General features: G+C 39.8%; 5 protein-coding genes across 17 annotated transcripts in view; 1 reads left to right on the plus strand and 4 right to left on the minus strand.

The window, feature by feature from the left end:
* Nucleotides 1-8,462: 8,462 nt before the first annotated feature.
* Nucleotides 8,463-26,484, minus strand: wu:fa11c10 (protein FAM110B). Of its 3 annotated transcripts, XM_017488078.3 has the most exons (3): nt 17,772-17,917; nt 17,355-17,555; nt 8,463-11,926 (listed from the first exon to the last, which is right to left on the minus strand). In XM_017488078.3, the coding sequence occupies exon 3, from the start codon at nt 11,470-11,472 to the stop codon at nt 10,147-10,149; it is 1,326 nt and encodes a 441-aa protein (XP_017343567.1). In that variant the 5' UTR covers nt 11,473-11,926; nt 17,355-17,555; nt 17,772-17,917; the 3' UTR covers nt 8,463-10,146. The 3 variants fall into 3 exon arrangements, with proteins under 3 accessions (XP_017343567.1, XP_017343566.1, XP_017343565.1); XM_017488077.3 differs by lacking the exons at nt 17,355-17,555; nt 17,772-17,917 and adding an exon at nt 26,357-26,484; XM_017488076.3 differs by lacking the exon at nt 17,355-17,555.
* Nucleotides 26,485-43,976: 17,492 nt separating this feature from the next.
* Nucleotides 43,977-50,157, plus strand: LOC108275904 (cytochrome c oxidase subunit 4 isoform 2, mitochondrial). 6 transcript variants are annotated; one of them, XM_017487000.2, is made up of 5 exons: nt 43,977-44,057; nt 46,519-46,612; nt 46,824-46,985; nt 47,303-47,434; nt 48,018-50,157. In XM_017487000.2, the coding sequence occupies exons 1-5, from the start codon at nt 43,992-43,994 to the stop codon at nt 48,149-48,151; spliced, it is 588 nt and encodes a 195-aa protein (XP_017342489.1). In that variant the 5' UTR covers nt 43,977-43,991; the 3' UTR covers nt 48,152-50,157. The 6 variants fall into 6 exon arrangements, with proteins under 6 accessions (XP_017342489.1, XP_017342494.1, XP_017342490.1 ...); XM_017487005.3 differs by lacking the exon at nt 43,977-44,057 and adding an exon at nt 44,204-44,352; XM_017487001.2 differs by lacking the exon at nt 43,977-44,057 and adding an exon at nt 44,460-44,507.
* Nucleotides 50,158-50,904: 747 nt separating this feature from the next.
* Nucleotides 50,905-82,902, minus strand: bcl2l1 (BCL2 like 1). Of its 3 annotated transcripts, none has more exons than XM_053686520.1 (3): nt 82,836-82,902; nt 77,762-78,568; nt 50,905-52,196 (listed from the first exon to the last, which is right to left on the minus strand). In XM_053686520.1, the coding sequence occupies exons 2-3, from the start codon at nt 78,344-78,346 to the stop codon at nt 52,053-52,055; spliced, it is 729 nt and encodes a 242-aa protein (XP_053542495.1). In that variant the 5' UTR covers nt 78,347-78,568; nt 82,836-82,902; the 3' UTR covers nt 50,905-52,052. The 3 variants fall into 3 exon arrangements, with proteins under 3 accessions (XP_053542495.1, XP_017342487.1, XP_017342488.1); XM_017486998.3 differs by lacking the exon at nt 82,836-82,902 and adding an exon at nt 81,033-81,206; XM_017486999.2 differs by lacking the exon at nt 82,836-82,902 and adding an exon at nt 80,032-80,191.
* Nucleotides 82,903-84,768: 1,866 nt separating this feature from the next.
* On the minus strand, nt 84,769-120,066 carry arfgef2 (ADP-ribosylation factor guanine nucleotide-exchange factor 2 (brefeldin A-inhibited)). Of its 4 annotated transcripts, none has more exons than XM_017486997.3 (39): nt 119,735-120,066; nt 114,431-114,461; nt 112,689-112,812; nt 112,387-112,533; nt 110,223-110,402; nt 108,841-109,105; nt 108,574-108,729; nt 104,458-104,573; nt 103,569-103,702; nt 102,100-102,334; nt 101,893-101,992; nt 101,624-101,763; nt 100,241-100,349; nt 99,894-100,083; nt 99,690-99,801; nt 99,234-99,439; nt 98,887-98,971; nt 98,529-98,700; nt 98,182-98,333; nt 97,412-97,540; nt 97,160-97,318; nt 96,920-97,067; nt 96,049-96,145; nt 95,934-95,974; nt 95,479-95,648; nt 95,213-95,364; nt 94,945-95,117; nt 94,665-94,825; nt 94,444-94,574; nt 94,218-94,347; nt 93,229-93,364; nt 92,417-92,555; nt 91,854-91,911; nt 91,528-91,642; nt 89,376-89,515; nt 89,039-89,216; nt 88,348-88,486; nt 87,185-87,302; nt 84,769-86,465 (listed from the first exon to the last, which is right to left on the minus strand). In XM_017486997.3, exons 1-39 carry the CDS (start codon nt 119,898-119,900, stop codon nt 86,301-86,303), a joined length of 5,499 nt encoding a protein of 1,832 aa, XP_017342486.1. In that variant the 5' UTR covers nt 119,901-120,066; the 3' UTR covers nt 84,769-86,300. The 4 variants fall into 4 exon arrangements, with proteins under 4 accessions (XP_017342486.1, XP_017342484.1, XP_017342485.1 ...); XM_017486995.3 differs by having other exon boundaries at nt 102,100-102,340; XM_017486996.3 differs by having other exon boundaries at nt 104,458-104,576.
* A 6,116-nt stretch (nt 120,067-126,182) lies between these two features.
* Nucleotides 126,183-144,179, minus strand: part of pard6b (par-6 partitioning defective 6 homolog beta (C. elegans)) — a 27,693-nt gene continuing 9,696 nt past the window's right edge. The window contains exon 3 of the mRNA XM_017487867.3: nt 126,183-129,730. Coding sequence (XP_017343356.1) covers nt 128,847-129,730 — 884 coding nt within the window. The 3' untranslated portion in view covers nt 126,183-128,846. The remainder of the gene's footprint in view (nt 129,731-144,179) is intronic.

The following is a 144,179-nucleotide window of genomic DNA, read 5'->3' on the forward strand; positions in this document are numbered from 1 at the left end:
TTCCAGCCCAAGTACATCTTAAAAAAAGATTTTTAAAAATAGCCCAAAGGGGAGAGAAATATTTCTCCTATTTGTCAGTCGCTGGGAAGGAAAGATGTTTACCAGCGTGCACATATTATTTTTAATTTAATTTGTAATATCTGCATTATGCTTTTTTTTGTCATTGCCTCATACAGACATTATCCACCCCATAGAACCCTTTCCCTCTCCCATCTTTACTGTATACCTTATAATAGAAATGGTTATGTACACCATAGATGCAATATCTGCACTCATGCATTCCCTATACATTACCATAGCATATGTTTGCTGAAATATTTTTAAACTAGCCGAGAAAACACCACATGCAGTCTTCCTTTTCCCACCAACTAGCTTGCTTCAAAACTAGCTCAATTTGGCACAAAACTCTGACCCTTGACCTGACTTCACTTTGAGAGTCACTGGGCTCTCATATAAAATGGCTCATATATTTGCTTCCAGGGGTGAACAATACTGTACTTCATTAATATACTTTAATATTGTTTTGGTGTATTTATAATTTACGTCAGTATTATTCAATTTGAATACTTGTACTATTACTCAAGAAATGCAACTTTTTGCTCCTTACATTTTTACACTCACCATCCACTTTATTAGGAACTCCTGTACACCTGTACATTTAAGCAGTTATCTAATCAGCCAATAATGTCTCAGCAGTGTAATGCAAAAAAAAGAAAAATCATGCAGATAGCTTCAGCTAATGTTCACATCAGACATCAGAATGAGGAAAAATTGAGAACTCAGTGACTTTAACCATGGCAAGGGTGTTTGAGTATTTCACAAACTGCTGATCTCCAGGGATTTTCACACAGAACAGTCTCTAAAGTTTACACAGAATGGTGTAAAAAACAAAAAAAAAAACATCCTGTGAGCAGAGGGTCTGCAGACTGAAACACCTTGTTGATGAGAGAGATCAGAGGAGAATAACCAGACTTGTCTGAGCTGGCAGGAAGTCTACAGTAACTCAAATCAGCACGCTTTACGACCGCAGTGAGTGGAAAAGCATCTCAGAAAGCACAGCACATAGCCTCAGATAGCCTCAGATTCATGTTCTTGGCTGACAAGAGTGGAATCCGATGTGGTCTTCTGCTGTTGTAGCCCATCCACCTCAAGGTTCGATGTTTTGTGCATGTTGAAATGCTTTTCTGCTCACCATGGTTGTAAAGAGTGATTATATATACAGAGTTACTATATCCTTCCCGGCAGCTTGAATGAATCTGGACATTTTTTCTCTGACCTCCCTTATCAACAAAGCATTTCCACCAACAGAACAGTTTTTTGGGTTTGCTTGTTTCTTTTTTTTTGCACCATTCTGTGTAAATTCTAGAGACAGTTGTGTGTTAAAATTCCCAGGAGATCTGCAGTTTCTGAAATTGAGCTGCTGCCACATGACTGGCTGATTAGATAACTGCATAAATGTATAGTCGTACAGTGAGTGTATTTAGACCAATCATTTCAGTTCAGCAGCCATTCAGCTCAACAGTCATGCCAATTTGTCATCTGCTGTGACCTTCACATGATACACAATGTAGCTAAAGCTATCCATGTGTGCCTGAAGATAGATAAGCCACCAGACAACAGTAGCAAACCTGAAGCCCTAGCACCATAAAATGTTCCAATATGCTGTAAGTACACAAAGACAGGTGATCAGAAAGTCATATTCTGAATGATGTTTTCAGGCAAAGCAGGATAGTTGCTTTAAAACAAAAATAATCTTCCAACAGTTTTAGATAAGTAACATTAAAATTTTTAATACTTGAGTGCATTTCTTGGCTGGATACTTCCTCTTTGAATGGATTAAGATTGGACAGATTATCCATACTTTCACTTAATTATAATGTCTCAGTACTTTGTCCACATCTGTGTGCCTCAAACTATGTGTTTATCTTTTGTTTATGTTAATAGATTTGATTGGCATTGTACCATTTCTATATACTGTATATGTGAGATGGGGACTGCAGATTTACAACTTTACAGATTTATGAATATGTTCAGTATGTTCTCCTAATACACATTACGTGGTGTTTTACATTGTATTTCTAATGTTCTAAGTTTTGAGGCTAAAGATCAGAAAAACAGAACCGTCATCCGTCAACCGTCTTGACATTAAGGCTTAACCAGGCAAACAAAAATATTCTCTACATTTCCTGTGGAAGTTCCTAAACCAGGAACTGCGAGATATTCTCAGCATGATTGGATTCTCAGCAATAAATAAATAAATAAATAAAAGAGTGAGTGGTTTTTCTGTGAAGACCTCCTCCACTCACAGACCTTCTGCTCTTGGGTCATACATGTATATGTGAGTGTGTGTGTGTGTGTGTGTGTGTGTGTGTGTGTGTGTGTGTGTGTGTGTGTGTGTGTGTGTGTGTGTGTTATGTGTGAGGGAGTTGACGAAAGTTTGGTGCTTATACCATGACTCACACACTTACAGTATCTAGTGTTACAACACAGTCCATCAGAGGCCTGTAAAACATAACTTTTTTTTCCCATCCAAACTCCTGACTCTGTTATGGAACATTCCAAACGTGGAGGTATGAGGTAGATGACTAATGGTGAAATCTAATAAATGTTAGATTGTACCAGGTTTAGAACAGTGTGGAGGCTGGGATCATGGGGGCATACAGGTGATCCTTTATTTTCGTAAGATATGACACACATAAGATATTTTTGCACAACCACCAATATCAAGTTCTTTGCAAGTATATTATTTATAGCACAAACCAATTACAGTGTGATATGTGTTAGTGTTTAATGTATTTTAGTGCACACTCATACAGTGGTGCTTAAAAGTTTGCAAACCCTTTAGAATTTTCTATATTTCTGCATAAATACAGTGCCCTCCACTAATAGTTGGTAAATATGGGCAAGGAAGGCTGTGAAAATTTGCCTTTATAGTTTAACCTTTTGATCTTTTGTTTAAAAAAAAAAAAAAAAAACTTCTGCTCTCATGGATATCAAACAATTGCAAACACAACACAGGTTTATCAAAAAATATATATTTGTTAAATATAGGTGTGCAACAATTATTGGCATTCCTATGAATTCATATGAGGAAAATATATTTGAAGTACATTCCCACTGATATTTAACTTTTTTTTTTAGTACACCTCGGTGACTAGGAACAGGAAATTGTTCAACCATGACTTCCTGTTTCACAGGGGTATAAATATGAGGTAACACATAGGTCAAATTCCCTTAGTCATTCATAACAATGGGTATCACAAGGAATATAGCTGTGAAGTGCGGCAAAAGGTTGTTGAGCTTCACAAAATGGAAAGTGGCTATAAGAAAATAGCACAAGCATTGAAAATGCCCATTTCCACCATCAGCGCAATAATTGAGGGGTTCCAGTCAACTGGAAATGTTATGAATCAAGCTGGAATTGAACGTGTGTCTATATCGTCTCACCTCACTGTGAAGAGGATGGTTTGAGTGGCCAAAAAAATCTCCAAGGATCACAGCTGGAGAATTGCAGAAGTTAGTTGCATCTTGGGGTCAGAAAGTCTCCAAAACTACAATCCAGAGTCACCTACATCACCACAAGCTCTTTGGAAGGGTTTCAAGAGAATAGCCCCTACTCTCATCCAAAAACAAACTCAAGCCTCTTCAGTTTGCCAGACACTACTGGCACTTCAAATGGGATCGGGTTCTATGGTCAGATGAAACCAAAACTGAACTTTTTGCTAATAAACACCAGAGGTGGTTTTGGCACACACCGAGAGGTAGCCATATTGAAAAGTACCTCATGCCCATGGTTAAATATGGTGGTGGCTCTTTAATGTTTTGGGCTGTTTTTCTGCCAGAAGACCTGGACATTTTGTTAGGATACATGGCATCATGGACTCTATCAAATATCAACAGATAGTAAATGAAAACCTGACTGCCTCTGCCAGAAAGCTTAAAATGGGCAATGTTTGGATTTTCCAGCAGGTCAACGATCCAAAACATACATCAAAATCAACACAAAAATGGTTTATTGACCACAAGGTCCATGTGTTTAGCTTTTTGTTACCACATCAAGATCCTTCCATGGCCATCCCAGTCCCTTGACTTGAAACCCATAGAAAACCTGTGGGGTGAACTGAAGAGGAGAGTCCACCAGCATGGACCTCGAAATTTGAAGGATCTGGAGAGATTCTGTATGGAGGAATGGTCTCAGATCCCTTGCCATGTATTCTCCAACCTCATCAGGCATTATAGGAGAAGACTCAGAGCTGTTATCTTGGCAAATATTTGTTTCTGGGATAACAGACATCCCAACCTGCAAAAACTCATTTCAGGGCGGTGGTTTCACTGGCTACTGCGCCCCAGCCACCCACCCACACACACATGCGCACAGCCACCAAACATGTATGAACAAGGACATGACATTTAATTATGACGGAACACAACTATTTATTTAACAAAGTATTGCAACTATTTACACACACTATTTACACACTTTTCTGGTATATGCAGAAAATGTGACATTAAAATATGTATTTAGATTGTTTCGTATTATATTATGCTATATTATTTTACTGTATTATTCCACTCATGGAGTCATTTTTATACTCAATAGCTACTTTATACATGTCTACAGGGAGTTTGGTCTCCTCACCTAGACATCAATACAGTAGCTCCTTACAGCAGCTAGTTAAAATAGCGTTAGCTGTGCTGATGTACGACTGACACCTATTAAACTCTCAACATGTCTTCTACAGTCATTTCACACACCATGGGCAACTGAGAAATCACTGCTGCAAACAGTACAGCTACCATGTCGCTGTGTTTTATGCGTGAGTACACTTTAGTGTAGTCTAGGGTGAAGTGCGTTTTGTACTTGTGTGTTTTATTTGGACACACTGCCATGGTGCTGCAGACACTAAACTGAACCGAACTGATGGATGAACTGGAGAGAGAGAGAGAGAGAGAGAGAGAGAGAGAGAGAGAGAGAGAGAGAGAGGTCGACTGTAAAGCCCGCCTACCGAGAAAACTGATCAATCAGAAGACCAATCAGGACGCGCGCTATGTCACTCTCTCACCACGTCTGTCACTCGCTCTCTCGGTTTCTCCAGAGCCCCTCTAACATTAGAAGTGACCATTGAACTTTCTCTCTAGCTCGCTATAAATAAATAAATAAATACATACATACATACATACATACATACATAAATGTCGGTTTCCTGGATATTGTATATAATTTTCGGGCGTCAGGTAGCCGCTATTAAAGTGACAGTAAAATGAGAGTTGGGATGTCTGGGATAAACCTGTGTTGTGTTTGCCATTGTTTGATATCCATGAGAGCGGAGTATTTTTGTGAGTTGTTTTTTTTTTTTTTTTTTTTTTTTTTTTTAACAAAAAGATCAAAAGGTTAAACAATAAAGAAACATTTTCACAGTCTTCTTTGCTTATATTTACCAAGGGTGCCAATATTAGTGGAGGGCACTGTATTTATGCAGAAATATAGAGAATTCTAACAAACTTTCATGCACCACTGTACACAACCACAATTCTGTTACAAAACATTCAACCAGATGTATCCCACATATAAACACACACACACACACACACACACACACACACACACACACACACAAGCCTTCTTCTCCCATGCATTTAATCAGATTATTACTATACACCCCGTGACAGTCTGTGTGAGTGTGTCAGGCTGTGACATACATTGAATACAGCTGGTTCCTGTTCTGCCTGGTTTACAAATAAAACACACCACTTCCTCAGTGCTAAATAATTCCTTAACATTATTTAAGCAAATAATAGTACAATTGTGTGCTAGCATCTCAGCTTTATGTTTTCTGTTATCTCATAATAATTCAGTGATGTACTGTAGATAAGGGTCATAGATACACAGAGTGACATTAAATGTTTCCCCAGCTGCCACAGAAACATGGTAATGAGCCATACCTTTGCTTTACTGTTGAAATAGACTCAAGCTTGACTTTCTCAACATATTCATTCATTGTGAAGAGAAAACCAAGTAACATAACTATTTTTGTTTGTGACTCAGCTAACTGGCATAGTTTTATCATGTTAAAGATATTGTGTTAAGTGTTAAATGATTTAATAGTCCTCTTTAATCCACTTATGTAAATATGTTTATAGAAGTTTGGTATCCTGCTTCAATTGAACACAAAGGTTTGTTATTACAAATGATATTACCATCAATAACTTGAGTGAAAAGTAGAATCTTAGAAATATTTACATTAATTCCAGAATTTCTTATATTTGGTATGTCTCCTTTATTGCTTTAAAGACAACGTGTGCTTGAGCACAGATTCCACAAGTTTGTGTAAAACCCGATAATCCATCAGCGTGTCGTCTGAACACGTGCTTCAGTGGAAGACATAAGACTCAGAAAATGTGACCTTTTGTACAAAAGAGTTAACATGGTCAATATCATGGTCAATTAAATAGTAACCTTGAATAGTGAATTAGTCAGATATAGTCAAGATGTTGCACATTTCATTTCTTTGTTTTTTGTTGTTGTTTTTTTTGGTTTTAGAATATTCAAATTCTAAAATTTTGTTTATTTGCAAAAAAGAAAAGCCCAGATTTGTTGATGTAGTCTCAGACTTTCGGACAAGCAATATTGAACACTCTTTAAAAGGTATAGTCAGGGAATTTTGTCAGAAGTTACTGAAGCTAGCTAGTATTGAATCCCAAAGTTCCAATGAATACATCTCCCTTCCAACACAATGAAGTAAAGCCCCTGGCTGGCTGGAAGAAGGCTCTGCCTGGGAGAAAATTAAGCTGACATTAGCCAACACATACACACACACACACACACACACACACACACACACACACACACACACACACACACACACCCAAAACTGATAAAGTTATCACTGATAAAGTTAAATGTAATGACAGCATACATTTTAATGAAGTGCAACAACTGAATTTCACTAACACACTTTTACATAACAAAATTAGATACCTCACCAACACGTTATTAGACGGAGTTCACTAACAACTCACTAAAAGTCAGTAAATCCTAATGAATATTAACTGAAACAGCAAATTGGTTTTATCTCATTTGTCTCATCTTCAAACCTTCAGAAAACAGAAACAGATTCCCTTTTCCTTCTCCGTTTGAGGTTTCTTGTCCAAGCTGGAGGAGTATTAGGCCACATGAATGATAAGCAGGTATAGATATCTTTTTTTTGTGATTGGGTCATTTGTTTTCTCATGTGTACAGAGCATAGGGCAGCTACAGACACTGTTTATGTTCCTTTAAACAGAGATCTTATTGACAGCTGCAAGAATGTGAATTTTGCTGAATAATACAAAAAAAAAAGTGTTCTGACAACACTGTTGATATAAAGGAAAGCATTTGTGCTACGGTGTGGAAAATTGTCCTGAACACACCTCAGCTTGAACCCTCAGTTTGAGCACCTCAGCTCACTAATGTTCTCTTTCACCTCTTCCTACCTCTCTGTGCTTTTCGGCCAAACCCACATATTCCAGGATGACTAATCTCATTATGATGCAGAGACTGACTCCTACTCCTTAATCTCACTCCTACAATCACTCCTCTCTGACACTTCACTCACTGTCCTCATCCTCATCTATTCTTCCATGCTGGAGGAAGAACGTAACTCACAAGCAGCCTTGAGGTCTCTCACTGTCAAACATAACAGCTTCACTGAATCATTGAAGAACACAGTATCCATTTACTTACCTTACAGCAGCAGGCTTAAAGACCAGAGGTGGTACGGATTATGCAAAAGGTAACGTTGTACTACAAATTCATTCATTTTGCTGTGTAAACCATTAGCTTATAAGAGTGTCAAAGCTTTAACATGAAACCCAAGGAAGTCAGGGAAACGTTCCTTCTTTGAGTGCAAGATTTTGAATTGATGTCCAAGTTGAGATCACAGTGTGATAATTAGCATTACTGAGAGCACGCATTTATTACACACGCATCCAATCAGCTTTTGCATGGGCAGTGTGTGAAAATGGTTTCAGATGCCATTCATATTTAATAATGTATTACGGAGACACTAAAACACAAATCTAAGAGATAATTTAATTCAAAACGTCAATAATTCAAGTCCAACTATTCGGTGTCAATTAAAACAACCATGCTGGGAAATACCCTGCAAACTGAGAGCTCTCGCAAAAGTAGGAGGATTGCTGTGCCAGGGAGAAACTCTCAACAAAATCTTAAAAGGTCTCTTATTGCTAAAAATAAATAAAAAATCTCTGTATGAGGTTATAGGTCAAGTTAGACTCTAGCTTATATGTTCCATATGAGTTCCATCAACTTAAACCTAGGCAATATTTATATGTCTTGCATAAACATTCTTCCAAGAAAGATTAGCAAGGATTAGTTTCTGCTACTAAAGCAGAACTCTTATAACCATAAGAGTTCATGAAATGTAAACTGAATTTAAAGATGGAGTAAATGCACATACATATTCTTCCAAAACATTTTCTGTTTATTAGCATCATTAGAAGACATCAGAAATTCAGTCTTTAATGAGTCAGTGCTGAAAGCACTAGTAGGCTGACCACACAACCCTGGTCACAATTCATTGCCCAGAGAACATAAGCATATTTATTGACGTGATTTCTACACAGGTATTATTAGCATGTGTGTAAGTCTTTCACTTTTGAAAATATGCATGTACAAATGTTAAACTGCACACTAAAAAAGCAAGCAAACCCTGAATGCTTGCTGTGTTGTAACATCAGACTGTTGGTGAAAAACTGAAATGAAAAAACTGGAAAAAGTGAAAAACAGCTCTGTCCACAGATCAAGTCATTTTGCATTACTACAAGTAACATTTCTGTTTCAACCATTCATCTCTGCAGAAAAGAGATGCGAGCATGTTGTTATATCTGAGAGTTCTGACAAACTGACTCCTGCTCTCTCAGGCTATTTCCCATCAACCTCCTGCATCCATCTGACACATGACAACGTTCTTTCCCAAATGATATAAACCTGGACAGGAAGAAATAATGCTGCGTGAACACGGAAAATAAAACAGAATAAAATCAAACCACAAAACTCAGTTTTTGAACATTAATGCTGGAATGTTTTTCGCTTGCATCTGTGCTTTGTATATCACCTGTACATAAAAGCATGCATGCTAACGGAAGCTCTTACATGCTGACGAAAATCACAGCCATGTTTTAAAAGACGTTGAAAGCTGCTCGGAGTTCCTTCACAGTATCAGAGACTTGCGCTTCACTAGTGCCATATCTCCACACACTTGTTTTGTTTCTTCGACACATTCACACTTGACGCTGACAGAACAACTCTTGCACAGTGACCTTGTAATGTTCCTTTGAGTGCATGCATCTATGTGTATCAGTGTGTGTGTGTGTGTGTGTGTGTGTGTGTGTGTGTGTGTACATCTTAATGTAATGTAGGCGGACTAGACCTTGCCTCCTAGTCCAAGATGTGGTGTACTTCAACCTTTCTATCTGTGACTGGGGGACTGCAGCCTCTCAGAAAGCTGCACTCACTTCCTCGAACTGTACCTGGTTTATCATAACTAAGCCCTTACTATTCTTCTCTTGGCATATTGGAAGCCACAGTTCCCATATCAATGCATATTTGATTTTTTTTTAAAAACATACTAAATATGATATAAGGACTAAGTACCTGATTATCAACATTATAGCTGGCCTATTGCTGTGTTCATCACAAATGTCATCATCCATTCAGTCACACTCATGGCTCTTAGTATCCAGTACTTTAATTATTGCTTTAAATGACTTTCACTTTCTAAGTCAATGTGCAGAGAAGCTAAAGCTTGCTCCAGTCTTCTGTCCCTTTGAGGTAAATCATTACAGCCCAAATTACATTGCCAAAAGAAACAACAACAAAAAAAGGCTGCGATGACAAAATATCTATAATGATGTAACACAAACGAAATGTATAGTAACCAATATCCTTGAGCTTACTGTAAGGCAAATAAAGAATACGCCATACTGATCACAAATATACAACACAAAACATCTTCTTCAAGAGTCTCAAAAAACATAATAAATATATTGCATGTAAAAAGACATCATTAAACTGGGGCATGTTTGATCTGGATCTGTCCCCATTATTTTCCTTCTCACCAGTGTTTTGGTGTTTCAGTGAGGCACCTATACATTGGAAACAATTTGAGAGTCCCGAGCCTGTCTGATCCCGTAGAGCCACTTGATGACACGTGCGTTCCTCTCGATGACCGAGATGCCGTAGGGAGCACGTTCACTGGGCCTTGGAGGGCCATCGTCGTCTTCATCATCATCCTCCTCCCTGTAAGCATGGCCTTCATCTCCACACTCGGAGCTGGGTGTGCTGACGCTGCGGAGCTTTGAAATAGAGACGATATCAGAATTGGCACGTCCAAAATGCTCCATGCCCATACCCTCCAATTCGCTTGGTTCTAAGCCACAGTAATTGAAGAAGCGCTCTAGGTCAGCGTTGGCACGCGCATACCGGTCGCTCAGGTCTGATTTGGAGCGGTGAAGTGAGGGGCGTCTCCGTGTTGAGCCCCGTGAGCTTGCAGAGGATAAGCGGGTGCAGGCTGGTGAGGCTGGGGGTAACATGCCTGCTCGAAGCAACAGGGGGCTGGAGGGTAGGCAGGGGGGCGATGGAGAGTGTGAGGGAAGAGATGGGGATTTAAAGGATGGTGTGTGTGGGGGTGGGGCCTGGGGCTGTGGTGTCTGTCTGGGTTTAGGCGGCAGCTGTAGAGGTTTGGACTGAGGCTGTAGAGGCATCCTCTGGGGCTTCCTGATCTCCGCTTGTGGCCGCACATCGACCCGCCGCACTGTCACAGGGTTTGGGCTGCTGTACTTGCCCTGTGCCGGGAGTCTAGAAACTCGGGCTGGCACAGGTGGAGGTCTGTGGCTCGGCTCAGGAGTAGGAGAAGCAAGAGAAGGCGGCTGGAGGTGACTGTTGAGAGAAGAGGAAGTGCAGGAAGAAACAGGCTTCAACAGAACATGCCCATTAAAGCCACAACTCTGCTGAGGTTCTGCTGACTGCCCAGACATGGCTGAGGGAGAGGGAGAGTTAGGAGCAGGGGATGAGGGTTGGGGCCCATCAGAGATGTTTATAAGATTGTTAAGGACATCCAGGTTGAGCGGTGTTGCCCTGCATGGCCCCTGTCCCCCGTTTTCGGTGTCTGAGGGTCTGCGGGGGACTTTCCTGGCCGGCGGTGTGTGCAGCATCATAGCCGGAGACATCAGTGGCTTGCGAATGACTGGGGGCTTGATGGGCTCCTGCCTGGTGAGAGCCACCTGCTGGCTCTTCACGTACTTGGCCTTATCGGCCTCAAGACGCTCGACAGCGCTCAGCTTGCGTACACCAGGCTCAAGAACCCTGCGGAAATAGTCTGGGCCCTTGTTTAGGATACGGAGCGGCATGGCTGAGGTAAAAGGCTTTCCAGCCAGACGACCATCTGAGGGATGAAGGGTCTCCACAGGCATGATGGGTTTAGATCAGTGAATGTGATAAAGGGAGCAATTCAAAAAAGGGTGAAACAGAGGCTAATGGTCCGTACCCCTTGGTGTTTCCAAACTTCCAGCTCCACAGAAAAGTCTTTTGTGTTAACGATTTTCTTGCACGTTCCTTTTGTCCTGACTCGTGTGATCTGCTCCTGCTGTTGTTGCTCACTCTTTTTTTGTGTCACCTCCTGTCTTTTATCCTTGCTCTTCCCAGTGCTGCTCACTGAAAGAAGACTTGTTGAAGGGGGTCACCAGAAGTCACATTCCACATCAGTCTGAAGAGTGACCCACCAGAGTGAGTGCAGTTGGTAAAGTCAATGCTCAAGCCGGCAAAACAGGGACTCAATCTTCTCTCATACACGCACACATGCAAGCTGTCCCATACAATCCCCCAGAGCTTGTAATCCTGAGGTTCCCCTTTTCAAGCTGAGACCTCCTGAAGAGAAAAGAAAAGGAAAAACATGTTCAGAAATGAGAAGAAATAAAATGATTAGAAGAACTCTTCTCCCTACCTCAGCTCCACACATGTAAAGCACGGTGGAGCACTGAAGAGTAAATAGGACAGATACTTGGTTTTTAATGCACTGCCTGGCTCCTCCTACTCCACTCTCACAGCCTTCAGATGCTGTTTCACCAAACAGCCAATAAGAAGAAAGAAAGGAGGAGGGGGAGACAGAATTGCTCTCCAGTTGGCTAATATCCCAGGCTCTGACCATTGTACACACCCACCCCCCACTCACAACAAACACGCCTACTGAATTTTCATTCAAATGAAATACTTTGAAAGACAACACAAAAGGGGGAAAGGGATGAGAGAACAGCTGCAATCTTTTAGATTCAGTTGCATTCAAATGTTTGAGAGAAAACAATAAAATCTTCACTCATGTCGCATTCTCGAGAAAATAATAGGGTTTGTATATTATCTACACAAAGCACATTCAGATGAAAGTCAGATTATCAGCTTATAGACACAGAGATGAAAATGCTGAAAATGCTCATGAGCATGAACTCAACTCCAGTATATTTCCTGAACTCTGAGTAGCCTCATTCAAAAGTCATGATGGAGTAATATTTCCATGGTTCCTTCAAAGTCAAGAAGTAATTTACTTTCCATTCTACCCTATTACTGAGGATTTAGAATATATTCATATCCAACACTCAAAGGCCTTTTCTCTTCCCTTCTTCATATGTATATGTTTAAACACATTTTAAAATGAATAGAAAGAGAGAGAGAGAGAGACTACGCAAAAGTGTAAGGTGCAAAATTCCAAGAATAGACTCAGGATTTAATTACAGAATAAAGCAACACAAACATGTCAGATATTAAGTGATTTTCTTTTATAGAAACTGAACTTATATGTGCATTATAAATATAAACAATACTGCTTTTGACCAACTCCAACAACGGTGGAAGTAAAGAATATATAAACGCCGAGTGCACAATAACTGACTGATTCGCATATACACTCAAATATGTTCAGCTGTCCCTCTGTGGCAGGGCTTTTAATAGAAGGAGCATTTGCTGGGGATCCAGGCAGGCTAGAACTGCTGAGAGGGATCAGACCCAAACATGCAATTACTCACTCATATCGACAGGAACTGCAAGTCCACCATCATGGAGAACTTACAACCCACAGTGAAAGATCGAACACAAGTACCACAACTCAATGCCAAACCAGACTCTTATGCCGTTAGAATTTAGTTACACTTTTTCACTGTTGTTTTCGATCCCTTTCCTCTATCTCCCTGTTTTTATTTCAAAAACACTGACTCACAGCCACCCCCACCACCATTCACACCTTATTGTGCAATATGTACCTTAATCACTGCTCTAGGGGCCGAAAAACATTAGAGACACAGGTAAAGGCTTGGGCATATAATAAGCCAAGCAAGACCAGACATGAACATACAGGAATGAACTGGACCATGCGGAAGTGTCCATGATGTCACAGACAAAGTTTGGGCGTTTATAGAAGTGTGAATGAACCGAGATATAAAAAGGGCTATAGCACCAACACATCTAGGATTACAGAGGCATACAGGAACATACTCTCTTCCCAAATCTCAATTAGCCATTTCAAATGCAAATTGTCTATTGTCAGATATTTACCCAAGAATAGTGATCCACTTCAACAAATTCCTGAAGTTGTTGTAATAGACATTCAGCTCCCCAAATTCAAGTAAACATCTATGTAAATGTAGCTACACATCATGTGCAGTCTGCATTAGAAATCTGACACACATCGCTTTCATATTTGCACCCCAAACAAAGAGGAGAAACAACTGCCTCTTAATTAAAGGCTGCTATATCCCTATAATATGGAAAGGTTTAAGGGTACTGTAGAAGTCTGTTTCCAGGGAATAGCTTAATGCTTAGAAAATGCAAAAACACAGCTGTAATATATTTAGCATAAGACCCTGTGTTTACTAGTTTCCCCCCCTACAATGAGCACTGTGTATATAATTTGGACTGCTGAGTCACATTAATGAAACAGTTTTATGGTTAAAATCTGAACTGGGAAAACGTGACACTACATGGCTGAAAAGCAGCATTAAAAACAGTGGGATACCATCGGGCAACCTCAGCAGTCTACAGCCGGAGAGTGGAAAAAATTACCACACGAATTCCAGCCGAGAGAAACTACATGCTGTAATTACAAGGGGATTGGGTGAGTGGAGGCAATTTTGTGCTTTTACAATTTCTATCAACTACAGCCTGGAGAGGAGAGCATGCCCGACAAGTGTGAGACAGTGGAACAACAACAAAATACAACAAGGGAAGTGAAAGCAGAAGCAGCAGGAAACAAGGGTGGCTGGGCACTGACCAGTAATTTTTGTTGCTTTAAAAAAAAATCTTTTAATACAAAGGAATTCCTGGAGATAGAGACATCTAAATGACGAGGAGTAAAATAATTAGATAAATAGTTTCTGGACAAGAAAAGCCAGTGGGCCACTATTGAGGTCAGAGAGAATGAAATAGGTTGATTTGAAGTGAGTGTGTGTGTGTGTGTTGGGGGTTATTATTGACAAGTAAAACATTATCTGAACCAGGCAGTGGTGCTCACTAGAGACCGGAGATTGGCTCACTTCTCCCTGCTGAGCATTGGGTAAAACAAACACGACTCCCTCATGCTGGGAGACATAGAGCACATCCAACAAACTGCTGATGCCTACGTTCTTCAGGCCTCATTCACTTTCTCTTCGGAGGAATGCTATTTCAAATTTCCCAAATTTTTTTGGCTAGCTAATGAAAACTGAAGCAAGAATAAGGAGAATGTGCAAATTAAAGCCAGGTGGAGTCCACTGAGATAATGTCACGTCACATGCAAACAAACTTTAGGAGGTCATTTTCTCTCTATCAGTAACTAGCACTATCAAGGACAGTGATAACTGGGATCACCCATTTACACACAGTCCTCACGGGCAAATATACGGCTACACTGTGGGGCCTCATTCTATGCCTTCAGGTCTTGTTGCTGGAATTGGAGCATTTTATGGCAGTGGGTCTCAATTCAGTTACCATGTTGAACAGTTCTGTTTCCTGCTCAAACATACTCAATTTACCTTTCAAACATAATTATGAGTAGATCTCCAGGTGGAGACACCAAAATCATTATTAAATTCAATTCAATGCAATAAAGCCCCAACACTGTGGTTAAGAACTAATGATCTCTGACTAAATTCTAGGTTATACACATTATGGATGAATCTGGTACAACTGTGCAATTGTCATTCAAGAGCTTTAAAAGCATTAAAAGGCTTAAAGCTGCTAAATTACCTATTTTAAACTCTCCTTACATTACCATTACCATTACCTGAGAATTTAGAGTGATCTGTGGAAAAACCATAACCTTAACATTAAGCATTACCTAATGTCTCAGGCTCAGTTAGGTTTCCCTTAGGTGGCTTTCCAGATTTTACTGTGATGATTGAAGGACTGTTTAATGTCTCAGATGCAACATTTACACACATTCACACACCACTCCCACAGTAACCCATGCCTGCTGCCTCAAGCAGGCAACCAGATAACGCTACCCATCTCTACTGAAGTCACCATATCAGTAAACGACCCTTTCTCATGTGCAGCGCCAGCACAATAGGACAACTCCTTCCACGAACAGCAGGACAAAATAAACTTTGAACACAGTGCCATTAAAGTGTCAAAGAGTTGTAATAGTGCGCTCCCCCTCCTCCCAGCAGCCACAGCCATCTGAGTCTAATCCCTCGGGACTTCTCAATATTCATAATTCCGCAGGCATGGAGGAGAGAATTATCTAGCCATCATTGCCATTTATCTTTGTGTGCCAAGCATGACCACCATTTGTGTGCATGTTCAATCTTTCATACAAACGGTAACACTTGCAAATGCAAATACTGTGCCCGTCACTGGACAAGTGAACATTAGTGCAAACAGGGCAGGATCTGATCCTCTATATACAGCCTCTCCTTATTATCAGTCTGTTATAAGATCAACAAATAAGAGCAGGTGGTCCAACACCCCCATACCCTAAGCAATACCCCTCTTGTGGATAAATTAGCTCTGACAGGCATTTATCCATATTAGGGGGAAAATCCATCACATTGATAGTCAGCCAAAAAAAAAAAAGGAAACAGAACAAAAGATCCTAGAATTCAGAGTCTAATAAGTAGGACAAGTTGAGCCTCTACTCCTCTTTTGACTGTGCAGAGACAAGCCAGACTGAAGCCCTTCCCACGGCTGCACATTCCTCTCATGTTCCCCATTCTCTTCTATCACACGCTGCCAGGATCTCAGAGATAAAGTCATCTGATTCAGGGCCTGTGGGGCCAAATCCATGAGGGTATCATTCTTCATCAGTACCGTAAAGGTACCTGAAGGCTCACGGGAAAAGACAAACCGCTACGGCAGATGGGTGATCCATCAGAGGACAGATAGTAAGTTTGTGTCTCCTCTGAATCAAGATGTTTTCTCAGGACCGTAATTCAGGGCACATCACCAGGGCACCTGGGGTCCATCTGAACTAACCGAAAGCAGCTTCAGCATAGTTGTATAATCACCTCAGCAGCAACCATGCCTGTCTGTCAGCTACAAAACAATGAGACTGTCCCTAGCGATGTACTGATTAAGCAGGACAGCAGACTAATAGTCTAATCATTTGATCAGTTATAACCATGGTGTCATTTCTGAAATGCAGGCCCTTTGGGTTCCATACACAAGCCTTAATTCAGTGAAGGCGTTTCTAAAGAAATGACAAATTGTCTTGCTCAAACTTTACTTCACCATACAAGCCTAGAAATATGCAGCAAAAAGCCACAGGGAATGTACTGCATAGACACAAAATTATATATTTTGTATCATGACATGAGCAGGAAGGGGAAAAAAAAAAACGTGTTCACACATGCTCTTGTACACGCGTAAACATACTGACACGCATCCCATTATAGTCAGAGTGTAATCATAAAGCTGTGGTAGTGTTGCAAGCACCCCAGTGACATCACTGCAGTCTCCAAGTGTTGTTGTTATCCATTTCCACCACAATCATCACAACCGCCGTTTCCTACGGAGTCTCAGAGAGAGACACTTGCACAAAAACACGTGAATGCTAACACAAAACATATGGACGTGGAAAACTATTTAACCTAGTTTAGTCAGTTTTACAAGGAGCTTCTCGGAGTCTAATGCCCTGGTGACAGAGGGCTTCCGTTTGTTTTTCCTGGCCACATGAGCAGGAAGATATACCCACACACACTCATCACATATTCACAGAGTTCCCTCATCCTGACTCATTCCTTAAATGTAGTTGATACTCAAGAATCTTTCCTGCATAGTCAAGAAATTTATTAGAAGTGTGCAAAGCATTTAAATGAGAAAAATCCAATCTGACCAGAAAAAAAGAGAAGATTTTTTTCCAAGGACATCCGAGGACGGAGTGCTTTTGTCGCTTTATGTAGAGTGGAACTTAATGAGCGATAGCTTAAGCTCACTCATTAAGAGGTTACACAGCCTTCAATGATCGTATAGAGAAACCCATTAACATTCTGGAAACAGTGTTGATCACGGAGGCATCTATGTGCTCTGTAGAGTTCTACACCAATGCAGAAAGGTAGGTTAGTTCTTCCACTGATAAGTTTGCTTAGAGAAAATATTTTTAAACAGATATCAATAGCTAAAAAAAAAAAACTTTTTAACTTTTTTTTTTATTCAAATTGATTTAAGAGAAGAATGCATTTCTGATCAACAATATTATTCTACAGTACCAGACATTTCTATTCAGTTACTCGATTTCTGTGCAGCAACTTACCAAAGGAGGTGTGAAAACCTGTCAGCGGAGACCACAAAATCTGGAAAATGAGTAAAGTCCTTACGAGCGCAAATAGTGGTTTAGAAAGTCGCGTTACACTTGAAGCAGTTAAGTGCATGTGAGCGAGTGAGAGAGCTCACACAAATACTCCTCCTTTTGCTCTCCCCGGCTCCACCCATCCTGTCCAATCAGCTCGTCTGTTCAAGTACATGCAGGAAGACTACTTCCAAGTAGGACCTATACAAGCATGTATCCAAATCACTACTTTTGTTGACCCCTTCTCCTCCCAAAGAACCGCACAACTACCTAGACTTCCGTTACAATTTCCACAAGCTCCGTTTTTTCTTCTCTCAACATCATTTCCCAAAACAATGTTCAGCAATCTTTCCATGCTCTTCCAGCACCTCTGTGTTACTGTTAAGGAAGTGATACAGCAGGGTCAGGCGGCTTCATTAAAGAAGTTTGGGAAGGCTTATGGAAACAATACACTTGCAGTGTTGCTACAAGGATATCCTGTCCAGTTAGAGTGGCACTTTCCACTCACCCAGAGGTGGACTTTAAACAGTAGCACATTAACATTTTATTATTAAATAGCAGTTTGATCAAAGCTATCTTTTATCTTTTTAGTTAAGATTAATAATAATTAATTAATAACTATAACAACATTAATACTAGTTGATGGTAATCACCACCACCATCATGTGATTTAAAAATAAAAAATAAAAAAAGAAAGAAAAGAGGGAAAAGGCAATAAAGTCAGGGACCCGTTAGATACAGTATGCGCACATGACTGCATATAAATCAATTCTGAGACTCCTTTAACCAGATGTTAAGCCACAGTTGACAACCACTTGGATTTCAATTCAAATGGTTTCGATGCTAGTGTAGGACATTTTATTAATAAGCTTATAAATTTATTAGGATACCAGACAATCCAGACACAACAAACAACCAGTGTAAAAATGATCATAGAGATGATTATTACAATCCAGGACAATTATCAGTAAAGTCATCGATATGTGCTTGTTTACATACAGTATCTGTCAACCAGATGCAAAGCAGGTAACCAGTTAAAGGCAGCCCTGAATAGGACTGGGTGGTACAACTAAAAAATGTATCAAAATATAATGTTTCATATCATTCGGTATCGATAATTATTGATAACTTTTTAAAAAAAAAAACAGAGACCAGTAGAAAAAAAGGTTTGTATTTAACCCCTGTATTTTTAATTTGTCCACTTTATTAAGGCAAACAACAAATCATTTTAGTTTTAACAGTCAAAAACAAAATAGAATTTAAACAAATATCTTATATGAAGATTAAATAAACAAGTGCTAAAGAAACTCTCAAACTTGATAAATAAAATGTTACAAAATGTGTGCAATGTAAAAGTGTAAACGTAGACTAATCAAGGCAAACTTTAAGGGAGATCAACATCGCATTATAGCGCAGAATGTGAATCCTGGTGCTCAGGTTTGTGCTTGACCTGTTAGCATAGTTATCCTAGCCTCGTATAAAACTTCCACTTTAACACTTACTTCCGGATAACACTGTACTGAGGTCCACGTTGGACGAGTCGAGCTCCTGCTCTGAGGACACTTACTGTCCTTCCCAGAGCTGACATTTTAATAGAAAACACAAAAAATGCCAAATTGTCGCATTTCTTCCTTGCCCGCTGTTCAGAGTCACACGCACTGTACCCGTGTGGAGCGCTGCGCATGTGCACTACAAGTCTCTCGCAGCTTGTTTCTCCGTACTTGGCCATCAGTGTTCTGATGTCAGTCAAACAAAAAGAAACCAAAAAAAAAACACTGCCACACTGGTGAGCCGACATGTGCTTTTTTTATTCACAATCTCCTCGGCAGGCTCTAAAATCATTTCCGCATGTGTTCTGATGTCACGTGGTGATGGCGCAACCGAACCCCACAGATACGCAACTCGTTATTGGCTGTTTGTTTGTCACTTGTAGCATATTCCTTCAAGAAAAATTATAGACTATTTATGATCCAGGGACAGCGCATGCTCGAGGGTTGCTTGTGCGACCAAACTTCATGTCTGTTTACATTTTATCGAGCATTATACCGAACATTTTTTTCTATAAAAGGTGTATCGTCGATAAATACCGATACCCTTTTATCGCCCAGCCCTAGCCTTGAACCTCCTCATTTACGTCAGGTACAGGTGTGGATGTCTTACCGCTCCTCTCTTCATTCTGTAGCCTTTGAAACCCACACCGTCAGTGCCAGGGGCTCATATCCAAGTGACACAATAGGAACAAATCACAGATACCTGTGGCTACAGTAACAGATATTAATAACGAGAACGCTTGTAATTCTGTCTGAGCTGTGGCTGGCACCTGTGTCAATAGCCGCGACAGAAAGAACAGAACATCCCTGACACACAGTGAGCATTAAAGTACAACAATACACAGTAGCAGAGTTTTAATGAAATGTCATAACAGCATGTCAGATACGGAAAATGAATACGGAAAACGTCAGGGCACTTTCAACACTTTTCATCTTCAGTTGCTCACCATGCGATCAAGTTCAGTGCAGGAGGTGAAGCTTCACTGACCTCTGACCTCCAACCTCCTCACAACCTGGCTGTAATTTCATCTCTTCACAACTTGCTGAGAAGTTTATAGTCAGTCCTATTGTGAAAGCTTGTCGGTGCCTGCTGCCTTTAGACCGAGCTATTCGTCTAAACAGTGCAGGAGTGGCAGACTCTTTGAATAGGGGGATTACAGAAAAAATCTGTGTGGAGGATTACTGCTCAATCCCATCCTTCATACAGAAGATCACAGACCATGCTCTAGGCTCCAAGTCTAGGCTGATCAGCAGACTGTATTGCACATGGGCATCTCCACACAAGTGGAAATACTTTCGCACTTCTAAATCAGCTTTCAGGGAATACACGTTAAGCCAGAAACAGAAATGCTTACTCATACAAAAACACTGCACACAGCAGGAAGAGGGTAAATCAGACCCAGCGTAGGAGAAGCAGCTCACATCTGAATAAACATACAGGTCAATTAATCTGACATTTTCTCCACTGGGGTTACAGGCAAATAACGACAGTTGAGTTGGTTCATTTCAAGGTCAAAAGGTACAGCAGTCTAGATCTCCTACCACAAAACACACTCACTGGTTAATGGGGCCAACCTACGCAATCTAACTGATAACACAAATACACACATGGGGAAAAGGTGAGTGTACTCTTAACTCATGCTTCCCTGCAACTGTCTTTCACAACAGAGATGCTCGGATTTGTTCAAACTGAGCAAGCAAGGCAATCTGGGAAGAAGTAGAGAAGTGGGAGTTACTGAAACATGGTTGTTAAAAAGCATCACATATCCTGTCAAGAAACTATTAGTCAGTTTTCCCCTGGACAGTGTGGTATGGTACAGCATGGACACTAAACCCAGTACAGAGCTGGGGTTTCCAATGACACAGTGGTACTGAGGACGTCTGTGCAGGCTGTGGTGTGGTGATATCATTTGCAATCCAACTCTAGTCTTAACAGGAATCACTAACATCGGGAGCAAAAATGGTTTTCCCTTGTATTGGACATGGGCATGATTGGTTTCTGTGCCATACATACATAGAACTTCCTATAGACTTCCTCTGATCATACTGTGATAACAGAGTTATGATTAAGATTGAGTTTCAATCAATGGTCTATAACAGAGGTCTCAAAGTGGGGTCTGGGGGATATGGAATTAAATTCATGCCAAAAAGTATTGAACGTAACTTTTCAAGAAAGGAACAAAAACATACAACGAGAAAGAAGAACAATACTCTGAAACTGAAAACAGTGAACTCCGTGGCTCAGTAAACATTTAGCATGGTTTTCAAACAGTTTTCCAATCTTCCTTTTAGGTACTCATAGTTCATGAATGCGTTGCCAGAGTTTTCATTTATGCTCCGCAAGTTTACATTGCACAAATTTCACGTGTGGGTGGGATTAACAGCGATTTACTCTCACTGGCTAGTGAGATTTGGATCGACATTTCGAGTGTCCAGCAGAGGAGGATGATTATGTTGATGATGGTGATGATGACGACAACATCGCTCTGAAAAAAATAATCATATGAGACTACCCAAACCTCAAATATTAATTAGGAACTAATATACTGACTGAGTAAGTAAGTAATTTCCACTACAACATACAAACACTATAACTGTACAGAGAAATGCATCCAGAACGCTATCCAAAATTCGTGCCACTGAAGTCTCTACTTCCTGGTCAGGGAGCTGTCGAACCAAATCTCAGTAGGCAGTGAGAGTAAATTGCTGTTATGCCCTTTCACACGAGAGGTGCCAGAATACCGAGCGTAAACGAATACTCTGGCAGCACATTCATAAACTATGATTAGTGAAAAGGAAGTTTAGAAAACTGTTAATAAATAATGCTGTTTATTTGTTAAATTTTTCTCTCTCATTGTATGCTTTTGTTCCTTTGTTGAAAAGACATGTTCAATACTTTTGGCACAATTTTAATTTCATAGTGGTCTGTGAAGCATAGCCAGGGGATCCGTGATTTTTTTTTATTTTGTTACAATGCTGGAAATCAGTTTTGTTTAATCAAAACTTCAATAACTCCGTAACAAGTAGGTCTGTAAATAATGTAAACTTGAACTTGTTCGGTCAGTGGAAGGTTCAGAAATAAAATGCCTTTTGTCTCCGATAAATAGAGAAAATTCTATTGCATGCATTTAAATAATGAACCTATTTGAATTTGTATAATTGATTTGAATAGTTGGATTACGTTCATGAAGTACATTTGTCCCGAGGGAACATTTGGTATTTATTTTACAGTTTAAGAGGTTCCTGACTGCAAAACTTTTGAGAACCCCTGGCCTACTCCAGGGTTACTCAACTCAACCTTTTAAGGTCCAATTACATTTAATTTCTTGCTTAAGGTCAATAAAAGCAACGGACACAACTGAATGCTGACAGCTTATGATTACAGCTTATGCTTGTGGTTATATTTTGTTTTGTTGCATCACGTTATTACTTTTGACTAACAGATGAAACACATCTATTCTGAATTTCACACTGCGAGAATAAACACATACACACTACATAAATGGATATGATTAGATAAACCATGAAAGAAAATATGTATTGAGTTGCATAATATGTTCATCTGATACAGTATTTTTCAAGTACTTCGTTCACTACACTGAAATACTTTGCTGGGTTTGCATCTGAACCATGGTTCGTCAGTTGACAACCCCTGGTCTACGGCATTTCTGGCTCCACCTAGAAACCAAGTTCGGCATGGGTACTTAATGCAGTTATCAGATTTGTTATCATAGCATACTTGTCTGCTGGTGAAAAAGTAACTATAGGCTATACTGTATGTGTATGTGCATATATGTCAGATCAGGAAAATAACACATGAAGGAAAATCTTGTGTGGTTCCAGAATACATTCCCAGACTAAACCCATATGGTTGGAAGAAGTAAAGTCAGCAAATGAACAAGGTTATTTAAATGACATCATAACCACATCACATTTACTGTAGTAGATATTTATTATCTAGCCACTCTTTAGAGTCCACGTCACTTCTTCTCACCCTGTCAACAGACAACAGGACAACACAGTTGTATCGAATTAGATGCCAAGCGACAGTGTCTTGTCTGGCCTGACTTCAAAATAATTGAGCTGTAAAGTTTAAAAATCTCTGACCAGTCGAGCCATACAAACACCTGTCCCTCCAGGATTTAGCGATTTTGCGATCGCAGAAATGAACACAAAATTATGTGAACTCCACAAAAGAGGAGCTTGCAATTTTTCTAAATTGCCACAGATTTTCTGCAGAATTGGGCCAAGACACGGCATGTGACGTCATCACAACGTGCTTTCAGCCAAAGCCCTCTTCGATTCACATGCGTCGAACATGAGTACAGCTAAAAAGTCTCATTTACCAACAAACATAACACTTCAATAGAAGGGTGAGAAAGAAATTGGACAGGGTTTTTAATGTTTAAAATTTGTTTTAAAAAAAAATTCATCAGCTCCTTCCAAAAGCTTTAATCTGCTGTGTTATGTCTTGCAAGTTGAAGCTTAAAAACATGGTCTTCATGTGTGTTTCTCAAAGGTACAGCTAAGCCTCCCAGGATGATAGTTATGGAATTAAGCTCTTTTTACAAAACAAAATAATCATTACATCAGGCCTTAAACTTTTCCACACTACTGACGGCTCATTAAGTGCCATACCTTAACCTACTCTGTAATCTTGGAATCTCCGCAGATCAGTCTATTTTGAGTGTAGTCGTTTAAGCCTTGCTGAAATGCCTCAGGGAAAGCAGCGCTATGAGGCAACCTTCACCATGAACTACGGTCAGCACAGACGTGGGAGAGACAGAAGGGAAGCATGATGTCAGAAGGAGTCTCTGGGAATAGAACAAGGGTGTCACAGAATATCCAGCATTTCACAAGGCCCTGAGAGAGGCTTATCTCCAAAATAGAGACATCAGCACCAGCACTGAGCTCCTCAACCCAAAGTCATCAGCACATGTGAACTAACAGCATTGCTACAGCACGAGCAACAGACAGAGATAAGCCAAAGTGTGATCAGTTATCTAATGTCAGAACCCACACAGGATAAAGTCAAGTCACTGGGATATTTTAAGAGATACTGAGATTATGAAATAGCGGAAACACTGTAAATAAATTTAGTGTCGAGACCTAGCTCTGGTTGCTCAGCGTACAGGTATAGGCCACATAATTAGCCTTACCTCCTAAACACAGTCATTTACACACACAATGCTCCTCTCAAGCGTTCAATGTTTAACATTTTTGCTTTTATGTGTAAGCAAGTTGACAATGTGGCTGCACGTGTTACACATTTACTTCCCCCAACAACACCATGGTCTCCCTTCAAGCATATAACGGCTTTGTGCTTTACACACACACACACACACACACAGTGTGCTTGTAAATTACACACCTAAACTACATTAGCATACTGTTTGCATGTCAAATGCAATATTTATTTCCCAATGGCATGACCTCCTCAGTCAATGATTCCTTCTTTATCCTAGAACAACAATTTTTTTTTTCTGTTGAGAATTTAAGAGAAACCCAATAAAGTCTTGGCCTAATCCAATCCGTGCAATCTGGGCTCGTGTTCATTCTTCAAAGTGAGCTTGAGTTAATAAGGTTCATGAATTAGCATGCATCATTTATATTTTACCATTGCCACTCTTGTAGCTGTAACAGAGGTTTCACGTCATCCTACGCCACCCTCCTATTGCTGTTCACACGATGATGTTCACACTATGAGATTTTAATCGGAATTGTCAAGCAACGCCCGAATTAGTTCTCACATATTTAAGGCCACCTGTTTAAGACGGCCAAGCTCACGAACAAAGAAATCCTTGACGTCATTAAGATTTTCGTCTGCAATAGCAAAATCGTAGCGTGTAAAGCCGAATCAAGAAAAGATATTCGATGCGTGAAAGATGTGTTGCGTGTGGTTTGTTTAAAAATGAATAAATAAAATAGAATTATATACTGCTTAATATGAATTAAGTATGTGGTATTAATTTTTTTTTTAAAAAGTCACTGTATTATGATGAAAGGTTAAAGGGGGACGACCGTCTTCAATGTTTTATTCTCAAGAACTCATAGATTTCAGGTCATCTTTCTTTCCTTTAAAAAAAAGGAGAGAGAGAGAGAAAGAAAGAGACAATTTACAATGTAAAATGTAAAAAAATAATAAGAATAAAACTCACAGTATACCAATTGTGGAAGAATGGAAAAGAGCAACCATCCTGCAGCTGAAAGTAACACATGCTGTTTTGTTCCCTACTAGTGTCTTGGAAGCAAATGCAAAAAAAAAAAGTTAAATGTTATTAATGTTCCTGTGTAAGCTTTTTTATTATTATTATTTAACTGAAAGGAGTGCTTTGACTCTTAAATACAGGCGTGTTTGTGAGCCTGAGAGAACGCCTGAACAGAGGAAGTTGTTGTGGCCTAAAGGCCAGTTTCATTATTAGTAGGGAAGAGCAGAGATGAGCTTCTCCTCTACCCTGTCTGCTTCAGTATAGTTCTGCATTGTGTTTCAGATTAAGCCATGTGTGTAGCCATGTGTGTACCTCTGTGTAGCGCTGAATATTTGCGGTGTCGCTGGGCGTTCACTCCACACACACACCGTTTTAAAACAAACTTGCTACTGAAAATACTCCAAAACCAGAAACCGCCCTAAGGCAAACTTTCTGTAATTATCAATAACTAGCTTCATCATCTAGCTACTCGGCGTGTCAAAAACAAGCACTGTAGGCGTAATGTCATGCGTCCTTACTTCTTATAATTGCATGTGTGAATGAAATTATATATATATATATATATATATATATATATATATATATATATATATATATATATATATATATATAAATAAAACAACATCATTAGACTTTAAAACCTCAAAATAAAAAATTCAACGCTAGCTTACTTATTAGCCATTCAACAGTGTAGCAGAATAGCCAAACAGGGCAAATTCATTATTCCACAAGTGATATGGAGGGGGAAATTAACAATCATTTAAAAAATAATAATAATAAATCAGCTCACCCGTCAAGATGCTGCAGAGGTTTTAAATAAATCAACACAGTTTATTTATTTATTTGTTTATTTAACTTATATTATAAACTCATACAAAACACTGCAGAGTTATAGTTATCATCTTTCCTTGAAATCCACCAGCTATGAAAAGTTCGGTTCAGTTCCTGCAGGGAGTGTACCATTACGGGAAACATTATTTAGGTGGAAATGTGGACCGTTACAGTGAAGCGTCTTTACTGCCTATACCAGAATTAGTTTCTTTCATCACAATGAGACATTTCTATATCAATCATTACAATATATTAGTGAGTAAGGAACAAATTGCTCAACTTTAAGAGCCCCGAAATTTTGGACACCCCCATTAAAGACATAGTATGACCCGAATCCCTCCATTGGTCGTTTTGTAGTTCGGAAGACGCAGCCGAGTTTCCAAGGTAACAAGAAACAGCTGCGGTGGGAACCCGATACCGCTCTTTGGATGACGTCATGTCCATGAGGCCTACCTCAACTGACAGCCTGAACACTGCACCCTATTCACTATTGACTATATAGTGCACGAGTTTGTAAGTTTTGTCAGTTTGCAACCATGACTGAAAGTACAGTAGAGCTTTTTTCAAATATCCGTTATAATAGTATTTAGGTAGTTATTCACAAATTTCATGTGATTCACAACATTTGCCATGAGGGGGAAAAACAAGGCAAAATAGAGCTTCCATGAGGAATTTCCTCTTTATCCTATAATAAGTTAGAAGATTAAATCCTGCTTGTAGGTGCATGTGTCTAAAGACAACAGCATGACTCTCTAGAGCTACAAGTCCCATTGTGTATTGGAGACGAGCCAGCATTGTGAGTAGTGTTATGGGGGATGGGAAGATGGTGGGTCAATCCACAGCCTCTGGTTTTTATCTTTACTAAAGTGGCACCTATTATGCAAAATGGTGCTCTCATTTTGGGGCTTCAAAGTGTTAATTACATTAATTAATCACGCTTCTCTGTGGATAGACATGATGGTGTTGATGAACCCATGCCACTCCAGTCCAAAATCCTGTAATCTCAGCTTGGCAAATGTTCTTTTCATATTCATCATTGGATTACACTGAATATTTGGTTAGGAAGTCTAATGTCAGTCTCAGATTGGAATGAAAACGTAAGAGCAGTTAGAGGACAGTGACATGTCTAAACCAAACATAGTAGCTTGCCAGCAGCTCATTCTTTGAATCTTCATTACGACTCCACTGTCTGGGTTTAGGACAATGGGAGCTCCAGTGTCCTGAACCCAAACTTAAACATGAGAGGCGGAAACAGAGAACTCTGGGAAACAAAGCAATTCAGTCCTTGAGGGAAAGAACCTCAACCGTTGATTGAATCAAATTACTAGTACCTGTTGTTTATTTTCAGGTTTGCTATCATTGTGGGGTGTGTTTTTTTCCCCCATGGAACAAAAAAGTATGCAGTTTTCCATGTTGCCAGAGGCAAGAGAGACATGACAGATTTATGAAATTGTGAATAACAAAATAAAAGCATTGACAATGACAACAATTACAAAAGCTGTTATAGCTGGAATATTTCAGTGTGAATGGGTCACAATAACATTCTCATTCGTCTCTATAAAGGACTTTATCTCTGGTGTTTGTTTACTATCTTTTCGTGCATAACGACTCCCACAAATCTACAGCAAAATGGAAAAACTTTACATACCACGTGACCAGTTTAACTGATTCATTTATTTATTTATTCATTCATCTTCAGTAAATCCACTTTAACACAGTGAATCAGCAGCCCAGCACAGGAACACTGGGCAACCCAAATTCCAAAAAAGTTGCAACAGTATGAAAAACGCTAATAAAAACAAAGAGGAGGGATTTGTAAATGTACTTTCACTTGTATTTAAACAAAAAACGTATAAAGATGAGGTGTTTTATGTTTTACTTAATAAACTGCATAGACATTTGAAGGTAAGCATCCATCCATTCATTTTCTATACAGCTTATCCTACAGGGTCTCGGGGAACCTGGAGCCTATCCCAGGGGACCCAGGGCACAAGGTGGGGTACACCCTGGATGGGGTGCCAATCCATCACAGAGCAGATGCACATATACATGCACAAACTACAGACACTTTGGACATTCCAATCAGCCTACCATGCATGTCTTTGGACTGGGGGAGGAAACCGGAGTACCGCAGCACAGGGAGAACATGCAATCTCCGCACACACAGAGCAGCAATGGGAATTGAACCCCCAACCCTGGAGGTGTGAGGGAAACACGCTAACCACCAAGCTACCAGGTAAACATTTATTTTGAAATTGATGCATGCAACACGTTCCAAATTAGTTGGGACAGGGGCAATTTAGGACTAATAGCGATTGTGACAAGTTGAAATAAGAAGGTGATGTGAACCAGGTGAGGCAATCGTCTAATCATATTATATAAGGAGCTTCCAAAAAAGGTCTTCAAGACCAAGGATGGGTCGAGGTTTGCCAATCTGCCAACAGATGCGTCAGCGAATAATTCAACAGTTTGAGAACAACATTCCCGAAAGACAAATCAGTAGGATTTTTGACATTTCACCTTCTACATTGCACAATATAATTAAAAGATTCAAGCAATCCGGTCAAATCTCTGTGCGTAAAGTGCAAGGCCGGAAACCACTTCTGAATACGTGTAATCTCCGATCACTCAGACGTCACTGTCTTAAAAACCATCATGAGTCTGTAATGGATATCCTGACGTGGACTCGGGAATACTTTGGTAAACCTTTGCAGTCAACACCATTCGCCGCTGCATCCACAGATGCAAGTTAAGACTTTACTATGCAAAGCAGAAGCCATACATCAACACTGTCCAGAATCGCTGCAGACTTCATTGGGCTCGGCCTCATCTGAGATGGACAGCAGCATAGTGGAATCGTGTTTTGTGGTCCGAGGAGTCAACATTTCAAATAGTTTCTGGACAAAACAGCCGTCGTGTTCTCCAAGACAAAGAGGAAAAGGATCATCCAAGCTGTTATCAGAATGAGGTCCAAAATCCACTTTACTTTAGTTTGCACTTTACGTAATAAATTGTTTGCACTTGCTTCTGCCTTTGCCTCGAATTCTTGAGAAAAGTCTTGATATAAACATTGGTTTTTGCTACTCAATATGCCAAATGCCATAAACTGCCTTCTTAAAATTAAATCTGAAGCATTAACTTAATCTAACAAACCTCACTTTTTTCCCTCTTAGAATGCAAGAGTCTATTCGACTGTACACCAGCAACATCACCGTGTTATCCTCCCCTTTTCCAAATAAGCTAATTCTCCGTTAAAAGGAAAGCTACTTCCACGGAAAAATCTATTGTGCAATCTATTCTACATCCTCTGACCGAATTCACACTAATGCTGGCCGCCATTAAAGAGAAGGAAGTCGCTAGAGCTCCCCATACATGTAATTATGGCTTCCTCTGGTGTTTTGTGTATATATTGGGGGGTGGGGAAGGGGAGGTTGTTATTATTCATTTACCACTTAGTACTTTCATGAGGTATACATTTTATAATTTTTCATCTACTACATCTACACAGTACACCGAAGTCCATGCTTCTCTATACTTTTCAAAGCAGTTTTTATTGCATTAAAATATTTAATTTCAATATCTTTTCCAAGTGCCTTTTCAATAGTGTTGTTAAGCTGTCTTTAAATTGTGGCATGATGACTCATGTACATGCTTACACATTTTGACATGTCTACAGGCTGCCGTTGCTTGTTTCATGTTTATGATTGGTAAATAGGAACAGATCCACCACCGTACTTTAATCTTACTAATTCTTCTACTCTAAAAAAAAAAAAAAAAAAAAAAAAATCTATTTTTTCCAACGTTTCCTTTCCTTGTATTGAGAAGGCACAAAGGCCAACCCAGGATATTAATACTCAGTCAGAGCTGATAAACCCCTCCCCCTCTGTCTCTCTCTTTCTCTCACTCTCTCTGCACATATGTACACAACCTCTGTGATCTATTCATAGCATCCTGACTCACTGCATGAAGTTTAATATAAGTCACATGTTTATTGTTTTTATTTTGATTTGCTTTTGTTTTCTTGAAATTGTATCATTATGCTCTGATATGTTGAAAACGTCTGTATTACTACGGTGACTCCTAACTGTATGACTCTCAGTTGAGCTTCATACAGCACTGTAGAATATAGTATTAAACAATATAAAAATGAAGACAGACTTTGAAGTCAAATGTGCTAATCTAGACAGAGATATGATTACAAAAATAACAATAAAGCCATTTATGCACTCAGAAATAAAGTTACATGTAACTGTACTTTTCCTTTTTTGCCGGGTTAGTAGCATGAATGAAGGGGATATGTTTTGTTCTATAAACATATCCCCTTCATTGATGCAAAGGAACATAAAAAGGGAACATAAAAAGAAAGAACTACAACACACTATTATGCATTTTGAGGGAAATCTGCCTTAGAGTCAGAAAACTGTTTTTACTTTGTACAGGGTAGAACCTGACCTCAACAGCTCTGTGTTTCGGATGCAAGATAAATAAAGATTGAGATGATGCTGCATCTCATTAGCTACTCACACCTCTCTTTCCACTTCTGTAAACCTGTAACAACAACATCTGACACCATTTTTCTCTGTGCATTTCCACCTCCCCTCCACATCCTCTCTCTCTCTCTCTCGCTCTCTCTCTCTCTTTCTTATTATTTGGCCCGCCATTAGACCCCTTCATTCATCGGCTGGTCCCCTCTCCCTGTGGAGTTTACCCATCAGGCCCACTGGTGCAGGATCAGCAGATGCCAAGCAGCAAAGACACAGTTTGAATAAAAACAGACCACAGACCTCCACCAACTTTCTCTTCTCCCCCTTCCTAGAAACCAGCGATGATCTAAAGAAGGTGTGAGCCACAGCCAAGGCTGTGTGTGTGTGTGTGTGTGTGTGTGTGCGTTTTGTATGTGTGTTATATACTAAAATTATATATATATATATATGTATATATATATATATATATATATATATATATATATATATATATATATATATATATATATATATATATATATATATACTGTGATTGAGTTTTACCAGTAAAGTATTGTTGCACCGGTCTCACAAGGAACATAAGCTTTTTAATACCTTGAGATGCCACTTATCATACTGTTCATTAAAATAAGCAACAAACAAACCCTACAACTCTGGCAGTATGTAGTGAACTTTATCAGTTCTATTATAGAGTTAGTGTTTTAATCCAAGGAAGGCGGGTCCAAAATATGTTGCATGTTTATTATTAGCTTTGCCACAGCTCATAGGTCTCCAGTATGATCTCGACTTTATTGTCTGTGGGAGTGTTGCATGTGCACCTCGTGTCTGTGAGGGTTTCCTCTGGGTTCTCCAGTTTCATTCAACCTCCCAAAACATTCCAGTAGGTGGATCGATTATTGCCTCTACTTATGAATGAGTGTGTGTGTGTGTGTGTGTGTGTGTGTGTGTGTGTGTGTGTGTGTGTGTGTGTGTGTGTGTGTGTGTGTGCGTGTCCGCGTGTCCCTTTCAGAGTGTCCACAATTAGGCTCCGGAAGTTCTCAACCCTGACCTGGATAAATCAGTAACTGACGATGAATGAATGTGTGTTATTTCAGGAAGCAGTTTCTGTGTTTTGATTAGAATGCTTCACAGTCAGTGTCACTCACCAAGTAATATGCCTTACACTGAGAAACAAAACTCTATAAGCATAAAGCTAGAATGGTCATAAATTGTCTTTTGCATTGCACAATGAAAATGCAATTCTTGTTGAACAGGGACATCATTACTTGATTAAATCACAGGGAATTGTCTCGATGCCTTAGTGTCACTGATTATGGATTATATAACTATAATAATATGTGGTGCATGTTATATAAACACATTCAGAAGAAGGTCAGCAGGCATCTTTGCAGGGGGTTTGGACGGTCTATGTCTTGGTGTTGTGAGGTTCAGGCTGTAGCACAGAGGAAAACAGATGGACAGTTAAGGCAAGTTTACTGAGGACATACACTGAGCATAAAGACAATGCATTATACAGATTATGAAGAACATGATAATGCATGATAACTGCTCATAAGGAAATTCCTGAAGCCTGTGAACATTTTATTAGCATTTAGTTTGTATTTGTTTATGAAAAGTAAATCCAGGGCTAGGCATAATAGAAAAGATGCTCAGTTAAAAAAAACCCCTCTACATAGCTATTGTAAATATATCAGAGTTCCGTTTTTCCTGTTCCTGTCCCTACTCTTCAGACTTCCCTACATGCTGCACCCCTACATCAACCTCCACTTCCCTTTTCTCTCTACAGACAAGCAGCTGCTCTGCCTCTCTGACTGAATGGCAAGCCCCAGGAGAGAGTGAAGGGAGGAGAAGGGCGAGAGAACGGATGAGTGTGACTAGACACCAAAGGTCAAGGTTCAAGCCTGCATGTGTCATGGTTCTTTGTATAAAATCATGGGAGGGCAAGCAAACATGCCTACTACTCATCCAGATATAGATAATCTATAAAAGCACACATTTTATTTGCATGCAAACATATAAATACTTTGCTTAAAATAGATAGATAAATGTCATCCTCTATCACAGACACACATCAATCAGAATTGAGAAACAAAACCAAGAAGCGAGAATCCTCTGTAACTGGGGACTCATTGAGGGTAATATTAACATCTATTTATTGCTAGTGCACCCCTCCTTTCCTGTCACTTTTCTTTTTTTTTCTTTTTTTTTACTTTATCTCTCCCTGCACTGATCTAACACTCTTGCCTGGCAATACATGGTGATCCATTCACAGGAGCTCTTAGCTAAACTATGAATTATAAAGAAAGATGAATAATGGATGGAGCACAATGTTTTTGTCCTGATATTCTGCAAGTATTGCCGAAACTCAAAGACAGATGGTTGCTGTGCACTGGCAAGAGATCTGCAGTAAAACAAATGTACATCATTCTAAATTGTAATATCTGGCATTTTCATGATCAACAGTTTCATAAATTGCTTAGAATAGAGGGTGCAATATCAGCACCAACCTGAAAAAAAATAAAAGAAATAAACACAGGAGGTACAACCCCAATGAATGTTATTAAAAGAAAAGGTGATGTAACACACTGGTAAACAGTCGACTTTTTGGGAGTTGGTGTTGCAGTCATCAGATTTGAAAAGAGTGCATATTTTCAAGAATAAATAAAATTCACAAAGTAAAACATCAAATAATGTGTTTTCAATATAGTACAGGGTGAACTGAATTTTCAAATCACTCTTTTTTTTCCTGCATTTTCCGTACTGTCCCAACTTTTTCAGAATTGGGGTTGTATGTTTAAGTAATGCATAATTACTTCACTAGGAAAATGTCACTTAAAAAACTTGAATAAATGCTGACACACTGAGATGCCAGGGGTTTTAAACCTAATTTCTGTCCACTATATCATATGTGTGATTATCACCATGACAGAAAAAAAGCCTGTTCACACAAAACCATTTGTGAAATTCATCAATAATCATTTACTTAACTACATGAAATGAGCAGAGAACCACAAAGGTTGCATTCTAACAATAAACATTAGGATGATACAGACATGCCTCACTAAAGATCTGATTTCAAACCATGAAGAACATGGTTTCTCTACATTTTCTCTGCAGTTTTGTTGTGTCCATGACACATATCTATGCATCAGACCACACAATTATATTATATATTATATATACCCGTACACTTGACATTAAGAAATAGATTTCCCAAATGCTCCTTTAAAGCATTTTATTATATTTATATATTATTAACCCTGACCAATACATGCTGAGCAGCACAGCAGCATACAGGAAGACAGTGACCTGAGCTCAAAAAGGGAAGTGCATACAGTATGTGAGACCTAATGAGAAAATCTTTCAAATCCCCCCACAACATTTCAGTGGGATTCAAATCTGGGCTTTGACTAGGCCATTCCATAACCCACCATTTCTTCTTTTTGATCCATTCCTTGGTGGATTTGCTAGTGTGCTTAAGATCATTATCCTGATGAAGGTCCAGTTTTGGTTCAACTTTCAACTTTGGGACAGATGGTCTCACATTATGATGCAGAATTCATAGTTGAATCAATGAATGCAAGCTGTCCGGTACCTGAAACACCATCAAACTATAACATTTCCAACACCATGCTTAACAGTTGGTATGAGGTGCTTCTCCTGAAAAGCTGACTTTGGTCTGCACCAAACATGTCTGTATTACTGTGGCCAAACAACTCTATCTTTGATTCGTCTGTCCAGAGCCCAATATTACAAAAGGCCTGGTGTTTGCCTATATGCTCATTGGCAAACTGTAGTCTTGCAAAGGCTTCAAAGAGGATAAAATGTTTGCTTGTCCAAATATGTCAAAAAAAACCCCAACAATTTCCATGGACTGTACTTATATTTTCACATGACTGTGTAGATAGATAGATAGATAGATTTTTTTTTGATAATTCATTAGGAGTGTCTACAGTAGTATTTGCAGTCTTTATTATTCTACAGGGTATTATTCTACTCTGCAGTGTAGACTCAAGCATTTGGAACTACTATGTGAAAAAACTTGCATTCCACAGCTACCCAGTCAGCAGTGATGACTGCTTCTCCACTGACCCAAGAGTAGCTGAGAAGGACACTTTAGGTTTGCCCTTGACTCAGCTCTTTGCCCTTGCTCTGGACCTTGCTTTGCCAAATAATTAATCATCTGGTATGCTTAACTCTCATGAGACACTACACTACCAAACTTTAACTTCTTGTTAAGAGGTATGCAATGCATATATTATAGGCTGATGTCTGACAGTTTTTAAAGTGTGAGAATATGCAAGGACATTGGATATACAGTCCCCTCTGAAAGTATTGGAATGGTAATGGCAACACTTGTGTTTTGGGTTTGAGATCAAAAGATGAATAAGACTATATATCAAAATTCCAGCTTTCATTTGCAAATATTTACATCTAGATGTGTTAAACAACGTAAAACATGGCACCTTTGGTGGCAGACCACCCAAAAGTACTGGAACAGATACATTTAAATTAAAGTAAATAACACTAAATTATTAGGTAATTTTTTTTTAAATCCTTTATTTAGCCAGGAAAGTCCCATTGAGATATAGGATCTTTTATTCCAGGGAGTCCTGATCAAGACAGCAGCACAAATAATTTCACACAGAAGAAACAATTTTACACATTAAAAAAATCCTCAACCACCATCCACCTGGATGAGGCAGCCATAGTGTGCCAGAACGTCCACCACACACCAGCTACTGGTGGAGAGGAGAGGACAGTGATGTAGCCAATTCAGGAATGGAGATTATTAGGGTGCCATGATAAACATAGGCCAATGGGAGAGTTTCACCAGGACACTGTGGTTATGCACCTACTCTTTACGAGAAGTGTCCTTCAGTGAGTGAGGACCTCCAGTTTAACGTCTCATCCAAAAGACAGTGCTGTTTTTAAAGTATAGAGTCACTAGACCCAACACAGACCACATGGTGAGCATTCCCTGCTGGCCTCACTAATACCACTTCCAGCAGCAATCTTAGTTTTCCCCAGGAGGTCTCCCATCCAGGTACTGGCCAGGCTCAATGCTGCATAGCCTCAGTGGGAAACCAGGCAAGAGCTGCAGGGTGATATGGCTCTGGCAATGATGAGTGATGATGAGTGATGATGAGTGTTTTGCATCTTGTGTTATGGCCTCTACATTTATACTCTAAAAGTCTTCTTCAAATGATGGATTGTGATAGATTCACTTCCCTGAGGAGGTTGTTGGTGATGTCACTAACTGGTATTTTTGAGATTTTCTTCACAGCTCTCACAATGTTTCCGTCATCAACTGCTGTTGTTTTCCTTAGCCGACCTGTTCAATTTCTGGTTGTTAGTACACCAGTTTTTCTTTCTTTTTCAGGACATTACAAATTGATGTATGACATAATGCTTGCGCAATGCATCTGACAGGTTTCCTTCTTTTCTCAGCTTTAAAATGGGTTGCTTTTATCCCATAGACAGTTGTCTGGTCTTCATGTTGGTTTATCCTTTTTAACAACAAATGCAGACTTCACAGGTGAAACCCAGGGCACAAATCAAGAGTAGACATTCAGAGCTATTAATTGTTTAAACAATCGATCTAACAGGACACACCTGGGTATCAAGAAACACCTGTCAGTCACATGTTCCAATGTTTCTGGTCACTTGAAAAATGGGTGTGTCCAAACAAAAGGTGCCATGTTCTACCTTGTTTAACACATCTAGATGGAAATATGAGGAAATGAAAGCTGAACGTCTGATCTATTGACTCATATTCATCTTTCAATCTCAAACCAAATGTCTTAAGTGTATTGCAAAAACAAAAGAATTGGCCTTGCTGTTCCAATATGGTCAATGAGGACTGTAAATGTGAATGTTTGTGAGTGCAATTGGCAGTTTGTAAAATGCAAACCGCGATTTTTTACAAGAAAAATATGCTTACTATAAATAAACACAATGTTAGTTATTAACAATGTTAGTCATTAACAGCATACTACGAGCATGATAAATCTTATTATTAACTACTGTATTAATGTAATAATCAAGTCAAGATTATTATACAACAGTCACACTGACGAATGCAAAGCAATAAAAACACAGAACAAAACAACAAATACACAGGACAGTAAATACACAGGACATTAGATACACAGAACATGGACCGTAAACTGTAAGCTATTGTGTAATGTATCAGCACAAGTATAACAGCAATACTGGCAACAAAAACAAGTTCCATAGTATAAAGTGACTGATGCAACTATGTAAAGTATTACTGAGTCTTACTGGGTTAGTGCATGTGCATTATTAATGTCATTTAATATAACTGAGAAATCAAAGTGTAACTTGTCTTGTAAACCAAAATATGTAACACAAAAAGTTAAATAGTCTAACTTGATTCAGGGCAGTTTATATATAATTAGAAACTGATTCAGCACATTCAGCATTGTGATATTTTATCTATGACACCTTTATGGAATGTGGACCTCACTAAATTTTTGATTGTGGTTCTGGTCCTGTACTTATGTATATTGAATGTGTAGATTTCACAGTTTACACATGCAGACTTGTACTATAACACTGTGGAGAGTGCTATAGGCTTTCACACACAGGTAAAGTTACATACATGCACAAGGGATGTACACTAATCGTTGGGTTGGCGGTTTGATTCCCGTCCCACAAATGATTCCACATGGTGAAGTGTCCTTGGGTAAGACACTGAACCCCAAGTTGCTCTGGTGGCAAGCTAGCGCCTTGCATGGCAGCTCTGCTACCATTGGTGTGTGAGTGTGTGTGTGAATGGGTGAATGAGAACCAGTGTAAAGCACTTTGGAACCGCTAAGGTTTAAAAAAGTGCTATATAAGCGCAGACCATTTACCAAGGCTTGCCTAAGTTTTTTATGTAAGTGACTGAATGAAATGGAATAAAATTTCCTGGTTCATGTGGAAAACCTTTCTTTGTACCTCAGAATACCAAGTAATACTTTAGGCTACACACCTGGCACGGTGTGTTTAACGTGTTTAATGTACCTGTTTCCACAGAGTTCTTACATAATCAAAAGACTCCTTTGTTATTTAAGGCATGCATAAACATTTATTTTTATTTTTTTTTTTATAATTTTAGATAACTTTGTGTAGTTTCATGTTTCTGAAGAAGTACAGGTTAGGAACCTCCAAAAGTACACATTAGAAGACAAAGCATTCTTCATGTGTATGGACTCTAATCTGGTGTTTCTTTTTCTATTTTTATCATCACAATTACATTTTGATGCTGCTGTGTGATACATTTACAAAGTAAATTGAAGCTGGTATCATGATTTGGCATTCAAACAAGATCCACACACAATACACACAATCCTTTGTAAGTAGCCAAACTTGTTGCTTGGGCTTTGACTGTGTATGCAGAGGAGGCAAAGCATTGCTGTTATGCCCTGAGGCAAAACATGTAATCTAATTTCCTTCATTATATATCCTCTCTGTAGATTAATGTAAAAAAAATAATAAAAAAAAAATGCAAATAAGACTGCTATTCCCAACTGATCATTCTAATTGTGTATGAATATGTTCACTATGCCAAGTGGTGTTGTGTTGCAGAACAAAACGGGAACAAAGATGAAGGAGCTCTGATGAGAGGATAAATGAAGTTATAAAGGCTCTATACACATACACACACACACATTCTGCTCAGGACGTTACTGCCATTGAAGCTGAATTGAGAGAGGAGGTACAGCTCAGGACCCAACAAAATGCTGTGGTGAGGACACAAAATGAGCAGCAGAAAGCAAACAAGGCTCTCAAAACAGTCTACAGAGAGTGACCCATTTACCCAGCATGCCTCAGACTCTTTTGTGATGCCAGCATTCAAATAAGCTGTACCAGAAGAGTGAAGAGAAAGAGGAAAAAGTGAGATGAAGACCAGCCAGAAAACTGGTAACACCGGGAAATACAGGACTGGGTCATGTTATGCTTGATGCCATCTCAGGTTTTGGAAACTAGTATGTGTACCTCCCACACACATGCTGCTCATGTTTGGAAAGAGCAGCAAAAGAAAAATATGAATGATTGTGTGACACCTTCAACTATTCATACAAAAAATATTAACAGGGCATAAGAAGATCCACAGAAGAGAAGCCAAATCATATACAAATATTCATCTTCATCATACATATACTTATCTTCATCTTGCAGTGGATCCGGAGCCTGGGAACAAAATCGGAATACACCCTAGTTGGAATGCCAGCCCATCATAGGGCACCATACATGTAGTATAGGAAGTTTCATTTTGAAATTAGACATGTTTGTATTCAGAAATTCAAAATTGATTAATAAAAGTGTATGGAAACCCTCGTTGTCCTGATTGCAAATTTATATTTACATCCAATTTTCCACTTTTATGCAAAATGATATAAAATTAAGTTTATAGAGCTTTGCTGAAAGCAGTAACATTTCTCACTGTCAGAACTGGAATTCTTAGCCCTCCAAACCACAGCGTAATGACCCAGGGCATCAACTGCTGAGAACCAAATTTATGACAATTTATGAAATTTATATGCCTGATTTCAGAAAAAGTTTACTGTTTAGGGCTACAAGTGGGTTTATCTGTCATAATATTCATTGAAACCCAGTGAATTCAGCTTATCTCATTACAAGTTTTAAACTGTGTTGTCAATGATAGCTCAATGGTTAAGGTTATGTGCTAGAGATCAGCAGAATTTGAGTTCAAATCCCATAACTGACACTTGACCACTTGAAAGTCTCTCTGGAAAAAGACATCCTCCAAATAAGTATGTGTACGATTAGTATGTGGGGGGAAAACGGAATTAAAAAAAGCTAAATGATCCCTTACTAACACACAAGCATATCTCTGCCTATGTGGCCTCTTACATCGTCTCCCACAAGTGTTGGTTAAAACCATATGCTTTCTTAAAATACTGTACCATGTCTTCATGTCAGCCCACTGCTAGAAATAAACCATTACCAATCCCCACTTTTAGCATAGTATGAGGTCAGTGGTACTTTTTAGAACAGAAACACAGCAAATAATATGTGGAACTGACTTATTTTTTATGATTATCTCTAGAATTTGAACAATTTCTCAAGATATTTATCACAATACATAGTGGTAATGGCAAAAATATTAGGCTTTGACTCTATAGTTTTGTCTGATTTACAGCACTGTGCAAAAGCTTTAGGCACATGCAAAGAAATTCTGCAGAGCAAGGATGCCTTCAAAATAATGAAATGAAATGTTTCTACATTTTAAAAAATACAGTAAAGAGCAGTAATAAATGAAACAAAGTCAATATTTGGTGTGACAAAAAAATAAAAATAGTAATCGCCGGTACAATTAGTGCAGTTATATAAGCAAATGGGCTGCAAGTTTTATTGAGCATGTTGCAGAACCAGACACGCTTCTTCTGGAGACTCTGACTGTCGGAATTTGCTTATTATTTAAGTTTGTACTAAAATATAGAGTGCCTAAAACTTTTGCACAGTACTATATAATCAAAATATACTACACATATTGGTAGGAGGGAATGGTTTAATACAGTATTTGCTTATATATTAATGCTGTGTGTAACGATGTGTTTGTTGTAGTATCTGTAGATAATTCACAGAGTCTGTACTGTATGTGTATATATGTATGGTATGGATATAGACTTTACAAAAATTGCTACAATTACATACTTGACGATGTGGGGCATTCACGGCACATTCTGAATTTAGCTCCTCTACCACATTCACATAAATAAACAGACAGTGAATTTCTCCTGGCCAAGTTGTAATCAGCATCCATCTGAAGGACAGTCCCAATGTAAGTAAGAGACTTGCGGAGTAACAGACTCCTGCTGTTGGGAGACGCCTGTCAGTTAGTAGTCTGTCGAATACTCATTATATTCATAAAATGGCTGTCACAGGCTTTTGTTGAAGTGGGCGTCCTGTCGTGTGCAGTACTGTTGTCGCAGTTCGGTCTGGTCAGACTGCATGCATGGACAGTCCCATCACTGAAGGCCAGACTGAGTCCAAGCTATCGGTCAAGGGGCTAAGTTGTCTTTCAATCTTCATCTCATGTTATTGTTGTGTGAAAAAACAGGACAATGTGAGAGGAGAGGGGGACGAAGACAAATGGTGTACATGTTTCCTCCAGAGAGTGAAAAATGCTAAATCTGAGATTATAATAAGGCTGAGTGGGAGGAAGGGAGACCTTGTGGGACTGGGTGATAACAATGGGGGTAAAAACTAGAAGGAGGGGTTCTAGGTTTAATCTATATTTAGGTAGAAGCTGATGGGGACACGTGCCAGGTTCTGCAGAGTGGGGAGATGGGGCGAGTCTGTCGTGTCTAAATCGATTCTGGGTTTTGTTCTGCCAGCTGTCAATGGCACCGTCTGCAAACCATGTGACACCAGGGAACTGATCAGAAAACCCCCAATTTTACACCCTGAGAGATCCATGAAAGACACAAAGACTCAAAGTCTAATGTGTTTTCAGTGAACTGGTTTATTCTTGAATAACTCATTACAAGAACAAGCTAAATAATACGGAAGAAATTCAACAGGCTAGATGTACAATTGTTTATTTATATATTATTTATATATTTATACAATTTATACATATTAAAATAAATATTTATCAAATAGAATTCTCTTTGATATTTTATTGGGTTTTCCCATGTACACATAAAACACAAATATCAGAATATTTCCATTTAATACTTAGTAACTCTACAACTCAAAGATAACCCAAAAACTCCTGTTATCAAGGAGATGACATTAAATAATGCATAACACTTCAGTAAGTTATTAAAGATTTTTAATTAAAAAGATTTTGTTATTTGGACTTGTTTTAGGTCTAATTAAGTGTGTTGCTAAGCTTTTAATAACTATTTAAATTTTTTTTATAATAATGTAGGAATACAGAGTGTCCCAAAAGTCTCCATACATGGGGGATTATGTTTGCCAGCACCACGTCAGTTGTGCCTTCTTCAGTGGATATTCATGGACATCCACTTCTCGGTTGCTCTTCAACACTTGAATCTTTGTTAATATGTTTGGCAACAGTATCGTGTGTGATGTGCTTGCTATGTTCCCTGTTGAAGTCTACTGCAACCTTGAAACAGCGTCCCGATCCATCCACGAGAATGCTTTCAATATGTTCTTATTTTGTTAAAGGCATTCATAAAGACCATCTTATATATATACATTTTTCTAAAAAGTGTTCATTTCCTCCTATGTAGTTACACTGGTACCATTGTTCTTTAAATGTAGAAAACATTGTTAAACAACCCCAAAACAATACAAAGAAACATGGCATAGCACAACTTGATAGGCTTTATAGCTAGGCTATTTCAGATTTACATGATTCAGATCATGGCAGGTCTCAAAGAGAAAACACTTTGGGAATTAAAACTACATTACAACATTAATCATATCCCAGCATTACCTGCATTCAAATATTACACCTACATCCTTACACAAAAAAAGGTTAAACCTAGAACCCTTAAGGGGTTTGGTCATCTCTTTAGAGAACCCTAGTTCAGAGTGTTATAGGAAAGATCCCAAAAGAACCCTTTATGAAAGCTAAGCACAATAAACTATTTTTTAAACCCTTAAATGTGGCCTTTTTTTCTAAGAGTGTACTTTAAAAATGGCTTAGGTCAACATTGGTTATTCCTGAAAGCCACTAGAGATATGACACTGAAGAACACACTGCTGCTCCTAGTGATGGTTCGCATTTCACAGATATGGTGTCTAACTGGTGTCTTTTTACATTAGCTAATTGCTACCACCTAGAGGCTATATTGGGTAATTGCACTTTATTTAAAAAAATCGTTGTCGTCAGACGTGACAATTTTATGTATTTAAAATTGTAGCAAATTATTTTAAAGAAAATAACCGTACTAAGGTTCCTTCTCTCTTAGGACAAATGGTTATTCGAGGGTTCTTTAAGGGTTTATTTGATAGTTTCGTTGAGCAAAAAAACTTTCTATTCAGAATCCTTTCTGATATGGAAACACTCGGGCAACAGAAGAAAACTTCTGCTAAACTGTGTAAAAACTGTAATTTCAATGGGGGAAAAAAAGAGTTTAATTTGGAAACTTAGTGTTTGTTTTGTATTCACGTACAAACCGCTAATCGTATTTCAAGACGGGAGTGTATCTATGCTCCCAGGGTCATATGTTCCCCATGGCACATAATGAACACTTGGTAATTTGACTGAATTCAGCATAAGTGAGAGCTGAGACATGTTCATACTTAACATTTTGTTCCTTTATTGACCGTTTACTGTGTTTTATAGGCTACAGTCTGGTACTTCTTCAGTTCAGAAAACATTTCACTGTTGTTCATGCGTGGAATTGAACTGTATGAATGTAGACTAAAAGCTATTTTAGAGCAGCACAAATGAATGAGGGTTCAGCATCTGCAACCTAGTTCATTTTCCAAGTTCGTAAATTTCAAGTGTGGATGAAGGATCGATTTTAAACTAATGTGGGTTGTTATTCATTTAAATGTGTATTTGGTGTTTAAAGTTAAAAGGTAATAAAGTTAATAGGGTGCTGGGAAAATTAGTCCTGACTACATAAAACCTTTGGAAAATGTTTACGTAATGTGTGTTAGTAGAACATTGAACTTGGGGAACATAGGAATGACCGCGGCTTGACGGCTAGCAACTTAGCTACTTCCGCTCTGTGCTGAAGTCTATTTCTATCACGTTCTTGAAACAGTTCATACTGTCAGAATTGGGATTAATTTCTCTGAAGGCATGACCAAGACCATAGGTCTGGGACAAAGGGAAAATAATGGGAGGTGTTTTTTCCTGTCTCTGTTATGTTTGTGTCTAAACTTAGGACTCCAATTTTCGTTATCCAATAGCTATAATTACACTTGAGCCACAGGTTTTGTTTAACTGAGTCGTCTTTGTCATTTGCTGCTGTAGGACACGTGTGTTGTGTTGTGTGCCCTGGTCCTGGAGAACCCCCTGATCCTTTTCAGTGTTTCCTCCACGTTAACACACCCACTCCTCCTCAGAAACGGCTGTTAATTACCTGGTTAGTTGATTCAGGTGTGTCAGAGAGATTAAAATCAACACTTAGCAGCTATTATTTGATACAAATGGAGATTTATTATTATTATTATTATTATTATTATTATCGCGTGTTCTGGGAAAACATATGTCAGGTAACTTCTTTTGATAATTATACTTGTAGCTACTTAGATTCGATTAAGAGGCGTCCCTAATCAAGATACTTTATATAGCGTCTCATATGCATTAACTGGGTGTGTGGTACAAATTCCAAATGACTTTCTTCTTAATACCGAGAACCTGTCGAGGGTTCTCAGCCTGGCAACTCTTTCTGACGAGGATACACGCTGTTGTAGGTGTAGCGTTCTACATAAAACCTTTAATGATCCCCCAAGAGGAACAACCGAAGAACCTGTTTCAAGTTGGCCTGAATTGTCTACGTTTTACAATGTACGTTTGCCATGTAGTTCGTTGCCTAAAGCATCTAAAATATTTCCCTAGTGTACAAGTTCTGATTAACTGATTAGTTGAAGTGGATGTGATGGGACTGGGAACAGGGGGGAAAACACCTGATGTGTAGGACAAGGGCTTCTCCAGGAACCAGGGTTGAGAACTAGTTATATCTAGCAGATGTATATGTTCCTTGAGTAACTTGTAATTCATAACTAAGGCAGCACTGGTTTAAAACACTGGCAGAAGAAGCGTCTGTTTACAACAGGAACCTTAAATGACCCCGAGCGAGCTTTGTTGCCATAACGAGCTTTTGCACACCTAATTCGGATATTTTAATCACACCTCTCAGCTAAATCCTTAATCTTCACAAGGTTCCGACTCTGCGTCTCCGTTACTACTGAATTTCTCTTGGTGTTTTTCTGCATTTCTTCGTCTGCCAATTTAGATATCGTACACGTCCTCACTTCTCCGAAACTTCACCCCTGAGCTTCTCAGAAGAACAGATTAAATCGGAGCCGTTTTGACTCTTCGGTTCATTTAAACTTTTTATTTAGCCCTATAACCAGCTAAGCTCGTAAAATACCCTATTTAAATGCTTTAGTCTTACCGAAATTAAGATATTAAGAGAGAGAGAGAGAGAGAAAGGAAGTACGCCTATACATTAAATTAGGTTGTTTTGAATAAAAAGATATAAACCTTTTTCATAAGGAGTAGCCTATGTAATTAATCACGTGACCAGAGCAGTTTAGCAATTAAAGCGTATATGGTTGCCTCAGAAAAGGAAAGAAAGTTGCTTTAAAAGTTAGGATCTCAGTGAATATAAGCTATTTTGGTGTGGAGGAAAAACGGCACAGGGTTTGTGTCTCTCGACGGGTAAATTTATGTACACTCTTTTTTTATATTTGGGATTAAATGGATTAATTCGACTCTTAGTCGAATACAAATCTGTCCCCCTCCAGTGTTTCTATCAGGCCTGTATACTATGTAGGCCTGTATAAAACTTGTTGCATTTACAACAAGACCGAGATTGTGTTTTCAATCTGGCAACCCAGTCCGCAATGATTTAGGGGCTAGGCTTTTGCATTCTAGGAGGATTTGGAGGCAACAGTAACTTTTTGTTAAATTCGCCATTTGTGGTTCATTCCCACCTCCGTGGTCTATTTTTCACCTCTATCCGTGAGTACATTCGTTCAGATTTCCTCCAAAAAGGATGTTTGCGAAATGTAAGCACGGGTTTAATGCGAAGTCGTGGCGCATATTTAATTTGGATGAAGGCCGCCTTGGTTTGTTAGGAAAAAGGCATGAAGGAAAATGAAAAGTAGTGCAGCTTGCTTATTAAAATAACGCATCATGATGATGATTATTGTCGGTGCTGGATAAAGGCCATGTTGTAATTGCAGTAGGGACGGTGGAGGATACAAACAAGTATTACAGTCTCTTTTTTTGTTTGTTTTTTTGTGTGGCAATTTCTAGAAAGTAACGCACTAGTTTTAGTGTAGAACATTGAGTTGCATGCTCTTTCCTTAATACCACGAGGAGGGAAAAGTATTTTGGACAATGCATCTGCACTCAGATGCATATCGTCTATTACACTATGAAAGTAACTTTTTTTTATTTATTTGTCCGTATATTTTCGACGTGTTGTCTTGGGTACTGTAGTAAGAGCGAGCTTGTTTACTCTTGTGCACAGCTTGCACTTGAACTAATGCCAGATTCGCCCATTTTAGTGGCGTCTTGTGGCGCGGACGTCTGTGTGACTACACACTTTTACTCCTCTTTTCTTTCTTTACTTATCCTAATCACACAGTTTGCTGTCCTTAAAATAACCCATGCTGTTTAAAAAGTGATTAACACTGAACATCGTCCAACTCGGACATTAAGTAGGCCTAGGTTTTTTTTTGTTTGTTTGTTTTTTGTACTAACATGGTGTCTTGCAATGATGTCATACTGTGACGTCATACAGGACAAGCTGATGTTGATCTTTTCCACTTCTTATAACCTAAAACATATTCTGTGATCTGTAAATGATTAGGTAGCCAGACTAAAGATGATTTCACATTTGGGTGAATCTGACCCAGAACACAAGGATTAAGGAAATCCTTCTGAAGATGGTATGAGATGAATTGTGTTCATGTCCGTGAATTGATCCTTCTTGTGTCTCAGATGCTGTGCCTGACTGCAGGACGACTGGGGACGCTGCTGTCCAGAAGGGCAGTGGCAGCTCTCGGAACCACTACTGCCAGGATGTGTAGCCATGGTAACAGTTATATCATACTGTATGCTTTGTTCCAGCTGTACTGATCAAGCTGTGTATATGTTGCTATAAATTGGCTAGTGCTAGTTATGTATCCAGTAGGGGACACTGTTGTCTTGGGGTGCAGTAAAGGCAACTTTTAAGGCATTAGGCTGTTGCATGATGTTCTCTTGTGCTGTTGCAATGCTCATGGTTTCCTCCATTTTGACTCCAGTGTCACAGCAGGCTGACATGTCTCTACCCATGTACTGGGATCGTCGGGATATCCCACTACCAGACAGACCTTACAATGATAGCCTTACTGCAACTGAGAAGACTCTGAAACAGAAGGAGAAAGGACCGTGGAACATCCTTTCAAACGAGGAGAAACTTGCCTGTTTGTATTTTATCCTTATTATAATGTCTGTTATTCACAGCATATTGGACTAAATAAATAAATAAATAAATAAATAAATAGTGTAATATAAGGTAAGAGGCTTTTCCCCCCCCCCTCTCCATTTTCTGTGTGGTTTGATTCCCATTTGTCTGTCATCAGCCACTTCTTGGTCTGTGTCTCAGTGTACAGGATTACATTTAACCCTGTACTTCTGGGCCTCGTCACAAGCATTTCAATGCCCATTGTACCCAGTGTAACTGTACAAATGACCTGGCTTGACGTCATGCAATCATCAGCCAGTTTTTGTTCTGTCTCAGTGTACAGGATTATGTTTAAAGACACGTATGCAGAGATGAAGAAACCTTCCAGTGAGTGGAAGACTGTGCTAGGGGGACTCTTCTTCTTCATTGGTTTGACTGGCCTGGTGGTGCTCTGGCAGCGCATCTATGGTAAGGAGGACCAATCATGTCTGCATTTCAAGTACATAATATAAATTATTATTAATTATTGTATGTTTTGGGTGTGTTTGCTCCCTTGAATGCTTGTCAATATGCTTTAGTATAGAACAGAATTAATGTTGTATTGCTATAGGTAGTCTGAAAGAAATTTATAAGTAATTTTAAATATGATGTATAGCACATTTGTCTTGCAGCTCTGGATTTGGGGGTTCAAATCCCACTTCCGCCCTGCGTGCATGTAGTTTGCATGTTTTCCCCATGTTTTGGGGGGTTTCCTCTGGGTACTCCGGTTTCCCCCCAGTCCAAAGACATGCCTTGTAGGCTGATCATCATCTTTAAATTGTCCGTAGTGTGTGAATGAAAGGGCACAATCGCATGCATGGTGATGGGATGGCGTCTCTTCTAGGGTGTCCCCCACCTTGTGCCGGGATAGGCTCCCGGCTCCCTGCGACACTTTAGGATAAGCTACAGAAAATGAGTGCTTTCTAGATCACTGTAAAACTGAGTAATGAGCTAATGCTGGTTTTTTTTTGTTTTGTTTTTTCTTTTTTAAATACCCTTCCCCCTTCTCCAGTGTATCCTCATCCTCCTCATACGTTTGATGAAGAGTGGGAGGCTAAGCAGGTGAAGAGGATGTTGGACATGCGAGTGAATCCAGTGCAGGGCTTCTCCGCTAAGTGGGACTATGAGAAGGGCCAGTGGAAATAAATTCAGAGCTGGTAGTTGGAACAGCCTCACCTGTTAAAAGTATGGTGTCTGTCACCAACCATCCATGAAAAGACTAATCACAATGAAGCAATTTAAAAAAAAAAAAAAAAAAAAAAAAAAACCTGATTAATTCTTTAAGTGGAAATGATGGCGCAAGCCTGTTTTCCTGTCAGTAACTGAGGGTGTGCAATAAACCATTTAGTATGGAATAAATTGAGTCTCTTTTGGTCTCCTCCTAATATGCATTCATTTCAGAACAATCCTGTTCCAATCAGCCTTGATACTGTTCAACCAGATTGAATCATCCCATCCCCCCCCCCCCCCTTAGCCAGAAAGACACCCCTGTATGTACATACACACACACACACACGCGCGGAATGACCACAAGCACAGATCTGATCCTTTCTGATTTCTCTTTATTGACTTTTGATGATATCAGACATTTAAAAAAACTCCTAAGACATAAAACATTCAATTTGGGTGGTGGTGTTTTTTTTAAATAAACCAAACGCCTTTTAAAAAAATAGTTTCTTTTTTACTTATTTTCATGTGAACTTGATTAAGTACAAACACAGTGAGTAACAAAACACCTCAAAGAAATAATGGAGTTTAAGGCCATAGGAAAGAACACTATGTGTTATAAATATTTTCAAGACATCCAAAAGGCTTTAAATATTTTAGCTATGCTAATATGCTACTCTAAATGTAATTTAAGTTACCTAGTTTACATAGTGTCCTGCCAAGGTCATTTCACTCTGCCAAGCTGTTCTTATACATGAGTGCCACAGAACACTCAGCCTTTCTCATCTGGTAAACACACACGTACACACAGCATGCAAGCAGCGAATTTTCTTTGTATGGAATGCATTGTTATATCAGTGTCTATAGAGCAGCTGTAATATACATTTTTTTTTTTAGGCAGTTGAAGATCCCAGATCTCTTGATCTTCTCAGCATGTAGCTTGGCATTGTTCAGCTGGGTTTGCAGTAAAATGTACCTCTTAGTTATGTTATTCTTGTCTGAAAGTTTGATAACATGATATACATTAATCCTATTCATTTATTTAGATATGCAAAAAAAACCCAAAAAAAACCAACAAACAAACTAGGTATTTGTATATGACTGGATTTGCAGACTAGTGGATTTCTATTTTAGCTAGTCAACTTTTCCCCAGTGAGCTTGTAGTTCACTAGATCAGGTATGAAAACAGCATTCATTCATTTCACACCCTATACAGCGAACCTATATAGAAAGTAGGAGGCTCTCTGGGATTCGGCCCGAGAGATGTTATCTCGTGCTCCTTGAAAGCTTTCCTGAATTCTTCTCAGATGACAAAATGAACCCGCTCGCCGAACACCATTAACTCTTTCCGACTCTTTGAATAAAATGCATTTTGTTGCGAAGTGTGTTTGCTTTTGGTCAGTGTAAGGTGCAGAGCAGCAGGTGGCCTCACTGAGTGACGAGCAGCCTCAGCCGCCAGGACAGCAAAAGCGACTAACTCACAATTAAACACAGCAGTAAAGACATAGAGATGGTAGATGAGAATGAGATATCGGGGGGAGAGGGTCTGTTGGGCTCAAAGGCCGTTTCATTCAACCAAATGACAAGACAATTTATAATTCTAAAAAATAAAAAAAAGTGTCCCATAGCAATCGTTTTAACAATCCAGAGGTTTGTCTCCGCAGTGGCTACGGCACATAATACACCACATATGCATGACTGTAGTATGTTGACCGACTACTTAATGCGGTCTCGGATGGATGTAGCCGTTGACGTGGAACTGAATGGGAATTTTCATTCCCAGGTGTTGCAGGAGGAATTTTGAGCCCCCTGATTGGTTAATCCAGACACTTTACATTCCCAGTGCATCTCCTTGAAAATGGTCCTTACCTATGGAATGAGAAATGCAATCTGAATTTGTGTGCCTTCGTTTGAATTATTAAGTGACATTTTGTAGTTTGCTTACGTGTGTGCAAGGTTTCAAATTCAATTTTATATTAATCGGGTGCATTCATTCACTCACTCACTTTACATTGGTCAAGATCACGGTGGATCCAGAGCATAGCTTGGAAACACTAAGCGCAATGGTGGTACAAACAATTTCAAATTCAAAAATCTGAATCTGAACAGTTGCACTGGGAATAGATTGTTTCCCCACGTTTTTTTTTTTTTTTTTTTTAACTTTTCTACATCTGGTTATTATTAAAACTGAACCTGAAACCTTGAACACACACACACACACACACACACACACACACACACACTCATGCCATGGAAAACAATTTCAATTTGATGTAAAAACAAAAATTCCAAATAATTCAAACAAAGGCATAATTGCAAATTTCATTGAGATTGATTGCAGTGGCACATTTCTCTTTCCATACATACTTTCGACCCCTTTATGAGCACCCTCGCACACAACAAACGCTCGAGCCGTTAGGTTTTCAAGCACGTCTGGGGAAAATGCTTGAAAAATGGTGTGCAACATTCATTTTTAAATAGCAAAATAAAATGATGCTCACGGTAAATAAACAAGGACGTACACTAACAATAGAAGCACCCACCCACTCACTAACAGTCACAGCAAAACAGCATTTCGAGAATTACTACTAATCACTGGTTGATAAGTTAATTAGAACTAAAGCAATCTAGACTTAACTAAGCATCTCATCTACAACCTGCTCTGATGGGTTTCTCAATTTTTAAAGCCAAATAGAACAAACCACCACCAAAACCACACAAGACACAGTGGACACTTGTCGAGATGTGTTTTAATCTAAGCTTCGTCTATTACATGTTATGCGTTTATGATGCAGCGGTGCAACAATAACAGAGAGGACAGGGCCAGCTCTAGCTCTCATTACAATACTCCCAATGGTGTAAAGAAAGTTACTACAATTTTAACCAATTTAGGTTTAATAATGAAACATTAAAAAAAAAAAAAAAAGAAATGCTTGAAATTTAACTTGGTTGCTCTTTTATCAGAGCACGCTCTCATATATTAACTCAGAGAGTCATTTAGAAAAATGAAAAGATTCACCAGAGCTTTCGGAACCTCAGCGTTAATCCCGTACATAGCAATCACACGTTTCTGGAGCATTTTTCCTGACATAAATTATACTAAACTACAGAATTGCTACAGAATTGACTTGCAAAGATGACTAAAGTTGCTAAGCATTAATCCCCCCCCCCCCACACATTGCCCCTTCCTGGTTAAAGAGGCCACGTTATGCGACAAACTCGCACAGTAGACTCAGAAAGGACTTGAACTGTAGTGCAAGGTTTTGAACGTGTCTGCTAATCCTTTATCGAAGCCTCTGAACGATCCAAAACATGAGCTGAGCCTCCATCCAGAACCTGGGAGCAGGTGCTTCACTTATAAACTCAGTTCTCAAGCGAGATCTGTATCATTGCTTCTCGGAGTACTCTTTGAAGATAAAATAATCGTGTATATTTTAAAAGACTAAAGCAGTAAATGGATTTACAAAGAACAAACAGAAATAAGTGATCCATTTGGAAAGTCTTTGACAATTCTTTAAAAAAGAAAAAAGAGAAGAAAAAAAAAAAAAGAAAAAAAAAAAAAAAAAAAAGAAGAGGTCACTTAAGCTATGTCTCTTATGCTATTGAGCAACATCACTGTTTTGGGCCAAGTAGCAAGTCGCCTTTCACCAGGTTGGGACTGTGTACACCAAGTTTACAGTTGTGCTTGGGTCACTAACACAGTCCACAGTGCACCGCGAGAGGAGGAGGGTGTAAACATGACAATTCTTGGCAAAGAAAACAAAAACAAATACAAAAAACAAAACAACAACAAAAAAAACTTTTAATTGGGTAAAAGTTCCTTCATGTATGACTGAGGTGTATACTGGGTGGAGGCCAGATGCTGCGCCTTCGTTAATCTTTACAGGCGCTTCTGAGCGATGAAGGAGCCCAACACCACCCCTGTGAACAACGTCATCCCTGCCAGCAGCCACTTCTTGAAGCTTTCCTGTGACCTTCTGCTCTCCGCTGCTGCGTCTTTCCCGAAGATCTCTGCAAAACGCTCCTGTTTAAAAAAAGACAGAGAGAAAAATCTCACTCACTCACAGAAAAAGAAAGACTGACACAATCCCGGCAAAATCCATTCATCCGGAACATCATTTTCACCAGCAAGTGCTGATCACACCTGAAGCCACAGTGATGGAAAATTCCAGAAATTTTCACAAATGTTATGTTTCTTCCAGAAAATTCCAGCAGCAGTATAAACCCACAAGAATACACACTGCCACCCAATCGTGCTGTGGCTCCTACAGCCAATCACACGACTCCTTTAAGGACCTGCCCATCACAGACCTCCTTCTGACACGCCCCTTCCTCTAACCAAGCTTGTGTGCGTGCTTAAAAAAAAATTTTAAACAAAAATGTGACCAACAGAGGGCACACGCCTCTTTACACAGGGTTACAGCCCTAACAACTGGCTTTTAGAGCAGAATTCTATAGCAACCAGTTTTATGCAAAATACCAAGAGGGGATTTCAGGTTAATGCCTTAACATGTTTCCAAAGAACACAGCAAACAAAGTGGAGCATGTTCACTGACTGAGCTTCAACTGAGCACGTCTGTATAAAAAAAATAAAATGAATAATAATAATAATAATAATAATAAAAAAAGCACGTTGAATTCATTCCTCAGAGTAAGAGCCCATCTGTGCACATATTGCAGTGACATTTTCTGTTCAGCCCTTTCTCCTAACGAGTCCATCATAACCCAGGTGTTTTGAAGGCTTGGTGCACTTCATGTGCTTTTGTCTCCCTATTGCCTAACAATGAGATCAGGTACATGCCAAATACAGCAAAAATATTTGGAGCATGTAACCCTGATTACACCTCATGCTGTAGTCATGCAGACTGATGTCATCCCCCCAGCCCTGCCTTTCACCTCAGATCCTGTGTGTCTGTGCTGGTGTAATGTCAGAGAGAGAGAGAAAAAATGAAAACACAGGTCTGTATGTCCCTCGATCACAGAAATACAAGAAACCGAAGAAGACTGGATCATGATGTCTGATGATGAAATATGCGGAATACAATTGTCCTTTAGGTTTCTGCTTAAATCAAGGCTTAAACATTTACTGGACTTTGTAAGCATAGTTTTAATGTGGATTCTTTTTTCCCCTTTTTTTCTTACCTCTCACTAGTATTAATTATGTTAACAAAAACAATGAAACATGTTCGTCGATGACATTTTTTTTCACGACTAAGATGTGGCCGACAAAAAAAAGACAAAACTAAAATGTAGTTAAAAAACAACTTCACTGTAATCTCTCTCTACTTTTGTCAACAAAAAACATGAGAAATATTATAGCCTTTTTTTTCTGAATTACAATCCAAACATTCATTGGATGACATGAGCGTCAGTTTCCTTTCCTGTGCGTCGCATATCAGGACTAAGCAAGCACAGTGCAGAGTAGCTTTCAAGCTAACGTTTGTTTTGGCTGAACAGACTAGACTGACTGAAATGTTAAATCAATAATAATCTTATGGCTAATAATGTCTACAGTTTTCAGTGACTAAAACTAAACTAAAATACTTAAGGTTTTCTTTGACCGAGATGAGACTAAAATGCCCAATCAACTAAAACGTGACTTTAAAACAAAAACAAACCAACAAAAAAAAAAACCAACAGGATTAAGATCGACTACATACGACTAAAAACCTATCGAGGATATTTGACACAGGACTAAGACTAATAAAATAAAATAAAAATGTAAAAAGCTGACAAAATGAACACTAAACTCTACTCAAATTTCACTCAAAAAAAGACCACTTCAAGCTGGGATATTGTTGTCTTTTTTGACATGTTTGAACAAGCAAACATTTGATCATGTTTGAAACAGTGCCTATTAAAATGAAGCTGATACACTTGAATTAAACCACAGGAAAATTAGCTGTTTCAATCATTTATTCAACAGAAATATCAATAGATGTGATATTCTTCTGTGGAAAAAGGAAGTACACCCTTGGCCTCAGAAACTAGTATTGCCCCCTTTAGCAGAAATAACTTCTTGTAGATGTTTTTGCATAATTGTCCACCAGGCCTGCTAGAATTTTTGACCACTGTTCCATGCAATATTCTTTCTCTTGCAAGATGTTTGAGGTTATTATTGCATGTACTGCCCATTTCAAATCCCCAGACATCATTTCAATGGGATTTAAATCCAGGCTTTGATTAGACCATTCCATAACTCTCCATTTCTCCTTTTTGAGCTATTCCTTGGTGGATTTGCTAGTGTGCTTAGGATCATTATAATGTTAAAAGGTCCACTTTCAGTTCAACTTTCAGACAGATGGCCTCACATTAACTTCAAGCACTCTTTGATATGATGCAGAATTCATAGTTGAAGCAATGAATGCAGTCTGTCCAGTCCCTGAGGCAGCAAAGCAACCCGAAACCATAACATTTCCACCACCGTGCTTCACAGTTGGTATGAGGTGCTTCTCCTGAAAATCTGTCTTTGGTCTGTGCCAAACATGTCTGCTGTTACTGTGGCCAAACAACACGATCTTTGATTGGTCTGTCCAGAGCACATTATTCCAAAAGGCCTGGTCTTTGCCAATATGCTCATTGAGAAACTGTAGTCTTGCAAAGGCTTTCTCCTGGCACACCTCAAAGCTCTTGCTTTTACTAAAGCTGTTTAACTCACTCTGGTTGTCAGGGACACATTAAGTTTCACATAGAAAATGGAATGTGGCCATACGTGTCCCTGGACGTGGTTTAGCAGCTCAGCGGATACATTTCACCCGATTCACACCCACACTTAATTCTGTAAACCTGTGACGGACTCACCGAAACTGATGTAAATATGAGATCTGACTGGAGTCCTAGACATACAGAAAGAACCTTTACTGGCGACACCGAAATGTTTATTCATAATTATACCGTACTGCAGTCGAATTGTTGAATCTGGTTGGTCAGAAGATGTGCATTATTTTTGTATAACAGCACGGTTGAGACAGTAATTCCAGCTGTAACGTGAACAATTTAATATTAACCTGCCTGTTCTAATATTATTGTTTCTATAGTAACAGCTCATACACTGGGACTTATAGAGTGGATGCTCCACATAATCTAGAACTAATAATAAATGGATTTTAAAAACATGTATAATAAAGTAAAATGTATAATCGCTGAAGCGGTGATGTTTCTGTTAGGAGACATTTATGTAACATTTATGGAAGGAGGCGTGGTTGTGGTTGTAACAGTCATGGTGCTTTGTAAAATGTGGCCTGATGTGAGGTGGAGTTACTTTTACTATCCTGAGATTGATTATTTTCTAATAAAAGCTGGTCCCAAAGTGTTTTTATTCCTCTTATACCACAGAAACTTGCCAACAATTACAATTTTATTTGTATTAATTAAAGAAACGTCATACTGTATATTGTTCTTAGTTATGTTTTGTTTTGCGGCTGTTCTACAATATTAATTAGTTCCTATTTTCAGTTATGTCAGAACAGCTATAAATGGTCATTTCCTCACCAGCCTTTCTTGAAATAAATAAGAAGAAGAAGAAAAAAAAACGCAGATGTCATGTTCTCAAGAAACCACAAAGCCCAGTGTGATCCCACATTAGAAACCTGAAACTTACAGCTTTACCTCTGTGACAAATCCCAGACACTGGAGACTCCTAGCTTTGACAGAAAACTTGAACCATATCAACAATTATAGAGATTGACCGATAGTGGATCTTACAGATGCCTTACAGATAACTAAGGCTGCAACTAATGATTATTTTCATAATCGATTAGTGGGCCGATTATTTTTTCAATTAATTGATCACATTTACATCTATTCATTTAGCAGACGCTTTTATCCAAAGCGACTTACAAATGAGGAAATACAAGCAAAGCGATATATCAAGCGGAGAACAATACAAGTAGTGCTACCATATAAGATTTTTAACTGAGTTCTAGAGAAGCAAAGTGCACAGTGTAGAGGTGTAAGTGCCAGAGTAGGGTTTTTTGTTTTGTTTTAAAGGATAATGTGGGGTTGGCGTTTTAGGGGTTGGTTACGTGTTCACAGAAGAGGTGGGTCTTCAGCTGTTTTTTGAAGATAGTGACAGATTCTGTGGTCCGGATTGAGGATGGAAGTTCATTCCACCACTGAGGTACAGTTAGTGTGAAGGTTCTGGAAAGGGACCTTGAGCCACTCTGAGTAGGCACTACTAAGCGCCGGTTGTTAATCGATCGCAGATTGCGCGAGGGAACGTAAGCCTTCATGAGAGTGTTGAGGTAGGAGGGTGCTTTTCCAGACAAGGTCTTGTATGTGAGCATCAAGGCCTTGAATTTGATATTGGGCGGCTTCAGGAAGCCAGTGGAGGGAGATGAAGAGGGGTGTGACATGGGTCCTTTTGGGCTGGTTGAAGAAATTAACCGAATTTGAGGCAACTTTCAGTACCATTTTTTTTTTTTCATTTATTTAAAATAAAATCCACAAACTGAGTGTTACAAATATAAACTTCAGACTAAAACTTTACATGACTGTTAGTCCAATTATATAAGAGTGAAAAGAACCCAATACACACTGAAACACACCAGAATATATATTATTCATTTAGGACTGTAATTTCATTCAGTACTTTTTGTGCATCCATAAAAAATAATGCATAAATACATATATATAAATATATACTAAGTATATAAAACAGTAAACTGAAGTAAGTCATTGTCGGAGACTCTGGGTATCTGCTAAAGCTAGCGGCGTCGCATTACGTGTATGACGTCATGCGCCATCGACTAGGAAGCGGCTTATATTTCCGGCTAGTAAAAAAACTGCTAGTGTTCCATTTGAGACGATATTACCTTTCTAAAATTCACACACAAGACAGTAGAGTACATAGTGCATAGTGTAAGTGTACAGTACGTCATTTGGGACACAACTTTAGTATTTACTCTCCGATGCGTGGTTTCAGAACAGAATTAACGTAGTGAGTAAAAACACCCCGTGCCACACCCAGACCAACTAATCCATAATGAGATTCGTTGACGACGATCTTCATAATCGATTATCATCAATTAGTTGTTGCAGCTCTACCGATAATGAAATTGGGCGGTACCTGCCGATAACAGATTAATCAACCGATAGTTTTTAAAATTGATCCTGAATGAAAACATAACATTCAAAGTAAAATATTGCTGAATTTTATTACAAAAATAAACAGTACTGACTGTACCATGAAAATGTACTGTAGTTTTTTAAAATGAAAAAAAAAAACAAAAAAAAAACTATATAAATATTAATATATATTAACTATTAAAAAATATTTACGTAACTTGAAGAACCGAAAAGTAAAACTAGATCGGTCAACTTCGAAAATCAATTACACACGTTTCTTAACCTGTTCACGTGGAGTGTCCACCATATGAGCCTCCGTGTAAAGCTGTTCATATCGAAACACCACCGTATTACAACAAGTGCATTAATAAACCTCGGAGCCATAACTACCGTCACAGCTGCTGTTCTAGTCAATCTCCTAATCGATCAGTTTCGAGAATTCAACAGTGCTGTGGTGTGAAAATTATTCTGACAGATGAAACGTATCAAAAACTTTTACCGTAAATGGAAACAAAATAAACAAGAGACTGTTAGGAGCCATGTCATTAGGAGTGACGCAGATGCATCAGGCCCACTCAGCAGCAAGGTACAAGGTGTACACGCATGTGCACGGCCAAGAGCAGAGACAGAGAGAGCATTGTGGAGCACTTCTGGGAGAGGGTGGCTGAAGTGGAGCACTTTAAATCCTCTCGCATTCGCAGCAGCAGTGTTAAAAAAAAAAACAAAAAAAAAAAAAACGACGACTATACACAAAACCAGGAGAGCGTACCACCAAGACAAAGGGAGAAAACAGTGAAGGAGGAAAGGTGACCTGGTGTGATCAAAGCTGCTGAAAGGCTGATCAAAGGGTTGTGCTGGGTAGAGAGCCGGATGACATGTATTTAAGAATAAAGTAGAGAGAATCAGAAAGAGAGAAAATTTCTTAGGAAATTACTGAGAAAGGGAGTGGTGGGTGAGCACACAGGGGTGGCGGCAGCTGATAACACTTGAGCAAGAGTTAATAGTGTGATCTCGTAACTCCAGACACGTAGCTGAAAAGCACGTCAACCTCACCAACATACGGTCAATACAGCCAAACTGTAATAAATAAATAAATAAATAAATAAATAAATATTAAAAAAAAAAAATAAAAAAAAAATTCAACTCGCACACACTGCTGTCATGCACATCAAGTGGCTCAGCTTGCAATACCAAGCATACCTGACATTCATTCAGGTAGACCTGCACTGAAATCGAATACTAAGCTATGATTTACAGAGCCGCCACTCCTCAGTCAAGCCGTGGGGAAAAATAAAATAAAACCCACATAGACCCACACGCTGAACTCTGAGAGGAAGAGGATGTTAAAGATCCTGATGAAGATCGAGCCACATGACTCCTCGGGATCAGCTGCTTCAGAAAGAATGCAAATATTGACTTGAACTGAGGCAAGGCCGTGTAATGTACACTGACTCGCGCACACCCACGGGCTAGCACATTTTACATACACACAAGGTGAACTGGTATGTAGGGAACGTGTGAGAAAAGCAGGCAGAAGTTCAATAACAATGGCATGTGACTTGCCTTGCAACATCAGAACACCACAGCTAAGATGATTCACTAACATTCGTTCACCTACATGGTTCGCTTAAACGTGCGTTCTAATTACGACGACTCATAAAAACAGCTTGACTACGGTGAAACAGCTGATCTTACGCTAGTGTTTAGAAGAATAATTTTTTTCACACCCAGCCCAACCCAGACTAATACTGCATGCACTGAAATAGTGGAAATTTCCAGTTCTGACAGAACGAGCCCAACATCATCCACTGAATAAGAGAACACCACATGGAAATCGTCACTGACTTAAACACCGACTCGCTGAATTTAAGAGAAGGGGCTCTCAATCATGACAGAAAGGACTCGCTGATTTCACACAGATTCAAAATGAACAGATGTTTGAAAAACACTGACATAACGTAAACCTACGTCGAAAGTAACGTCTGAGAATCATCAAACCTGACTGAAAGGAACGACTTCAACAGCAGTGACCGGTCCGGATTCGCTAACCTTAAGGAGTCGTTAGAAAAGGCTGAATCACCAATTCACGAAACGACACGCATCTAACATGGAGGCAGAACGATATAGCGTTATTTATCACCAGACAAGCTAAAATATTCAACCTCAAGCCAATACTCCAGCACTTCTTATACGTAATCTCGATCCACTGCAGTTGCAGCACGTGTGCGATTACAACAAGCAATCAAACAAGCAGACACGTTTCCCTTTTTTGGAGAAATAAAAAAAAAATGTAAAAAAAAGAACAGAAAACTTGATCTCAAAAACACTTAATAAATGCAGATGTTGGGGCAGACAATTAACCTTTATACAAAACGACCGTTTTTGGTACTTCATTAGTTAGATGCATTCATATATCAAGCTCCAAATAAGTAAAACCTTTGTTCAGGGGAAAGTATGAATGTTTATATACGCATCTGATCGCACATGGATACCAAACAAATAAATAAATAAAAGCAACACCAGGGAAAGGGGAAATATTCAAACTAAATTCGACTGCATTACTCATGGTTTGGGAAGTTGAATAAAACCACATGAATAACACTTTTCGGAAGACTTTCTCTCTGCCACATATCAGTTTTAACCTATGGCCTTTATTGTTCGAGTGTAATAGTTGCACTTTTGCATTGTTTTGTACATAACGCAGTATTTGAAACACTTACCGACTGCCCTGACAACTGCCCTCAGGCTTATATTAAGTAAGTTTTGAGTAAACAGGTTTTCCGTTCTTTTCTCAGTACAGGGAAACGTGACGAAATGTACGTCTGACACAACCACACATATGCTCTAGATGTGGCAGGTTATAGATAGAGTTGAACAACACTGGAGTGTTCTCTTAGAACAAGATTACATTAAAAAAAAAACCCAGGTATGCAGCGTATGTGACGGGCATCACGAACAGCAAAAGGAGAGAATGCTTAATTCGCGAAACCATTAAGTGCTCTTTGAAATTCTACATGTGCTGCAAACCTCTGTAAACATAACTCGGTTCTTTCCATTTGTTAATCATATTCAGTATTACTCAGACTGGTCATGTGTTCCAGTCGGTTGATTGAATCAGAGTCCTCCATACAGACAGGTAGTGAACATGCCCAAACATGCCTCCATTAATACCATCAAGCATGCACATCATCAGGAGTACGTTTACTACACTGTCCATCTCGGACAAACACCAGAGGCGGGTCCGGATCAACCCTGATCGCCTACAGGTTAAAAGTACGGTCTACATGAGCGGTGACGGCGGGTGGGCAGCCACACCTGCGCACACACACACACGCACACAAACCTCATCTGCCAGGCGCATGAACTTATCCCAAAGCACCCAAAGGACGAGTGGGTTTAGAAGACGTGTCCACTGGGATTGCTGCTGCTAGGCAGCGGTGTCTGCACACGTCTCTCCAGAGCACAGAAAAAGGGGCTGAGACGGAGCCGGAGTGAAAAAAAAAATCACAAAGGCGCCATTTACACCTTATGCTATACACTAACATTTGTGTTTTTTTAACAGGATGTGATCATGAATTCATAAAATTTGACATTGAAAAAGGAAAAAAAAAAAAAAAAAAAACCCTGGTGGAAACATATCTGGCTGTCAAGCAAGTGTAAACGCAATCTTTACAGTGTGTATTCATCAGCTTGGCATTTGAGACAAAAGGCCACACCCACGAGATATACTGTTGTTAAATCTTTAAGCGAAGAAGAAGAAGAAAAAAACCCAAACAGGAAATGACAGACAGCTCTTATACGGTATTCATGTTGTAGAATTAAAATAATCTAGTAAATCCGATCCCCGACCGCCTTCCCCCGTTCTTCCTAAGCTATCTTATTTGCATAGAAAAATAGGCTCACAAAGTGTACACAACGGAAATGATGAAAACGTGCCCACGTGCCAGGTGGAAATACAAGTCTTTTTCTAAGCCGGTTGATATCCAGCTGTAAACCAGGACCGAAGACCCTAACTTGATCCTAAAACCGGAAATACTCCCTTTAACTCTTTAAGGGTGGGTTTGTGTGACCCAGTGACCCGGGAGGGGGCAAAACTAGACTTTAATATGCTTTGGGAATACGCAGTACAATGGAACGGTACAATCTTCCGGTAACAGAAAAGTCATGGAGAATAGAAAGCTAAAGTTGGTAAGAGGATGGGAGGGGGATATCGCTGGCACGTTGTCAAGGTTACGGCAGAGATATTGAGAAGTGTGTACAAACCATGACGACGTATGTGTATGAGTCATAAACGTCCTGAGTGCTTGGAGAATGAGTGAGCTGGGAGGAGTAATGATGCAATGAGGAGTTCCTCAGCAGTCTCGGAGTCTCAATTCTGTAGGTCTCGATTGTTTTGAGCATTCCTAATCACCCCACCTTTCGCCCTCACTCTCTCTCGGTTCTCCTTCTTCTCTTATTATCCGGTAGACTAGATGCCTTTACTTCTTATAATCACTCGAACCTACGTTACACATGTTTTGATTTTATCTGTGACCTGTTCCAATTGACATTTATAATTCTTTATCATCTATCTATCCATCCATATATATATATATATATATATATATATATATATATATATATATATATATATATATATATATATATACATATATACACACACATATATACACACACACACATATATATACACACACATACATACACACATACATACATACATACATACATACATACATACATACACACACACACACACACACACACACACACACTACGCTTTCTGGATCATTAAACTAAGAAGCTTTCACTGAACGATGGTGTCGGTGTGACTTCTTCCTGGGCCCGTACGAGAGAAAATCAGCCAGAGCAGGGTTCAAATTTTGGTTCTGTCTGGTATCAGACAAAGAACTTCACTTAAGTTTCCTGGTATTAGAAGCGAGGATATCTGGATGGAGGTAACCGTGAGATTTTAATTCTTTATACCTCCGTGTAGATATCTGGATAAAATCTTGAAGTGCTGGTTGAAATATCACATTTTGACTCATTTATAGCATTTGGCACATTTATCTCATTTATACAAATGAGCAATTGAGGGTTAAGGGCCTTGCCCAAGGGCCCAACAGTGGTAGCTTGGCAGTGCTGGGGCGTGAACTCCTGACCTTCTGAGCAGTAACCCAGAGCCTTTTAATCACTGCGCCACCACTGCCCATAAAATTGTAAATGAGCACTTACATAGCACTGTGTCTCATTCACCCATTCACACACACACTAATGGTAGCAGAGCTGCCATGCAAGGCGCTAGCTTGCCATTGGGAGCAACTTGTGATTCAGGGTCTTGCCCAAGGACACTTCGGTATGTGGAGTCACATGGGCCGGGAATCAAATCGCCAACCTTACGATTAGGGGACAACCCGCTCTACCACCTGAGCCACAGCCGCTCACGTCTGTCTTAGAGATGCTGTGCACACGTGATTCGACAAATTCACAAAATAAACTACACAGGTTGAAATATCACGCTGGTTCAGGTCCATGGTGCTTCCGCGGGCGCGGGTTACCACGTGATTTGACAAAGCATGTGATACCTGTTATCTGACTGAACATTATATCCAACACGGTCTGATATCCTAGCGTGATTATTCAATTATAAGCTGTAACTACGGGTAGAAATGGTCAATCTAAAAATCACACCAAATCAGTGGATGGAGAAAGAAAAAGATAACAAAATCTACCACATTTATCGAGCAAACAGCAAATAGCGGATAAGCCGAGCTCTGGCTCAGAGCCAAAAGGAACTGAAGCACGCTTTAGCACTGACCCCAATGCCGCTGCACCATTAATACAAGTAGGAAAAAGCTTTACACCAAAACCTCCTAGTATTATGGAAATAAAAAGCGAGATGTGATGCTTTGCCTTTGAAAGATAAACCTGGTCATTCTGTTGATTCACTTAAAACAGTAATACTAGATACGTCAGTCCAGACTTTCGCAGTATTTTGTTAAAGGTCCTTGGTCATGACATCACAAGGAACTTTTACTCGCAGCCTCAGGAGTCCTCTAGCTCATTTTAATTTGCTTCCAGGGTGAAAACAATTCACGTTTGCCTTTAACCGGAAAACATTCCATTTAATTTACTGTAATGCATCACGACGAAGGTACTTATAGTTTTTTTTTTTTTTTTGGGGGGGGACGGACATTAGAGATTCCGGAGTTGTAGCACATTAGTGCCTGCTAGGAAATGTAGTCAGGAAGTTCTCATAGTACAAACTTACTATGAACACTGAAGTTCAGGTATGCGTCTCGTGTGTATTATTTTCAGTCAATACGTCCACGTTTATAAAAACACACTCCCTACATGTCACAGCTCCAGACAATCCGAGATCATGTTTTACCACGAACTTGTCGTCACTCCGTCTTCTACTTTCAACCTACTAGGTAGAGACTTCATGTTTAAATTGAAGTGTTCGCTTACAATGCATAATGGTAGATTCTCTCTGTCCATTCAATCTAATCTGGGTTTTAGGCACCGCCTCTAAATGCTTCAGGCATTACAACTTTACATGTAGCAAGACTGACACTGATGGAAACTGATGACTGGTATGTATATATGTGTGTGTGTGCACACTTGTTTGTTTGTTCAGTGTGAGCCAGCAGTCACACAATCTAGGTTTCTCCACTGTTGCAATACAGTAACTCTTGACCTCTTGCACCCATTTCTGACTTCTTTCCCCACTGGAACAAATCTCCTCCTCTCTCTCACACACACAGTATCAAGTGTTCTTGTGTGGATCAGGCAGGTCATTATATCAAAACAGAAGCCATTGTCTGGGGTTATCAGTCTGGGAGAAGGTATATACTTGATGTGTGCACAGCAAGGCATTAGTTTGGCTACCTAAGGTTCAACTTGTCCGAAACTCCTTTAAGATTTATGAAATATTGGCGGATGATGTATACATTTGTTAGCTAGCTCACCAGGCAAGTTAAAGCGCTGGTTTTGGTCGTCATGGAAACTGGTGAGAATAAAAGGTGACAGCTAACATAATGGCCGGCTAGTTTGTTATTTAAGTGCGTTAATCCGGACTTATGGAAACAGACAAATTTATGATTATTATCCACTTCTAACAGTTTCTAATGCAACATATTGAGCTTGTATTTTAGTCAAAAATGTCTAGCAAATTGTTAGCGTTTCCACAGGTTCAGAAAAGAGTGACTGATTAACCAGCGCCATCCGTGAGCACTAATTAACGCGCCTCATAATGTGCAGCAGGTGGTGGGCTTCGAAAGCATGTGCTCTAGTTACACAGTTACAGCATCATGGTGCGGCACACACCATGCTACGAGTTGCGTTTAAACAGACCACACACACCAATACCATACTTTCGTAAAATAAAAAAGTTTCCAGTTCAAGATTAGGGATGATTTTCTTTTCTGGCTGTTAAACCTACTTTGAGGGCAGCGGTAGTTCAGTGGTTAAGACTGCTGATCAGAAGGTCGTAAGTTCAAATGCCAGCACTGCCAATCTGCCACTGCTGGGCCCTTGAGCAAGGCCCTTAACACTCAGCTGCTCAGTTGTATAAGTGAAATAAATGCAAGTCACTCTGCCAAATGACACAAATAGAAAATAGAAGTACTTATCCACCAGGCAACTATAAATTTAAAAAAAATCGGCACGACATCTAGTTGTCCCAGGCTACTGATTTGTCCACCCCTGCACCATTAACTCGATTACTGAAATCTGAGAAACACAGAACAGCATCGCTGTCCCTGAGTGTAACTCAGTTCCATTTCAAATTCATCATGTTTTATTGGATAAACTTGGCGGAAACAAGCAGAGCTCTGTTCCACTTGTTCCCCTGAGCCGGCCCCCTGAACAGAACAATCAGTACTGGCAGGAAGGGCAGAACTTCCTGACACTCGCTGGAATGCTGCTTGTCAAAGTTATTTTTTTTGGTGTGGGAGGAGGGAAGGTGTGAGGGGGGGGGGGGGGGGGGGGGGGGGAATCAGCTGATCTGGACCAAAAGAGCTGCTTTGAAAGAAAGAAGGCATGACCTCAGAGCATTCTCGGGAAATTGATTCTCGGATCTGTTTGGGTTTTCTCGTCCAGTATGCATGATGTCACGTTCACAGAATCGCTTGAACACCAACGCGCAGCAGCAGCTTATGTAAGGCAAAGGAGACTTCAGTAAAAGAAGACATGGCTTTGACGGCCACAGAACAGGATGTGTGACAAGACAGGGCTGGCTGACGATTACAAAGCACTTTCAAAACTGAACAGGACGTGCACGGACGTTTATCAAGAGTCTTCCATCGTGGAACGTCAGGTCAATAACGAGGGCCATGTTTACCAGAGTTACATCATCTTCAATTGCACTGGTCATCGTCTTTTATCCCCCACAGGTCAATGACATCAGCGTGACTCAGATCGTGGGTCGATGGGTCACCAGAGTGGTAAACATGGTTAACGCGCATCTCTGCCATTTTGGAGGGAAGTTTCTGAAACCATGTCCTGTTTCGTGACATCAGTTCAAACCTGCTGCATCTCAGCCTTCTTTAAGAAGCGGAGGCGTGTGCCAAAGCACATTATGAGGCAACACCCCAATGGTACAACGTCTTCTTGCGTACCAAGACCACACACACCCACACCTAGACAACAGGGTGCGTCGTTCAGAAATAAATCCAGCTACACTGAGGACTATATGGACTATTAAACAGCCACGAAAAGAAAAGAACTAAATGTTTGCTATTATAATATATTTTCCCAAAGAATTTAAAAGTAGTGAAGGTGATACAGCACTACGATCATGACGGCACAGTGATGCGTCACACCGATATCTTCCGAGTGGTTTTTAGCTGAGTGTTAACTGAAAAGGCCGTTCTAATCTTTATTACTCTTGGGAATTTCGTTCATATTACACCTCTAATGTCCACATTACTCCATTATGTGTTCCGCGTCATCGGTGTAGTCATGGCAATAAAGCAATCTTGAATTGAAGTGGGAGAGAGAGCAAGGCTAACAAGATCTAATGATCTCTCGAACAGTGAAAGCAATATTAAAGCGTTAAGAGGAAAGCGTCGAGAATCTTATCTCCCATCACTGTGCTACACAGCACACATCGCTTCTGCTATTTTAGGTCTTATCTCTAGAGCTTTGTCTAAAGGAGGGTTCCTTTCTGTTACTATGGCGATGGTGTGTGTGTGTGTGTGTGTGTGTGTGTGTGTGTGTGTGTGTATGTTATGTAGAAGTTAAGAGTTGAGACTAATGATGTAGAATACTGGAAGTCAGAAACCAGGGAGGTCACCTTTGCCTTCAGCCATCATACTGTCCACACACACACACACACACACACACACCTACAGAATAATACACACTAATAGAACTAGACTATAATTAACTGTAGGAATATACCTAGACATGTCACAAATAGTAATCACCTAAACACCATTACTTGAGCATCATATGATTAATGCCTTTCTTGTTATTCCATAACCACTTTTTTTTTAATAAATGTATTTCATCAGCCAATGAAATATTCGTGGATGTAATCAAAATATTGTGTCAGAACTTTTTAATACAATAAAAGACTTTATCTAGAAACTCGCTGTAACTAGGTTTTGCCATTAAATTATCATAGAACCATAACAGAGTGTCTAAACTAAAACCTTTTTAGCAAAATGTCATCCGAAATCTTTCATACTTAGTTTATATATATATATATACATAAAAAATAAATAAATAAAAAATTCATTCATTATAGCCATATGATTTTGATAAATTGTGTGTTATTAATAAAGTTATATAATTTGCTTAACGTTTATAAATGGCTGCTCTGCAAAAGGTGCATATGGATTATTATATTAGATTACATTACATTCTAAGGATATCAACTGAAAGTGTAATTAAAATCCATAATCACAATTATTTCTAACACGATCATCAGCCGAAGCTTAAACACACCGCTACTGCGCTGCATGTCTAGTGCAGCTTGTTTACCTCAGTTCTGCTTCTGCTGTTTTGCTGACCTAAGGACCATGTCTTTGTCTGCAGTCTCGGTGTTTTTGGGAAGCAGGGAGCGCAGAATGATCACCGCGACTGCTCACGTGGGGAGCTCGAGATATAACGCGAGTCGATAAGTATGGAATAAAACACGACAATTATGCTTCCTGTTATGGCTTATTTTAGGGCAGTTATAAATCATCGTTCCCTCACCGGCCTCTTTTAAAAAAAAATTCTCGAGCTTAATAAAGATAAATAAATAAATTAATTAATTAATTTTAAAAAAATGCAGTTTGTCAAGTTAGAGAGAAAATGCAAAGCCTTCCGTCAGAAATGTACAGCTTTACCCGATTTGTCAGAAGATGACACCAAAGACTCGACCGTTCCTGGAAAACTCGCATCAATAATTACACGTAAAAAAAAAAAATACTGCACAAAATATTGCGAAACACTGTACAGACTGGTTAGCTACGTTCACAGTTGTTGCAGTTGACTATGTTTAATTAAGCAAGCCAACAATTGTGATCAGGATTAAAATATGATTCACTGTGATGCCCTACAAATGTACAACACCTCCACATACAGCTGAATGAACACTGTAAAGCAGACATACAGCAAACCTACAGGGATGTCTAGCAGGAAACAGACTTCAGGCTGTGAATAAATGGTACGCAAAGCCTGCAATTGTGTGTGTGTGTGTGTGTGCGCGCGCATGTCCTACTCATGGAATGTTAGCACCATCAATCCCTGCCCAACCACGCCTGCACACACAAGCACAAAGAGACATGTTATCGGAGAGGGAGAAAGACAGAGGAATTAGAAAGTCAGAGATTAAAATGTTGTGAGGCAGGCATGAAGGAAAAATAAAGCGCGAAAGACAACTGATTAGAATGCTGCTCATCAGTGCAGCTCACCAGTCACATTGTATTAGTTACTCTAATTAATCCCAAGTCTCAGACTGGCTCAAACTCCAAATGAAATATTTCTCAGTAACGCTACTGGAAGAAATCTTGCTTGGGTTTTTTTTCTTTGGTATAACTTTGCAAAAGGACATTTGGGTATATTAAACCAGTGACGGGCTCAACCTGATTAAGCGGCTCAAACAGAGAAAGATGGGGAGAGAGAGAGAGAGAGAGAGAGAGAGAGAGAAAAACAGACAGCAAGAGAAAGAAAGGGAGCGAGAGAGAGAAAGCGAGAAAGAAAGCAAGAGAAAAAGAGAGAACGAGAGGGAGAGAAAAAGAAAGAGAGAAAAAGAGAAAGCGAGAGAGAAAGAGAGAAAGGTGTGTGTGTCCAACCAGCTCCACGAAAGATTAGCGAGATCTTACTGTTAAAAATAAAACGACGTTAAAGTAAGAGAAAGTTAATAAATAAAAGATTAAAAGAAGAGAAGAGAAGATTAAAGATAATGAAAGATTAACCAGGGGAAGAGGGAGAAACGGATCAGCCGTGGCAATAAAATCACAACGAAACATACAAAGTAAAATACCTCGAAAACTTCTGCCTGAGGCACTGATCAATTAAAAAGTTGTTCAACAATTCACCATTTCCCCCCGGAGGTGCCGGATTCTTTCACTTCAGCCAGATGTACAGGGCAGAGAGTGTGTATAGGCTTTATGTGCATGTGTAACTAGCTTACATAAAATGTCAACTTGTGGGGAAAAATACGATCATGCACAACTCTGAGTTATGGATACCATTAACAGAAATATGGAAACAAACAATTCCCCCCATGCAGTCTCCTGCACTTAATCTGTCACTCTGTCCAAAAGAAAATTTTCTAAACCTACAAGGAATGTGCGAATATTAATATATAAAATGAATATGTCAAATATCAAAATGTAAAATGTGAAATTAAGGCAAACTGACAGACAATGCCTATGTATGTTAAAAACGGTCATGCCCTCAAAGTTTTTGACAAAAATAAAAAATATATGCATTTTTTAAAAGATGAAAGAGGTACCTGCAGGGACGCAACGACGCCCCTGAGGCGCAACGACGGAAAGAATATCGAGGAGGGAGACGGAGGCATTCGCAACATAACGGAGCTGGTGGGAGGAGACGAGGCGACGGAAGAGGACAAAAGGAAAGCACCAGAGTGAGAATGATGAATGGAAGAAGGACGAGAAAGACTGAGCAGGTCAGAGACATGGGGTTGCAGAGAGCAAGAGCAGGAAAGAGAGAGAGAAAAAGGAAGCGAAGAAACGAGACAAACCGAGGAGGAAAAACTGCTGACGGCCTGATTTCCAGATGAAGCCGGTTCGAGCAGGGATTCTGACTCAGCCCTTGTACACTCGCATAACACGTTAGTGCTCACCCTCAATCTCAAGGCTTGTGTACACATTCCACGAGTCTTTGCACACGTCTGACTTTTTGCTCAGATGGAATCTTGACTAAATCACATTCTTAACCGTAAGTAAGCCATCTCTTCCCCCCCCCCCCCCCCCCCCCATTTTATTCATCAATTCCCACTCACCAGCCAGCTCACCTCAATCATGATGGCTACAAGCTCAGGACAGTCAGTACGTATGGACAACGATAATCAGATATTAACTCGATTAATACCAAAGACACAATGCTGACGTTACACTCGTCCACCATGTTTCCAGGTTGAATTCGGCGGATTCACAAAACCGCTCCTCTCTCACGCAAGGAGTTGTGGCCGATATTTGCAAAGCGCGGGGTGGGGGGTGGGGGGTTTCGGGGGATGGAGCATCCACGGATCCGCACACTTAGAAAATCTACCAGAAACAGTAGACCATCCAGGAATCTTTTGGGTTGGCATACTCGTCTCAACACACTGGCGTTTCCCCAGCAGGTCAGCATCAGCACACACTGACCGGCTCGCTCTTCCCTGTTACTGATGGCCAACTCGAGTCCCATGATGCTGGCTAATCTCAGTGTAAGTGCATTAGGAGGGAGACTCAAATCGCTCTTCCATGAGATTGATTAACACACACACACACACACACACACACACACACACATATATAGAATGACAGCGAGTGTGTGTGTGTGTTTTGTGAAAACGAGACAGACTATTAATAGCAAAGAGTCTTGATGAAGCTCAGTGGACTGATCCACTGTGTCAGACCCAGTTGGGCACGTACACTATACAGGAAAAAAACAACACGCTTTTCTGCTGCAACGTGAGGTGCACACACACACACACACACACACACACACACACACACACACACACACACACACACACACACACACACACACACACACACACACACACACACACACGGGGTGACTCTTCTTGCTGGTGACAAACTGCAATCTGTGAAATGCACCCAGAGAGATGCTAACTATACACCCCCCACACCCCTCCCCACCCCACCAACACACCTCTCATTTCATTTCCTTTATTATTGAATCTCGTGAAACAAATTAAAGTCGAGCTCTCAATTACGACGGTGTGTATTACAAGAAAACACAAACCACAAGACAGAAACTAGCGCCTGCTGAGTTTACCCCCCCGCATGCTCGTGCTGAAATCAACCAACCCAGCTTCACCTTCACCCCCCTCAGAGGAGTGGTTTAACCTGCCCAACCTCTTTTTATATCCTCACCACTTTCCCTCAGTCTCTCCATCTCCATTCTCTCTCTCTCACACACACACAGGTAACGATGCAGCAGCACACTGAACCTCACCATCTGTTTACTGCCATTTTCACTCAGTCAGTCCACACACACACACACACACACACACACACACACACACACACACACACACACACACACACACAAAACATATGACACACAGACACAAAATCTCATACATATCCCTAACACTGGCCTTGATTTCCCCAACCGACCTTCAACAGCCAAGGGGTTGTGACCTCGAGAGCGAGTGGATGAAGTTGCGAGAAGATAACAAACAGTTGGGGCGCTCAGAGAAAGGAAACGCAGATCTAAATAAAAGGGGGGCTGGGCTGATGGGATGTTTTGTGTAAAGCTCCTGTCTGTGGGGGCAGCGAGAGATCAGTCAGTCATTTAGATCATCCTCTCGCTGTGTGTTCGGCTCTCTGCACCTCCTGCTACTGCCTGTTTACAGTCTCTCACGTCTCTTCACCTGGACCACTGCAGGGTGTGTGTGTGTGTGTGTGTGTGTGTGTGTGTGTGTGTGCGCGCCCATGCACGCGTGTCCTCTGTGTCTTTGTTTAAGGCAATCACGTGCACAGAGCGAGTTGTCCCCCTGCACAAGCTCTAACATACAGCTACACTATGAAGCAAACACGTAACGAGAGAAAGGAAACACAAACGCACACTCGGGAGGAGCGCGGATATTCGACGATCCAAACTCATCACCACGCGCGATGTGGAGAAACATGAGAAACTGCTCATCAGTGAATAAAATGTTATATACTGCATATTTATGATATTAAGGCAGGATGTTCGTGACTGGCGGGGCGATGCCGAGTCTCTACGGAGAGCGCAGCGCTAACGATTTCTGCTTGATTTTTAGAGCGTGTTAAGACGATACACAAAATGCAAAGAGCGACGTCGTGTGTAAAATTACAAGCGGAAAGACTTTGTGTGGACCAGACATATACTACCATACTTTTTACTTTGTTATTACTTACAGATGAAAATGTATAATAGCACTCGCAATAAAGGAACAGTTAATGGAAATGTATGAGCATTCACTATTGTTTAACAAACAAACAACAACCACCAAATGTACAAGGCCACAAAAACGTCGACTAGTGCAACAAGCTAGTTGTCCTTTATTTTGGTGATTATTGTGGCAATTGTGTAAATTATGGACATGGTATGGTATTTGAGGCCTTTTATATGGGTTATAGGAGAATTGTTTGAATTTTTCTGACAGATTCTTCAAGACTCCACATCAAGGTCAGTTAGTTACACTGCAGTTACAGCTGCAAACAAGAAACAGATGTTAACCCTTCATTGTTCTCATTCTTGTTTATGAAAAAGAAGAAGAAGAAAAAGCACACCTACGAAATGACGAACTAAAAACATGTTCCTAAAAAATGTAAACGTTCGAGCAGCAATGGTGGTTAAAAAGGCTCACACCGATGCGTACTGCTCTCATACGCAGAAAATCAAACTGAACACACGGAGAACGCTGATATACGGCGAGTCGTGGCCACAACGGATCTGTGGAGGAAAATCGGAGCAGAGATGGAGGGATGAAGTACAAAAACGGCAGATCTATGATGATGGCGACGCACACGTGCTGTTGCATGTCTGATCTGCAACACGTTTACCCACGTGAGAGAAACAGACAGGCACAAAGACAAGGGGAGAGAGAGAGAGAGAGAGAGAGAGAGAGTGAGTGAGAGAGAGAGAGTGAGAGAGAGAGACGGGGAGAGAGAGAGGTAGAGACGGGGAGAGAGAAGTGAGAGAGAGAAGCAAAAGAGATGGGGGGTGTAGACAGGGACAGAGAGAGATTAGGAGACAGGGATGGAGAGAGAGAAAAAGGAGCGAAAGAAAGAAAAGGAGGACATGATATTAGAGAGAGACGGAGAGAAAGTGAAAGTGGTGCAGGATTGGGGAATTTCAGTAGCTCAAGGCTTCGAGTGATGATGGAGACACATAGTATGTGTCCTTTCACAAATATCTCCACGCTCTTAACATAACGCCCTGGTCGTCTGATACAGGCGGGGGGTAGAGTAAGAGAACTAGAGCTTAAACAGAAATTAGAGATATATTTCTCATTATTGGGACAGCAATTAAAAGACAATAAAACACAGCCCTTATTTAAGCGTATGCTTGAGTGCGTCTCTGCTCGGCTGTGTAACTGTTTGGTCTGTGCGTGTGTGTGTGTTTAATTAAGGACACAGGCAGTGTGTTTGGAAGTGAGTGGTCTGGCAGGGATGAGTGTGGTGACACTAGGGTGAAGAACCCTGTTTGGACATTGTGCTAATGAGAGCTTTAGAGCAACTGCCACAGGACGACATTCCACACACACACACACACACACACACACACACACACACACTATGAAGCTCTATGAAGGAGAAATAAAGGACAAAACCTCCACAGATAGAGTCATACAGTCTTTCCCCTGTCTTCCTCTCTCTCGCTCGGAGTCCCCTTTAACCGAACCTCCCCCGAGCCTCTATTTATCATTCTCAAACTCACTCGTGGGATGAAGATGATTTATGCAATCTTGGCCTGTCTGACGAAAGACATTTACTCAAGCCACATTTACTTATTATTCATTCAAAAAACCCTCCCCCTAGCAATTCACCCCTCTCTCTCTCTCTCCCCCCTCTCTCTCTCACACACACACAGAGCTAGGACCACAGTTCACAAGGTCCCCAAAACATTAGTGCAGATGCCCGCTAGCATACCTCTCCATCATCATCATCATCATCAGCAGCAGCAGCAGCTCTCTTTTTACTGTCGCTTTACTTCCGTTGACTTTTCCCATAAAACTAACTAGAGTCAAAAACAGGAGCAGAGGGACACAGAGATGGAGAACTGGAGACTGAAACTCAAAGGAGGAACAATGGCACTGCTGCGATTCATTGCTACAACACTGCAGCAGTAGAGCCAGCTTGTGATGGTGGTGTCCGTGTGTGTGTGTGTGTGTGTGTGTGTGTGTGTGTGTGTGTGTGTGTGTGTGTGAGTGTGTGTGTGAGTGTGTGTGAGTGTGTGTGTGAGTGTGTGTGAGTGTGTGTGTGAGTGTGTGTGAGTGTGTGTGTGAGTGTGTGTGAGTGTGTGTGTGAGTGTGTGTGAGTGTGTGTGTGAGTGTGAGTGTGAGTGTGTGTGAGTGTGAGTGAGTGTGTGTGTGAGTGTGAGAGAGAGAGAGAGAGAGAGAGAGAGAGAGAGAGAAAAAAGCACCTAGATGTACAGAGATCCTCAGGTACTGAGACACACCTGCAGCCAACAGCTGTCAACGGCTTCCCCATAGCCGTGTGTGTGTGTGTGTGTGTGTGTGTGTGTGTGTGTGTGTGTGTGTGTGTGTGTGTGTGTGTGTTAGACAGGAATGCTCAAAATGCATTTTTTGCATCAAAATGAAAATGTGAATAGGAGGCAGGGTGATAGATACAATAACGTGTAATTGTAGAGCTATAATACATATCCATAAATATATATTACAATATGCTTTTCTATGGGGTTAAATGCATTATGATATCAGTCTCAGATATGAATTAGTTATCATTTTTCTTAAAAACTAATCTGGCACAAAACAAATGACATTTTTTTCCCCACAGTTTCTTTCATCTTCTTTTTAGATTACTGCCATATCACCACGCCTTAAGCGTGAAGAGAGTCAGACAGAGCGCAGGGGTGGTTTGGGTTGTGTCATTACAGCTGGTGTCATTACAGTAGTCAAGCCCTAAATTCAAGATGACTACATGTCGGAGTGTGCAGTGCTTTTAGGGGGTAATTTCTGGTCGAGCTGCACTACCACAACACTGAATCTTTGTTTATGCTTTCACTACATGAACTCATTCTCCCCTTTCAGTGATGCACGGTCGGGTCCGTGAGGATTTGTTCAACGCTGTCATTTTCGAAACGTTACCTCCGTACATCACCACAATGGATATGAAATTAAGTAATCAAGATGTGATTGAAATATTGGAGATAAAAAGGTCTGGAGTTGAATAAAAGCACTGAATGTGCATCTGGTAGCTGTTCATGGGAACTCTCAATATGCGGTCCAAAAGAAGTGTCGATGCAAGTGGAGGTGGTGACAACTAGGCTGAAAAAACAAAACAAATCTATCAGAGAGAGAGAGAGAGCAAAAAATTTTAGGAGTGGTCAAATTAGCAATCTGGTATATTCTTAAAAAAAAGGAATGCGAGCTCAGCAAGACAAAGTCCTCGAAGATCACTGAAGATAACTAAAGTGGATGATCGCACAATTCTTTCCTTGGTGAAGGAAAACCCCTTCACAACATCTAGCCAAGTCAAGAACACTCTCGAGGAGGTATTCACATCATTGTCAAAGTCTACAATCAAGAGACACCTTCATGAATGTAAATAAAGAGGGTTTATCTCAAGATGCAAACCAGTGGTAATGCTTAAGAAAAGAAATGCCAGATTAGATTTTGCTAGAAAGCATCTAAAAAGAGCCTGACCAGTTCTGATACAATGTCCTTTGGACAGATGAAACCAAGATTAACCTGTACCAGAACGATGGGAAGATTAAAGTACGGAGAAAGAAAGGAAGGGCTCATTAACCAAAGCATATCACTTCATCTGTCAAACATGGTGGAGGAAGTGTTATTGCATGGGCATGTATGGCTGCCAGTGGTTCTGCGTCACTGATGTTTATTGAAGATGTGAGTGCTGATAGAAGTAGCACGATGAATTCTCAAGTGTACAGAGCTACACTTTCTCCTCAGATTCAGTCAAATTCTGCAGAACTGATTGGACAGCGCTTCACAGTACAGATGGATAACCACCCAAAACATACCACAAAGGCAACCCAAGAGCTTCTTAAGGCAAAGAACATTAAATGCCCGAGTCAGTCACCTGACCTCAACCCTCAATAGCAGAGTCCCATAAAGAAAAGGGAAAGACCCACAAACAAACAGCAACTGAAGATGGCTACAGTAAAGGCCTGGCAAAGCATCTCAAAGGAGGAAACTCAGCATTTGGTGATGTCCTTGGGTTCCAGACTTCAGGCAGACATTGATTGCAAAGGATTTGCATCAAAGTATTAAAAACAATCCTTATATTTATGATTATGTTAGTTTGTCCAATTCTTTTTAAACCTGTGACAATGGAGGGACTCCTTAACTGTAATTCCTAAACATTTCTGTTAAACCCCTTGAATTAAATCTGAAAGTCTACACTTCAATTACATCTGAATTGCTTCAATTCACTTTCATTATGGTGGTGTACAGAGGCAAAATGACCAAGACTGTGTCACTGTCCGAATACTTATAGACCCGACTATACAGGTCTCTTTGCTTGGTTGTATGAGGCATTAGAACTGCCACTAACAGCATGTTCAACCATATAGTACAGTACTAGAGTAGCTGATCAATTCCACCCATTAGCCAAATTTAACCAGCAATTAGCTGGAGGCCCCGGTGTTAACAGGGAACCATTATCTCTCTCGTGCACGCGTGTGAGTGTGTGTGTGCGCGTGTGATAATGAACATTGTGAGTGTGTCTCTGAGGGTAGCTGGCCTACATTCAGCATGTTCATGCACCATATTCGTACTCGTCTCCTTCGTGTCAGACGTACAGACCTAGTTTTATTTACCACAAAGGAAGTGACATCAGAACCACATGCCTGCTTCCTTTCGTGTAAGAAGAAGTGAAATAAGTATTTCTTTGTTAAAAACCCACAGGATGACTTCATTCAGCCATTTTTGGCTCATTCAATACGAAAGTAACTCACTAGAATGACACTCAGCATGGCGAATGTCTTGGCAAAACAAATCATGATTCTGTTGTGCCCATTTTATTTATTTATTTTTTTAAAAATGTAAAATATTTTTTTGGTTTTTTTTTTGTAAGACCTGAGAGTAAATTTATTTTTAGGCCTTGACTCCAGTTCAGATTATGCAGTGCATGTTGACATATTGTTCCTGAGAGTGGTTCGGACACTATGTCCTGCGAGGCCTCGAGTTAGGACATTGTGTAAAAGGAGGGAAACACGAGTCGGTGTGGAAGCGTTTCGTGTCATCTGATGCCTCGGAAATGCAGTTAAATTCAATCGAGCCTCAAGCAGCGCCAGGATTACAAGTGGACCAATCGAAAAGACGATAAATGCAACAGCGCCCAATCAAAGAACAGCCTCAAAATGACCTTTCCTATTAGACAAGGGCTTCCATAACATATCCCCAATGGACCACCCGGTCGTCTGGTTCTCACCACAAAGAGAAAGAACTGCTTTTTATATCGCATCTCCACAAAGTACACTGCACATGACCTCAATAACAGGGACATAGGGTTTTCATCTAGTGTCTAGTTGACCAAAGAGAAAAAAAAAGAAAAAGACACAACAGTCGGAACAATGGAATACCAGCAGGGAAAACAATAGAGCATCAGGGGGACCGTCCCCCACCAACCGCCATATGTAGCTTACACGTGATGCTCGCTGCTCTGCTCTCCTCTGCTCTGCCCCGTTTCGATTCAGCTGAAAAGCAGCAGCGATGATCAATGCTCAGCTGACCGCTGTCTGACCATTGCGTTATCTCTGTCCTTTTCACCATTAAATGCCGTTTAAAGTCCCCACCCAGACCCAGGAGAGGACAGACACTACAAACAGCTCTCATCCAGACCCAAGAGGGCAGCAAATCAAGCAAATGCAAAACAGGTTTACACAAGCGCATGATCAATAACATCAAACTTTGCCTTCTTTTAAACCCTTGAACAGGCAATCAGGATGTCTAATCTGGAGTGCTGAGCACAGAAGAATGTGAAGTGCAAAAAAAAACCAAAAAACAAGACAACAACAGCATTAAGCTTATCACAGTTAAGTACAAAATATCATACCGAAAATACCACACACTTAAACTGCATGATAAATGTACAAGGGTGAGGAATATCATCAGAAAGTTTTTTTTTGATGATTGAACATTTCACCTACCCATCCTCCTTGCTCTTGGATCCAGGGCTGGATGTGGTTGTCCAGGTACACGGTCATCCACTCGGCGATACGCGCCACCAGCGGACTCATCTCCTTTTCCACGCACTCGACGCAGAGGGCACCCCCGAAGGCGAACAAGCCCACGATGCGGCCCCAGTTGACACCATCACGGAACACCTCGTCCATCACGCTCTCAAAGCTCTGGTACACCGTGACCGGAGTGATATGCAACTGCGACGACAGGTCGCTAAAGGCGCGAGCATAGCGCAGCTCGAACTCGTTGGCCGAGTCACGCAGCGCCTCCTTTACTGCCTCCAGACTCGCGCCGCCGTTCACCTGCCTCCGAGGGGACAAAGTCGGCGATTGCGGAGGAGTCCCTGCTGAACCCGTTCCGTTTACGGCGCCGTTAACGACAGCTGTCGGCGTTTCCAATTCTGCCGCTCCCTCAGCGCTCGCTTCCTCTGCCTGGCCTCCTTCGGTTCCGTTCACATCTTCTGTGAGCCCGATATGATTGCAGGGGTAGTTTCTCTGCGAGAGCTTGTACTTGATGAAGTACACCACCAGTTCTCTGTTGTAGTAAGACATAATTGAGAGCAATACGGCGTTTATCTGGCGCTGGATACCTCCCTCTTGCTCACCGGTGTCTGAAAAACAGCACGCAGACGCTTGCGTCTCTACTCAGACTTGTGCTGACTCTGGCTCTCTCATCACGGATCTTAAACCAGGTTGACCTCTGATCATTGATTTTCCTCCACTTCTTATCCGGCGTAAACAGATGCAATCAAGGATGGCGCAAGGGCTCGGACACTGTGGTCAGACAGCGGTGAAATGAAAAGAAAAACAAAAGAAATTAATTAAATGATTAGTGAGAGTGCTCTTTCCCAATATTAGTCATAGACACAGGAGGAGGAAGTCAGAATTTGTAGGTTTAGGAGAAGGATTAAGGGCTGGGGAATAGGGGAGGGGGGAGGGGGTTAATACTGTTATATGTGAAGATATTACCATGGTTTTTTATTTTGATTTGAGGCTTTGCTAAAAAGAAAAAAATTGAGCCATGATGAAAAACAAGAAGTTCAGTGTTCAATTTATTAATTTATTTAAATGGTGGAAATGAAAGAACTGGTACAAACATATCATAATCTCCAATTATTTACTTGCTTCAGTGAGTATTGATACACGGATAAAAGGAATACTCATGAAAAGCTTATTGTGACTACAAAGACACCTGACAATATGGTTACTCAGAAATGCTTATTGTCAGATTTATCACACTGATCTTGTTATATCGTTCACCCCTAAGCTTTTGTAAATAAATAAAACACTGCTTTTCTAACCCCACTGGCTAATTTGCTTGTCCAAAGCAGCAGATGGTCCTCCTCATCACCTGGCTCTGATGAAGAACAAAAACAACCCTTTCTCCTTCTCTAATACTCAGAAGGCTGGACTAACCCTGAGCAGAGTGAAATTAACCAGCAGGGGAGGACGGAGGGGGTTAAATATCCACTTAAAATCAGGAGTTCATCCAAGCTGGACACGAGGAAACATGAGCTGGACATAAATAGAAGTACGCGTTCAGTGCGCGTGAAGAGTTTCTAACTAAAAACACAGCGCGTGCATTTCCCTTACAGAGAATTATAACGCACCAAACGCACTATTGGGCAAAAGCGGGGACACAAACAGCCTGTAGTAAAGCGTGATCTGATCTGCGCTTTAAATCCACAAGCAGATGGAAAAGCCCTAACAATGGGCAGAAATGAAAACAGCGCAGTTGTGCGTGAACTCAGACACGCAGCAAACACGTGGTGAAGCAGAGCAGCTAGGCTCACCACTCCACTCTGCTCCATTTAAATAAAATAAAAAAACACGTTTCTGACACAAATCAGCACCAAAACAATCCAGTCATGTCTGATTAATTTGATTAAGCTTCACCGTGGCTGTATTACCGATTAAAGAAGGCGATATGCTGCTACAGAGCTGGAATATACGCGGGGCGGACGGTCTGTTGACGCGCATCAACGCGAGACTCACGCAGGAAGAATGCATGCCCTTAAGGACTGAGCAAAACACCATCCTAAAAAGAACGCAACTGGAACACACTGTAAAAAGTCTAACTCGAGCGGTCGGGACTAAAGCTGGGTTAGAAATTAACCGGAACAATAACACAAGCTCTCTTCCACTTTGGACATTGTACAGCAGCGCGCATTATCTCTGTCGTAAACAACACACATGACAACCTGCTGAACCACAAAGTTAAAGACAACCCTGCTTACCCATACGGAAATGCGGTGCGGTCTTCACACCGAGCCTGAACAGACTAACTTCTAAGTTGTTTGGTTGTACAAGAGCTGTTGTAGCAATCTGTAAACAGCTGCTGTCTAGAATCTACTGTAAAGTGCGAGAAAATAGGCAGAATGAACAGGAATGTCTTTAGGCCCCGCCCCTGGTTCCCACGCATCGCAGCGGCCCCGCCCACATATGGCAGGGGCCATAGTTACGTAACTATAGGAACCTGTTTCAGCGCCCACTTCGTGTGTGTAATGTGATTATATATATATGAATGATAGATAGATAGAGAGAGAGAGAGTGAGAGTTAACTGTTATAGGGAGCTATTTAAGATCAAATCATCAGCGCGATATTTTTGCTTTCGGACCGAACACTTTCTTCAGTTGTCTAATGAAATCAACTGTTTGTATATAAACAGATCCATCATTTGATTTGTACAGTCAGTGGATGACGTCTTTTAGATGTCATTTAAAGTAGCTGCCCTAACTAATGTTAGCTAATTGGGAATCGCTGACCGTAAATAATGATTTAGCTATAGTTATTAACCTAAATAACGAACTTAAATTATATCAGGAGGATTACAAAACAGCTAGCTAGCCTAGCTACAATACTGCAGCAACTTGGAATAACCAAACGAGAGTATTATTATTATTATTATTATTATTATTATTATTATTTGAACACATTCGGGTTCAGCCGCTGTCCTTAGAGCGCTTAAACGCTATACCCTGTAACTACAGAAACACAAGCCTACATAAAGCAGTTAACAACAGAATAAGCGTAAGGTCCAAGTCATTTGCTTTTCAGCTAATAGCCCTTTTCCTGGTCAGCCCAAGCGGAGATAACTACGTCAGTCCTGGGCTACCACAGCCTACTCAGTACCCAGCTAGCAGCACTGACGTTAGCTTACAGAATCGGCCCGGTGTTCACAAGTCACAATAAAGGACGAAAGAACAGCGAGTCAGGACTACAGCGCCTTCTACTTACTCAAATCATTAAGAGCGTTACGTCTCGCTTTCCCACATGATCGAAATACTGAGCAGGACTCCAGTCAGTGCCCGACTGTAAATCCGACATTTCTTGTTCAAGCTATACAAATCAGCACCGCAGCTTAGCAAATGTACGCTAGCTATCTAGCTACCTAACCTGCTTGCTTGAGAGGGAGCGTTTATTCTTTCCACACTCCTATTGTGACAAATCCCAAATCCTGCCCAAAGATTGGCGGATAGTTCATCTTCAAAGGGGTCCGCCCTTAAAGTTGACCAATCGCCTTAGAGCACGAAACGTGCTTGTCGAAATGCGGGCGTGGAAAAAAATAATAATAATAACAAGACCGACAGTGTCTGCGCATGCCCGGGCATTCCGCCCTCTTGTACTTACTACTATACTGCGGCAGGTAATGTCGGTGTTCAGGTTGAAGATCCTTGAAGGACAAAACCTTAGCCAGAACTCCAAGTGTGTATTTGAGTACGAGTTGACTCAAACTTTGTTCTTAATGATTGGTTAAGACTATAAAACCCGCCGAATTAGCGAACTCACCTGGTAACCTTTATTACCCCCAAAATGGTGTTTAAGTTCTGTGGTGCATTTTGTTCATTTTCTACTTAATCCACATTTATTTAACAGACAAACGAAGCTTTAAACACATCAGAGTTCATCAAAACCTTTTTTTCCAGCCAGGGCTCCATTTCATAGTACAGGTATTAGTATAATCTAACAATTAAAATATTAAGCAAATAGGCCCCATCATATCCATCTTCTATACTGTTTATACTTCCTGCTATGAATTATTTGAATTATGCTTGTTGTTATTTATCTTATTAAATCCTTAAATTAGATTTTGATCCCCTGTTAAAGCATATTAGTGAGAGTGGTTACTTGTTACTAGATTAAACATTAGTTTAAAATTCTGCCAATCAGTTAAGTTTAGAACCCGCATATCTAAAAATTATTGCAAAAAAATAGTAGTTGATAGGGATCCTCACATGATCTCGCATTAAAATAATAACATTGCAGATGCATCCCTGGACTACACATCACAAGGGCGTAACCATGGTATGGACATTAAGGGGGTCCAAGCTCCCCCCAAACATCCGAAGTTTGATACTGAAAATTCACATATTTAGAACATAGATTTAGGATTACAGTTACTGTTTGAAGTCACGTGATTTCTGAGTGATAGAATCCCCCACAGCATGGTAAAATTGTAGGGTGCTGTGGAAGTCCTGTGGGTAGATGTAGTCTCTGCTCCTTAACCTACCATGAAACCTACCACACCAAGTAGAGGCAAGCTAAGATGTGTGCAGGCAAACCACACACGCTAACATTTAAACACGCAATCACGACTTTAAAGCAAACTTAGAAAGGATGGCTACCTATGAAACTAAATTCAACACTATACATGTTGTAAATACAATTTCCCCACGGATGCTTCCAAGCAATACTGTGCTGCCTGCATTGTGACCAGGTACCATTCTTTTCCCAGAAGAGCAATGACTGACTTACATGATCAATTTAATTTGATAAACTGAATATTCTGTTTGTGTAACTGGTGTCTCGCATCTATAACAGTCTGTCACAACGTGAGGGTTCACAGCGAACTCGGCGGGAGGATAAGTAAGTGAATGTAACGTTCATGGTCAAAAACTGGACCTGACGTTAGCCTAGCCTACTTCGTGGGTATGCAAATACTAAAAGTCAATTGACGTTCTTAAGAACAAACCAAGCCATGGTACGATGCATTCTATACTAAGCTAAGGTTACATACTCTTTAGGTATCTAGTTACTTACTGTCTGAAAAAAAAGCTTGTATGTTCTACTGCACTTTTCTACGCTCGGCTGTTGTCTCCATTTCTTACAGACTGAGCTGCTAAAATACATCAACGAACTTCCGTTGAGTATGGGCGCAACCAAGTGTACAATTAGAGGGGGGGCACACACCTATTTTCCTTAACAAACGGAAATATATTAAAAAGGAATAGACATAAATGAATAGAACGGATGAAGAAAAGGCAGATCCGTTGGCAGGGTTCATTAAAGGGGGACATATAGAAAATATTTTGTACTGTATATTGGGGGCGACAGATTGGTATTCCCTCAACATTGGGGGGACACGATCCCCCCCAAAGAATGCGTGGTTACGCCCATGTTGGCGTTACGCCCAAGAAGTTGCGCCCATCTTACTCTCAAACCTGTATGGAACGTTCTTCAGTGCAGAGAATTACAACTCTTTAGGCCTTAACTTTTATTATAAAAAGAAATTATTCATTTTTACTTTGTAATAGTTTTTTTCTTGTTCTGTTCTCCTAAGAAGGCCATGTCATGTCACTTAGATCAGCACAGTATGTTTATCTGCTATACAGAGAACACAAACATGTTCTTCTGCACATCTTCTAAGACCCTTAAACAAAGCCTGTTTGAACTGCCTCAAACTACTTCTTATCAGTACACAGAAGTGTGTCATACTCTGCGTTTCATATATATATATATATATATATATATATATATATATATATATATATATATATATATATAGATAGATAGTAGTGGTTCAGCACAAGCACTTCAGTGCGCTCTCATTATTCTATCCTGTATTAACCATCTTTCTGTTATAAACCTTTTTTTACCTTCAGAGGACGAGTCTACAAGTGTTGTCTAATGCGCGAGTCGTTTCAGCTTTTCTGGACCCTAAAGTCTGTGTTGACACGCAGGCAGTTTTCCCTTTCTTGTGCAATGAAACACTGATGCAGCCTTAACAACTGACTGGTAGGAGTCATCAAGAATTTAGAATTAGAATTTTATGATGTCATAGTGTGTTGCTGTCTGTATGGAAAGGAGTCAATGATATAAGAAATGCATGTATTACATTGAGAGAAGTATTACATGGAGTGATTTTTTTTATAAGTTGTTCCAGGAACTTCACCTCTGCGATGGCAGAGATATTAGTGTTTTAGATCACAGCTTCAAAACTAAGATATATACCGACGGGTTTATAACGCTGGTATATAACGATAAAAATATTTGCTAACGGAAAGAGTCCGGTTCGAGCAATAAATAAGTAAAGAGAGTACTTATTAAGAAGCGCAATAGGCACAGTATTTTTGCGGCAGGTTATCATCAAGTGGCATGCCCCACTGACTCATTCCATCATATCAGCTGTACATGATACATTTGGCAAATTTAACATGCAAGTAAATTTTACTGAGATTAAAATAATAATTTTTAAAAATATTAATTAATTTTTTTGCAATTTCCATGACACCCCATTTACAATGGCTCATTTAATGGGTCTTGATTATCAATCTTATATATATAAAATATTCAGTTGTTAATGCACTCAAGATGCATTTGAAACATATTTAAAAAGATCGCTCAACCTGCTGCAGGATGTAGCGAGTATAAATGCATCAGTCTCTCATGACACACCTGCTCTGTGGATGACCATGTTGGTGCTTTTAAAACCTTTGCATATAGTTTACTCATAAAATTTCAAACGGCACACACCGGAACTTGGTGTTTGAGTGTAATGAGCCGATTTGAAGGTTAACATGCATCACAGCTCAGTCTGGCCACGGGAAGATGCAGTTGACTAATGTACGTGGTTAAAATGTTATCAGGATTCAATCCAGAGATACAGTAAGCATGAAATGGCCTGAAGTAAACGGAGAATTACTGCATATTTTCCATCGAGAATTCTCTGTGCTTGGCAGATGACACCACGATATGTGTAGCGCATTTAATCTTTTATTTTACATGAAAACTTTACACTTTGTATTTTTCCATTCTTACTGTATATATTTATATTCCCCATACATCAGGGGAGCAAAGTAGACATATATAGTTGCAAGGGAAGGAATGCTTTCAGAAAATATTTAAATGCACTTCAAAGAATTAAATACATCCGCATAAAAACGAATCCCAAGCTTCATATGCTCTGTTATTACAGAGGCTCCATACTGTTATACTCAAGTATAAACAATTCTGCATTATACAGTATGTGTAACCTTTTATTTATTTATTTATTTTAATTATCCGTGGGTTTGCTTGGTGTTGGTATGGCAACACTGCATGATAATGAAGCAAGCTGACTTGTTCACACTCCTCATCGGGATAAAGCTCAGCTGATCATGGGAGTGGAAAGACTTTGAATCCGTCCACTTAGCAGGGACTTTCCACAAAGTAGGAAAAACACAAAGATAACCTACACCGTTCCTTAACTGCAGGCCAAATGGAACGGGACATGTTCAAAATATTTTCCCAGCCAAACAATTTGTTTGCACTTTACGCAGGGAAGTGTAGTGTGGGTGTGTGTGTGTGTTACTGCATGAATGGAATGTCTTAGACAGAATACTTGATGAAATCAAAAAGAAATGAGAGCAGCTTGACTTTTCCTGGCCAACAATTAGGTCAATTCCATTTACCGTTAAACCCTGTTGTTGTTTCTTGTTGTTATTAACACACTTATCAGATAAAGGGTAAACATCTCACATTCAGGATTCATACTGTTATATGTGACACACACCTAGGCTTCAAAAATAATGTTTCACTTCTGTGGTATATGAATGCAAGATGCTAAGATGCAAATCCCAGCAAGAGAGTGTATTTTGCACTGCTTGCCATTAAAGCTCCAATCAGAAAGGTATAGACAAGTTGAATTATTGGATATTTCGAGCAGTGCCAAACTCTTTTGACTGTTGGTGTAAATCCTGACTGAAGATTTAGTAAATCTCTTTCATCACAGGCATAACCTTGCTTTGAATTACACATGTGAATGGTGAAATATTCAAATGCTCTTTCAGCTCTGTGCGTTTGGACATCGCTGTTTGTTGACTTATTGAAAACACAAAAATAATTCATAACACAACAAAAAGAAAAAGAAAAAAAACCCCAGCACAAACAGGATAGACAACCATATGGTTAATAAATTAATTATTGTTGCCATATTGCCCCCTCTGCTCCGGAATAAATGATATGATTTTGCTGAGCTGCAATGTTGAACAGTCAGTGTAAAGGAAAAGCTCTGCTGGCTCACAGTGCTGTTCTCTCTTGATGGGGAGTTGAGCGGTGAAAAGGTCATGAGATCCAGACATGGAGGGTGGCTCTAGACACACAGAGCCCAGAGCGAGCAGTCTCGGCATCGGCTCCGAGCGGATCCTGCACGGTTCTTCACACCAGAGGATGGGTACGCAACACTTAAGCTTTCCTTCCTCCTCCTTTTTGTAGTCTTTTTTTAATACACGCAAGCCATGCAGAGGCCTATGAGGTTGGGGCTCGCACGTGCACCATCTCAGGGGCGGCGATGTGGAAGACTGAACCGATGCGGAGGAAGAAGCGACGCAAGACGGCACGCAGCTCAGGGATGAGGTCAAACTGCATCATCTCGCATAGGTGGGGGTAATAATAGGAGGCATGTGGCTTGAACTGGAGAGTGATAAAAGGATGTGTTCATTAAGACAGGGATAAAGGGAAGGCTTAACTAGTACAACAAACACCTACTACAACAGTTATTGCATAGACAAAAAACAGATTCAAGTGTAAAAGGAAAAAAAAAATCAAAAATCTTAGAAGGACATTAAAGATCAACACTGACCAACTACATTCTTTATTGCTCTTAAATTGAGAGATTGTCCTATTATGTGGTGTTTCCAGAAAGGGTGGATCACCTCAAACATTATCTCCAGTGCTCTTATAAATGGCAAAGGCCATCTGGATTAAAAAAAAAACAAAAAAAAAAACAGGGAAAGCTCCTGGGGCTGTCAGTATTCTATCAGTGTAAATCTGGGATCTTCCTTTACATACAGAGGTCATCACACCAACAGTTTGACTTATCAGTTAGGAGTTTCCTGCAAGCGAGGTTTACCATACAACCCCTGAAGGATAAGGGGAATATTCAAATCGACATCATTGTGCAGGAAGTAACATCATCAGCAAAACCATTACACTCTCCTACGCAGCAGTGTGAAAGAAAACCATTCAGTCTCTCTGACTAGAAGTCACAGAAAATTTGAATATGCAACATGAGCGACCTGCAGGAACATCTGAAACTGACTAATGACAGGAAAACCTGTGACAGATTGTTTGAGTGGGCGTTTATCTTCAGCTTAGAGAATGTGTGTGTGTCTGTATATAAGGGGAATTACCTTGTCATCAGGCAGTCTGAGTGTTCTGGTGAGTAGGAGCAGCAGTAAGCTGGTCCAGGCCTCTCGGTGGCTCTCTGAGGTTAGGCTGATAAAGTAGGCCAAGGCATCGCTACACACACTGTGGAAGGAGAAAAAGAATGACATTTGCTCAATCTGAACGAAAATACAAACTCAAACTCCTGCTAAACTCCTGCCATTAAGATTAAAAATGGATGCCAGAGATATGGGAGGCTGTCACTAAATCTTTTTTACCATTTACATAGAGGTTTTCACCACACCAGATTTACATTGGTGAAATTAAAGCACACTAATGAAAAGTAAGACACCTCATGTAAGTTTTTCCAATGTGCACTCACTGACCGCGTTATTAGGAACACCTGTACGTCCATGCAGTTATCCAATCATGTGACAGGAAGCACAACGCATAAAATCATGCAGATACAGGACAAGAGCTTCAGTTAATGTTTACAGCTTATATCAGAATGGGTAAAAAAAATGTGATCCCGATGAGTGACTGTGGTACGGCTGATGGGGAGATAACCACTCTTTACAACTGCTGTGAGCAGAAAAGCATCTCAGAACGAACAGCAAAAATGAAGTGGATGGGCTACAACAGCAAAAGACCACAGCAGGCTCCACTCCGGTCAGCCAAGAACAGGAATCTGAGGCTACAGTGGGCACCGACAATAGACTTCAATTGTTATACAGGTGTTTCTAATGAAGTGGTTAGTTAGCGTAAATGAACTCTTTAGAATCTGTGAGGAAATGGTTAACCATCTAGCTTTCAGAGGTTTGATTTTTAAAACCGTCTACCAAAATTTGTCTGAATGGCCAACACTAAGGCACACTAACCAGTCTCGAAATCTCTTCCTTTACCAATTAGTTAAATTACAACATATTTTACTGTGCGACTTTCAAATTACAAGACTACAATTAAACATTACTGTTACAAAACAGCAATTTTTTACCGGTGTGTATGATTACGTGTTTTTAAAAGCCGAAAAACAAAGTGCAGGCTACAGAGGGTTTCCATGTTATTACGTCCAGATGTTTCAATTGCTACTTGTCTCTCAGTGACGGATTAGTGAGCTATTATAATGAAAGCACACGGCTGTACTTCGCTATAGTAAATCATCTGTGGGACCCCCAGAGTCCAAACTCACAGTAGCAGTCGAGTCTGGATGTCGGGCCACGCGCCCTGCAGCCGCCTGTCTGAGTACATTCGGAACAGTATCCTCAAGCTGCAGGCCAAGCTGCTGGTCTCCTGCTTCAGCAGGTTGGGTTTGGACTTGCCCTTGAACCCTGCAGAAACACAAAGGCAGGCAAAACTTCATTACCATCCAAACTGCAAGTAATTTGTTTGAACAGAATTGGCACTTACATAATAGCTGATCACAAAGAATACCAGGAACATACATACTAATAGTTGATGACGACATTCTTCACAGCTTGATGTGAGATCACTTACAATAATAATCAATTTAAGTGGTGTGGCAAAACACCAAGTGTATATACTGGTGTAAAAAAAAAATTTTTTTTAAATCTTATGTCACTGCAAGTTTAATGAGAGCAACTGCATATATTGAATTGTGCTTACTTGAATAATCAGTAGCGAGCTCAAATTACATATAATTTGATAAACTATTGAGGAAATTCTAATTAAGTGAGCAGACACCATTGTAGCTAGATCACATCAATGAGTGTACAAGAAGGTATAAGTATATTGTAGACTCGGATGGTAGGGTTTTTTTAAAAAAAAACTTAACCAGCTCTCTCCAGAATAAATAAATAAATAAATTTCAGTGTTGTATCTTAAAGTCCTATACATATACATAATATATGGAGAAGACCAACCTGCCCTCCAGAGCGCTGTCCTCTGCTCATTGTTGGAGTTGAAGTCTTTAGCAAAGCCGTGCGACTCTAGTAGGCAGTCGAGCAGTTTGAAAAGGTGCTGAGGAGAGAGATGCCTATACATGCCCTGCTCGGACTCGACCTGTGGCTGGCCCTCTTCGCTCTCCTCCAGACCATCTCTCTGAATGGGGAGGACACACGAACAACAGAACAAGACGTTATCATGACATTATAACCTCAGCTCAAAATGCAAACTACATTTTGTAAGCATGCAAATGTTAACCCATAAAAAAAGCAATTATTTTTAGAAATTAAAAATGAGGCACGCAGACAGACATACCAGAGCGGCAGCCATGTTCTCAGCGTCCTCCTTCTTGCTGGTGGCTGGGTAGAAGACAATGTTGTCTATGGTCTGAATGAGCTCCAGTTGTACCACACACTTTATGAGGAGCCCTGCAAACAGCCTCTGGTCCGACACTCCTGTGACACACAGCACACGGGTCTTAGAACAGAACAGTTTCACATCATCTAAAGTAATGCTGTAGAATATTTCACTGATTATAAATATTATTATATTAATCCTTAATAGATTTCTTAGCCTCCTTTATTTCGGAACATTAATTTCTGCAGTGCTTCTATGGCTTTGTGTTCCTGTGTGTTACTGTGTGGGATTTTCTATGGGGTTCAAGTTAGGTGACTGAGATGGGCCTGTAGAATCTTCCAGGACTTTGCAGGACTCTGCAACCAAGCATTGGTGGAACTTGAGGTATGCTTGGGATCAGTGTCCTGTTGGAAGGTCCAATGACTCCCAAGCTTCAGCTTCCTCCCAGACAGCATGACATTTTCTCCTAGGATTTCTGATACTATAATGAATCCATCTTGCCTTCCACACGCTGCAGGTTTCCAGTGCCAGAGGATGCAAAGCAGTCCCAGAGCATCACCGAACCACCACCATGCTTGACTGTGGACAGAGTGTTCTTTCTTCATTCTTCTTCCTCCAGACATACCGCTGATCCATCGTACCAAAAAGGTTTTGTTTCAGCGCTCCACAGAACAGAATTCCAAGACTACTGTGGCTCATTTATATGATTTTTAGCCGACTTTTCTTGTGCTTGTGGGTCAGTAGTGGGGTACGTCTTGGAGTTCTGGCATGGAAACCTTCTGCGTTTAATACGCCTCTTAGTGTGCTCACTGAAACCTCGGTGCCTGTTTCCACCAAGTCTTGCTGCAGGTCTTTTGCAATCACTCAAGCGTTTTTCACACCCTGCCTTCTCAGAAATCTGGTTGCAGCCGTTGATGGCTTCCTTTTTCTGCCCCGTCCAGGTATTTAATGCATTTACTGCCCCTTGCCAGTTCAGGTATTTCATGTGTTCCAGCTCAAGCACACCCAGTGCAACTAATGAAGCCCTTGATTAGTTGCATCAGGTGTGCTTCAGACAACACCTGTTTTGCATATTTGTGCTATTGTGAGGGATTCTATTCAGGGGGTTGAACAATTCTGAAATTGGAATCATTATAGTAATTATAGGTTGCATTTTCAGTTGAATTTGAAGAAGCCACTTGAAGCATTCGTTGTGTTGAACCGTTTCAATTGCTTTTGTTTGATTTGTTTGTTGCAAACAGCTGAAAGTTTGTGAATTCTGACAATAAGCCTGATTTGCAATGGGGGTTAAATAATTTTTATTGCAAATGTACAACTACTTTAATATACTAATACGGTTAAAATGTCATAAGGTGAATTTTTGGCATTATACACCTTTAAAAGAGTTGATATGAAAGAGTCTTGTATTTATTCAGGCAGTTTGTATTGTGACAGCTAACTGTATGCATTGTGCTAGTTTTATCGTCCAAGCGAACGTTTGAGAGGAACAAAACTGTTATTAATTAGCCTTAACTAAAGTTTTCCCACATTCCGTGGTGAAAAGAGCCATAATTTAACAATCGTTAACTAAAATAAATGTCAATTGGGGTAACTCTCTATTATTTTGTGAATCTTTTGTCGTACATTTATTTCCATACTTGAAGTAAATTCAAGTGTTTATACTTTTCTACTTTAACCCGAGTGAAGAGATGTGTGTATATATATATATATATACACACATACACACACACACACATGTGGATGAAAAAAAAAAAAATTCTGCCCTTCCTCTAAGTATTATGTCCTCCAGATTTGTTTGAATTTTACTGTTTGATCACATCAAAGACTCATCTTAGCCGGGGAAAAATTCTGCCAACGAGCGGCACTGATAACGTTTATGGGTCATAGTACTTCTGTTCCAGAGTATAATTAATGTGCGGTGGAGGCCCGAGTATGACAACAATGAGTAAAATAGAATTCATGAACTTGAGATCATAGACTGAGGTCCACAGTGACTCACAGCTAATATGTGGTTAATCAAATTTGGAAAGGGGGGGAAGCAAATTCTTCTATGACATCAGAAAGAACAGGAAGCAGGTGTAGGTGAGATGATGAAGAATGGGCTGCATACTTGCATGGGGTTTCCCCCTCCAGGCCTCGTCACTGGCAGTGGACATCTGACTCTGTCCTCTCTCTGACAGCGTCCTCTCAAAGCTGCTCTGAGACTGAGAGTCCATTTCCACATCCTAAAAAAATAAACAAACAGTTTGCATTGGATTCTTCATCAGAAATATTGTTTGCTCAACATGACCTCTAACCAGGGTGTGTTAGAGGTAGAAGGCATAAGATTTTTACTGGCATATGAACATCAGAGTGACATTTGCTTGGTGATTATCTCCGAGTATCGTTTTCATGGTGTGTGTGTATGTTATATTTGCTTAATGTTCGTCATCTCACCATGTGTTTCCCATCTCCCACCTCTTCTTCCTGCCCAGCTGGTCTCCATGTCAGCAAGCTTTTAAGAGGACAATCATTAAATCAGGTCAGGTGTATTTAATTAAGAGCATTTCATACAGTCAATCACAGTTGCCTTGCAAACAGGCTTCATGATCCCGTTGTTAGCATAAGACAAATCAAGGTGTTTAGAAAAAAAGCAAATATATTTAATTAATGCAGGTGTGGACAAATCACAAATTCATTAGCTAGCACACTGGGCAAGCGCCAATGTACTGTTTTAGTTGCCCAGGCTACACCAAAAAGTGGTAATGTAATAACATATGGCAAGCTTTTGTTTGTTTGTTTGTTTGTATTAGAGTTTATTTCCATACCAGCTTAATTTCATGGCAATACAGGTATTAACTAAACGTTCAATAAAATTCAACTTAAAAATTGAGACATTTCTGTACATGACAACTCGATAAAAGATTCTTTATGTTTACTTGTGATAAATTTAGGTTACAGTGTTTATCACTAAGCTAAGAAGCACTGAAAGCAGACAGTAGTGTGTGGAAGTGTCATACGCATGAGGGCTGGTGGACTGGAAGATCTCCAGCATGCAGGTGCAGGTGATATCCCAGACTTCCCCACTGAACTTCTCTCCGTTCTGGATTACCAAGTTTTCCAAACAGTTGGTGCCCGACCGTGCTAGCTGCTCGTTATCTAAGGACACAGAGTAAAGTTTATGAAAAAGCTGAACAAAATACAGGAACTTTTAGCACCAGAAAACTGGAGCTGTTTTTAACTTCTCGGGCTACAAGTTCAGTAGCGATGGTTTCAGTTTTATGTTTGGCACCTTTGTGTCATCAAAAGCAACACTGTAGTGTTTCTTAACATGAACCAACGCAAAACCAATTTATGGAGGGACAACTTCAGAGAAGTTTTTACTGCACTGATACATGACACACATTTTCACCAGTAATTTGATTGCAGTTTGTGAACGAAAACAGTCAGACAGACAAAACAACCTTAATATAAATACTTTTATACACTGTTTATTTAAATACACTATTTTGGACTGCTGATGTAGTAGCTTTCAGTGCGAGTTTCCGAACTGTCTCGCAAAATGATGGAAAATGAACTAGAACTACAAAGTTGTGTTGTTTCTTGTTAGGGCCAAGAAGTTTATGCTTTTTAAAACACAGTGTAAAAACAACATATGGGTAAGACTCTGACCTTTCCCCTGTATTACATGAGTCAGTACTGGTCAACACTGGTGCAATGACCACCACTAAGCACTAATGAGCAATGTACTGTGGGTCTCATACCATGTGATGCATGACTTTGTGGAGCAAAGTTTGTAGAGTGTGTTTGGTTGAGTAACTGAAAGCTCTACCTTGTCTGACGCACCACTGCAGCTGAGCAAAAACATCGACCAGCAACACTTCACTGAGCGGCTCGTAGAATTGTGTGAAAACGTCACAAATAGCGTACAGTGCATGGTTGCACGTAGTGGTCATCCATTCGGTTTTCTGCAGAAGAGAAAAGCGCAGCAGAAATGGTCTGACACTTGCTGGTTATTTGCTCTCGGAAGTATTTATGAATTTAGCAGGTCACTAATGTCGCAGCAAAAAAAAAAAAAAAAAAGAATACACTCAGGCTTTCTTGCAATGTAATCTCTGCACAGCACATCTGTGCTGTAGGAGAAAAAAAAACCCTGCTGCTAATCTTAAAACAAAGGCTGAAACGGGTTCAGGCGAAGGTTACGCGTCTGTACTGTTGATATTTTCCAATTTAGACTCCAATTTAAAACTGGAGTTAAAACTGGACTAAAATTCTCTGATGTTAACATAGCCGATTCCAAACAAACGTTTCGTTAAAATGGTGGAAAAGTCAACTCATTTTCAACATCCGGTTACTTATACACATCCAGCATGATGTAAATCTCTTGAAGTGTAGTTCACTAAAATGAGACTTAGCGTGTGCTTGCAAACAGTGCAGTAGCAAATTTAAAAATAAATAATAATAATAAAAAATATGTATGTGCATGACCACAAACACCCCATTTCTACATCTGTAATCTCTTCTACATGACTAAAAGGATCAATTACACATAAGTTGAGCAAATAGCTTTGGCTTAACAATAACATTTTTTTTAAAGCACTCTTTAAAAAAAAAACAAAAAACAACAACAACAAAAAATGTATTGTTCAAAACTATTTTTTGGCATAAACATTAATTGAGGCCCCAAATGTTGGATAGACAGCCATAATAAGTGAGTGTTTTGGTAATCAAATAAGCCCCACAGATGCAATAGATAGAAATGTGGTTCTAAAACTCCTTTAAATACCACTAGCCAATGGCAAATATTCTCCCTTGCTTCACCTCAGTCTGCTGCTCTGGAAGTTTCATGTTGTCAAAGATTCGGAAGACGATGCGGAAGAGGTCGTGCCACCAGTGCTTCTCAAAAGTGTGTCCGTAACTCTTCATAATCTCAAACATCACTGTCAGGCCTCTAAAGACACGCATATACAAACGCAAACAATGTAAACAACCTGAAACATCAGTAAGAGTGTGACTGAAGGGATTCTGATACTGGGTCAGCCCCCACCTGGTCCTGATGTCCAGCTTGCAGCGGTTGATGATACAAGAAAGCTCGAAAAGTATGGGGAACCAACCGCGCACCCACACCCGATCACCAGGAGCAACGTTCATGTCATCGCTGGTGTACTCTCTTAGTACCTGTGCAGGATGACAGCGAGAAAGAGCAGAAAGAAGTGATCTGGTCTTTAAGAGATCCCTCGCAAACTATGGTAAAGTGCGAGTGCTCACCTGCGGTCTGTCAGACACGTATTTGGCACAGTGGCGAATGAGTCGGATGGCTTCCATGCTAGTGTCAGGGAAGGCAGCATTGCACACAAACTCAGAAAGACACTTCACCGCATCCTGGAATGAGTCAATAGCTGCTGCAAAGTGCTGCTGAAACGTTTTCACTAAGGAGAAAATGAGTGGAAAGACAATAAGAACGTTTAAACCACTTTGACTAAATACTAGTTCAACGAGTAGCTTGGCGTTGCTCCGCTCTCTCAGATGGGGAGTTGCTGACACTCACTGACGATGTGTCCTGTGGTTTGGAAAGCAAGTTCAACTATGGTCTCATCGTGGTCTGATGCTGCCTGGTGGAACACAGAGAAGATGTTCTTCCAGCCTGAGCGGATGTTAGCTGCCTGCGAGTTCACCATTTGAGCCACACAGCGGATCACCATGTCCCGGATTGTCGGTGACCTTCATGGGGGAAAAAAAAATAGAAAGGGAGAAATGTAAGTAAAACCAGTGCTGGCCAAATTATTACTGCTTCCACAGCGTGCCGTTTCTCGAACCTGTTCTTCTTCATAATGTGCTCAAACGGCCTAAGGAAGTCTTTCTGGAAGCGGAAGTTGGCCAACTCTCCTTTCTCCAAAAACTTCATGGAAAGCTGTCTCAGCGAGTCCACAGCAAAAATGGCCACGTCCTCGTTAGGGTTGCAGCCCACCTGTAAGGACAGCACAAGCATGTTGACGCATCAGAAATGAGCGACGGCAGATTCTGCACATCAGAAATCAAAGAGGACAATGAGAAATCCACTCGAAGCAAAGCCATAGCTGACCTTGTTGAAGTGGTCTCCTATGACCTGCCAAATGCGGGACCACTGCAGTCGGATGCGGTTCATGTTGTAGTAGGAGATCTCCACAATCTTCTGCAGGCTGAACATGCGCGGCTGGTGAGCAGAGGCCAGTTCATCCATTGACACTGCACACAGCCAGCGCACAAAGTCCACTGGCAGAGAAAAAGTTTAATATTAATATCAACTGTGATTTTAACATGGACATGCATTTTAGGGTGTTTTTTCTTTTAACGATATTATAGTTAAGTCGATTAAAGTACATAACTAACTATAGAGTGTTAAGGGTTAGAGGTTAAGATCTCATATAAAAGCTACACATGCTTGAATGAACTCAAACCCAATATCTATGCACCAAGAATAAAAATACAGGAACTACAGATGCAGGAAGCGTGCCAAAAATGGTGACAATTCAGACAACCGCATACATATGCCCATACCGATTGCATTTCCATCAAGCCTGGTGGATCCAGTGAATATTCTGGAGGACAAAATGGGAAAATGAGTTAAACACAAAAAGCAACAACTAAATATACAGCTTTTTAGCAGTCTCACCTGTCCACAGCTACCACTACACTCTGAGAGCTGGTTTCCCCCACTGACTCCTGAATGTGAGCCATTTGACGTCTATCTGGACCCCCAACTAGTGTGCCTGTGATCAAGTCAAGAATACAGTCACAAACAATATGTTGAATAAACTCTAAATGATTAAAATTCACTCTATCAAGCCTTTCTATGAAAAGTTCACAACATCGTGCCATTCAGAAGTTTGGCCTGTCCCCAACAGTGCGTTTATTTAAACAGCATTTAGTCTGTTTGAATCGAACCCTGGTGTGTTTTCCTCTTTGGTGTGGTTATTTAGGCAGGGGAGAACACAGCAATCACATTTTGGTACACACCAAAACTACCAGTCTGAGACTGTCTGAGCGAAGTGGTTTAGGTCTGGTTTGATTGCAGTAAGAAAGTGATTCAACTCCCATTCTGATTTAAATCGCACATGTGGTGTATTTTGGGTGGCAGGTCGCATTTTTCTGTAGATGCAAACCACAAGAAGCAAAAAGAGAAAATAAATGGGTGCATATACAAAAATGTTTTAAACTAGTTATCTACATAATTAGCTAGCAATTTATTTTAAGAGCCATCTCTTTTCTCCACAGCCAGATGATTTTTGTGATTTTTCTACATACATCTTTTTCCGACACCAAAATGCTGACAATCGAATGAGTATTTCATAAGTACAATTTCAGCGCTACAACACCCCTCGACCACATGTCTTTTGAATTTTTGGTTCGTTTAGTTATGAGGTGTGACACTAAACCAAACCAAATAGCAAACAAGGCCACAGTGTACATTTGGACTCGGCAAAGGGACTAATAAGTGTGAAAACACCCTGAGTAATGGTAAACATGTTTACAGAGTAGCTTACCTAAGCCTAGAGGCATGAACTCCTCTCCGCCAGTGGGAAAGCCCTTAATGCCACCTCCCTGGTCTCGAACTACACCGGAGATATAACGTGTCTTTACTCCTGTGCCAATCAGCTGAGCTAATTCCAACTGACTGATACACCGCAGAATCTACATAAGTGAGCAGAAAATATTAGATCAGGTGTGAAATGAGGGCTTAATGCCTAATCAGTTGGACTGCTGAGCTGTAGTGCAATGACAACCTCATGCCAGGAGTTGCCCAAGTAGTTGCCGTCAGTGTGTGCCACAGTGATGAGGGTCTTAATGGTGTCAATGTTCTTCTGCTTCATCTCCGTAATGCTGGAACTAGCTGTGAGCAGTGTAAACCTGGCCAAGGCCTGAATATATGCATCACGCTCCAGCTACACACAAACACAAAATACATAAGAGTGAAAAATCTAGGAGAAACAATGAGATCTAAATAATCACTGCACTGATTAGTGTGTTGAACTCACCTGCATGCTGAAAATACAGGCAATCCTGATCGCACAGCGGATTCCTTCCAGACACAGAGACGCCACCTCCTGGTCATCACAGTCCTGCAGGCCCACGCTGAATGCTGCTAACAGGGGCGTCCATGCCAACTGTAACATCCAAACATGATTTGTGTTTCACTATCCCTAGACTGAAAGACATGTTTTCTCCCCCCCGCAAACCCTTCACTGTTAAAGGACTGCAGTTCATTAATGCTATAAACTGAATTGTCTAATATTACATACATACATACATACATACATACATAATTGTATAATAATAAATATATATAAATATATATTTATTTTACCAATTCTAAACCACTAATAACGGCTGGAAGAATTCTATGCTGTCAAAAATTACATATTTTATATATATATATATATATATATATATATATATATATATATATATATATATATATATATCTTATTATGTGTGTGTGTGTGTGTGTGTATATATAAATATATATGTACATTTTTGACCGGATAGAATTCTTCTATCTGATATTATTGGTTTAGAATTAGTTTGATACTTTAAAAAAATCTGTGACAATTTTTATAACCATCTGGCCCCTGTTGTAATAATCATATCTAGCAGTACTACACAACAGAAATCAAAAATTCGCCTAGAACCCACAATTCACTTTGTGATAATACACTGAGCTAGACGCATGTCTCACAGGCTAGCCACCCCAGACACTGTATGGTACTGAAAAAAGGGGGGGAGGAAAGAGGGAAAGGTCTGGTACCTTAAACATTGGGCGGACATGCTCCAGGTGGGTGGCGCTGAAGAAAGGAGCCTGAGCGTGGCTCACAGCTTCCATCAGGGCTTTAGCTGTCTTAGCCATCTGCTCCATTTCCACATTATACAGCAGCCGTCTCTGTTTCTCGCTAGCTACACCTGCCAGCAAAGCAGAGCCTTATATGATTAGTGTCCTGCTTAGAAAATGCCCTTTATTGAAGGTCATCATCAAATGAAATGAATAGAAATAATAGTTCAACAATGTATGCTTACTAAGTATATATAAAAAGATGAAATAAATTCACTGGGTGAAAGAAAATTTAAATTCGTCACACTGAAAAAGAAAGCACTTACTCTGCTTGTTGGACTTTGGCGTGATGGAGTACTCTTTACTCTCCTTCATGGCGATCTTCTTTCCTGCTATTTCATCATAAATGGAGGAGAGATACTCCTCAGGCAGATCCTTACTGTCGTTAATGCCACGGTTCATCTTAATGTACTGTTCTTTTGTCATTTTGCTCTTCACCTGACGTGAACCAAAAGCCACTCGTTAAGCAAACAATAGGAATATTTAGAAACTATGCACACAAATATAACACCATTCAATGAAATAAAAAAAATTAAAAAACAGGTTTATGAGACAAAGATAAGATGAAACGGATCTGGAACTAAATCCCAGGGTCTGGCATCTTTAAGAGGGCTCTAAACTCACCTGCGGGCTGTGCAGATCAGTCGTTAACATGATGATGGAGTATGCCAGGACATAGGCCGTGTCAGCACTAGCGAACAGAGTCTGCCTGGAAACAAACAGCTGAAGGTCAGTGCAAAGAGAACAACCTTCACTAACAAGTGGACCAAATCAGGAAAAATCCGGATAGATATGGAGGCAGAAAACTTTGTCAATAAAGCAATCTATTAAAAATCTATTTTAAAACCCCCAAACAAACAATAAATAATACCATGTTATTACATTACAACAGCCCTGTTGTTATTATTTGTTTCTTTCCTAGTTAAACTTAGAATTAGACTGTATTCATGGTGGACTCTGTTAACCCTCACCCCTGATTGCACTCCAGATAGCGTGCGGCGAACTTCTCCATGAGCCGATCGATTTTCTGTGCCTCCCCGGGCAACCTGAAGCCTTCGAGGAATGTGCGCAATGCAGACACAAAGTCCTTGCCACAGAAGTCCAGTTGGTCGACATAGCAGTACATCACCTCCTTATTGAACTTGGCGTTCTCACCAAGGAACTCTCCAACCTGAGTCTTAACAAAGGAGGCAAAAGACGAGCTGAGAACATTATAGACTTACATTTACGGCATTTGGCAGACGCCCTAATATTGACTTACTCGTGACTTACAATTATATCATTTACACAACGGAGCAGCTGAGGGTTAAGGGCCTTGCTCAAGGGCCTTGGGATTTGATTGCATGACCTCTTGATCACAAATCCAACGTCTTAACCACTGAGCTACCACTTCCCAACTTAAGCAAACGGAAAATAAATACACCTACTGTATCGAGTCTCTCTTCCTGGTGCAGGAACTGAGCGATGTCCTCCGCAGAGGATCCCAACATTCCTTGCTCCTGCAGGTACTGCACACCCCTCTTTGGCTTTTTATTAAATCTAACCCGAACATGTGGTGGAAATAAAAGACATTACAGTTTGGCTTATAAAAATAAAAAAAATTTTAAAAAACGAAAGAAAAACAGACTTACAGCTCAATGCCATGCTCGATAATCTCTTTCTGCTGTTTGATAACCTCATACTGTTCAGGATGGTCAGGCTGGGAGGCCTGAACACTGGAGGAAACGGCCGAGTCCTGAGAGCTGACACTGTCTCTGCGAGAGGACAAGTGTTCAGGGAGTTTAGTTTCTACTCCCTCTCCTTCAACCTGATGCTCCTGACCTGTACATACATCAAGGTCCATCAAAACTGTCAGTGGAGTCAAAAAATGAGACACCACTGCAAACATTTAAAGCACAGAAGGTGATCTGAACCACCATGTAGAACCAATACAGCAAGAGGAAAATCCTTAAATATCCTGCAAAGGATGTCTTCTCACCTAGATTGGTCTGTAGGTTAGGGTTGATGTACAGGTCTTTGCTCCACTCCACCATGCATTTCAGAATAGACACCAAGCATTCTAAGCCTTTCTTACGTAAACTCAGCTCCTGCAAAAAAACAAAAAACAAATCAGATGTTTAATTACACAGTGGCTTTAAGGAATGTTCAAGTACTTGCTCCAACTAATCTCAAACATACATATCTGTATTGTATATGCCCATAAAACATCAATACAACATACATGTCTGCCTCGAGGAAAAACTATTCATATGAATGAATTGGGACATTTTCTGCTGTATATAGTTTTGAAAACAACTGGCTTTAATGAAATGCTTCTCTGTGCCCATATCACAACCACAGGTGGGGGGAAAAAAGGAGAAATTTACATTTAACAATATTATTTTCTGGTATTTATTACGATAACGATATCCGTGATGATATAAATATAGCACCATTCACCACTGTTTTAGGCTACAAGTGACAGCTGCATGCAGTCTTGAGACCCTCAGAAACACAAACACTGATCTAAAAGTAAAAGTGATTTTCCGTAACCAAACCAGTTCCAGATTGTAGAAGTACCTCCTCGGTTTAGCGATAACGAGGAGTTACCTCTACAATCTGCTCGGCTTCATGTTCGCCTTCCGCCGTACTTGTTTTCACTCTGCACATGGACTGCGAATGGGTCGCACACGGTCGAACACAGAAATATGTCATCAACTAGGCTTTATCGTTATTATCGCTGGAAGACTAATTCTTATCGTGAAGAGAATTTCTACTAGTATATCGCAAACAATAAGATATCGCCCGTCCCTAGCAACAAGCTACTTCTTCCACCAAGTAACGGCATAGTATGACAAAACGGCACAATATATAAAGTAGCCACACAATAAAAAAGTAGATTTAGTGTTGACTAGTTTTTCTTAGTGGCTTGTAGTGCAGCAAGCTCCTTTATCAGAAGGGGAGTTTGTTTGTTGCTTAGCTATATTAAATCATAAGTAGCTCGTAGCTTGAGAAGTTAGAGTCGTAAATTAGCTTCTTCACTCATTTGTTAAATGGGCCCCTTACCCAACGTGATCTTTGCATAGCCAAGGTTAAAAAGTAAATAAGAACACGCCCATGTCGTTTTGGAAAAACACATTTATTGTTTGTTAAAACAGATAATGCAGAGAAGTCTTTTCTTTTGGATGTTTGCCAGAATTCAGCCACAGTAACATCCAATGGGCCTTCCCCAGATTGCCTCACACTTAAGTAGACTGACTCTCTGGAGGTAAGTTTTTTCATCGGATACAGTACATTCTAGTTCTAACTAAAATCTGAAAAGTTAGCTGTTTCTCAGAGTGCAGCAAAACCTATAATAGTGGGACACAGACAGAGGGAATACCTGCAGTGGCGTCATCCCCAGCTCCTGTCCACTCCGACCCTGAGCAATTTTTGACAGATCGTTCACCAGCCGCTCGAAGATATTCGCTGCATTAAGGTCACAGTCATAGTTCACGTAGATATCCACTACGCACTGAGCATCTGAGAGAGAAGGGAAGAAGAGGAGAGACTGAACTCTTTCATAATTAGGCCTTTGCGCAAGACACGCTAGCATAATTAATATGCGTTTCTAATGGAAACAGGTCATAGGCAAAGAAGAAGCATGAGTACCTGCACAAATGCGAGTCAGCGTCTGGATGACCATCCATTTGTGCTCGAAAGAGCTGGTAGATGTTTCCAGAATAGTCAGGAAAATCTCTTTGAAGAACACCTGACAAAAGCCAAAGAGAAGCGATAGAAGTTTTATCCGATTTTTAAGTTGTATCCGATTCTGGAGATACAATCAATTCATTGCGACTACCTTTATTCTCGTCTTACCTCAATCTGCATCTTAAGGTGCACTTTAAAGTGGGAGAGCAGGGTGAGGAAGATGGCTAGAGAGAGTTCAAACACTTCAGGCACAGAGGAAACGCCGTTCTTAGACAGTGCCACACACAAGTATTGCTTGATAGCGTTCACAAACATCTCATGCGTGCGAAACACGGGGCCGGCCCCCTGAAGCACTGAAAGCAGCAACTGGAGCGAGACCACCTTCGAGCGTAGCTCATGAGACCTAAAACTCGGACAACAATGTCACCACTTAAAATATTATATTTATATATGTTCTAAGGCTTTAAAGTAGGCCAGATACACTGCCAGACATTGCCGAACTTCCAGGGTCCAGCCACAAAAGCATGTTTATATTTCCCAACATTAGAGATATTATGCCATTTTGTAGATACTGCAGCCGTTACAAGGCAAGGTCGTTATCGAAAATGATTAACAGGTTCTTGGCACAGGTTTTGTATAGCTGTATGCCAACTGCTTTTATATGGAAATCAATGTTATATGTCAGATAGTGACATATATACATATACACATATACATATATATATATATATATATATACATATACATATACACATATACATATATATATATATATATATACATATACATATACATATATATATATATATATATATATATATATATATATATATATATATAAAAAGAGGACTCAGAACAGATCCTTGTAGAACACCACAGCACACTTTATGAGGCTTCAAAATACAGCTGCCCAGTGCAACATGGTATTCCGAAAATGTGAAATAGGATCAGAAAACAGTCTAACCCTTTGCCAGAGGCCAAATCACTGTAGCAATTAGCCAAATGGCATACTTTGATCAAATGTGCAAAAAGCATTGATGAGATCCCAGACCTATTTGGATGCGTTAGCTGAGTCATTTACGCTTGCTGGAATGTAAACTAGCCTTTTAAATACTTTGGGCCCGAAACTCCCAGTGTAAAAAAGCAAAACTGATTTGTCTCAGTGATCGTTAATGAGTCTAGAGAAGCAGGTTTTCTGACTAAACAATCAGCCACGTGCTGTGCTCAGAACATTTACGATACAGCGTACTGAGCCATCTTAAATCGACACTTTCCGACTCCACCTGATGTTCTAACGAAGAGCTGAAATGCACCTCTAATCGGTCATAGAGCTTGAAATGCTATGTAGAATCTCACTTCAGGCGTGTGACATCTTGCCCATATTTTGTAACGTCTATCAGTCTGACATGCGTAACTGGAACTGTTAGTCACTAAACGATAATCTAAGACACAATATGAAATTTCATCATTGTTAGACAACTAGTTAAACTACTACAAACATGCCAGAATTTCAACACGTACAGTACAAAGTGCATTTACTTCTCTGCAGAACATTTGCTGGAAGGCCAGGTGTGGCTGTAAACTACTGGTCCAGTAAGCACCTATGTAGGAAAGAGTAAAAGGGTTTAATGTCTCACTTGGGGTCTGGAGGGCCATCAGCCAGTGGCTTCATGGAGAGTTTGCAAAGTGAACGGAAGACCAGGAAGGCGTCTTTCTGAAGGATGTGTGAGAAGCGGGCGGCTGTCTGCGTGTTCTGCATCGCCTCGGTCTCCTGCACACATAAAGCATACCCCCGATATACATTATTTCCTATAAAGCCTTATAGGGATGTTTCAAAAGAAAGGGTATTGTGGTGTATTTACAGTTTGTCTGCTGAATGCTTGATACAGTAGGATCAAAGCACCCCTTACATCAACTGTAAGCTCCACCTATAGATGATTCAGAAGCTACAAAACCTGTGACACCAGTAAGCATTCTTGCTTAGGTTGCTACTTGGCAGGTTTTAGTTCACATTATTTTGTCACGTATTCTAAAAAAATGAAATAAAAAAAAAAGACAAAAAGAAACACTGCCCGAACTGTTGCCCTTACACTCCTGATTAAAAGGAAGTTTCATGCAAACAGGTTTTCTGCTCTTTTTCCAGTACAGAGCGATGTGGTGTAATCCTTCTCTGTGGGCTGCAAATGTTGTAGAGAGCTTACATACTGTAGATTAAGCTGTAGATTTTTTTATTTATTTTTATTTATTTATTTATTTAAATGTAGCAATATTGCAAAATTCCTTGCGACTGTTGTCCCCATTAATACATTGAGCTCAGAAAACTTTCAAGGGCTGAGTAACAGCAAGGAGACTTGGGGAAAGACAAGATAACAAATAGACAAAATGTCCCTTTGACTGGAAGCCATAATAGAACACAGGTATTACTACACAATAATAAACAAGCAAATGTCTGACACTTAAGGGTCAAGCTAGAGATACAGCCAAGTAAACATAACCAAATGAAAGGTGCCTGGATTTGTAACATACCAGAATATCTGAGGACACAGAGGTTTGGTCATCCACAACACCATTCATTTGCTGAGCGTCTGTCCTGGCCATAGGGGGTGTCACTTTGGACTCGGAGTCAGAATGTTGGTCCAAACCTACTGAAGCAGAAACAGTAGAACTAATAAAAGATCACATATGGGCCTGAAATGCCATGAACACAGCATGAGAAGAACACTGAAGTCATGGTTCTCAAAGTAGGATCCGTGATGCAAAAGCAGATTTTAAAAAAATTTATTTTTACAGTTTGCTGTTGGAATGCACAATCCATTATTATTAAAAAAAAAAAAAAAAAGTTATATTATTTATTTAGTCTTGTTTGGCTGTTCATTTGACGTGAATGGGTCTAAGAAGGCATATAAATAATGACAATTTGGACCTAATGTATTGTATGGGTGGAAATTTAGGAAAATGCTTCATGGCTCCATAATATCGGAGTAGCTGAATTATGTTCAGGGCCCATGACATTTTTTTTTTTACAGTTAAAGTTGTCCCTGGATAAAAGAAAATACTGAGAACCATTGATACAGTGCTGTGGAAAAGCGTTTCCCTGATTTCTTCTGTTTGTGTGTATCTCTCATACTAAATAGTTTTGGATAGTAAAATGAAATACAAAATAAAACAAAGGCAAACTAAGTAAACAGCATACAGTTTTCATTTATTTTATTTTTTATAGTAGAAAAAAAAAAAAAAAGTTATCCAACCCCTATCACCAATGTGAAAAACTAATTGACCCCTTAAACTTAAAATCTGGTTATGCAACCTTTAGCAGCAATAACTGCAACCAAACACTTCTGATAACTGGAGATCAGTCTTTCACATACTTCTAGGAACAGGATTTACTCCTACGCTTTGAATCATTGTCTTGCTGCATAATCCAGTTGCGCTTGAGTTTCAACTTACAGACTGAAGACCCGACATTCTCCTTTAGGATTTTATGGTAGAGAGCAGAGTTCATGTTTCCATCAATTATTGCAAGTTGCCCAGGCCCTGAAGCAGCAAAGCATCCCCACACCATCACACTTCCACCACCATGCTTGACCGTAGGGATGATGTTCTTTTTGTGGAATTCAGCAATTGGTTTATGCCAGATGTAACGGGACCCCTGTCTTCCAAACAGTTCCACTCATTAGTCCACAGAACAAAAAGGTTTGAGGATCACCAAAGTGTGTTTTGGCAAAATACAGACGAGTCTTAATCTTCTTCTGAGTTAGCAGTGGCTTTCACCTCATCACTCTTCCATGGATGCCATTTTTGCCCAGTGTTGGAAGGTTGGCCACTTCTGGGAAGGTTCACTACTGTGCTGAGTTTTCCATTTGGAGATAATGGCTCTCACTGTGGATCTTTGGAGCCCCAGAAACTTTGAAATAGCTTAGTACCCCTTACCAGACTGATGTATTTCAATCAGCTTCTTACTCATCATTTCTGGAATTTCTTCCAATTTTGGCATAGTGTGTTATTGGGTAAGACCTTTTACCCAACTTCATGCTGTTGAAAAGTTCTATTAAAGCATTGACGTGATTGAACAAGGTTTTCAGTAATCAGGCCTGGTTGTGTCTGGTCCAGATGAATGAACCCTATTATGAATGTAGTTTCATAGATTTAGGGAATTAGTAACAACAGGGGGAAAACATTTTCACACAGGCCCAGTTGGAATTGTATAACTTTTCTGCTTCAATAAACAACACTATCATTTAAAAACTGTATTTTGTGTTTATTCAGGTTGCCTTTGTTTTCTCTTAGATTTTGTTTTAATTTTTGAAACAATTTAATATGATATATATACTTTTCCACAGCACTGTATATGGCACATAACTGGCTTTTTTGTTAGTACAGACAGTTAAACATACCACTGAAAAAGTCTGCTACATTTGAGTATGGCGTAAGGACACGACAGTACGAGTATGACATGAATTTTATTTGCCCAGTCCAACTATAATAGAGATGTAAGGCAATGAAAACTTCATAACACGATTATCATGACCAAAACTCTCACAGTTATCAAAATTATCATTATACAGGTTTTATATTTGACTATAAAGTGATAGATGGTTTTCATTAAGCTTGCTGCGATACCACCACCACTGTCATTTTGCCTTTTTATTGTAATAAAATTCATTTAGTTCAGTTAAAGCACACACGCTACAATTAAATGCTGAACGGGTACGCTCAATTCCGTATGACCCGAATGAGTCAGAGTCACAGCACAGATCAGCAGGAGTCAGATTTCATTCATCACATGACGAGAGTGAGGCGAGATGACTGACAACATGATGGCAGAAGATTTGGTTTAATATAAGTGAGTTTGTCATTGTATTGTTTTGTTGTTGTGTTTTTCATTAAGAATAATAATGAACCAGGGACCTGCAGAGGGTTTCTCATCGTGCCTTTACTGACTATATAACACATATGTATGTATATGTATATATATATATATATATATATATATATATATACACCATCTGCTATATATATATATGTATGTATGTATGTATGTATGTATGTATGTATGTATATGTATGTATGTATGTATGTATATGTATGTATATATATATATATATATATATATATATATATATATATATATATATATATATATATATATATATATATATAATACACACACATTTTGTGCACGCTCTCGAGTTAATTTGAATTCAAATTCTTTTTACATAATATAATTGTTCATAAATTAATGTTGAGAAGGACACTTCAATCATTAAGAAAAAGGGGCAGGGTCTCGAGCTCCCAGAGCCCCCCCATTTCTGCACATCCCTTTAATGATCCCACTATTGAAGCAATTGGCCCCCGAATTGCCACTACTACAAAAGCGAAAGTGAAATACGGACAGCTGCACGGGCATTCATAAGTGATTTAAAAGCAAGGGGGAAAAGGAAAAAAGCGCCAATGAAGCCCCAACGAAGCGCCAAAGACCCCTTTCACAGCAACTTTCTTCTGGCAAGCTCTGCAGACAAGGTTACCATCTGCTATTAAGCTTCCCTCAGCATTTTTATCAAATCCAAAATATCACCACACTTCAGATTTGCGTCAGACTCATGCTGGGTATGTGTGGACTGCATTTACAGCGAGTTTTAGAAATCACAATAATCGCACACGGTTTTAATGATAATTAAATCTGACTAATCGTCTGGGACTTTTATCATGAAACCGGTAACCATTTCATCCCTATATGATAATAAAATAGAACAAGTAAAACTGGATGTCAACAGAATGGACAGGGATGCCTCTGCCAGCAACAAAGCTAATCCTTCTTGTGCCTGAAAAACCCTTAAAGTGCACCTATTATGGTTTTGAAACATGCCTTATTTTGTTTTAAAGGTCTCATACAATAGATTTACATGCATCCAAGGTCAAAAAATACTTTAATTTGCGCATAATTTAAACTGCAGCATTGCCTTTTTTCCAGTGTCAAAAACGACTCATTAAATTATTTGTTCTAAATGATTCCTTCTAAATTCCTCCTTTCAGAGAGAATACTCTGCTCTGATTGGTCAGATGTCCCAGTCTGTTGTGATTGGTCTACCTCTATCAGCATGTTTCAAAAAGGAAAAGTCTGGAATTACTAACGACTCATTTCAGCTGTTCAGAATCGCTTCCTTCTTTTGGGAGTCAATAACTCCGTTTGTCACGCACTTTGATTTTTGAAACTTTGCAGATGTTTTTACATTCACAAACAGCTATATAATACACTATATGAAAGGGAATATTTGAAAAACCATAATAGGTGCATTTTAAAATATATTTTAAACAGAAGCTATTCTTTTTTAAAAGGAGCTATTAGAGAAAAATATTTTCAGACACTGGCCCTGTTCGAATAAATTCCGAAATCAAATCAGTTCATCTGTTGGTTACAATGAAACTTGGCTTGTTTTTGAGATATTGCACTATCGAGAGTGTTGGCTGTATGCAGGGACGTATGGACAACCCAAAATAACCCAACCCAATATAATCACCACCTATTGGTGGGGGCATAACCATGATTAAACATTATGTAATTATTGTCATATGGAAAATTCTCACCAGCACATGTCTATTTTCATGTGGTAAAATGAGTGTTTATACTGGATTGCCCCTCACCCCCATCCGCAGAGCTCTCTCCCAGGCCACTGTCTGGCTCTGCCTCCTCCTGAGCCTCTGAGGCTGGCTCTGTCTCAGCCTCCAGATGAACCTCCTCTCCCTCACCAACCCTCTCTTCCAGAGGCTTGGACACAGTAAGGTCTGATTCCTGCAGTTCTGGAGGAATACATAAATAGCATATTACCAACCAAAATAAATAAATATGCATATCACAAACAGCTGTTGTATTTTCAGTGCTTTCAGTTAGCATGACAAAAAAAAAAGTACCTGGTTGTGCACTTTTGGTTGCATTCTGTTCTGGTGCAGCCGGTTCCTCCGCCGTTATTGGTTCCTCTGACTGTCCGTTGATGGAGGTGTTCTGAGGAGTAGGGGGTGTTGATGTGAGTTCAGGAGGGCTCAGAGAGGGCTCTGGAGGCCCATTCTGTGGAGATGCGCACACTCCTGGTGTAGGCGAAGTGTTTCGGGAAGCTGGGACAGGATTCGGGACCTGAAGACGCTGCCTCTCTTTCTCTGCTTCCTGGGCCTCAAGTGCCTACAAAATGCATGCAATTATTAACAGGGACCTTTTTTTTTTTTTTAAGAAAAAAGGTGTTGATTAATTTTCTATAACAGTAGTACTGACAACCCCAATTCCAAAAAAGTTGGGACGCTTAGTAAAATGTCAATAAAAGTAAATAAAAACAGAATGCAATGATTTGCAAATCTCATAAACGCATGTGTTCTTCACAATCGAGCACAGAAAACACATCAAATGTTTAAACTGAGTAAATGTACCATTTTAAGGAAATAATAATGTCATTTTGAATTTGATGGCCATAACACATCTCAAAAAGGTTGGGACAGGGGCAACAAAAGGCTAGAAAAGTTACTAAAAAGAAACAGGTGGGGGTTGATTGGCAACAGGTCAGTAACATGATTGGGGATAAAAAAATTATTTTTTTTTTAGAAAAAGAGTATCTTAGAGAGACAGAGTCTTTCAGAAGTAAAGATGGGCAGAGGTTCACCAATCTGCGAAAAACTGTCTACAATTGGAAAAATTTCAGAATAACGTTCCGCGACGTAAAACTGCGAAGACTGATTATCTCATCATCTACAGTACATAGTATAATTTTTCTTAAAATGGTATATTTCCTCAGTTTAAACATTTGACATGTTTTCTATTTTCTATTGTGAATAACATATGGGTTTATGAGCTTTGCAAATCATTGTATTGTTTTTTTTGGGTTTTTTTTACATTTTACACAGCATCCCAACTTTTTTGGAATTGGGGTTGTATAATAAGAACTCAATCACAGGGTTTTGAATGGCAGATGATCCACAATAATCTAAGGCTAATAATAAATGGATTAAAAAACATGCTGTTATTTATCAAAGATAAATTTCTCAACTATAAAGAGTTAAAAGTACAATGTGATGTTTATTAATAAATGAATACTTATCTAATAAGTATCATTGACTATAAGATGATTAAAAACATCGGAATGTGCCATTATATCAAAACAATCAATTTCAGGGTGGTACCTTCGCTTTGTGTCAGGTCGCATCATACCACCACATCGTTGATTATTTTCTAATATCAAAAATGCCTTCAGTGTTTTAGACCTTACATAAATGTACCAGTTCAGTGAATACTAAGTGTTTATACTGACTGCTTGGTTCTCCATGCGTGTAAAAATGACGTTGAGCATCTGAGTTAGTGTGGCCTTTGCTGTGGTCTGGTTGATCAGGTTGCGGCTGGCCAGGTAGATGTTGTAGCAGGTGCGCACCGTCAGCAGAATTGTCCCTTCATGAATCTCTATGTGTGGAGACGTGACTGCAGTCAGGAGGGCCTGAGAAGCCAAACAATAACTAATTCATGAAACCAGAAACTTTTAAAAATGCACAAAATTTCTTCAGCATCCATAGCAGTTTAGGTGGGGTTAGGTAGAACATTTTGTGTACAATACAGAATAGGTATATAGTACTTTTTTAAAGATTTTATGACATCTGTAAATGAATAACATGTACCATCTAACCAAAAAGAACAAAAAACATTCTTCACTGTCTTATTACTTCAGAAAGCATCCCCCTCATGCACTAGGGTCCAGGCGTTCATGCTGAAGCAGCATGTGTTTTGGAGGTCTGACTTTGGAGGGAACACTGAAGGGATGGGCAGCATTTGGTTGAATTCTGGCTTTGAAAAAAGCTTTTGTTCACTACATCTTTAATTTTATTGACAAAAATGTGATCCACAAGCAACAACAAAGTCGTGGCTGCTAATTACAACCTTTCGTAATGTAATGAACTGTGGGCAAATCAGAACAGGATTTATTAGTGATTTAACCTGCATGATCGATCAATGGATAGATTTTATTGATCCCATGAGGGAAATTGTTATGTTACAGCAGCATAAAGAATACCACTAAAATTAAAAGCAGGATTTCAGGGTGAAAAAAAACAAAAGAAACCCTGAATATTAGATATCAAACATCAAAAAGAGTAATAGTAATAATAAATAAAAGAAAAAGGAAGAATAAATTCAGGCATGAAAAAACAGCAATGAATTACATATGTAACGTTTGTATGACAAACAGTATGTACGCATGTTTGTGCAGTAGTGTGTTCACCGATCACACAGAGATGACCGACCTGTTGTACAGTGTTATGGTGAAAGGTAAGAATGATTTCCTAAAACGTTCTTTATCGCAGCGTGGCTGAATGAGCCCATTTTAAAATAAGCTCTGCTGTGTTTGTAGTGTGTCATGCAGGGGGAGGGATGGATTGTCCATGATGGAGAGCCGTTTGTTCAGTGACGACCTACTCCTACATGGACAGCAGTAATGTAATTATTGACCTTATTCTGAATTAGACAATAGTGTGATTAAAGTGTTTACATGAGTCGCTTTTAGAATATTCCTTTCATGTTCAGGTTTTACATGTTACAGAACACAGATCGATTAACGGCACACGTCATTACGTCCCCACGCCACGCCGTCCGACGTTCCCTCAAGAATTTCACATATCAACATACAGTTCGTCTTCGTTATGGTGCTGTATACACTTTTGGGCATTTTATTTTTTATTTTACGAAAGCTCCAAGAGCAGTTAATTATTTGTCATGCTATACGTGCAAATAGACGACTGCTTGTGTCCGAAACCACCTACTTACCTACTATATAGCAGCGGGGATACATGTTTCACCTACTATATAGTATACAGAAATACATGCATCTCGGCTACTATATAGTAGACAATTACATGGTTTGTTGTTTGCCGTCAAACAGTTGAGCACTGCCGTGTGTGTACGTGTCCTGACACAAAATGCAGTGAAAACTCCCACACGACGTTAATACAGTGATTAAGGTGTTTAAATGTCTGTAATGCACATCAATAATGCGACTAAAACAGGAGTAATCCACATGTCTTAATTCGATTTGTGTTTACTTCGAGTATGACTTTAGTCAGATTAAGGTCATCAATAATCGCTGTTTACATGCTGGTTTCTTAATCAGAGTATTGTCTTAATCGGTTTAATATCGGATTATTGTTGTCCATCTAAATGCACTGACTGACTGACTGGTTGGGTTTTGTCCGATGATCGTTTCGGCCTTGCAAATGAGTTTATTTATCCTGCTGGCATCTCGGACACTGATGCCACTCCCACAGCAGACCGCAGCATAGTAGATGAATGTTAGAATCGCTTTACATTTTGTAACCCCTTTGTGTTTATTCTGCAAGCACACTGAACTTCACATTGCTGACCTTTACAGGATCATCCCCTGCTACCCATCTGGCAAGCAATTAAAAATTCAAAAAATCATAACGAGCGCTCACTTTTATAATCTGGAGCTGCACTCCTTCGTCGGTCTGTGGACCCTGAAAACAGTTGCAGATCGTTTCCACCAGTCGGTCAATCAGCCTTTTCCCTGGTGCACCGCTGTCTGGGGCGTTACCCGTGATATGGCCATAAGCAAGAAGTTTCTATAGGGCACAGGAAGTTCAGGGTTAGTACCATTCCCCAAAAAAAGCCTGTTTAAGACCAACATGACAATCTGAAAGAATTACATGTGCAATTAATATAAACCAGTGTGCAATACGAGAAAGAGTACTGAACTAGGTATGAGAATATACAATACCTGTAAGCAGTCCAACGATGTACTGACAATGCGTGGAGACTTTGACTGACATGCCAGCTCGAAGGGTAACACATACTTATCAGCTTCGATGTAATTAGCTTTGGGAGGAACCACAGTGCCAGTCCTAAGACATTTGAACATCAAAAGAATAGTTGAATGAATACAGCTGTGTGTTCTAACTCCTACCATAAACAGAAAGAACAATGACAATTAATGGCTTAGGGAGTGGCACCAAAAGCACGTCCTCATTAGTTTACCATTTCAGCTGCAGCTGTATAAACTCTCCAGAACACAAAATGTACAGACAAAAACTGTAACTTAAGAGTAGGGAAGCATCAATACCATTTTCCAGACTCAGTACATGGTTTTAGGTACTCATCAATACTGATACAGATACATAAATGGACTATCGTACTTACTATCATGCAATCGGGGCATCGAAGAACATTTCATTCAGCTTTGTTTATGTTTGCTGGTGTGCTTCTGGTGATGAACGCATTATGGTACGTATAAGATCTTATGGCATTTAAACCATACCGTTCATAGAGAGTGTGACCCGAGTGAACAGTGCACAACCAGCGAGTCATTAAAAATGGACGCACAGTGTCCTGTATTGCACCTTGACTTCTCAGCTAAATGTAGACACTGGAGAGTGCTGAGAAAGAAAGTCTATGCTCGGTGCTCGCAGAACTGAAGTGCTCACATGCACGACTCAAACTGTAGTCCACGCCGTTATTACTTCCTGTCTAATCTACTGCAATGCTCTCTTCACTGGCCAAAACTATTTCCAGATTACATTAAGTACGGATTCCGCCTGCTATAGTTACTCGCACTAAATGTTCTGCTCACTCTTTAAGCTGCACTCGTTATCCATCTCCTACTGCATTCAATACAAAACCCTCCTCCTCATCTACCAAGCCTTACATGGCTATGCCCAAGGTTATGTGAATAAACTATTGCTTCCCCTATACCCCTTATGTTGAGGTCATCTGGCTCCAGATTAATCACAATTTCACACTTTATGTTCACACTTTCCTCCATAGGCAGCACGTCCTTCAGTGTTATTGCACCCAAGTTATGGAATTCACTTCCACAGAGCCTTCGAGAAATCCCCTCCATTTCCTCCTTCCACTCATCACTCAATGCGTGATTGAAAATGAGAAGCTCCAGCTAGTTTCACATAATACTTTCCTTCACCTTGTTCTGTTAACCACCCTGTGATTTTTCTGATTCTTTACATTTGTGTGTGTGTTACTTACGAAGTGTTTACATCATCATGATATAAAGAAACCTTGGGTTTGAGAAAGGCACTATTTAAATAAAACCTATTATTATTATTATTATTATTATTATTATAATAATAGTAGTATTGTACGAAGATGTTATAGTTCCTCCTGTTGATATTTTCGTAGACCACAGTTTGCTTTGTTTCAATCATCAATCGTCGAACACCTCCAGATCACTTTCATTTCGTGTCGTCTGTTCGGTAGACATACGTCACATAGTATCATATGGTACGGGGTTGTTGGTATCAGAACATTTTTTACAAGTACGAGGAAATGAGTACGGTATCGGACTGATACCAGATACCGGCACCGGTATCAATGCATCCCTACTCAAGACTAGATCGTATGCTCCAGAAATCCACACACAGGTGTTTGGAAGTAAAGTTCCACATGTACAGCTCTTCAGCTAAAAGGCATTCGAAGGAACAGTGAGAGTAGAAAGGATGGTGAACTCACTTCTGGTTTTCCAGCTCAAGTTTGATCTCCTCTGAAAAGAAAAAAAAAAAAAAAAAAATGCACATAAGTAAGTGGAACTATTAACACAAAGAATCATTCTATAATAGCATACATCTAAATTCAAGCACAATTGCTCTTCCTTCCTCTTAGAATGCACGAGTGTATATATATTTGGGTGTGTTCTCCTTTTCTGTGCTGCTGGCCAATGATGACCCACAACGGTGCTTGCGGTTACATATATTATTAAGTAATCTCCTGCAGTCTTCTTTTGTGTAAGAGTAAGAAGATGATGCATTATTAAGTTTGACTGCCATGTAAAGTACACCAAGCCTCATGTTCAGCTGTGACTCTCTCCGTTCTTCCTGCAACTATTCTACCCTCGTTTCTGGTCAACTGCTGGCACTTGTATCAAACATGGGACCTTTACCCACTAAACGCTTTGATACTGCAGTTTAATTTGTGCAATAATGATGGCAATAAAAATCACAGGTTTATTCCAATGCATTATCATTTCTATAGTAACATCACATTCACAAGGACTTGTATGGTTTACACTCCACTTAATCAAAGCCTACTAACAAATGGATTAAAAAGATGTTTTATTGTGTGTGATTGATTGATATAGATATATATATAGATAGATAAGCATATGATGATATGGGAAAGTTTTCTGTAAGGAAATGTTTGTTTATCATTTTATGGAAGGACTCTCAGGGAGCACGTTTGCCTTGCAACTCCGGGGTTTGGGGGTTCAAATCCCATCTCGGCCCTGTGTGCACAAAGTTTGCATGTTCTCCCCATGCTTCAGGGTTTTCTTCCCCCAGTCCAAAGACATGCGCTGTAGGCTGATTAGTGTGTGTATCTTTCATTTATTTATTCATTTTCATGTGATTCATTTTCATGAGATTCATATTCAAATGATACATGATTAGTGTGTGAATGTGTGTGTGATTGTGCCTTGCGATGGATTGGCACACTGTCCAGGGTGCCCCCTGCCTTGTGCCCCGAGTTCCCTGGGGTACGCTCCAGGCTCCCATGCGACCCTGCACAGGATAAGCGGTATGGAACATGGATGGAAGGAGTCTCCAGTGTCAGCAGTTTGAACAGTCAGAAGTAAAACTGCTCCTTTAAGCTTTACGCCACATGAAAGTATACCGCTTAGCGGTTTTCTATTTATTAATAATAATAATAATAATAAAAGTGAGGGAAAGTCTTTTAGACATAAGACTTAAGATTTATAGCTGATATAATACGACTGATTACAGGAACTAACTTTTTCACAGATGTACTGAAATGCAACTATAAACAGAGACTAAAAAAATTTAATCGTTGACAAATTGCTGTAGTATCTGTGGAATAAAAAACTTCAGGACATGCTGTTATAGGAAAATAATCACCATCCATTCATTGATTATTTTCTTATTACAGCACACCTGGTTGTGATTTGTTCCTTATATATCATGTTCTACATCACAATCGCTTTAATTTAAAGCCTATGAATATGAATATACAGTACATGAATGCAAGTTCAGGCCTTCATTTAAGCTTCTGATTTGAACAATCCGACAGCCAAATAAAGAAAGCAGCTAGATCAGACGATGGAGCAGAGAAATGGCCACTAGGAAGACAACATACTGTTGTTCGCAATGATTTGCAAATAAGGAAGCAGGTGATGATAATCAGGTTATACACAGGTCTCAAACATGCCCCACAAAGGCAAAATCTAGTAATTACACCTTGATTTTGTGTGTATTTTGTATTTGCTCTCATTTTGAGCAAGCGTCAGGGCTGTGACTGTCGAGTGCACGAAGTGTCCGACATTCCACACTTTGTTTTTTCGGTTGAATAAGTGCATCATCTGGGTACCTGACATGCACTCCTTGTTGTTGGAATTTTCAGTGTGAACACACTACTCGCACTAGTTATATTACAAACTGGCACAGGACAGTGCAGAAGTATGCAATTTAGGACAGACCGATTGTGTAAAATCTAGTAAAAAGGCTCAGTCTGGAGCAGTGCACTGTGGTTTTTGTATTCTTAGTCATCATCAGATAAATATCTCCATGCAATACCATGCTTAACTTAAGCAATGCATCATTTCATAAGACTGAGCAAAGCCTTGTAGCTGCTATAAACTAAACACCCTGTAAAACATCATCAACTCCGAGTGCTGTTTGAGAAATTCAAATGAAATGGGAGTAAATCCTGAGTAAAATGGATCACTAGTACCAAAACTGAAGAGGAATGGAACGCATTTATTAAAGAAACAACATATGGATATTATGATGATATAGTGTGAGTAAACCATGGATCCGTCCATGTAGAGCCTACAGCCTATCCAAAGGAACTTTAGGCACAAGGCAGGGGACACCTTGAACGGGGTGCCAATCCATCGCAGGGCATAATCACACACACATTCACACACTACCGACAATTTGGAAACGCCAATCAGCTTACAAAGCCTGTCTTTAGACTGGGGGAGAAAACCCCTGACTAAACCACAGTTACACATTTGGTAGATTGTCACAGCTGCACCATGAAGGATGTTCTAGTTATTTACCATGGTAATACTTCAATACCGACACCATAACCGTGAAGAAAAATAACATGAAGACTTGACTGTTTTTGATGCTATGAAATCCTATATAAACCTGTTAAACTATCACAACGTGATCTTATTAAGAGACAAACATGCTTGTGTTACAACTCTAGAACCGCTGTCAGGTCAGTATTGATGGGAGATGTCATTCAGCCAAGAATATTCTAGTCAACAAGTCTCACTTCATATATCGATCGTGATTCTGAATGCTCTAAGAGAAAGTCACCAATGAATAGGTGGACTGTATGCGCGAGTTAAGGAGTGCGCTTCAAATCCGGGAAACTGCTGTGCAAACAGTTAGCCTGAACAAACAGACCATGCAGTTTATCAAGGTTATGCAGTAATGAAAAATTTAACCTGATTACTGAGCTACATCAGCCTCATCAATAATCAAATCCCACGTGAGCATTTTGAACTCTGTAGGTTTTTTTTTTTTTTTTTAAATGTCAGAAGTTGCGAAACGTCACCAGGAAACATGATCCTTCACCTTCAGGAGTATCAGTTAACTCCCTAACAATGATGCATTTGAAAACTAGAGTAAAAATTCCTAAAACACTTTGTTAATGCTCACCCGTGCATGCCTGAAAAAGAATTCAGGAAGTACAGACAACTGCAGTTTCATGCCAGCAGTAATTGTCCTACTGCATAGTAGGACAAAATAATTCTGCAAACATTATTTTAGAATTAACACGTGATCTTCAGTGGCATCCAAGATTTATTTTTGAATGAAATTCTAAGTGTTCTGTTTTTTTTGTTTCGTTTGTTTAAGCTTTTCATAGCCATTTTTGGTCTATTTTCACTTTTGCTTAACAGTTTCCTACATTACCCACAATGCTGTTTGACTACCTGCTGATAATGGCACCAGTTCATCTCTACCTAAAGAGAGAAATGCAGCAGCACTTTACTTCTTTAGTCTGTGCCACTCACTCACCTCCTCCAAAGAAACATTTCCTGCTAATTCTGCTTATAAATCCATCGTGCTGGTCATCTTGTATATCGATAACTAGCTAAACCAAGTCTAACACAACTGTGCACACTGTGTGTGTGTGTATAATCTGTGTAATCTGTGTATTGCATTCAGGGAATTCGAGTCCGATGCTTGGCGTGTCCACTACTGGATTTCTCATAAATAGGACATCGGATGCTGCTGGAAAATGGGGCGCACTTAATGCAAATCCTGACCAGTGAAATCCATCCAACAGGACAGGGTGCCAACCTATCGCAGGGCACAATCGCACACACTCCGGACAATTTGGAAATGCCAAATCAGCCTACAACGCATGTCTTTGGAATGCGGAAGGAAACCCAGAGGAAACCCCCGAAAGAACGGGTAGAACGTGCAAACTCCACGCACGCGAACCCCCAACATCAGAGCAGGACATGACCGCTGACTTCTCACAGGAATAACAAAAACACAGGACCAACCAACAAACTAAACACCAGAATCCCTAAGCGCATGACAAACCTTGCAATGTAAACAACTATAATGTGAATCAGGGTGGAGTTCAGAGACAGGTCACTGCATCCAGGTCAGTTACAGCAATGGTTTTCGATCCTGGTCCAGAGGACCCACCGCTCTGCACATTTTGTCTGTCTCCTTTATTTAACACACCTAATTCAGATCATCGGCGTGTTAGGAGACAGATTAATGAACTGAGCGGAGTGTGTCATACGAAAGACATCCAAAATGTGCAGTGAACAGCGGACTAATTCAACAAACAGACCTCATGTTAAAACCATAATGAACTTTCTTTTACTTTCACACTATCCAGTGTTACCCAGATGACGATGGGTTCTCTTCTGAGTTTGGTTCCTCTCAAGATTTCTTCTTCAGATCACCTTAAAGAGTTTTTCCTTGCCTCCGGTTTGCTCAATAGGGATAAATTCACACGCTTAAAATCTGTATCCTGTGTTTATATGTTTCTGTAAAGCTGCTTTGACACAATAACCATTGTTAGAAGTGCTATACAAATAAAATTGAATTTAATTGCTTCGGCTCCTCAGGACCAGGACTGAAAACCACTGACTTAGAGGATCAGTACCAGATCTTTCATTCCCTGATCAATGATCGTAAGCAAATCTGAAGTTACAAGAAACAACCCGAGACTAGTGAACTGAGCAAACTGACTGAAGGGTCGCTGATTACTGAAACACTACGTACTCTCCTCTGATTGGACAAACAGCTGACATCCGTGTTTAATGTAAATGTTAATAAAAGACTCCGCGGTAACAAGGAACCATATTTATTCAACAGTCAAAACAGCGATTAAGAGAAGATACGCGTTTAAACAAACAAGGACCAAATGCAAAATGAAAGCGCTAATACCAAATCTCCGACAAGCGGTCTAAATAACACGGGTGGTGTTAGCCTGTTAGCTAGAACAGCTAGCAGAGTAGCAAGCGACATCATCGTGATGTCAGGGCCAGTGCTGTGTAAACTCAACAAACAACACTGAACGAAGCGTTTGGCAGATAAACATTAATGAATCAGCTTCCAGACGGAGCACGAGTCTTTAAAGGAAACAGGGAAATGATTAGGCCCTGGTGAAAACCCCTGACCGTGGACACTTGAGCTCAGTGGGCGCTGAGCTGAAAGTGGATTTAGAAAGCGTTGACTGTTATCGTATAAAGAAGAAGGCATTGGTTTTGTTTGGGCAGCTGTTGTAGCGGGTGAGACTTGTGGTGGAAATTTAAACAGCGCTCACCCAAAGCCACCTGACAGGCCTTGCGCAGCTGGCTGTGTTGGCTCCGCTTCACCTCCTTATCCGACAGGATTTTCTCCAGCGCCCGAGACACAAACATGCTCTTCGTCGTAGCGCTTTCTGTCTCCGTGTGCCGTTTACTGAAGTCAGGTTGTTGTTGTTCTTTCATTTCTTGCTGCCGGAGTTTATTTTCTTGTTCAGGCCGTCATTTCGGCCTAAGCCCTGCGTTAGCGCAGGTGTCAGAAACTACCTGAAGCTGGCCGACGTCGCCGCTTGTTGTACTGGAGCGACAGACGCTGCTGTCTCAGCACTGGGTCGCCATGTTGATGACGCGTCATGTCACGTGCTCTTGAGCCGCTCGCACGGCTTACATCCTGCATGTGTGTCTTTTTTCCGTGTAATATCATACGGCATCACATAATGGCTTTTACACCCTAGATTAAGACATTAAACGAATAATAGAAAGCCGTTTGGGATTTGGCCATGGATTTCTCTGATGTGTGTTTGGTTTGGGAATTGATTTGCAAATCTTTGAAATGAAATGAGTTACAAAACTGCGTGTTTCAGTGGTGCGAATTTTGCACAAGCCGCCCACGCACCAAGGACAGAAATGCCCTGAAACTTGTACCCGTTGGACTTGTTTTATTTTAAGCCCCCCCATTTTATTTATTTATCCTTCTTTTCCCCTTGCTTCTGTGTTGTTTTTTCTTCTAAGTGCTGTAACAACACGAAAATATATTTATGGTTGTTGAATTATGCCATAAATGTTTATACTTGAATATTTTTTTTAAACAGGCTGCGTCCGATACAGCATACTTACTTACTATATAGTAGGCGAAAAGCAGTAGGACAAAGGGGTGGTATGTCTGAACTCTAAGTAAGCGAGAAACAGTAGGTGAGAAATACCCGGATGTTGTACTGCTTCTGGTGAGATTTTGCAGTATGCAATCGATGTTTTTATTTTAAATTTTTTTTAAATCAAAACAACAGGAACAATAAAAAAAACAAGACATATATCACAATACAAATAAAATAACCAAGACCCAAAGTGGGAGAGGAAAAAAATATACAAGGTTAAACATTGAAAGCAATCTTTGACTTTTCAAAGATATTTTGTTTTTATGCCCATCAAATATAAAACAGGAATTACAATCTGTATGCAATTGATGAGCACTACGCAAGTCAAACAATCCCACAATGCAATCGGACTGGTTTAGATGAGCTCAGAATTGTTATTGTTGTTGTTTTTTTTTAAAACGCTGAAGACAGCGTTGGCTCTTTTTAAATATTAAACCTTGGTTAAACAGGACTTGTTTAACAATACCTGAATAAATTGTTACCTTGTTTCAGATTTTTGCGTTTATGATGACATCGAAGGTCACATGACAATGCTAATATGGCGGACGTAGGATGAAGTCATAATATACACACATACTGATTAGTACGTACTGTTTCAGCGGAAATGCAGTACTAGTATACAGTCATAATATGCGATTTTGGACGCAGGCCAAATTTTCGAAGTGACCGTATGCAGGCTGGGCCGGATTATCCAATGGGTAATATGGGCACGGGCCCATGCGCACTTGGGGCCCAAGCGAGGGGAAGAAGTTTAATTTTTTTACATTGCAGAAAACAGAGGGCAGTGTCTGGTTGACCCACACAAGATTAAAACAGACGCTCTTCACTTACCGTCTGCAGTGTCGGAGGGAAGTATGGAGTGCGGCGCATGAAAGTAGTTTTTAACGCGTTCTCGAGTTCAAATCTGAGTTTTTCGGAACTCTCTCTTCTTCCTTTCCCATCACATATCAGATCGGAAAGGCATTTATTTTCAATAAAATGAAGAAAATATTTGAAAAGTGGAAATAAAGTGCCTAACGACTGCTTAATAATAAAGTATTTATTGGTTATTGTGCCCAGGGGCTTCTGAATTCTTAATCCAAGCCTGTATGCATGGACGGTATTCTGCCTGTAGGCGGCATCTGATTGTCATTTTCCCAAAGATATACACATACACCGAGCAGCCATAGAATTAAAACCACTGACGGGTGACTTGAATAACATTGACTATCTCGTTACAGTGTAACCTGTCAGGGAATGGGGTATATTAGGCAGCTTGTGAACAGTCAGTTCTCGAAGTTGAGGTGTTGGAAGCAGGAAAAATGGCCAAGTGTAAGGCTCTGAGCAACCTCGACAAGGGCCATATTGTGATGGCTAGACCTGGTATGTTCCTGGTATGCAGTGGTTAGTATCTACCAAAAGTGGTCCAAGGAAGTACAACCGGTGAACCAGCGACAGGGTCATGGGCGCCCAAGGCTCATTGATACACATGGGAAACGAAGGCTATGCTGGCTATGACAGAAAGGTGTCAGAACACCAGTCAGACTGGTCAGAGTGCCCATGCTGACTCCTGTCCACCACCGAAAGCGCCTAAAACGGGCATGTGAACATCAGACCATGGAGCAATGGAAGAAGCTGGCCTGGTCTAATAAACTATAAACATTGTGATGTTATGTTGATGTCATGGCAGATCGGTGTATACGATTTGTCTTCCATATTGCAAAACATGTCTGAGTCAACTACTTACACTTTGGGTACAATATATTCTGACTTGACTTCATATTCATTGTTAAGGTAAATTAGGAAACCTTTATTAGCTGCACTGTGTCCTAACAGTACTGTTATATTTTACACACATGTTGAACCATTTTCATTGTTGTATCACTTATTAGGCCTCTAACAATAATCTTTCACATACCAGAACTGATCTATTAAACTAATGATGGTTTAAAACGTTATAACGTGTCATATTTGATTTACCTGCCATTATTTCATTGTTATTGTTTCTGCACCAATTCACTTGATCAGTCAGACATCGATACGACTTTGATGTCAGGGCCAAATTTGATATTTCAGAGTAAAGTACCTTAGATACACCATGATGTAGGGTTGAAATGTAACCTTTTAATAACTCTATGTCACCAAAACTCACCTTAACATGAAATCATTCAGTCTTTGACTTAAAGTGCCATGGTGAATAACTGCATAATTTTCCTATATGCACCTGTATTCAGACCACACTTTAAAATGTTAACAGACTCCAATCTGCTGCTGATCTTCTACCGCTCGTCCGTCGAGAGCCTGCTCACATACTGAATCACGGTGTGGTACGGTAGCTGCACCGCAGCAGACAGGGAGAGGCTTCAGAGAGTAGTAAGAGCAGCACAGAAGATCATTGGCTGCCCTCTCCCCTCCCTGATGGATATTTACACTTCCCGTTGCCTCAGCAGAGGAAAAACCATCATTAAGGACAGTTCTCACCCTGGCTTTGATCTGCTCAATCTGTTGCCCTCAGGGAGACGTTACAGGTGCATCAAAACAAGGACTAGTAGATTTAGGAATAGTTTCTTCCCGAAAGCTATTACCATGATAAACAAACACATGTACTGAGTCCACAGCATATGTTTATAGTGTCTCAAAACTGTGCATTTCATAGTACCTCCCCCATCCACCCCAATATCTATCTTGCATATCTATCTTGCATATCTTGTATATCTTGTTTATTTATAATATTTATTTTGTTTATTTATCTTGTTTATTTATCTGTGTATTATCTGTTTATTCTTCTTGTGTATTGAATGTACATGTTGCACGGAACAAAAAGGAGTGGCTCTTAATTTCATTGTACATATGTATAGTGACAATAAAAGGCATTCATTCGTTCATCCTGGTTCATGAAAAAGAATTAATCTCACATTAACATAAAATAACACAAAGTCATGAAGTCTTGCCTCACATTACCATGACACTGTGTAATAGGTGTAAATTTCCCACATGCACTTATGTTCAGCCAACACTACAAAAACAACTAAAAATCACTACAGAACAGGGTCCTAAAATACGGTAACTTTGTTTCAAACTGGTCCAAAACTATTCAGAACATCCAAGGTACCATAAAGTTGTGTAAAGAACACTGTATTACAGAAATCACGGTTTAGACCACAACATAAGGGGTTAAAAACCATTGGGCCCCTAAAAACCGTCCTAGAAAAATATGATTTTCTAAAGTGAGATTTGTTTTGTTTTTTACTTGATTTATTATTATTATTATTATTATTATTATTATTATTAAATTACAAAGAAAAACTACAGAGAACTGTATGGGTACTATATCAAAGTCTTACTCAATTAAAAGTAGATGTATGAAGCCAAAAATCTACTTGAGTGAAGGTCTAAAACAGTCTACATTTAAAGGTGTATTAGGTATGATTTCTCAAAATTTGTCAAGATTAGGTTTCTATCAGTCAAGTAGTTGGAACTGAATAAGATTTGAATGTTTTGTTTTACTCTTTGAGCCTGCTCCTTTTTCCCACTCATGAACGCAAAGTGGTGGTTCAGCTAGAGATAGCATGCTAACTCTAGATAGCATGAGCAAGGATGACTTTCAAGCGCTGGAAATATAACACTATAAACACGTGAAATCCGGCTCATAATGATTTATGAGAATGGACATAAATTCAGCTGCTGTCTTCGTTATGAGTTTTCTTCGTTATGAGCTCTTGATGAGCACTAAGCTGCAGTATTAGCATGTTAACAGGGTGTGGCATGAAGGGATGTGGGGAGTGTGTCTATAAAATGACTGTCAAGATGGCCATGTAAACAGAAACATGCATTCCAGACCATAAGACAGTTTTTCAAATAGCAGCTGTTTATTGAGCAGTTAGTTTTTATTGGTTTCTCAGATATTTATCATGTTCTGTTACTTTGCAGCTCAAGGATGTCTGTTTCTTTTTGGTTTTACCCCAACAGTGGATAAAATGGGAAATTGGGATAAAATGGGAGTAGAGCTTTTCTCTTGAAACCCTTCCAAAGAGCTTGTGGTGATGTAGGTGACTCTAGATTGTAGTTATGAAGACTTTCTGACCTCAAAACACAACTAATTTCTGCAATTCTCCAACTGTGATCCTTGGAGATTTTTTGGCCACTCAAACCATCCTCTTCACAGTGCACTGAGACAATATAGACACACGTCCAATTCCAGGTTGATTCATAACATTTCCATTTGACTGGAACTTCTTAATTATTGCCCTGATGGTGGAAATGGGCATTTTCAATGCTTGTGCTATTTACTTATAGCCAATTCCCATTTTGTGAAGCTCAACAACCTTTTGCCGCACATCACAGCTATAATCCTCGCTCTTACCCATTTTTATGAATGACTAAGGGAATTTGGCCCCTATGTAACCCTGTGTATTACCTCATATTTCTACCCCTGTGAAACAGGAAATCATGGTTGAACAATTTCCTGTTCCTAGTCACCCAGGTGTGTACTAACAAAAATGTAAAATATCAAAGGGAATATACGTCAAATATATTTTTCTCATATGAATTCATAGGGGTGCCAATAATTGTTGCACACCTATATTTAACAAAGATTTTTTTTTTTGATAAACCCATGTTTTAGAGTATTTTTGTGATTTTCAAAAACAATTTTCAAAAGGTTAAATAATAAAGACAATTTTTCACAGTATTCTTTGCTAAGGGTGCCAATATTAGTGGAGGGCACTGTACACTCATGAACAGTATAATTAATAAACAGGCTGCCTCTGAGAGATGTACTCAGGATGGGCTATCCTGCTTCAGGAGATACATCAAAGCTAAACCAGTGAAAGCAATGGAAACGTACTTGACAGTGGGGTACTAAATACATAAACATAGTGTTTATGTACAGATATGAGACATGTCTTTTATAATATAATGTCATTAAAATACATTTTCATATAAAAGAATACACGTGTTTGGCATTGTAGCTGGGCAAGAGAAATATTATATGGCATATATTATTTAAGCAGGTTTTAAATGTCAAAATCATTTAATTCATGATATTTTCTTATGTTGAAGTTTAAACTTTACACATAAAAACTGTTTTTAAATTCATTCAATAATAGTAACAATGTTCCATTTCCGCTTTCTGAACATACGTATAGCCAAATGACATTTTCTGAAGCTAAACACTTGATGTTTGATGAATCAGCCCTGAAAATAATAAAAATGAAATATGATTAATATCCACTATCCAAAAGTTTAACATACCGATGAGTGACAACCGCTTAAAAGTGCCTTTTAAAGACCCCACATTTGTCTCAAAGGGCCGCTAGTGATTACTGCATAGCTATTACATGATCTTAACACTAGAGGGTGATATAACATTAGTAGTCTTTACTTTTGTTCACATTTCCTTCTCACATACATCCATTTTCTTTCCAGAGTAGCCCTTCACCGTCATGTCTGTACTGTTGACTCCGAAACAGAGATTTAACCATATAAAGAAATCATACCACCTTCTACTCATCCTGTTTACTTAAGTGTATCAGGTGATATTCACTACAGACCTAACTGACTTAAATGAGTTACAGTAACCGTGTTACATAAAAGAAACAGTCATGCCAAAACAGTCATTTCTACACATTAGTTTATTTCATCCAGCTTGTAGACTAATGTATACATGTGCACCTATGTTTTAATATAGTATTTATCCTTTTAAACAGTTTAATTAATGTGATACAAATTTACAGTATATAGCATTATGAAAATACTGGTCATTTCAGTACAAATCTATACCTTAGGATTTATCTAGCAAGCAAAAATAATCATTGCTCATTATCAGAAAAAAAAGCAAAAAAAAACAAAAAAACAAAAAAACAAACAAACCAACAACAGCAAAAGCAGTTGACGAGCTCAAGTAAAGCCCATTAGTAGGTGATCTCGGATTCATTCAGAGGTCTCCTCTAGAAATGAAATAAATTCACAGTATGGAAAACAGCATGTTATCTTCGATTTATGATCTAAAATAAATTTAAGCCTACTGGGGAAAAAAAAATAAAAAATAAAATAAAAAAATAAAAAATGGCCCCAAACTCAGTTTATGGACATGATCCACTATGAAGAAAAGAAAAAGAAAAGAGGTACATGTAAGCTTAACACAAAATGATGGAGAGAAACAAAATATGTAGCGCTGATTAGAAAATAAATACAGTCACTGTGATTACAATCCCAAGTGTAGTGTAGTGGTTAACAAAAAAAATTAAAATAAATTAACAGTTCTTCCTAAAACGCCATTTGATCCTGTTTTACTGAAGAACAGCTTGGAATAAGAGGACAAGAGGACAAACCAGTCATACTACAGTATATGTACCATTAAAAAGCCTTGTAATGGTCGAGTTTATTAAAGTGTCTACGTATAAGGGGAAGGGAGTGGATAGGAATGGGTTCTGCTCACAGTCATCCAGTGTTTCTGATTCTCATCAGAGTATGAGGGAAGGATAAAGCTACATGTACTACTCCATGGATAAAAGATCCGAGAACACTGGTTAAGAGTACATGAGGCACAGCAGTCTATCCAAATATTATGACATTCAAGATGTATATTCAGTACATCCGTTAATATAAAATCTAGTGTTTTCGCTATATTGCCTTCGAGCTTACAAAAGGGCCGTCCATACAGATTTAATGCAAATGCATCAGAAATAATAACGTTAACTTGAAGCAATGTATTTGGGTAGTAGGGTAATTGTTTTCTTAGCATGTAGGCTCATCTATAGGCGTTTATACCAAAGCCAAACAGAGCGTCGGAAGCATTAGAGGAAATGTACTCCGTCGTTATCATCCGCCTAGATGCAAGGAAACTCTTAGCACCAAGCAGTGCAACATTTGCAAAGGTGAGTCAAGCGATGGAAAACATATACAGGTGTGTGTTTTCTGGGATAGAAGGTGCCTTTGTGGAGCATATCTTTAGTAGATACGAATAACGCAGCCGATGCCCACATCACACAGGACTACAAACCGCTACCCCGTGTTCATATCTACGCTGCTTCAGTTAACTACAGAAAGGCTCCAGTGGTGATCTGCCGCAGGTCAGGGCTCGGTTTAAAGTCCATCCCCTGACAAGTCACGGCACATCACCTGGAATAAACAAAAAAGCTCGTTCCAAATGTTCTGCAGCCTCCATCTATGCACCTCTACTTGAGGGCGAAGGTTGAAAATAATGTCGTATCTAATATATCTCGCACTGTGAAATATTTCAAGAGGCATAAACACACTCCTCATACATGAAACACTTCACTTCAGAGTGCACAGAAAAGTTTGTTATCTGCGATGAAGATCGAAAATTAGTGTCAGGTCATTAGGAAAGAGAAAAGACAAACAAACAAACATCACATAAATCAGGGCAGGGAATCAGCCCTTGTCAAACATAAAGGGTAATAAAAATTTAAATATCTGCTACAAAAATATGATTTCTCGGGTCCTTGGCAATGATTAAAAGCATTAGCAATGGCCCACTACGAGCCTAAGAAATCTCCCAAAAATTTAGGTAAAAGCTCGTTTGCTCGTACACGCAAAAATTGAGAAGCATTCTAAATTTAGTCGACATTCAATAAAAACACACCAGGAAGCGATCATGACAGCTGAACTAGTGTCGTATCAAACAGGCTTCTATATGTTTGTCTCTAGATTAACAGCGTAACCACAGAGTATTTCCTGTGCTATTTGTGAAACGCAAAAAAAAAAGAAGTCACCGAAATTTGTTTGTGGTTCGGATCCTGGAGTCACATGACTCCCGAGAGGTCATTAAAACAGATTGTCATCACTGATATTGTTTCTCACTGATATGAGGTCTCTCTTTGTAGGTCTAAATGCAGGGGAAAAAACCTGCAAACGTGCAATTATCCAGACGTTCACACTCATCGAGTCAAATCCGCTACTTATTATTGTGCTCCCAGTTATGGAGGGAAGTGTGTAGAAAGCCCTCCCTCCAGCAGGAATGAAAAAAACCCAAAAAGGTCTGTGCTTAAAGAGAAGTGCTGTGTTGTGGAGTTTCTGAAGCATCTGAAGGGATTTTTTTAAGGAGTGGATTCAGTAATCTCACAGAGTAGAGAGTCATTGTTAGTTATATGGCACAAGAGACTGTTTTGGTGTGTGTGTGTGTGTGTGTGTGTGTGTGTAAATGAGAATAATTGCCTGTGTGTGGATAATGTGGTTAGGATTATTTTTATATACTGCATATATACAGTATATATCGAGTGTGTAAGTCTCAGCTGTCGTTGATGTTCTATCATCTCTAGAGCGTGATCACTGTGCCGTCCTCTTCCAGGTTCTGTGTCTGCACACCTCTCTCAGGGCCCCTCGGTGACTCTGCGCTGGTGCTGCTCATAACAGGATGCTGAAAGGTCCCGTTGGAATGTCGGAGGTCAAGGTGAGGCTTGTACCTGGGCAGGGTGGACATGCTGGAGCTAGCCTCTGTCCCTGGCCCTGGGGCGAGCCTGCTATCTTGAGCTGCCTCGATCACCAAGTCTTCGTCATCCTCATCGCTGTCCACTTCCTCAGGATGGAAGTTCTGGATGATTTGCGCAGGGGCTGTCACCATGGCAACTGGGGTCGTGTAGCTGTAGTAACTGGCTCCGCTATCGGAGGATCGACCTGAGCTGCCTGAAGCAGCTCCACCGCTGTTGTTGTTGTGGCGCACCACGTTATTGCGCTGGTTAGCTGGCTTCACCGTAATGATGAGGTTGTAGCTGTTCGCGATCATCATGTCGGTGACCTGGTCCAGCGACTTCCCGGCCACCTCGATACCGTTGACCTCGAGCACCTCGTCGTTGACGGCAAGCAGGCCCGTGCTCTCGGCAAGGCCACCGGGCACCATGCGCGAGATAAAGATGCCTGGTGCTTTCTCCAGGCCGTGCGGCGTGACGCGCACGCTCGAGCCATCTCGGATGTAGAAGCCCAGCGGCTTTTCCTGGCCGTGTTTGTAAAGGCGCACACGCCGGTGTGTCTCGGGCAGCACGTCCACGTCGATAATGGACGACACGGGACGGAAGTCTCGGGGAAGGCTGATGACTACTGCCGGCTTCTTCCTGCCTGCATCAGGGCGCAGGAGCACTGCAGCAAGGGGAGGTTTCTTGCGGGTCAAAGAGTTGGTGCCAAATGTGGAGTAGTCCGCCTCCTCTGCAGAAAGAGATGACACAAAGCAGAGCATTAGCTTAGGACCTACATTTCTTTCATTTTTCAAGCTACTAACAAATCTACAAAATAAAACCATCAACACATTTAGAAGCGCACACACACACACACACACACACACACACACACACACAGAATAATAATAAAATAACACTCCTCTGAGGATAACAGTTTCTGCACAAGTTTTTTTCTAGCATGCATCTCAAAGCATTCTAATAAAATCTGGCCTTTCATCATAATGTTTCAGAAGATATACAGTACTGTGCAAAAGTCTTAGGCACTCTATTTTATTTAGTACAAACTTTGTTATAGAGTTTTCATTTTAGGACGTCTACATTAAAGAGTCAGTACAAAAACATTTTAGATTCACAAACATTAGTATTCTAGCACAAAATGAAATGTTACAGAAAAATGTTTGTATGTCAGTAAAGAAAGCAGCACATTAACTGGTAAGAGACACTTTTCAGACAAAAAACACAAAACACAATGAAGTCTGCTGGATTTTGCTGCAAAAATAAGAAGCAAGTGCGACAGTCAAAGTTCCAGAAGAACTGTGACTGGTTCTGCAAGATGCTCAATAAAACTTATAGCTCTTTTCATTATAAAACTGCACTAATTCTACCTGAGACTACTTTATTTATTTTATTTATTTTTTTTTTTTAAGCAAAGGGTCTTCACACCAAATATCGCCTTTGCTTCAATTATTACTGTTTCCTTCTCTTTACTGTATTTCATTTTTAAATGGATAAACATTTCATTGCATCATTTTTGAAGCCGTCGTCGCTCTACAGCATTTTTTTGCACGTGCCTAAGTACTTTTGCACAGTACTGTACGTAGATAACCAATCCGCACATCAAAATGGTATGAGCTTGGCATCAGTGTCAAGCTTTCCTTCCTCAGTTAAATCGCTTTGAGCCGCACAGGCCAAATGACTCTCTCCGCTTAAAAACCCATTCCCACAGAACTGCTGTAAGAGGAAACCTGAAGGGGATCCCAGGGAGAAAAAGGTCTGCCTCGTTAGTTTCGCCACTGATCTGAAGTTTAATCTACTGTAAACCCAGGCTAAAATCCATGCCGTCCTTCCCTCCCTCCGTTTCAAATGGTCTCCTGTGCTCCTTCTCTCTTTCCCTCCGTTAGCAGCCCTTGCAAATTCCACAGAGACTTTACTCACACGGCTGAGCTCGTAGACTTTCACCTTTGTGAACAATCGTACACGGGATCGAGGAATAACCGAGAGGAAAAGCACCAGAAATGGAAATACGGTTGATTTATAAAGAAAAATAAAAAATGCCGGCCGAACATTGTCACGACTGTCCCGTGTAAAGGGTAATGGTTAATCTATGCTTCCAATCATTAACTTGGGAAGCATTAGTGCACCTGTTGTGTCTCTACTGCTCCCTGTCCTTCACGTGAACCAAAAACATCATACGCAGTCTTTTCCAATATGGGGAGGGGAAAAAAAAAAAATCTGACATGTTAGTCGAAGATAATGACATTCAGGGACAACAAACCACAAAGCAAGAAGAAGCTTGCTCCCTCCAATAAACCTCTGCTGTATATGCACAAGTCCATCTCCAAGTAGCACATTCCTTCTGAAATAATCACTGAGAGAGTTGTAGTATAAGTAACAGGTAACAGCCGTATCCCGTAGACTTATCCCGTAGACTTATCCCGTATCAGCATAAAGAACAGCAGCACCATCGAATCAATGAAAGAATAGCTTAGATGTGTCAAATAAAATGCCTGTTTAAAGTGAAGCAATTAATTCCAAATATAGCCCAAATAAGCACATGTACACAAGCGCACACAAAGGATTAATTGTCTACAGAGTGCGATGGTCTCCCTTTCATTTCTCCCCGAGATAAAAGAAAACTATCTGGACCTATGCTTTGTTTTTAACCTGAAACATCTGAGCACATACAAACTGAGTTGCGTAATGCTTTCAGGCCGAATCTGAAAGCTCGCCCTTTTGCTCAAATACATAAGCATACTCGCATACTAATGTGAACCATCCTATCTGAAGCGTGCGTGCACATGCAGAGTGAGTTCAGCCTGTGCAGTCAAGCATAGCAGTTCAGTGTTCTTTCATCACCATCACTCTGACTCTCCCCCCTTTTCCCCTAACCCTAACCCCCTTTTCCCAGCACTGTAAAAAAAAAAAAATAAAAAAAAAAAAAGGAAGAGTCCATTTCCCACAGTCCAAAACAACAACAAAAAATAAACTGCTGATATCTTGTTTTGTAAGCTAACCATACCATGTACTTGGGAAGAATTGAGCAGGGCCAGGTTTCCTCAAAGAATCATATCACAAAGGCATACTGTTATATATGAGGATACCTGTTCTGGAAAAATGGCGAAACTTGGATTTCTCTGCCTAGAACATACAATTCAAAATGTAAGAAATTTGCCATCCCATCCATTTTCCGTACCGCTTATCCTACACAGGGTCGCAGTGGGCCTGGACCCATCTTCAGGGTACACACCTGTTGACCCATCTTCAGGGTACACACACACACACACACACTACGGACAATTAAGACATGCCAATCAGCCTCTTTGTACTGGGGAAGGAAACCGGAGTACCCGTAGGAGACCCCTGAAGCATGGGGAGAACGTGCAAGCTCCACGCACACACAGGGCGGAGATGGGAATCAAGCCCCCTACCCCAGAGGTGTGAAACAAACGTTCTAACCACTAAGCCACCATGCCCCACCTTTAAGAAACTATACTTCAGTAAACCAACTTTAAAAAAGTTCAACGTAAATGTATATAAATGTAAATATATTTCACCAAAACAGTGCTGTTTTTCTTTTTCATTTTTAACCTGGTCTGTGCTTGGTGAGAAATCGGTTGAACAAAGAACAGTCGGTCTACGTAAAGATATCTACAAAGTGCCATAGCTATATAGACATAAGCCAGAAAAATCTGCAGTTTTCTGAAGTATACAGTATATAGTAGAAAATAACTATAAAGAACTATACACCAGCCAATCATTTGGCAGTAGTGCAATGCATCAATCATGCAGATACAGGTCAAACACTTTAGTTAATGTTTACATAACAATGGGATGGGGGGGGGGTGACCATGAAATGGTTGTTGGTGCCAGGCAGGCTAGTTTGAGTATTTCTGAAACTGCTGATAATCTGTTTTGAAAAATAAATAAATATATAAATATATAAATATATAAACAAAAACAACAGTCTCTAGAGTTCTTACAGAATGGTGCGGAAAACAAAAAACATCAATTGTGCAGCAGTTCTGGAGGCGGACACACCTTGTTGAGAGAAGTCAGAGGAGAATGGTCAGATTTACTCGAGATGACAAGGCTACAATAACTCAATAAACCCCACTTCACAACCATGGTGAAGTGTATATTGTTGCTGACAATCTGAATTCCTTTATGGCCACAATTTACCCGTCTTATAATTTCTAGTCTGATAATGCACCGTGTCACAAAGTACAATTGTCTCCAACTGGTTCCATGAACATGACAGTGAGTTCAGTGTACTTCCCAGTCAACAGGATCTGAATCCAATCGAGCACCTTTGGGATGTCAACATGGCCAAGAATCTCAAAGGAACGCCTTGTGGAATCCATGTAACATAGAATTGAGACTGTTATGAGAGAAAAAGTGGACCTACCCTATATTAGTATTGTGTTCCAGTGAGTGTATACAGTAGGGGGAAAGAAAGAATTTAAATCACCACGCGATGGGTTTTCCCAAGCCACTCACAAGTACTAGAGCAACCATCAGAGCTTTTGTTAAACTGCACTCAGGTCAGATAGTTTACTGAACACATCATGGTCAAACTTGTCTTAACTTCAGGTCCCCCCTGACATGCCTTGAAACGCGCAGAGTTATTCGATGTGTTGATGTAATTTCCACTGAAACAGCAAGTCAGGGCAGGACATATCGAGTGGCTCCTCCCCCTTTTGAAATAACCGATAGTCTTTAGCTTACCTCACAGCCCAGGATAAGCCGTACTTGACAGTTAGTACAATGGATATTTATAATGTTGGGGGCCGGACGCTTCGGATTCTAGAGAGCATTTGATTGGACAGAAAATCTGATGAGAAGCTGAAGTGCATAATGATGTCATCAAAACTGTTGATCCGTATTGGTGGTAGAGAGAGACTGTAGATTTTGAATATATCATATGTCTTCTAAATGCCAGGTTTGTCCTTATTTTGGAGCACACCAATTTATAGATAACCTTAAGGCAAACATATTCATACTGAAAGGCATAAAGTTTTCGAGTGATCTGCCATAATATTTGGCTTAGACCAAACAAAGAAACCATGACTAGTTTTACTTTGTTTGCCAAGCAGAACAATCCATTCTGATCTATTCAGACCATCACTGACCTCAGCACAGGAAGCATCATCTCAGCAGTTGGTCAACAGAGACCGTGTGTGTCAGTGTGTGAGAACAGGGCCTCACATCAGTGAAATAAAACACCAGTGTCACAACTGGCTATCCTCTTACACAAAGTGAAGGAAACTCTTTCAGAGTCAGGCACTTGTTAATGTGCCTGCATTGATTTAGGCTTCAGTAGATCACTAATCAATATCCCTTTTAAACAGGTACGGTATAAAAGCATTCTTAAATCGTGTCACTCTCATATTTATAGCATTCTGGCTGAAATGTCAGAAGATTGTAAAGAAAATAAATTCTGTGAAGAATCTTGTGCAGTAATGTGTTGGGGTTTTATTCCCCCCTGAATCAACGGCTCTGTGTGCCGGCCTGTAACAGTCTGAGACACGGCCTCACCTCATCCAATATTCAGCAGTTCTGTAGCAGGCCTTATGACAGATGTGATCGCTCATGTCTCGCTTTACTGAATGGCTCCCTTCAAGGCATTTTGTGTGAAGCTGCACTACAATGCTGTGTTTACTATCTAACCAGCCAGAGCCCGGAGTGATTTGTTGGACGGCCTAACACCGACCGTCTCTGAAAGGCATCCTGTTTCTTTAAGGTTCTTGGTCCGTGTATGTCCCACGTGGTCAGTGTGTGCCACTGTGTTCCAGTTACGGAGGGATGGAGGGGGGCATAATGAGTGCTTCTTAAGGACCAGAGAAAGAGTGGGTGAGAGTGAGAGAGGGGGAGAGGGGTAAAAATCCTTTCAATAGGGAAAAAAAAAAATTCCTGAGGTGTTGCTATTCTGGGCCCATTCTGCACATACCTCGGTGGCACTGCCTGGATAAAGTACACCTTCAACTGATAACACACAAGGAACAGAGAGTGAGAGAGAGAGAGAGAGAGAGAGAGAGAGAGAGGAGGAAGAGTAAATTAAGGTGAAGGAGAAAAGGCAAAGTTAAAAAGAACAATGAGGAGAGACATGAAAGAAGCAAAGAAACAATAAATAAGAGAAATATAAAAGAATATAAAAACATTACACCCACAGATATATATTATTACTGATTAGCTGCCGGTTTGTTGAATTCTCAAATCAGATTGGTCAATTTTATGGCTTGGATACAAGATGAAACACAGGTTTATGTTAACGCGCTCGTGCTCATACGGTACATTATCATTTCAAACAACTTGCACAGGGACTTGTATGATGGATGCGCTAACCAAATGGTTTTTTAATAATATTCGTAAGTGTTAATATGGTGACGTTTTCTGCGAGGAGACGTTTATTTAACATTTATAACATGGTATGTCTGAATACTCGATTCTGATTGGCTGGAAGGTGTGCATTCAGACCATATATACCACAGGTAGTTCCGGTCAGTTAATGACTGTTCTGAATTAATGTACTCAGTAATAACAACTGTAACCATAGTAACATGCAGTTACAGTTGCATACAGGAGCTAAATTCACAGCTTTGTTATTAGTAGACACACGACAGACTACTTTATCTCTGTGTATGATTTAGAATAGGCAGTACTCTAGATCCAACACCCATTTTTATATATATATATATATATATATATATATATATATATATATATATATATATATATAACGGAAATGAACCATTATTCTGATCCTTTCAGTCAAATTTTGCACTGCAAACATCAGTGAATACATTTACATGGACAGCAGTAATGTAATTACTGATCTTATTCTGAATAAGACAATGGTGTGATTAAAGTGTTTACACGAGTCGCTGTTAGAATATTCCTTTCATGTTCAGGTTTTACATGTTACAGAACACAGATCGATTAACGGCACACGTCATTACATCCCCACGCCACGCCGTCCGACGTTCCCTCCAGAATTTCATGGATCGACATACAGTTCGTCTTCGTTATGGTGCCGTATACAGTTTTGGCTGTTTTTATTTTGAATTTTACTAAAGCTTCAAGTGCAGTTAATTATTTGTCATGCTATACGTGCAAACAGACGACCGATTGAAGTCATGGGCTGCATCCGAAACCACGTAAGTAAGTACGTGGTTTCATAAGCAGCCGTGCTCTCTTGTTTGCTGTCAAACGGTTAAGCGTAGCCGTGTGTGTACGTGTCCTGTCGCAACATTAATAGTGTGATTAAAGTGTGTACATGTCTATAATGCACTACGACAATGCGACTAAAACAGGAATACTCCACATGTCTTAATTCCATTTGTGTTTACTTCGAGTATGACTTTAGTCAGATTAAGGTCATCAATAATCGCTGTATATATGGTAGTTTATTAATACAAGTACTGTCTTAATCGGGTTAATATTGGAATAATCGGAATATTGTTGTCCATGTAAACGTACTGACTGACAGCTTTAACATGTCAATGCTGGAAAGTGACCACAGTGTAAGCCACCATGGATCTTTGCCTCCACGTCGTGCATTAAAATCGTGTAATGCACACCTAGCCGTGGATTATACCGCACTTATGGAATAAGTGTCCAGTGTCATGAGAATGTGACTAATTGTTCCGACGCTGGAAATAACTTGTTTTGCGGGTGTTCCACAATTCCAAACGTAATTATAAACAGATAAAACGGATATGCTTTTCGATAAAATAAAATAAAAACTGTTAGCATTGGCAACAACGTTTCGTAACGTGCGGTTATAATAAAATAATCGACTCTGGACTGGTACATCACACCGCCATGTCGTCAATGCCCTGTTGTGTTTTATTCCTTACAGATTGTGGCACCTCTGTTAGAGATTCTGGGAAAATGTTCATCCCAGCTATAAATCAATACTCTTAATACTATGTATGAAAACATGCTGAAATGTAACCATGATAAACATTGAAACAGTTCAGGCTAAGCCTATATGCGCCACCCTATCATGCTAAATGTCATTATAAAAGACGTGAATGACAGACAACTATTAATATTAATTTGTCAGGAGGGAATAAAATATGAGAGGAAGGAGTAGCAGAAGATTTAATGTTAGAGAATCCTGACAGATACTACATCATCCAATCCATCCGCTGGCAAAAAAAGAAGCAGCACATATACGCTGTAAATATTACCTACTGAACTATAGTCTCGATGGAAACAATGAATTTAATTTTTATTATCCGTCTTGGAAAAAATATGAAGTCATGCCTAAAGTCAATGGCTGAGACAAGCTTCTTGCTCTTCAGTCAAATTTATAGTTTTTCATTTGGCAGGACCTTGTATGTTACAGACTACTATTAATAAAGTTGTAATTAAGCTATAATTTCATCTGTGCAGAAAATAAATTATTTACATGCTCCAGTGTGTGGACGTGGCCACAGCAACACTCGGGTTACAGCAACTGGTGGGAACTGAGACACACAGCTGAAATAAAATAACAAGAGACTAACAATCATTTTCATATTCCTGAGTTATAACCGTTACACTCCATCTGGGCTACATGGTCATTTAATAAGCGAGATTTTAGAAGCTACAGTGTCCTCTACTAATATTGGCACCCTTGGTAAATATGAGCAAAGAAGGCTGTGAAAATTTGTCTTTATTGTTTAACCTTTTCATCTTTTGTTAAAAAGAATTCACAAAAATACTCTGCTCTCATGGATATCAAACAACTGCAAACACAACAAAGGTTTATCAAAAAAAAAATTGGCACCCCTATGAATTCATATGAGAAAAATATATTTGAAGTATATTACTGTTGATATTTTATCTATCTATTTATTTATTTATTTATTTATTTATTTATTTGTTTAATTTTATACACCTGGGTGACTAGGAAGAGGAAATTGTTCAACCATGACTTCCTGTTTCACGGGGGTATAAATAATAGGTAAGACATATAATAAAAGATCAAAAAAAGGGTCAACAATAAAGACAATTTTTCACAGCCTTCTTTGCTCATATTTACCAGGGGTGCCAATATTAGTTGAGGCCACTGTACATGGTCATTTATTTAATAAGTGAGATTTTAGATATTAGTAACATTTGTGCTCTGCCATCTTTTACTTGAGCTATTTTAATTTCACTTTTATTATGAAGGGCATGGTCTTTCATTCCTTTAACAAATGATCTAATAATGATGGCACAAGCAAATGTTTTATTACAGGACAGTAAATTATAACTCGCATCATTAGACCAGGGTTGGAATGTGCTGTTAATGGTGTCTGTATTCAGCGTGATCTAGCCTTCATACATCATTAGCTTGATTTGGGTCAGGCTGTGGTGCTACTGTATCGAGTATTGTTAGAAGGACAAGGCCAGGAAGCTCTTGCAGATCTGTGTGGGGCACAGAACACAAAGAGACAAGTCCTAGGTTATGTGTGTGTGTGTTTAATAAAAGTGAGAGTGGGAGGACACAGTTCTGATGCAAACTTACATGAACCGTGAATTTGCTGACCGTAGTCACCTCTCTGGCACCCTCTCCTTCCACCACTCTTTCGCTATGGCGTTCTCTCTCTCCCTCCCCCTCTCCTTTCCTCCCTCCCTCCCTCCCTCCCTCCCTACCCCCTGTACGCTCTCTTATAGGATCTCTGGCTAGTTATGCCTTTTTATTTCTCAGATGAGGCTGCTGCAACTGGGTTAAAACTGGTGTCTGGAAACACATTCCTCCAACCAGGTCAGCGGCAGCAGCTTGGTGTAGTAGGGAACAAGCGGGGGCAATCAATACAAACTTCCTGGATGGGCTGCAGTTGGGAAACACTGTAACTGAGGCCACATCATTTCTGTCCGGCATTTATTTACTTTGCGTTTCTTTGAGCTGATGCAACAATGTTGGTGTAAAATAGACATAATCTGCAAACCAGATTTACATCCACTGTACAGTAGATTAACAAGAGTTGTAAATGTTATTAAAAAATGATTATTTCTCTTTTAGCCCACAAGCTTCCTATCCTAATCAAGTAACCGGGCATAGCACTTAGAATAATGTAGCTACGATTAGGCCCGTCAAGATATTGTTCCAGAAATGACTGCGATAAACAATATTGTCATTTTAGGACCGTTTTATGCCACTGATAGATACTTTAATGGCATAGTATTTGCCTTCTTTAAATTTAATCTGTATTTGTCATGTCATATTTATTAGAGATGCACCGATGTATCGGCCGATAACCGATATAACTATTGATATCGGTCAATATCACTCTGAACAATCGGTTATCGGGATCGGCTGAGAAATTTAGTATTGGTGCATCTCTAATAACCCTGAAAAGGAGTAAGCGGTTGAAGGTGGATGGATGGATGGATGCATGCATCCATCTCTAATATTTATTCATTTTAGTCAGTTTTACTCTGAGTAACATGGCAGTGTATATTAGTCAACGGCACTTTAGTTGAGGAGAAAATGCAAAAATTAAACCAAATATTCACACGTTTCATATATTAAGTTAAACATGGAGCAACAAAAACCTGTCAAAACTAGTGATGTGTTGTTCATTTTGAACGAATCTTTAGTATGACTCGGGAACAACGAGTTGTCTCAGAGAGCGATTTGCTCATTTTTGACCGTGCATGAGCTACAACATTCCCATAGGTTCTGTACCGGAAACAGAAATGATTATTTCACCTCTCAAGTCTTAGGGTTCGTTCTTCTGGTGACCGCCGCATAGGCAATGCACCATGCAATACCGGAAACGGGATGAACAAATGACTCGAAACCGAAGACCCAAGACCTGAACTAATCATTTATGTTTCTGGGGAACAGACGTGAGAAATGTGACGAAAGAAAGAACGTCTCGGATGGGGAGGTGAGGTGAGGTGAAATAGCAGACTGCATAGCCTGAAGACCTAATGCTAACCAATTAACTAATCATTTCGGTTTCTCATAATTCGGACTTGGCTACATTAGCCTATAGTTTATTTTATAATATATTAAGTACTAGATGTGTTTGTGAATTTAACATGTAACATTTGAATTATATTCTTCTGAAATGAACGAAATGATTAGAAAAAAAAGATTCGTTCATTTTGCTGAATGAGATTCAAAGATCGAGTCAGTAAAATGATCCAAATGTCCCATCACTAGTGAAAACTGCCCTTGTTGTGAAAACCTGATCTCCTGAAATAACATTACCATGAGTATTGTAATACAATATCGTGAATTCTTTATGCTTTGTTTATTCATTGTACGTGTTTTAGTGCGTTGTTACGGAAACAACGTATTCACAACGTGACTTATTCTACCTAACGCCTTACTTAAGTTCCAGTTCATTTGCGCATTCGCGTCATTTTGTGCAGAAGCAGGTTGTAATATGTTTATGTGGTGTATACCGTTTGATTAAAGTGTACGGGATGCGTTTGGGTGAGTTAATTAACCTGCTAGTAAAATTTTACCGCTGTTCATTCACTGTTCAGCTTCAGCTCACGCCACTTAAGCAGTTCAACCCGACATTATTGACTATGACTGGGTTATTTGAAACACTAGAACTATTCTTTCAAGATTTTTCTTCTTCAAAAAACATTCTTAATATCTTGGCTTTTTTTTCCCTACAGTACAGTTTTTATTCCAGTAAAATCTTAAATTCAAATGCACACGTTTTTTTTCATCCAAACGTGTGTTTTTTATCTTTAATTTGATGAATATCTGAAGCTTGAATGTTAATTTGACAGCCCTAGAGCAGACGAGAAGACAGGAGCAGCATGAATGGCTATAATGTTGGCGTGTCAGGAATGTCCCCTAGCTCCGAGGGCTGCGTTCAGATTGGCGTTTTTGCCTCCTGACTTTTTTAAATTCACCTTCTCAAATTTCACGTCGCCTGACTTGGATATCCTGGTCACATTAGCAGCCAACTTTGACTATTTGTATGCTGTGGAAATTTTAGCAGAACTAGGACAACCCTGTGAGCAGACATGGTTTTACCATTAATTGTTGAGGACACCTTCATATTCCTCCCCAGTTTAACATTCTCAGAGCCAGTTCCAAATTCCCATGGGTACAGCTGCCACTACACTTCATGTTCCCCTGATTTTCACCATTTATTTTCTACCCTTCCTGTTCTCCCTGCCATCCCTGCATGGTAAATTCCTTGTAATCATATGTCTGATGTGCTGTCCTGTCCAACCTAGCCAGTGTAGAGGAACAGAGGTTGGCTACATTCTAAAAGCACAACCCCCTCACCTCGACTCCCTTTTCCTTAGCAATCATAGCATAAGCCTTGCTTCCTTGGAACAGGCCTTACTCTGCCCATCACACTCTCACGTCTCTTAATACTTCTGCACACGCAGACCTTGGGGCATTATGACATAATACAGTTCCTCGGTCACAGGACAACCTACACACCAACCCGAGAGTTGCTGACTCACACTCTCGCCTTTCTGTTCAAATAAATCCCATGGGGAGGGGTAGTATTCCTCAAGCCAAAACAAAAAGTATCATTGCACACGTCACAAGTATCGCTCCACTCAGGAACACACCCCCTACTGCTCAGACTCAAACAGGTTGGGTGATGAATGGAAAATTAAACAAATTCCTGGTTTGCCAGAGAAAGTGGGAGGCTGTTACAAACGTCACATTATTCTGTTGGAAGAGGAAACTCCAGCCTGCCAACTGTACAACACCCATTCTAATAAAAGGAAGCCTGAATATGACACTACTGAACTCTGAACTAAAATCATTCCTGTCTGAAAGAATGTCAGGCCATAAAACACACCTTAGACCAGATACCTATAACTGAAATAGTTTTATCTAACAGTTGATATTAACCTCACAATAACGCAGACAACTTCCGGCTCGAGAAGAGGCAGAGAAAACTGTTCTGGTCCGAGACATAAGCCGGTCTCTTAAAAGCCCATTCACAGCGCAATGTTAATCACTGTTGCAACATGATCTCGTGCTGCGTTTGGATCGATCTGAACAAGGAGATCAGTGGTTTGATGCTTTGAATGGGACCATACAGAAAATAGCAACAGTTTCAGGTTACGATAATGCAGATATTATTAGTCCAGACAGCAGTCAGTGTCTTCAGCCTCAACGGAGGAGATGAACAGAAAGTACTGAATAGAGGTTTAAAATAACAACAGTCTGGGTAAACCAGAATGGCCTGCTGTAAATGCAGACCTGCGACAATTAATGAGTGACCACACTGAAATTAATGACTTAGCAAGTGAAAATATCAACGATAGTCACATTTATTATAATAAGATTACCATAAACCAAATATCCATCCATCCATCATTTTCTGTATCGCTTATCCTACACAGGGTCACAGGGAACCTGGAGTGTATCCCAGGGGACTCGGGGCACGAGGCGGGGAACGCCCTGGACGGGGTGCCAACTCATCGCAGGGCACAATCGCGCACACTCACACACTATGGACAATTCTGAAATCAACCTACTACGCATGTCTTTGGACTAGTGGAGGAAACCCCTTTAGCGACTTTTTTTTTGGAGAGAAATCCCCCCCCCAAAAAAAAAAAAAAAACTAACGACAAATCTAGCAACATTTTGGACAAACCTTAGCGACTTTCCAAATATCGTCAGTACTGTCCTGCAAGCGCGAGGTCTTGCTTTCCCGCTGCACTCACACCTCTCTCTGCGTCTGCTCTGTTCAGTGAGTGGCTGATGGCATGACAGCAATGTCATGGATAACGGGATGCGCCCTTCGTACCAATTTACATCATTCATATGGGAACGTTTTTAGAATGCAAGACGAATGTAATGCAACATGTTTTACATGTAAAATAGTCCACATTATTACAGCCTAGTTCTCTTGTTCAAAGTAGTTATAGTGTTCAGAAACATTTTTGATCATTCATGTTCCATACATGTCCGTTATATAGTTTTATAAATGTCATAAAAGTTATTTTTTGTAAATCATAAAAGTTATGAAAAGTAATTTAACAAAGTACAAAAACACAAAAGCAAAATAAAAAATCTATCTATTTATCTACCTATCTATCAAAAACAGATTATAGATTAGGTTATATATAAAGATAGATAGATTTTATATAGATTAGATAATCATTATACCTGGTCTCCTCCAATATGGGGGACGGGGGGGGGGGGGGTGTGTGTGCATATGATAGGGGAGGCTTTGGGGGGCTTTAGTTACAAAAGGTTGAGACCCTCTGCTGTACAGCAAAGATGCCTTCAAAAATAATTAAATTAAATGCTTCTCCATTTATAAAAAAAATAGTATAAAGAGCAGTAGACAGTATTACTGGTACATGAAACATAGGCAATATTTCATTTATATAAAAATAAAAATTAACTACTCTTTTTTTTTTTTTTTAAAGTAGTCTCGGGTAGAATTAGCAGAGTTTTATAAGGAAAAGAGCTGTAAGTTTTATTTTAGCATGTTGCAGAACCAGACACGGTTCTTCTGGTATTTCTAGAAAAAAGCTAAATTATCTGACAAAAAAAAAAAAAAAAAAAGAACAAGAAAAAGTACATTGTGAAACATGTAAAAATGTCTCGAAATTTAATAAGGTTTAATGAATCATATGTTTGGTTTATTGTAACCTTATAACAGGAAATACATTTGCCTATTTTAAATTTGACTATATTCAAGATATTTTCATTTGCTAAGATGTCCGTGTTTTGCAAAAACAAAAATCTTTCCTGACTGACAGAGGAAGAACATTTGAAAGTTGGCAGAGACTTCATGGATGCCGTGCACAATGGATGTCTTTGAGTACTTTACACTGATGACTAGGGCTGCAACTAATGATTATTTTCATAATCCATTATTTGGTCGATTATTTTTCGATTAATCGGATGGAGGGGGGGCGAACTTACAGTACCATTTCTTTCGTATATTTACAATAAAATCCACAAACTGAGTGTTACAAATATAAACTTCAGACTAAAACTTTACACAACTGTTTGTCCAATTATATACGACTGAAAAGAACCCAATACACACTGAAACACACCAGAATATATATTATTCATTTAGGACTGTAGTTTAATTCAGTGCTTTTTGTGCATCCATAAATACTTATATACGATTTAAACTAATATATACATACATATACATACATATATACAAATATACATATAGGTATTTATGGATTATTTTTATGGATGCACAAAAAGCATCCACCCCTGCCTTAGAGGACATTCTTCCTCAGTCACGTAA

The sequence above is a fragment of the Ictalurus punctatus genome, chromosome 15 (assembly GCF_001660625.3).
Source record: "Ictalurus punctatus breed USDA103 chromosome 15, Coco_2.0, whole genome shotgun sequence".
NCBI lineage: Eukaryota > Metazoa > Chordata > Actinopteri > Siluriformes > Ictaluridae > Ictalurus > Ictalurus punctatus.

Bases quoted from the DNA above. Each gene is read 5' to 3' on its own strand.
- wu:fa11c10 (XM_017488077.3), bottom strand. From the start codon at position 11,472: ATGCCTGTGGAGACCCTTCATCCCTCAGATGGTCGTCTGGCTGGAAAG.
- LOC108275904 (XM_017487000.2), top strand. From the start codon at position 43,992: ATGGAGATTTATTATTATTATTATTATTATTATTATTATCGCGTGTTC. The intron at 46,613-46,823 runs GTAACAGTTATA...TTTTGACTCCAG, and splicing joins TGCCAGGATGTGTAGCCATG to TGTCACAGCAGGCTGACATG. The intron at 47,435-48,017 runs GTAAGGAGGACC...CCCCTTCTCCAG, and splicing joins GCTCTGGCAGCGCATCTATG to TGTATCCTCATCCTCCTCAT.
- bcl2l1 (XM_053686520.1), bottom strand. From the start codon at position 78,346: ATGTCTTACTACAACAGAGAACTGGTGGTGTACTTCATCAAGTACAAG. The intron at 52,197-77,761 runs GTAGGTGAAATG...TTTTTTAAACAG, and splicing joins TCCAAGAGCAAGGAGGATGG to GAGCGTTTTGCAGAGATCTT.
- arfgef2 (XM_017486994.3), bottom strand. From the start codon at position 119,900: ATGAAAGAACAACAACAACCTGACTTCAGTAAACGGCACACGGAGACA. The intron at 100,350-101,623 runs GTATTCCCTCTG...GTTTTTTTGCAG, and splicing joins TGGGGATGACGCCACTGCAG to GAGCTGAGTTTACGTAAGAA. The intron at 93,365-94,217 runs GTGAAGCAAGGG...TCTCTTCTGCAG, and splicing joins TTCCAGAGCAGCAGACTGAG to AAAACCGAATGGATGACCAC.